The 138,187-nt window shown below is 55.7% G+C and overlaps 4 protein-coding genes across 5 annotated transcripts in view; 1 reads left to right on the top strand and 3 right to left on the bottom strand.

The window, feature by feature from the left end:
* The first annotated feature begins 3,303 nt into the window (after positions 1–3,303).
* LOC111152507 (inositol 1,4,5-trisphosphate receptor type 3) lies at positions 3,304–73,674 on the top strand. Its single transcript, XM_022510983.1, has 58 exons — positions 3,304–3,537; positions 18,560–18,630; positions 33,562–33,683; positions 35,618–35,704; positions 36,292–36,450; positions 36,628–36,726; positions 37,037–37,120; positions 39,247–39,393; positions 39,611–39,706; positions 40,300–40,350; positions 40,526–40,668; positions 41,664–41,763; positions 41,859–42,019; positions 42,611–42,752; positions 45,046–45,207; positions 45,757–45,929; positions 46,240–46,359; positions 46,719–46,901; positions 47,757–48,008; positions 48,099–48,243; positions 48,740–48,881; positions 49,512–49,711; positions 50,862–50,991; positions 51,502–51,559; positions 52,627–52,792; positions 53,685–53,849; positions 53,938–54,012; positions 54,465–54,590; positions 55,707–55,829; positions 55,934–56,134; positions 56,984–57,235; positions 57,474–57,599; positions 57,729–57,854; positions 59,045–59,165; positions 59,733–59,923; positions 60,506–60,654; positions 60,819–60,927; positions 61,064–61,154; positions 61,283–61,452; positions 62,997–63,171; positions 63,290–63,474; positions 63,639–63,839; positions 63,990–64,100; positions 64,545–64,640; positions 64,762–64,863; positions 64,964–65,050; positions 65,603–65,713; positions 65,813–66,005; positions 66,260–66,385; positions 66,842–67,014; positions 67,748–67,912; positions 68,081–68,273; positions 68,766–68,879; positions 68,967–69,085; positions 69,947–70,112; positions 70,749–70,909; positions 72,011–72,172; positions 72,846–73,674. The coding sequence occupies exons 1-58, from the start codon at positions 3,449–3,451 to the stop codon at positions 72,912–72,914; spliced, it is 8,016 nt and encodes a 2,671-aa protein (XP_022366691.1). The 5' UTR covers positions 3,304–3,448; the 3' UTR covers positions 72,915–73,674.
* Positions 73,675–74,673: 999 nt separating this feature from the next.
* On the bottom strand, positions 74,674–88,086 carry LOC111152243 (ubiquinol-cytochrome-c reductase complex assembly factor 2). Its single transcript, XM_022510682.1, has 4 exons — positions 87,926–88,086; positions 78,459–78,533; positions 77,550–77,619; positions 74,674–74,855 (listed from the first exon to the last, which is right to left on the bottom strand). The coding sequence occupies exons 1-4, from the start codon at positions 88,061–88,063 to the stop codon at positions 74,728–74,730; spliced, it is 411 nt and encodes a 136-aa protein (XP_022366390.1). The 5' UTR covers positions 88,064–88,086; the 3' UTR covers positions 74,674–74,727.
* Positions 88,087–96,712: 8,626 nt separating this feature from the next.
* On the bottom strand, positions 96,713–107,367 carry LOC111152242 (inositol hexakisphosphate kinase 3). Its single transcript, XM_022510681.1, has 5 exons — positions 107,169–107,367; positions 101,580–101,784; positions 100,211–100,386; positions 98,890–99,065; positions 96,713–97,144 (listed from the first exon to the last, which is right to left on the bottom strand). The coding sequence occupies exons 1-5, from the start codon at positions 107,365–107,367 to the stop codon at positions 96,713–96,715; spliced, it is 1,188 nt and encodes a 395-aa protein (XP_022366389.1).
* Positions 107,368–134,598: 27,231 nt separating this feature from the next.
* The window catches only part of LOC111152226 (LEM domain containing 2), a 17,575-nt gene continuing 13,986 nt past the window's right edge, over positions 134,599–138,187 (bottom strand). For both annotated transcript variants that reach the window (XM_022510633.1, XM_022510632.1), the window contains exon 9: positions 134,599–136,221. In XM_022510633.1, the coding sequence (XP_022366341.1) occupies positions 136,071–136,221 (151 nt within the window). In that variant the 3' untranslated portion in view covers positions 134,599–136,070. The remainder of the gene's footprint in view (positions 136,222–138,187) is intronic.

Genomic DNA, 138,187 nt, shown 5'->3' on the forward strand with positions numbered 1-138,187 from the left:
CCTGAGATTACTATCTGAGCTGAAGGCAGACCCTTAGCCGATCAAGCCACCCAGGTGGCCCTTAGGGTTCAGTTCTTAAAAAAATATATATTGGAACTAAATTTTGCAAAATATGAGCATTTGACAAAGCTGGAGGAAAGGTACCTGGCACTCACAATATTTTTAATGTATTATTTTATTTTTTTATTTCTTAAACTATTCCATAATAATACTTAGGGGACGATGTTCCAGAACATCTGGGAAGGAGACTTTCTTCTGACTGTGGGAATAGAGATGGGGGAGTGTAGAGGGAAGCCCACGAGCCCAGGCACAGGGCTGGGAGTAGGTGAGGTCCTGGGTAATGAGAATGAACACTGAATCCTTCCTAAGTGGGGACACCATGATGATGGCTTTATCCCACTTCCTTCCCGTGTTGGCACCACACCTTCCCTATTTAACAGATGGAAACAGAGGCTGGGACTTGAACCCAGGCCTGTGATTCAGAGCCTGTGTTCTTGAGCACGGTTCCTCCTCAAGGAACAAGCTTTGTGTCCGTCCAGAGTGCAGGGGTGAGGAGGGGTGGAGACAGACAGGAGCTGTGATGTGTAGACTGGATTCTGTCAATGATGAGGAGGTTCAGGAGGATTTCAAGCAGGGGAACGAGGGAGTCAACTCATTGTAGCTACAGCATCCGAACCTGTCTTTAAACAAACTCTAACTCAACTCAGAATCTAAAGGAGCTCACAGTGCCAGGCACCTGGGTGGCTCAGTCGGTTGGGCATCTGCCTTTGGCTCAGGTCATGATCTCAGGGTCCTGGGATGGAGCCCTGCACTGGGCTCCCTGCTCAGCCGGGAGTCTGCATCTCCCTCTCCCTCCACCCCCTCCCCACTTGTGCTCTCTCTCTCTCCCTCTCAAATAAATAAATAAAGTCTTAATAAAAAACATTTAAAAAATAAAAATAAATAAATAAAAGAGCTTACAGTGGAGTCGATTTGGCAGAAGCAGGTGACAGGGGCCTAAAGCCCAGAAAGGGCTCCTCTGGGAACATGGCATGGATGCCACGTTCCAGAAAAATACCTAGAAGCAATATGTGTGGCGGGAGGCTGGCAGAGGTGTCCCTCCTCAGTTGGATGAGAGTTGGGTTCTCCTCCCTCTTCCCCCCAGTCCTCCTGGTTGGTGGAGTGACAGAGGTACTGAGCACTCCCAGGCTGAATATGGAGGGAAAACCAGTGGCATGTGCTTCCGGGGGAGACAGGCCTGACCTCCACTCCTGGCTGTGAGACCTTGGCTAAATTATGGACCATCTATCTGAATCTCAGGAGGGGAAAGACATGGGTTCCTGGATGTAGCTGGGGCAAGGAAGGCACATGTCCCGAGTGTGGCCCCTGGAGAGGGTGCTTCTAGCACATTCCTCTCCATCCTTGCTGTGTGGGGTAGGGGGAAAGGCAATTGGGCCATGGCTGCAGCTCCATCAGAGCCTGGTGCTCGCAGAGGGCCCAGATGAGGATTGTTCCCTTCTATCAATGGAGGCCTGACTTTTGGGAACAAGAGAATCTGTTCCCATAGGGCTCCAGGGATGGATACAGCCAGCTCCAGTGCGGTGTGGGAGTACTGGGGAGAGTACTGGGCTGCCAGTCCGGGGCTGGGCTCCTGACTCCGGGTGAGGTGAATATACGGTGTGACCTTGAGGTTTGGTGCGCCTTCTCTAGGCTTTTGTCATTTCTTTTTGGCAGAGAAATCTGGATGAGGTTTTTCAGACTGCAGTTAAATGTTTGGCACATTTAAAAAAGCAATCAAATGGGTCACAATCAGTATTGAAAAACCAAACAAAATACAGAAACAGAACAGAAAATATCAGAGTGCATTGCCTGCAGGTCATAAGGGTAAGCATTGTTTTGTGCAACTATTGTAACATGTATTTATTCCTGTGGGTCCTGGTAAGAAACTGTAGAACACGGAGCTCAGCTCTTCCGGAGGTGGCCCCCCTCCCACCGTCTAGGGGTCTCTGTGAAAGAGCCACACACCCAGGGTCTTTTCATTCCCTTGGGTCAGCAGCTGTCTCTTGGCTCTCAGCGGCCTCCACCCGTCCCTGGGTCTCTCTTCTTCCTGCTTCAATCCAATCCCCTCCTCCCTTTCTCCCAGGGACAACCCCCCCACCCCCACCCCCTTCCCAGGAAGTCCGGGTGGGGGTTTCTGAAGACAGTGAACGTGATTCAGTCCGGGTGGCCGTGGGCACTCTGTCCCAGGAGTTAAGATAAAAGGACTAAAAAGAAACACCCAAGCACCCGGGGGACAGAACGGAAAGTAGGCGAGCTGGGGACGTGGGTTGGAGGGCAGGACTTCGTGAGCCACAGCTCGGCGGCGACACCGCAGCGGGTCACTCCCAGAGAGCCAGTACCGGCCTTGTCATTGTTGGCACTCGGTTCGCTATTAAGTAGCGAAGGTAGCTTTCTCTTTCGCCACCCCCCCCCCCCCCCCTTAAAAGAAAGATAGAAGGAGCCAAGAGTTTTGGAGCCAACTCCTGGAGAGGGAGCGGCTGAACTGATTCGGAAGTTGGATCTCTTTGTACACAGGAATGCGGAGAGAAAAAAACAAAACCCACCCCATTGCTTCATTTCCCCTCCAAGCCCCAGCGCTTTCTATTGTGCAATGAAAAGGCTTTTTCACGTTGAGAAAAATGAATCCCTATTTGCGCTGCGAAGGCATGAGCGCGCCTCTCGGTGCGAGACGGCTCTCAGCTGGGACGCTCTCGGGTCTTCCGCGCGCGGCTGGAGGTAGTGCCTGCGGGGGCTACGGACCCCGCACCCGGCGCCGGCTCTCACCGACCGGAGGACAGAGGAGTAGATAGCCCAGGGAACCCCTATGGCAGCGAGCCCCCCGCTACGGCTGGGTTTCCCGGGGATGGCGGTTCCGCGAGTCTGTTTGGGAACTCGCTGGAGCTGGAACTCCGAACCCGGGAGCCCGCAGGAGCCCCAGGGCTCCTCGGAGTCGCGCGGGTCAGGAGGCCAGTCGGTGCCCGGGAGGCCTGGCCCTGGACGCCCGAGGGGCGCAGGGCACAGGGAGGCGGGCAGGCGCACATGGGTGCTGGCGGGCCGGCTGCGGCGGGGTGCGGGGGGGCCGGGGTGTGGCTTCCCCGCCTCCCGGGCGGGATTTGCATGTGTGTGTGGCGGCCCCAGACTTCCTGCTCCTTCTACGCTGCAGGTACGCGCGGGCCGGGCCGGGCGGGCGGGCGGCGGGCGCGCCGAGACGCGGGCACCTCTTCACCCGGACGCCACCAGCGGCTCCCGGGCCGCCCCGCGCCGCCTTCCGCCCCGGTGGCCGCTAGCCCGTCCCGGCCGCGCGGAGCGTCCTGCTCGCGGGTGGGGGCGCGCCCCTCCGGCCTTCGCGGTCATCTCCGTCCTCTGCACCAAGCCTGGCCGCGCGCCCCTTGGCGCCCCCACCGTCCCGGGTCCCCGGCGGGCCGCAGTCATGAGCGAGATGTCCAGCTTTCTCCACATCGGGGACATCGTCTCCCTGTACGCCGAGGGCTCCGTCAATGGCTTCATCAGCACTTTGGGGTGAGTGAGCCGGGTTCGGGGGGGGGGCGCGGGCAGGGAGGGGGTGCCCTGGGCCCTGGTGCCACTTGCGTGCGTCCTGCCGCCGCCCCCCCGGATAGAGAACCTGGAAGTCCCCAACTTCAAGGAGCGGGGTAACGGCTCGCCTCCTTTTTTTAGAGAGAGGAAGTTAAGTGTTTGCCCAGGTAGAAGTCGGGGACCCTGCGGGAGTTGGTAGGGGACACCCCTTCGCGAAGCCCCCACCCTCGCGCGCTCGCCCCTCTTCAGAGCTGGAGGAGAGGCCGAGACTTCCTCTGCAGGTGGTCCCGGGGCGGGGCAGGTGGGTGGCTGGGGCCTGAGTTGGGGAAAGGCATCCGGGCCTGGACGTGACTGGCTCTGGGGGTGGGGCGGAGCTGTGGGGGAAGGCAGGCTCACCCCGGAGCCCGGAATCCTCAAGTTATGGTCTGGTCCCGTCACACCTTTGAAGGGTCGCACCTTTCCCTTTTAGCTCTTTGCTGCCCTGCCCCCTCTTCAGTAGGAGTGCCTTCTCTAGCCCTCCCCTAGCAGGAGTCCCAGGTCCTGGCCGGCTGCTCCTCTCCCTGCCTCTCCCTGTCAATTTCCTGCGCGGCTCATCTGGCGCCCCTGGGTCCCCGGCCCCAGGATCTAGTGAGCACTTTACAAACATTAATTAACTCTGGCCGTCACCCCCCAGGGTCTGGCTAGCAGGGAATCTATTCAAGTCCCTGGAGAGGGCTAGGCCTGAAGCAGGCCTAGGGCAGGAAAGGAATTAGGCAGAGCGAATAGGTTTATCTTCAAAGGAGCAGTTGGGTGAGTGGCTGGGGGTGGGGGTAGAGTGCTTTCTCTACCTTTCCAGACAAGCTCCAGGGCACAGCCTGCTGCCTTTGTCCCATTTTCAGTCTGGGGACTTGGGTTAAATCGTCTCATCCCCACCACACCCAGCTGTCCTTTGGGATAAACCCATCCTCTTCTGTTCCCCCTACTCATCAGGACACCAGCCAGTCACAAGGTGCGTCCTCTGGGGGGGGGGGGAGGCGGGGGCGGGGAGGCTTTGGAGGACCAAAAGTCTGACTCTGGACCTGGCTGGTCCTCACCCTGAGCCTGAGAAGTGGGAGTCACCTGGCTCTCGGTCTCTCCCAGGGTTGTTGGGAGTTTGGTTCTAGTCCTGATGGAAAGGGAGTCCAGCCGGCCTGAGGGGGTTGGAGGGCTGGCTCTGCCAGCAGGGGATTCTGACTGGGAATTCCAGCATACCTGCTCTCCTTATCTCAGCATCCTTTTTGACTCTCTCATTCGCCTCCCAATTCAGATGTGGAATCCCCAGCCACAGGTCATCCCCCGCACCCCATTAGATTTGACTGATCTGGCTCATTTCTGCAGAGGACGGGGCTGGAACCACATCTGGGCCAGCATCTGTGCAGGCCTCCCACAGAGCGCTGACCAGGGGTCCCGCTGCCAGGCACACAGTAGGCACACAGTAACCCCCCTGACGATGCTGAGGGAAGCAGGAGAGAGTGGGGGGGGGCTGTGGGGGAAATGCGGGGAGATGATGGAAGCCGCCCTCCCTCCTAGTGTCTGAACAGCGCTGGCGGCTTTTGGGAAATGATCAGCTTCTCTATTGCTTAGAGCCTGGGTCAGGGCTGAGCACAAAGTGGGTGGTTTTTAAGTACGCGTGAGATCTCTTTAGTATCCGGAGACGCATGGGAGATTCTGTCGTCTCTCAACGTAGCTTCTTCCTGCCTTGGCCCTTCCTGCCCCCGGAAGCTGCTTCCTCCGGTCCATTTTGACCCTGGGGCAGGACCTGGTGACCCCTGAGAAGGCTTCTTTCCGGGGTGCCTGCTCCCCGTGCAAACACCTCCGACAGCTCCCGACTTTCCATTGACGGATGCCCGTCTCCCAGCTTAAGAGTTCTAGCACTCTAACTTAATTTTCTATTTTTCCCCCCACTTTCCCTTTCACAGCCTCTGAAGCTCTAGGTGCGTGAGGCTACTCTGATTCCCGGAACCTACCCCACGCTCTAGGTCTCTTTACCTTTGCTCCTGTGTTGCCCCCGCCCTTCAGCCAGCCTCCACCTGGGTAAATCTGACCCACCCTGTAAGACCTAGTACTAAGTGACCTCTTTTGAGAGATCCAGCTCCTCCTCCCACAACCCAGTAGTTAACCCTTCTTCTTCTGTGCTTTGCACAGCTTTGCACAGATTTCTCTCTGGTATTGTGTTGTTTCACGGTTAGTTGCAGATTTCTCTGTAGGGCCATCCAATGCTGGGCCATTTGCCAGGATTAACTAATTTATTACACCATTCATCCACTCAGCATGTCCACAGCCAGTGTACTGGGCACTGGGGACTTGGTGGCGACTGAGGGAGTAGTGTGTCCCACCTTCTTGGAACTTAGAGTCAATGAGAGAACGATTTCTAAGCCCTGCTGAGTCTTTGCTACATTTGCAGCATTACTATTCCCTAGAAGCTTGCTGAATAGTCAGGATCTCAGACCTGTGCCCATCCCTCAGAACCTGCACGCTGATCCCTGTGGGATTTGGTGCCTTAAAGTGTGAGCTGCTTTGCTCTAAGTCAAACTCTCTGCCCCATCCTTGCCAGCATCTGTCTCCCTTCCCTTCCCTTCCCTTCCCTTCCCTTCCTTTCCCTTTCCTTCTCTTCCCCTCCCTTCCCTCTCCTCTCCCCTCCTCTCCTCTCCTTTTCTCCTTTCCTTTTCCTCCCTCCCTCCCTCCCTCCCTTCCTTCCTTGATTTTATTTATGAGAGCCAGGGAGCCTTGGCCCAAGCAGGGGGAGGGGCAGAGGGAGAGGGAGAAGCAGACTCCACACCAAGCGGGGAGCCTAATGTGGGGTTCAGTCCCAGGACTCTGGAATCATGACCCGAGCTGAAGTCAGACGCTTAACTGACTGAGCCACCCAGGTGCCCCACTCACCAGAATCTTTCTGCCTCTATCCTTAACTCTGGTCCCCATTGGCCTTCATCCTGGCTCATGTCTGTGAACCCTAGAGGCTGATTTGACAGAGTTCCCAGGCTAGTCCAATACTTGGTGTCCAAGAGGTACCCAATAAGGGCTGGATGAAATGAATGTGTTGAAGACGGGGGGTGGCCTTGGCGGGCAGAGGGGCAGGTCAGCTGGGAGATGGAAAGGGGGGTGTTGGTGGAGCAGGGAGTCTGAAGCAGTCTTCAGATTCTGGCCAGACTCTACGGGGAGAAGCAGAGGAGGCCAGCCAGTTCGACCTGCCTGAATAATTCGAGCTCCTGGTGAAGATTGTACATTAACTCTGGGTTGGAAGGGTGGGAGGGTCTGGGCAGTAGATCCTGGAGCAGGTCGAGACCTTGGCGGGGAAGGGAAAGCAGGCCCACGCCTGTTCTTGGCAGGAGAGTGTGGCTAGGGCCACTGGCTCACACCTCACCATGGGTGGAAGGCAGTAGAGGCCAGGGCTGGAGTCACTGATTGGGGCCAAGGAAAAGTGGAGGATTCTGTGTCACTCCTGGCCACATCTGTGTGCAGTATGCGGCCTGGGCCCCTCAGAGTCTGATACGCAGTTCTTTGAAGATTTCTCTTCAAGGCCTCTCTCGCTGAACGGCCAGAGGGGTGGGCCCTAGCCCACAGAGTATAAGTTGGGGAGTGTAAGTGACCTGGGTTTTGAGGCTGAGCTCCCAACATTTGTCAGAGTACCTTGGAGCACCATCTGGAGGCTCTCGGGGCTTCTGGGCCTGTATCCCCAAGGGTTGGGTGATCACAGAGCATAAGATCAGAAGGGTTCCCCCCTCCTTGGGCTTCCCTGTCCACCTTCCAGCCTGATTCACTTCCCCAGGAGGGTGGGCCCTGGAGGCCAGCACCCAAGAAGGGAAATGTGGTAAATGTGGAGGAAGCCTTGGGTCCCCAGGGTCAGGACCCTTGAGCTAGTAGCCCCAGGGGTACGGCTCTCTGCTGCTTTGTCACTAACTCGCTGGGTGATTTTGGCAAGGCCCTGCCTTCTCAGAGTGTGTTTCCCTCAGCCTGGATGTCCTCTAGAGGTGCTCTGTTTGCACTGAGAACCCCCTGGGATCTTTAAAAAAATTTCAGCTCCTGAATCCCAGGTCTGACCAACTGTATCAGTATTTCTAGGGCTCTGAGGGTTGGGTTTCTTAAAAGCTCCCGGGTGATTTTACCTGGGGTGGCACTTCCTGATCTAAGGGCCCTCGGTGGCTGACAGGCTGTGAGGAGGCCTACCTGTTGGATCCACCCGTCCCTTGGTCCAGAGAGCCCATCTCTTAGCCCTCATCAGACTTCAGTAAGTCATTCAACAAACATTAACTGAGCACCTACTTTGTGCCAAGCACCTTTGTAGTCATGGGGGAATCCGGAGTAACCAAGATAGAGTTCCAGCCCGTTCTAGTCTCTATACAGGGGAGCTGGGTGAGGAGGTCTGTAAGGGCCCTTTGAGCCTGAAGTCCCTGAGACACATATAATCTCATGGGTGTGGGGGTGTGGGGGAGGGCACTGACCCTCCATGCAGACTGCATTCCTGGGGCAAATTTCAGACTTGTCCTTGGCTTTCTTTTCATTGTAATTTCCCTGGAGAGGATGGAACTCCCACTGTCCTGTGCCCCAAGGCAAGGGTCTTGACAGCAGCTAGGCCTAGTCACACAACTCATTTTTTAAAAAATACATATTTGGGGGCACCTAGGTGGCTCAGAGGGTTAAGGCCTCTGCCTTCAGCTCAGGTCATGATCTCAGGGTCTTGGGATCGAGCCCCGCATCGGGCTCTCTGTTCAGCAGGGAGCCTGCTTCTCCCTCTCTCTGCCTGCCTCTCTGCCTACTTGTGATCTCTGTCAAATAAATAAATAAAATCTTTAAAAATACATGTTTTGGGGGGGCGCCTGGGTGGCTCTGTCGGTTGAGTGTCTGACTCTTCATCTCAGCTCAGGTCTTGATATCAGGGTGGTGAGTTCAAGCCCCAGGGCTTGAACACAAAAGCAAAAAACACAGATGTAAAAAAAAAACAACATATTTTTTTGTTCAAAAATAATGTATGTTCCATGGAGAAAACTGGTAAAATGCAAATAAAAAATTGTTTGATACTGCTGTGACTTATATGGACATTTTTTTTTAATTTTTTAAATTTTTTAATTTTTTAAAAAACATATAATGTATTTTTATCCCCAGGGGTACAGGTCTGTGAATCGCCAGGTTTACACACTTCACAGCACTCATCATATATGGACATTCTTTATGTGGATGTTCTGGGGTGGTTTTTTGTTTTTTTTGGTGTGTTTTTAGTTTTATCTACACAAACATTTACAAAACGATGTCAGATGGCAAATATGGCTTTGTATCCTGGCATTTTGGGGAGATACGTTAGGCTGTATTTTCCTACACCAGACAGGCCATTGTTACAGCCGCATAGCATCCCACGGTAAGTAGGATGTATCCTCATTTATTCAAGCGACTCTGATATTGGGCATTCAGGTTGTTTCTGAATTTCTGCATTATAAACAATCTGCCCAGAACATCCAGGTCCATACATGCCCGGACGCTTGTCCAATTACCCTCTCAGGCTAAACTTCCAGAAGCGGAACGCTGTTTCCCTCACAGGCTTGGACTTTGCTGGTTTCTCTGGTGGTAGAGGTGACCTGCTGAAGTGACCCTGCGTCCCAGGGGGCCTGACCCCACTTCATATCCTCAGTTTGAGAGTGTTGTCCTAGGGGGTGTGGGGAGAAAGACCAGCCTCCGCCCTTGAAGTTGGGCTTGGTGACTATGATGGAGAGGGGGTAACTCGGGGAGAGGAGCTGGGTGGGGGTTGCCTGAGGACACAGTCAGCCCCAGGCTTCCACTGTGGGACCCAGGGACCCAGGCTGCATCCCCTCCCCAGCCCTAAAGAATGTTGCTGTAGTCACTTGCTCCCACTCTGCCCTGCCATACATTCCTGACCCTACCTCCCCTCCCCTACTGGGCCTGATGGGGCTGTGGGGTGGGTGGGGCAGTGGCTTGGGTTGGGGGTGGGGCGCTGTGCTGGGTTTTCGGGTGGGGCCACACCCGGCCTTCTGCTGTCTGCTTAAGAGGAGGGGTCTGGGTTTCCATTGTCCCTGAGCCGGGGCCTAAAAGGCCCTGTAGTCTTCCTGGGACCTGTGGTCCATGCTTCCTCGCCCCCTATTTGGAACTGGGGGGGCTCCTCCCTGGAAGCAGGGGCTGTGAGAGAGGAAGGGAGGAGGTCTGGGAAAGGGGAGGAGGGCAGAGCCCAGATCTATGGTAAGTTCATCACAGGCCTCTGAGACTGAGCTCTGAGCCACCATGAGTGTGTCACGTTGCTCCTGCTGGCGGTGGCCCCTGGCATTGGCACCCACACTTACAGTTCCCTGCAGTGGACACCGCTGGTGTAGCGAGGCTTAAAGGACTTGCCCGGGGTCACATAGCAGGGGCTGCAGGGCCCTTCACACCAGCGATGGTGGACGCAGAGATGAGTCTAGGCCTTGACAGCACAGAGAGCCCAGGGTGTGGGTGGGGACACTTGGAGAGACAGGCAGGAGGGACTTGGCAGGGGATTAAAATGATCCTAGTGGTGGCATGTGAACGTAGGTGTTTTGGGGGCTGGCAGGTGGGCAGAGCCTGAGGAGGCAGTGAACAGAAATCTCAGCCCTGGAGGCCCACCCCCCAACCGCCACCCCGTGGTGCAGGTGCTGGGCAGCTGCAGGTGCTGGGGAGACACCTGTGTGTATTTGGTTCACAAATCCCTCCCTCCCCTCAGCCAGCCAGCCAGCACCCCTTCCTCCAGCCTGCGGGAGTGCTGTCCTCTCCAGGCTATGGGCTTAGAAATGGGTGACGGGGGATCTAGGTCATGGTAGGCAGAATTAAGTCTGTGTCTCAGAGATGCTGCGGCTGCTGCCACAATGGGTAGACGTCACTGAGCTTTTATGGTGGGTGGCTCTCGCCTTTACGTGTCACTGTGGCCCCTCGCCACATATAATCCAAGGAGAGTAGAAAGAACTATTTAGAACACCCATATGCCTACTACTTAGACTTAATGATTGCCCACATTTTGCCATACATGATGTATCTATATTTTTGCTGAAGTATTTTATGGTAAATTATATAATTGCATGTTTTTACCTCTCATTACTTCATTACACAGCTGTAAGGAATAAGGATATGTTCCTGGGTAACCACAGTACCTTCATCCCACCCTTTAATAACTTCCTAATGGCACCCGATGCCCTGTCTGCACACAGATGTGCCCCATTGTCCTCAGTCTTTCTTCCTTTTTTTTTTTTTTTAAGATTTTATTTATTTATTTGACAGCGAGAGAAAGAGAGCACAAGCAGGGACAACGGCAGGCAGAGAGAAAGGGAGAGGGAGAGGGAGAGGGCGACTCCCTGCTCCCCACTGAGCAGGGAGTCCAATGCGGGGCTCAATCCCGGGCCCCTGAAATAATGACCTGGGCTGAAGGCAGACGCTTAACCCACCGAACCACCCAGATTCCCCTCTCAGTCTGTCTTCAACCAATGGTTTCTTTAGTTCAGGGTCCCGTCGAGGTCCACATGTCACATTTGCTTCTTAGGCCCCCACCTCTTTCTTTCCTGCGATGATACTGAGTTCCTGACAAGACAGGGCTGGTTATGCTACAGACGGTCTCACTTTCTGGATTTGTCAGGGCAGCTTTTGTTGCTGTTTCCCAGAGAGCTCTGTAGCAGTCTGGAGCCGGGTAGGCTGGGCCTCAGGGCCTGCGCCTCAGGGCCTGCTCTGAGGAGTTCTGAGGCCTGAGTTACTCTGTCTTGCAGGACAGGCTGAGTCCAGTTCCGGGTTATGGAGAGCAGGACAAAGGCCTAGGCCTGGCAAGGTGAGGTGAGGGCCGGCCAGCTGGATGGCCCCTGCTTTCACATTCTCTGTCTCTTCTCTGCTTTCCCTCTTGTCTCTCCAGCTCCCCCAGTCCCTCTTCTTAGCTTAATGGGTGCACTTCCCGGTGCACCCAGCAGCTCTGTTGAGACCCCAGCACTTGCCAGAGCCCACCAATCCTGAGAGCCAAAAACCCAGGCCTGTGGACAGAGGCAGCGTCCTGAAGCCATGCACATTAGCCAGGGATCTTTATTTGTAGTGGGCCCCAAATTCATTCATTTTTGCCACCACCGTGCCTCAGTGGGAAGATTCTCGAGGTTCTCTGAGTGTGTGGCTTACTGTCCTTTTTAGACATAAGCTCTCTGAAGAGGAAGCCTACCTGCCTGCCCCTTGGTCCAGAGAGTCTCTCTCTCTTAGCCTTCATGAGACTTCGTGAAGTCATTCAACAAACATCTAGTCATCCAGGCTTGTTCTGTATACTGGTCCCTCTGGTGGCTAGTGGTGGATCTTTGGTACAGAAAGATATGTAGAGGTTAAGTAAATGGATGGTTTTCAGGGATGCAGAAATGAATTTCTTTTCTCTGATGAGAAGGGATCCCTGCCAGTGAACCAGGGTTCCTGTCCCAACATCCCTTCCCACCCCCATCTAGTGGGTGTGACTTTGGTATTTGGCAAAAGGAACCCCAAGGCCTATATGAACCACCTGCCAATCCCAGTATTCTAACATTGCCCACATTGGGAGTGGCCGTTCTTGGGCCTGGCCTAGATTTGTGAGGTGGTGGCCAGTGTCCTGGGCTGGGAGTCAGAGACCTGGGGTCTGGAACTGGCTGTTCCTTTAACTTGTGTGACCTGAGCCGGTCAGTTTCCCCTCCATGCCTCAGTTTCCAAGCTGGCTTGGGGAGGGAATGTCTAGAGTCCCTCAGGCATTTCCCAGTCCAGGGTTCCCAGTCTTGTGCCTACTCTGATGGTGGGTGCAGGCTTTGATTCAGGCTCTTCTGATAGTCACTTACCCCACTTCTAGCTCCCTTCTTCCTCTCCCTTATCTAATCTTTCCAGACGGCAGCAACCCGCCCCACTGCATTTTCTATTACTCCTACCTGGATCTCAAAGTCCAGTCAGGGCAGAATGGGGCCACGCAGGTCCCTGGACACATCTGCCTTCTTCTTTTCCCTCTGACCAAGGTCTTGGGGTGCAGACCCTATGGGCATTTCAGGGACAGCACCCTCCTCCACAACTTTGTAGAGCAGAATTGTCAACTATCTCCTCTTCAAAGGGTCCAGGGCAGCCCTCCCCACTAATCCTCATCCCACTGCCCGCTCTGCCCACGCCCTGTTGGGCCCCGAAAGTCCAGGCTCAAACTGGCTTTGTGCCTCCCAGCAGATGGAAGTCTCCTAGCAGTCTCTGGGCTGGCCCTGGGGTGGTCTAGGACATGGCTCCTGTCCTTAGGGCACTCAGCATGGTGGGTATGAGCTTCCTGACCCCACCCAAGCACATAATGGCTTCCCTGTAAGTTTTTGTTGAATGGATGGAGACCTAGCTTGTACACCTGTCATCAACTCACCAGCTCTGTGGGCTGAGATGGGGGAGGCAGAGGCGGCCTTTAATTTCACTCAGTGAACCTCACACTGAATTGTAGTAAGAATAGAATTAGGTATTGGATGTAAAAACAGCTTATAAATTAAAACACGTTCAGCACTCTGGAAAGTTGGTTTTTCTACTGTGGACGTGTATCGGCTGGTACCTGCTTTTAGATGAGAGGCGGTGTCGGTGGTGGGACCAGGCAGGGAACTCTGCAGGAGCCTAAGCGCGGCCCTGAAGATGGCAGGACTTGGCAGGACTTGGGACAGGGTTTCTGGTGTGCAAACGCCTGGAGGTGGGGACGATGAGATCAGCGGGCTGGCAGAGGGTGGGAGTCGGCCCTTCCCCGGACCTAGGGAGGAGACGGAGGAGCTCGGGAGGGGAGGGGTCCGGGTGGAGTGAAGCGACGCGGCTACTTCCCCCCGCCAGCAGAGCTCGGCTCTGGTTACAGCGCCAGGTGCTTACCCGAAGCACCTGTGACCCGTGTCTGGCTAGTTTTATAAACCCAGATGTCCCCGTGCGGGAGAGTGAGGGGTACAGCCCGGGACGTGGGTGCCACGTGGGGGGAACAGGTCGAGTCGCGGAGGGGAGGAAAGCGCGGACTCGGCGCACGTCACCCTCCCGCCCCCGCGCGCGCCTGCAGTCGAGACAGGCAGGGGCGAGGCGGCGCGGCGGGGCGACGGCTGCACGTGGGGTGCCGAGTTTCGTTGGGCGGCGGGGGCGGGGGCAGAGGTGGGGCCTGGCGGCGGGGGGCCGGGCCGGCCGGGGCCTGGTGGGTGGGAGCGCAGTGCCGACCCGGGGTAGGAGGGTTCCCAGGGGAGCCCGCGCTGGGCGACCACCGTAGCTGACCCGACTTGGGCTGCCCCCTGAGGCGCCGCCTCCATCAGAACTTAACCTGTCATCTTGGGCCTCCTTCTGGCCTCAGGTCTCCCTGCAGCCCATCTGATAAGCGTTTCCCTGCTTATCTATTAATGGTTTCTTGAGGCACCCCTCCCGCCCCTGCCGCCCAATAGCACCTTCCTGGGTTGCCTCAGTCTTCATGAGTACACGCACAGGAATGGAGGGGGGCTCTCGCGGGGGCGCTTGGGGACATTTGGGACTCTGAACACCCTGCCGATGGCTTCTTTGCTTACGGGCTAGGTGGGGAGCTGCCCTAAGCACCAGGTGGGAAATAAAACAATGAGTAGGGCAAGGTGCCACCCCTCAGACGTTTCTGGGAGGATGTACGGAATGTAGCCCAGCGTTCGTGGGGATGTTGATTCTGCTAGGCCGGGACCCACACCTGGAGGACGGAGGGTGTGAAATATTAGAGCCAGGAGAACCTCCGAAAGTCCGATCTACTGACCTTGTTCCCCTGATACCTTCGGGAAACACCCCTGCCTCTTTTCTCCTCCTACCTGGCTTGCTTCTTTGCTCTGGTCCCTCCTACAGACCGTTCCTGTCCCCTCTCAGCCTGCAGCTTTTTCTTCTCAACCTTGTCTGAAGTTCTCTTGGAGGCCGTCTTCCCCTCCTGATCAATCCTTCCCTTTCCCTGCGTTGTCTCAGCTCACACTCCCAATATGTGCCCTGCTTTGCACGCTGGGGCAATGGGGGGGAGGGAGGGACTGAGTTGGAGACATCAGGGCTTCAGAAACTGTGTTAGAGTGGGAGGGGACAGATGGACATCCGCATAATGACCCGGCAGATTTGTGCCAGGGGGATTAGGAAAAGCACGCCAGGCATCTGAATTTGTGTGTGTTTTTCCTGCACGTGTGGCCCAGACGAGGAGCTCCCAGGGGAGCTGTGGTGAGGTCAGGGTGAAAATGGGTTTTTCCTCAGAGAGTCTCTGAGGAGGTGGCCTCCCCCAAGGCCTTGAGGGCTGTTAATAGGGGCTGTTGGGGATGGCCCCAGCCTGTCCTCAGCCATACTGACTTCCATGATGCCGTGTGGCTGTCCAGCACCCCTGGCAGTGCGGGTCCCAGGCCAGGGCCTGCGCTTCCTCCCTTCCCCCATCAAAACGCATCCATCCCGTGTCTCCTCCCTTCAGGGCCTTGCTAAGAGACAAGCAGCTAATCTGATTCACTAATGTCTTACAGGAAATTCTATGAATTATTCAAGGCTCAGTACAGCTCCTGGCTCTTCTTTCACACTTCCTCTGATTGGCCAAGCTCTGACCTGTTCCTTCCCTGGATTCGGACAAAATCCACAGCTGGTACCACCAGTTGGCACTCATACATATTCTTTATATTAAACTCTTCTGAGCGTGTGACTTGTCTTCCCAATGAGATTTGAAACTCCCCGAGGCAGGGGCCTTACCTTTTGCTTTTCATCTACTTCCTTAGAAGCTGGTAAAGTGAATTAATTCACTCACTGTGTGTTCTGTATGTGTGTGCTCTATGCAAGGCATTGGTCTAAGTCTGGGGATACTGCAGGAAGCAAAACAGACCCATCCCTGTCTTCATGGCTCTTCCATACCAAGTCGGGGCTGGGGGGGTGTAACCAAAATAAAGAAGTAAAAAATACAGCAGGCCAGGTGGTGAGAAGTACTATGGGAACAGTGAGGCGGGGAGGACCCTAAGGAGTGTGAGAAGGAGCAGTTCCGAGTTTTAAAAAAGGAGGGTGTTCAGGGTGGCGGGTCATTTGAGCAGCGATCTGAAGGAAGTGAGGGAGGGAGGGAGGGAGCCAGGAGGGTGATTGTGGGCAGACAAAAGAAGCAGCACCAAGTGTCTTTGAAGGTTTGAGGAGCCTGGAGGAGGAGGGCTGTGGGCTGGAGCGGAGTGGGCAAAGGGGCAGGGGAGGGAAATGAGGTCAGAGAGGTGAGGGCTGGATCATGTGGGTTCAGGCCATTGTGAATTCTTGGCTTTTACACGGAGATGGGTAGTTCTGGAGGGTTCTGAGCAGAGGACTGCCCTCATCTGACTCACCTTTTAAAGGAAAGGTATGCGTACTGTGTGGGGAATGGGTCTTATGGAGACAAGGGGGACATCTGGAGATCGATGAGGAGGTGGTTACCCACATCCAGGGGACAGCTGGCCAGATGCTGGTGGCAAAGATGAGAAGGGGTAGAATTCCGCACATATGGTGAAGATAGAGCCCACAGGGTTGCCTCACAGATGGGGTGTGAGAAGCAGATGGAAGGGGAGCCAAAGATTGGCCCAAGGTTTTTGGCCCAAGCAACGAGAAGAATGAAATTGCTGTCAGCTGAGATGGAGAGAGCTTCAAGAGGAGCACATTTAAGTGGTAGATCAGGAACTCAGTTTTGAACCTGCTGAGTCTGAGATGCCCATGGACATCCAGGTGGAGGTGTTTAGAGCTGTGGTCTGGAGTTTGTGGGGGATGTGGATGTGGGAGGCATTGGTCAGTGTCTAAAGCAGTCCTTTGAACCTACGAGTGTGGCTGAGATGCCTAAGGGAGTGCGAGCAGATGGAATGGGGCAGAGGGCCAAGTGCTGATCTGGTACTGGGGGCCGGGGAAAGGGAAAGAGACCAAGGTGGGGGGGATCTTCAAAGAGCAAGCTGCCTTTCCCCTCCCATCATTGTGAAGTCCTGCCCAACATCCGCTCTGACGCTGCTCAGCCTGGCATCAAAACCCAATCCTTCTTGCTGACTGTGTGTCCCTGGCCAGATGGTTTACCTCTCTGGACTTGGGCTTCTCTGCCCAAATGTGGGGCAGAGAATGGAAATAGTAACAATGGAAATAATAACAATAATAACAAAATAGATTTAGGGGCGCCTGGGTGGCTCAGTCGTTAAGCATCTGCCTTCGGCTCAGGTCATGATCCCAGGGTCCTGAGATCCAGCCCCGCATCTGGCTCCCTGCTCAGCAAGAAGCCTGCTTCTCCCTCTGCCTGCTGCTCCCCTGCTTGTGTTCCTTCTCTAGCTGTGTCTCTCTCTGTCAAATAAATAAAATCTTTAAAACAACAGCAACAACAACAACAAAATAGATTTAGAAAATTAAATAACAATATATGAAAACATTAGACTCAAAATCCTGCTTGCTTTTGTTATTCTGATGGATCACATGGAGCTAAGTGCTGGTGGTGCCCAGGGAAAAAACAGCGGCCTGTCCTCAAGGAACCCAGAGTGTAGATATGGCAAATAGTGGCAGTAGGAAGAGACACGGCAGCAGGAGAGGCCAGGACCAAGTGCTGTGGGAACACGGGGGAAGGGGGCCCAGTGGGAGGGAGGGCACTGGCCAGGGGAGGTTTCATAGAGTAGAGAGAGGGGCTGAGGGCCAAAGAATAAATGAGGTCTGCTAGGCTTGGGTCTTGATGGGGAGCCAGGGTGGGCTGGGCATGAAGGGCATCACGGACTGCCACTGCAGAGGTAGTCACCTCGGTAGGGATGAGAGCTCCAGGGACCTTGGAACAATGCGGGGTTTAGCATGGTTTGTGCAGGAAGTTGTGAGGCTAGCTGGGGAGTGGGTAGAGGTCAGATCACAAAAGACCTTGTTAGCCAAACCAAGGAGGGGAGGAGGGGGTTTTGGAATTAGCTCTGTGACTTCAGGCAAATTATCTCACCTTCAAACTTAGTTTCCTCTTCTGTAAAAAATGGTGTTAATGACTAGACCCTGTGGGGAAGTTGGTGAGAATTCAGAGGGAACAGCTGTGAAGTGCTGAGATAGACTTGGCCTCTGAAAGGGTGGATGATCATCACGGTATCCTAGCGCCTGGGATGGCATTAAAGACTTAAATGCGGGAATGGATGGATGGATGGATGGATTGGTGGCTGGATGGACGGTGGGTAGATGGATGAATGGATGGATGGGTAGATGGATAGATGAGTGGGTGGATGGATGGATGGGTGGGTGAGTGGGTGGATGAATGGATGGATGGGTAGATGGATAGATGAGTGGGTGGATGGATGGATGGGTGGGTGAGTGGGTGGATGGATGGATGGATGGATAGGTGGCTGGGTGGGTGGATGGCTGAATGGGTCAGTGGGTGGTTGTCCTCCAGAGATTCAGGATTAATTCCAGTTGTGGCTTAAGAGGAGGGATTTGGGGCCCTAGGGTAGTTCAAAAAGGAGGGTGTGGAATGGGGCCTGACTGGGGTTGAGAAGGGGTTAGGTTTGTTGTCTGGTCTTTGAGACCAAAGGATGGTCCCCCTAGTTTGGTGTTTCATAAGCTTCTCCCATCTGTCCACCTGTCTCCAGTCTTTCTGTGCCTCTGTTTGTATCCTACTTATTTTTCTGTCTGTTTATCTTTCTCTTTTGCTCTCTCTGTGTCTCCCCTCCACCCTCTCTAAGTCTCTCTGACTTTGTCTCTGTTTCTCTTAGTCCTCTTCCCTTTCCTTTCTGCATTGCCCACTGCCCTTTCAGGTCTGGGCAGCAGGGTCTCAGGGCTTTCATGAGACTTATATCCGCAGTGCGTGGGAGCCCAGACTGGAGGCAGACCCCCTCACAAGACAGCTTTAGCTCCCTTAGTCCGGCAGAGGGTGGGGGTTGGGGGTGGGTTGGGTGTGTCTCTGGGCTTTTCCTAGGACTCCCCCATCTGTTTTAACAGTGGTGCCAGGAAAGGGAAAGACTTGAGGGGTTGGGAGTTGGACAGTGATGGAGAGGGGTTTTTGGGGAGGCCTCCCTGGTGCCCTGAATCCCTTGCCCCTAGGGAGGGACACCTGGGGAGATGGTCTCTTCCCTCCCCCTGACTGGGCTACCTTTTCCCCCAGGTTGGTGGATGACCGCTGTGTGGTGGAGCCTGCGGCGGGGGACCTGGACAACCCGCCTAAGAAGTTCCGAGGTAAGACCCCCACCTCCACACCAGCCTTCCTCCCAGGCTGCGGAGTCCTGGACCAGGGACAGAACCCATTTGACCCCGTCCAGTGCCCACGGGCCGGGTCAGACTGCCCTGGCAGTCCTCACATTGCTGTCGGTGGGAACCCCCCCATTGGCTTCCACTGCCATCTTGGCACAGACGGCCTCTGCCTTCATTTTCTGGGGGCTGCACCCCACTTCTCAGGGGCACACCCACTTTTGGCTGGGAGCCGTTCACCCCCACAACTCCCCACCAGCCACAAGGCCTTCTCTGTCTGCACAATGGGGCATTTTCGGAGGGAGCGGGGAGGGAGAATTTCCTCAGGCTTTGGGAGGTCCCAGGGGTGTGGGGGAGAGCTCTTCCATGTGCTTCCGTAGGGGTGGTGAGGGGATTAGAACCCGTGATCCCCGTCCCAGTGTGTCCCCAGGCCCAGGCCGTGGATGACTCCATCCCTAGGAGAGTTGGTGGAGCCCTGGCCTGGCTCTGCTGAGGGGCCTTGGGCAAGGGGGGCCCCTCAGCCCCACCCTGCAGGCCCAGGGGCGCCCAGGGAATTAAATGCTCTCCCGCTGTCACTGTGCCCAGCCAAGGCATGGTGTTATTGTTGTGATGCCCTGCGAGGCTGAGACAGACAATCAGATAGATCCCGGGTGTGGTGGGCAGGGTGGGAGCAGGCAGGAACATGCCAGGCAGCTGCCGCCTTGTCTGCCCACAGGGCTGCTCCTCTGGGGAGAGATTAGCCGGGATTGTCCTTGAGGGGGGATGCTGGGAGGGAAGCGGGGTTTAAGATAATCCTGTGGCATCCCCGGCCTTTGTCAGTCTGCTGGGGCCTTGCCCATCCATGGGAGGGTGGAGGAGATGGAGGGGGGCCCCCCCAGCCCGCAGAGGGGCCCCACACCTGTTGTTCTGCTTCTGTTACGGGCTCTGCTTGGGGGTCTTAGGTCGGGCCTTGCCCCTGGACTTCCCTCCCTTACCACTGTGGACCCCTCAGCCCTGCCATCAGGCCCCGCTGCCTCTCGCACCTCCATTCTGGTTGTTTTGTTCACTGTTTTCTGTGTGGTGTCTGCCTCAGAGTGGGGGCCTGCTACACAGCTGAGGAATAAATGTGGGCATCGGCCCCTCCTCAGGCTTCCTCCCACCCCTGCCACCTCTCTCAAGCCTGGCTGCTCTAGTTCCCGTTGATGTGACCCGTCCCAGAGTCCCTCAGTCGGACCCAGCCTCCAAGGCATTGGGCCCAGGCTTTAGGGGTTTCAGGGCACTCGTGCGGGCCCCCTGCTTGTTGGCCCAGGTCTGACTGCTCCCCGGGTCCTGAAGGCGGAGATGGCGCCTGGGCCTCTCCTGGAGCCCGAAGTAGGAGAGCTATGAGGCTGCTAAGGGAGGGGCCTTCCTGCGCCCAGCCAACTCAGAGAGCTTCCAGCCTGCTCCCTGCCCTCTTTGCCCCAGGTCCTGGCCTGTGGTGTCTGGGGGAGGCAGGAAGAGGCCCCTCTGAACTCCCTGGGGCCCTATTTGGACCTGAGAAGAGCCGACCTTCTGGGACAGGATGAGGTCTCTGTGCAGCCCAGGGGCTGGTGGGTACAGCCGGAGTATTAGAATTTGGGACAAAGAGACATGGCCTCAAACTTCTTCATTTTGAGGCAGAGGAGAAAAAGAAAAGCAGAGCTTGGCTTCCCACCTGGGAGTCCCGGTTCTCTCCTGTAAATACCCTGGCACTGGAAGGAGGTCCCGGCAAGGGCACGGTGGCCGTGGGAGGCATGTTAGAAGTGGGCTAGAAGTTGGCAGGGATGGCCGTGTCCTAAGGCCCCCCAAGTGCTGTCCTGCCATCCTTGGGTGGGCCAAGCTATTGCTCCGAACCCTGGTCTCTCCCTCTCTCCCCTGCAGCTTGGTTGTTCTCACCTGCTGCCTCTGGAGACCCCCAGGCTGAGCTGGCAAAGCCCGGGGATGCTCCCAGCCAACCTATAAGCCCCTGATTGGCTTCTCGTTTGTGATTTCAGCTCTAGCCATCTTCTAAGGCCATTCCAAGCCCTGACATGTTCTGGGAATTCTTTCCAGAGTGTGCAGGGCCTGGGGAGGCCCAGGCTACTGGTTCCCCAATGCGTGGGGTAACCCAGTCCAGCCCACCATCTCTAACCTCTGCTTCACCATAGGAATCTTGGGGTTATGGCTGCTCTGAGTTGTGAGCTGTTGGTCAGGCCCTGGGGTCTGGGCATGTTCCCTCCCATGAGCCCTTTTTCTATCTTCTCTTCCATATGGAGCCCAGGGAAACCCAGTGAAGGGCTTGGACAGCTTTCGCCTCCCAGTCTACCTTACTCCCAGCTACAACGACCCCAGGAGTGTATGCAGGGGCCAGACTAGTGTGGGGGAGGGGCAGTGCCAGGGAAGGAGGCCGATCAGGTGCCCTCCCTGTATTTATATGACTGGGTGCCCTCACCTCTCCCAAGCCTATGCTTCTGCTCTACCTGCCCCGCCTTCCAAGCCCCATTTATGTATTTATTTTTTTGTTATGATTAAGACATACTTCAACTCTACACAGAAGTAAAGAGAACTCTGTCAAAATCCTTTTTGCCATGTTCATTTCAAACCTTGTCATTTTTTAAAAAAAGATTTTTTTAATTTCCCTTAGTGAGAGATAGAGAGCCTGCAGGTGCAGGCATGGGGAGGAGCAGAGGGGGAGGGAGAGGGAGACCATCTCCAGCTGACCCTGCGCTGAGCCCAGAGCCTGATGTGGGGCTCAGTCCCACATCCCACTACCCTGAGATCACGACCTGAGCCAAAGTCAAGAGTCAGATGCTCAACTGACCGAGTCACCCAGGCGCCACCAGACCCTGTCTTTTTTAAAGCCTCTTATGCCTGTAGCTGAAGCCCTCCAGGTCTTCTCCCTGATCCTTTTCCTCTCCCTCCCTCTCCAGAGGCAAATCCTCATCAGAAATTTGTGTATATTTCAGGAGCCTTTTCTTATACTTTTGCTATTAATCCACAGGGCTACATTCACAAGTGATATAGGGTATTATTTCCTGTTTTTATAACCCCGTATATTAAAATCTTTCTGCACATTTTCCATCCTGCACCATTTGTGAGATTTCTGCACATTGACACGTGGGTCTAGTTCATCTCGTCAACTGCTATGCGATATTCCATTGGGTGAATAAGCAGCAAGCCTTCTATCTGTTCTCCCACCGATGGCCACTTAGGTCATCTCCAGCTTCTGGCCGATGCCAGCCATGCTGTGGTGAGCGGTCCCATCCACGTCCTTGGGCTCCGGGCAAGAGTTTCCTGGGTGTGTTCCCAGGGAGGGGGAATCCTGCTGCAAGGAAGCTCTTCTGAGCCTTCCCATGGGGCTGTGCGTGCTCACCCCCCACAGACTGTGGGTGCGCCCCCCCCACCGCTTCCACCTGCATTCTTTTTTTTTTTTAAGATTTTATTTATTTATCTGACAGACAGAAATCACAAGTAGGCAGAGGCAGGCAGAGAGAGAGGAGGGGAAGCAGGCTCCCTGCTGAGCAGAGAGCCCGATGTGGGGCTCGATCCCAGGACCCTGGGATCATGACCGATGGATGGATGGATAGGTGGCTGGGTGGGTGGATGGCTGAATGGGTCAGTGGGTGGTTGTCCTCCAGAGATTCAGGATTAATTCCAGTTGTGGCTTAAGAGGAGGGATTTGGGGCCCTAGGGTAGTTCAAAAAGGAGGGTGTGGAATGGGGCCTGACTGGGGTTGAGAAGGGGTTAGGTTTGTTGTCTGGTCTTTGAGACCAAAGGATGGTCCCCCTAGTTTGGTGTTTCATAAGCTTCTCCCATCTGTCCACCTGTCTCCAGTCTTTCTGTGCCTCTGTTTGTATCCTACTTATTTTTCTGTCTGTTTATCTTTCTCTTTTGCTCTCTCTGTGTCTCCCCTCCACCCTCTCTAAGTCTCTCTGACTTTGTCTCTGTTTCTCTTAGTCCTCTTCCCTTTCCTTTCTGCATTGCCCACTGCCCTTTCAGGTCTGGGCAGCAGGGTCTCAGGGCTTTCATGAGACTTATATCCGCAGTGCGTGGGAGCCCAGACTGGAGGCAGACCCCCTCACAAGACAGCTTTAGCTCCCTTAGTCCGGCAGAGGGTGGGGGTTGGGGGTGGGTTGGGTGTGTCTCTGGGCTTTTCCTAGGACTCCCCCATCTGTTTTAACAGTGGTGCCAGGAAAGGGAAAGACTTGAGGGGTTGGGAGTTGGACAGTGATGGAGAGGGGTTTTTGGGGAGGCCTCCCTGGTGCCCTGAATCCCTTGCCCCTAGGGAGGGACACCTGGGGAGATGGTCTCTTCCCTCCCCCTGACTGGGCTACCTTTTCCCCCAGGTTGGTGGATGACCGCTGTGTGGTGGAGCCTGCGGCGGGGGACCTGGACAACCCGCCTAAGAAGTTCCGAGGTAAGACCCCCACCTCCACACCAGCCTTCCTCCCAGGCTGCGGAGTCCTGGACCAGGGACAGAACCCATTTGACCCCGTCCAGTGCCCACGGGCCGGGTCAGACTGCCCTGGCAGTCCTCACATTGCTGTCGGTGGGAACCCCCCCATTGGCTTCCACTGCCATCTTGGCACAGACGGCCTCTGCCTTCATTTTCTGGGGGCTGCACCCCACTTCTCAGGGGCACACCCACTTTTGGCTGGGAGCCGTTCACCCCCACAACTCCCCACCAGCCACAAGGCCTTCTCTGTCTGCACAATGGGGCATTTTCGGAGGGAGCGGGGAGGGAGAATTTCCTCAGGCTTTGGGAGGTCCCAGGGGTGTGGGGGAGAGCTCTTCCATGTGCTTCCGTAGGGGTGGTGAGGGGATTAGAACCCGTGATCCCCGTCCCAGTGTGTCCCCAGGCCCAGGCCGTGGATGACTCCATCCCTAGGAGAGTTGGTGGAGCCCTGGCCTGGCTCTGCTGAGGGGCCTTGGGCAAGGGGGGGCCCCTCAGCCCCACCCTGCAGGCCCAGGGGCGCCCAGGGAATTAAATGCTCTCCCGCTGTCACTGTGCCCAGCCAAGGCATGGTGTTATTGTTGTGATGCCCTGCGAGGCTGAGACAGACAATCAGATAGATCCCGGGTGTGGTGGGCAGGGTGGGAGCAGGCAGGAACATGCCAGGCAGCTGCCGCCTTGTCTGCCCACAGGGCTGCTCCTCTGGGGAGAGATTAGCCGGGATTGTCCTTGAGGGGGGATGCTGGGAGGGAAGCGGGGTTTAAGATAATCCTGTGGCATCCCCGGCCTTTGTCAGTCTGCTGGGGCCTTGCCCATCCATGGGAGGGTGGAGGAGATGGAGGGGGGCCCCCCCAGCCCGCAGAGGGGCCCCACACCTGTTGTTCTGCTTCTGTTACGGGCTCTGCTTGGGGGTCTTAGGTCGGGCCTTGCCCCTGGACTTCCCTCCCTTACCACTGTGGACCCCTCAGCCCTGCCATCAGGCCCCGCTGCCTCTCGCACCTCCATTCTGGTTGTTTTGTTCACTGTTTTCTGTGTGGTGTCTGCCTCAGAGTGGGGGCCTGCTACACAGCTGAGGAATAAATGTGGGCATCGGCCCCTCCTCAGGCTTCCTCCCACCCCTGCCACCTCTCTCAAGCCTGGCTGCTCTAGTTCCCGTTGATGTGACCCGTCCCAGAGTCCCTCAGTCGGACCCAGCCTCCAAGGCATTGGGCCCAGGCTTTAGGGGTTTCAGGGCACTCGTGCGGGCCCCCTGCTTGTTGGCCCAGGTCTGACTGCTCCCCGGGTCCTGAAGGCGGAGATGGCGCCTGGGCCTCTCCTGGAGCCCGAAGTAGGAGAGCTATGAGGCTGCTAAGGGAGGGGCCTTCCTGCGCCCAGCCAACTCAGAGAGCTTCCAGCCTGCTCCCTGCCCTCTTTGCCCCAGGTCCTGGCCTGTGGTGTCTGGGGGAGGCAGGAAGAGGCCCCTCTGAACTCCCTGGGGCCCTATTTGGACCTGAGAAGAGCCGACCTTCTGGGACAGGATGAGGTCTCTGTGCAGCCCAGGGGCTGGTGGGTACAGCCGGAGTATTAGAATTTGGGACAAAGAGACATGGCCTCAAACTTCTTCATTTTGAGGCAGAGGAGAAAAAGAAAAGCAGAGCTTGGCTTCCCACCTGGGAGTCCCGGTTCTCTCCTGTAAATACCCTGGCACTGGAAGGAGGTCCCGGCAAGGGCACGGTGGCCGTGGGAGGCATGTTAGAAGTGGGCTAGAAGTTGGCAGGGATGGCCGTGTCCTAAGGCCCCCCAAGTGCTGTCCTGCCATCCTTGGGTGGGCCAAGCTATTGCTCCGAACCCTGGTCTCTCCCTCTCTCCCCTGCAGCTTGGTTGTTCTCACCTGCTGCCTCTGGAGACCCCCAGGCTGAGCTGGCAAAGCCCGGGGATGCTCCCAGCCAACCTATAAGCCCCTGATTGGCTTCTCGTTTGTGATTTCAGCTCTAGCCATCTTCTAAGGCCATTCCAAGCCCTGACATGTTCTGGGAATTCTTTCCAGAGTGTGCAGGGCCTGGGGAGGCCCAGGCTACTGGTTCCCCAATGCGTGGGGTAACCCAGTCCAGCCCACCATCTCTAACCTCTGCTTCACCATAGGAATCTTGGGGTTATGGCTGCTCTGAGTTGTGAGCTGTTGGTCAGGCCCTGGGGTCTGGGCATGTTCCCTCCCATGAGCCCTTTTTCTATCTTCTCTTCCATATGGAGCCCAGGGAAACCCAGTGAAGGGCTTGGACAGCTTTCGCCTCCCAGTCTACCTTACTCCCAGCTACAACGACCCCAGGAGTGTATGCAGGGGCCAGACTAGTGTGGGGGAGGGGCAGTGCCAGGGAAGGAGGCCGATCAGGTGCCCTCCCTGTATTTATATGACTGGGTGCCCTCACCTCTCCCAAGCCTATGCTTCTGCTCTACCTGCCCCGCCTTCCAAGCCCCATTTATGTATTTATTTTTTTGTTATGATTAAGACATACTTCAACTCTACACAGAAGTAAAGAGAACTCTGTCAAAATCCTTTTTGCCATGTTCATTTCAAACCTTGTCATTTTTTAAAAAAAGATTTTTTTAATTTCCCTTAGTGAGAGATAGAGAGCCTGCAGGTGCAGGCATGGGGAGGAGCAGAGGGGGAGGGAGAGGGAGACCATCTCCAGCTGACCCTGCGCTGAGCCCAGAGCCTGATGTGGGGCTCAGTCCCACATCCCACTACCCTGAGATCACGACCTGAGCCAAAGTCAAGAGTCAGATGCTCAACTGACCGAGTCACCCAGGCGCCACCAGACCCTGTCTTTTTTAAAGCCTCTTATGCCTGTAGCTGAAGCCCTCCAGGTCTTCTCCCTGATCCTTTTCCTCTCCCTCCCTCTCCAGAGGCAAATCCTCATCAGAAATTTGTGTATATTTCAGGAGCCTTTTCTTATACTTTTGCTATTAATCCACAGGGCTACATTCACAAGTGATATAGGGTATTATTTCCTGTTTTTATAACCCCGTATATTAAAATCTTTCTGCACATTTTCCATCCTGCACCATTTGTGAGATTTCTGCACATTGACACGTGGGTCTAGTTCATCTCGTCAACTGCTATGCGATATTCCATTGGGTGAATAAGCAGCAAGCCTTCTATCTGTTCTCCCACCGATGGCCACTTAGGTCATCTCCAGCTTCTGGCCGATGCCAGCCATGCTGTGGTGAGCGGTCCCATCCACGTCCTTGGGCTCCGGGCAAGAGTTTCCTGGGTGTGTTCCCAGGGAGGGGGAATCCTGCTGCAAGGAAGCTCTTCTGAGCCTTCCCATGGGGCTGTGCGTGCTCACCCCCCACAGACTGTGGGTGCGCCCCCCCCACCGCTTCCACCTGCATTCTTTTTTTTTTTTAAGATTTTATTTATTTATCTGACAGACAGAAATCACAAGTAGGCAGAGGCAGGCAGAGAGAGAGGAGGGGAAGCAGGCTCCCTGCTGAGCAGAGAGCCCGATGTGGGGCTCGATCCCAGGACCCTGGGATCATGACCTGAGCCGAAGGCAGAGGCTTTAACCCACTGAGCCACCCAGGCGCCCCTCCACCTGCATTCTTGCCACACTTGGGTCTATCCCACTTAAATATCTTCCAGCCTGCTGGGTGTGAAATGGCATCTCACTGTGGTTTTAATTTGCATTCCTCTGAGGACTAGTGAGATGGAGCGTCTTTTCTATGTTTATTGGCCCCTTAAAATTTTGTTCTCATCCCCTCCCCACCCCGTTTTATAAAAGTAATGCAAATACAGACTTGAGGTTCAAGGTGAAAGCCGTGGTGTCCCACCTCACTCTCTTGGACCTTCTGTCCCTTCTTCCTGGGGGCAACCATATAGAAAAACAGACTAGGTAATTTATTCATATGATTAAAATATCAAAACATTGTACAGATAGGTGGACAGGGTCTGCTCCCACCTGCCTGGTCCCCCCACTCCCCTCCTCTATGATCATCCCTTCAGGAGACCACTTTCCTGAGTTCCTTATGCATCCTCCAGGGTTTGCAAATACAAACATATATTCGGGGTCCCTCCCCCTTGTCTTACACAAAGGTAGCATTCTATATACATTCTTCTGTTTTTTGTTTTGTTTTGACTTTATAAATCTTACTACAGATCCTACTGGAGACTTTTTCATATTAGCATATAGAGATCTTGAACTCTGTTTTGTTTTTGTTTTTTTCATTTAGACACTATTTTTGTTCTGTGTCCTGGACAACTGTGTGAAAATAGTGTTTCTACAACTTAGCTGCTTTGAAACATTTAGGAAATATTTATTTATCTTTAAACTGTGGTAAAGATCTCTAACACAAAGTTTCCCATCTTTAACCATTTTTAGGTATATGGTTCAGTGGCTTTAAGCACATTGTCACCGATAGGAAGCTACCGCCACCATCCAGCCGTGGAACTTTCGTCTTCCTACAACACTGAAACTCTAAACCCGTTGAATAGTTACCACCGCTGCCCCGCTCCCCAACCACCATGCTACTTTCACCTCGATCAATGTACTATTCTAAGTACCCACACGAGTGCAGTCATTCAGTATTTGTCCTTTTGTGACTGGCTTCTCTCACTTAGCATAATGGCCTCAAAGTTTACTCACATATAGCACGTGTGGGAATTTCTGACCTCTCCCTTTTACGGCTGCAGAACATTCCATTATTTGGATCGGTTGGAATGTATTTAACCAGTCCCCTCTGATGGACACTTGAGCTCTTCCTAATCTCCATCTTTCCAGACAGTGCTGCAGCGAAGACCCTTGTCCCTTGACATTTTGAACAAACGCAGGTGTGCTCCCGGAAGGTTAGGCCAGCTTCGAGGTTGCCCGCTGGAGGGAGCCGGTGGAGATGAGATCAATGTCATAGGAGAAGGCGGTCCCTTCAAGCTCTTCATTGTTTCTACTGTTTGCTCCCAGGTGTCGCCCTGTGTTGCTTATTCCAGGAGAATTCAGCTCCCCTGGGCCACTCTTCCGCTTCCTCTGCCCTGTCCTCCCGAGGGCAGCCTGTCTCGATTCTCCGTTGTCACCTGCTATAAACCCCGGGGAGAGGGGCATGGTTCCACCTTGGTTTCCCCAGCAGGCCAGCAGCCCCTGCACTGCCCCACGCCCCTTCCCTCTGCTGCCAGACGCACATTCAGTTTTACATCAAGACCGAATAACCTTGCCTTCTCTTCTGGAACCACAATGAAGTCTTTTATGTTTTGTTCAGTAGGTAGAGTCTAAATGTTGAAAATAGTTAGAAGCAGATGTTTACATGATTTACACAGAGCTTCGACATTACCGTGGCTGTAGAATTTTATTCCTGTGCTGCGTTCTCACCTCCAGTCCTGGGCACTGGTGCTTTTCAACCTTGTTGGAGCGGCAGAACTATTTAGGGTTCAGGGTGCCTTTATATATGCATATCCCCCACCCGCCCCCCCCCACCTCGCCCGGCCTTGCTCCAGCCTGCTGGATTGATGTGGAACCTAGGAGTTTGTATATTTTTTTTTTAAAGATTGAATTAATTAATTTATTTTAAAGAGAAAGAACTCAAGGCGTTGGGGAGGGGGACAGGGAGAGGGAGAGAGCATCTCAAGCAGACCCTCCCACCCCTGCTGAGCATGGAGCCTCACCGGGGGCTCGATCTCACGACCCTGAGATCATGACCTGAGCCGACTGAGCCACCCTGGTGCCCCAGGACTTTGTGTTTTTTATAGCTCCCCAGTGGCAGTGGCTTTTTGAACTGTTAGGAACTTTAGTTTCAGGGAATGTCGCTGGACTTTGTTTACTATGTGAATATCCTCTTGTCTGCCGCCCCACAGGCTCTGGACCCCCTCAGCCATGAGTGCCTGTCCCCCAACACACACTGTCCTGACTGTTGGAAACCTCCCCAGACCCAGACTTTTCTCTTGGCCTTTGCTGCTGCTGTTCCTGTGTGAGCCCGGTCTCTTGGTCACCCTCCATCCTTCTTCCTCCCATCCTGCTCTCCTGCCCTGGGGTTTGGGGAGAAGAAACTTTCCAGCCCCTTCTGGGGTTCTGACAGTGCTGCCTTTAGGCCAACAGCCCCGTAAAAGCCTGGAGGTGTGCCACAGATATTGGAGAGGACTCAAGTCATTTATTCATTCAACAAGCATTTCCCGACATGCACTATGGACCAGGCTCTAAGGGACGATCTGTGTGAGAGAGAAAAAGAAAAGTTTGACAAGTGCTAGGGAGTCCATTTCCAAGACAAAGACAGAAGAGTCAGGAGCAGGGAGAGATCACGTCTGGCTTCCTTCCCCCTCCTGGGACACTCCGGAGCAGTGATTCATTCAGACACAGGCTCTGACCCATTTGTGGCTGTGCGAAGTCCCTTTAGGGGTCGCCACCATCCTTTAAAGACCTGGACACAATGGAATCCGAATGCATCATGATAGTAGGGGTTGTTCCTGTTTCATTCATTCTTCCTTCAGCTCCTTCCTTCTTGTTAAAGGCATTCGATGAGTTTTATTTATTTATTTTGTTTAAAAAGATTTTATTTATTTATTTGACAGAGAGAGATCACAAATAGGCAGAGAGGCAGGCAGAGAGAGAGAGGAGGAAGCAGGCTCCCTGCCGAGCAGAGAGCCCAATGAGGGACTTGATTCCAAGACCCTGAGATCATGACCTGGGCTGAAGGCAGAGGCTTAACCCCCTGAGCCACCCAGGTGCCCGTTCAATGAGTTTTAAATGCGGTTGTTGAAGCTTTCTTATTTCTAGAGATTCCATTTGGTTCTTTTTCAGTCTGTGATGTTACTCTTTACAGTTTCCTCTTCTCTGTGGGGATCCTCGGGCTTTTGTGGATTTAAGCAGAGTAGGCATATCTGTTCTACCGACGTCTGTGTCTGGAGTCTCTTCGAGTCTGTTTCTACTGTCTGTTTGGTGGGTTGGTTCTCTCTCACGACAGCTAGTTCTCGAGAGTTCCTGGCTGGCTTTGACTGTATGCTGGCCATTGCATTTGAAGAATTTGGTACAAGTGGTTGTAGACCAGGAGGGAGGTACCTTCCTCCAGAGCGGGTTTGCATATCCTATTACCAGACTCCTGGGGCTCCACTTGTCCAAGGCTGCCCGAGGCCAGGCTCAGATTTGGGGTTTCCTGAACCATCCAGGGGATTCCAACAGGGTTCTAGTTCCTGGAAGGAGCTGTTCTGTTTCGGGTTCAGCCTTCACTTGGGAGTGTAGCCCTTTGGAGTCCCAGCTTATTGAGCGGAGTGGCTCCTGTTAGACTCCTACCTTCCATGGGCCTGGGTTTGGATTTCTGCACCCCACCCCCTTCCCCTGATGAAGCCATCCACATAAAAAGCCTGTTTTCTGGAATCGGTGACTATTCTCAGCGTGAAAACTTGGGTGTCTCTATAGCTTTCTGACTTCCCTTTGATCCTCTCCTCAGGCCCAATAATTCTTTGCTAGTTTGTCAGCTCTTTCAGAAGTCTTAAAATAATACCCATTTGAAAAATCCAGTTGTGTTAGTTGTTTTCTGGTTGGGTTGGTCCAAAAGATATTATAACCACAGTTCTCAGCCCCGTCAGAGCCTGCCCCGCTTACCAGGGGTGGAAGCCCCCCATGTTGTTTCATGAAATGGTGATCCAAAAATATCTTTCCTCGGGGAGTCAGTTCAGAAAAGCTTGAGAACCTCTGCTCTAGGGCGACCTGGGGCCACCTCTCTCTTTCCTTCTGTTCTCCTTTCTGGATTGGGAGTGGTGGGGGAAGGGGGAAGAGTGGAGGTGTAGGGAGACTAGAGAGTTCATGATCGCCAAGGCCTGTGGGCTCCAGGCTCACTCAGGTTCAGGGTCCTGGCCTGGCCCCTCCTGTCCCAGCTCGCCAGACCCAAAGTGACTGGCTGCTATCACTTCACTGCTCCCTCCACGTGGCGCCCTCTTGTCCTTCCACTTGCAGTGCCTCATCCCTTTCCTCTCTTCTCGGCTATAAATTCAGGTCCCATCTCATCTGCATGAAAGAGTCCTTTCTAGATTCATGCGTTCATCTGGCAGGTATTTGCTGATCCCCCGGCTAGGCGCCGGCGACAAGGGGATGAGCTCCACGTGGCCCTGCCCACCTGCACATGAGCCTGTCAGAACCAGAGCATGCTTTGATATTCTTAAGTGGAATTCAAAAGTAATACAACCGATGCATATCTATATTTATGTCATATAAAATGGGGGGGGGCAGGGCCAAGGTCTGAGGGAGCCTGGAGCTGGTGGGGGGCAGGGAATGAGGCCAATATAATGTCCTAAGTGTGAGCAAAAAGAGACGTAAAAGGAAAGCGATTTCTAATGAAGTAATAGGCGCTTTAGAAGTCGATGTCGGGCACAACTAGAAGGCCCAAGGACGCAGTCAGAGCTTGCCTGTGAATCATGACAAGGGCAGCCACAAATGCAAGCATCTGGCATGGCCAGGAGTGATGCATTCTCTGAAAAAGCCAAAAAAAAAAAAAAAAAAAAGGGAAAAAAACTCCTGGTAAAGGTTGAACAACACAAAGGATAACACAGATTCCTTCAGCTTATATCTGAGTTGCATTCCTGAAAAATTCACTGATTGCTGAAACCAGGCAAAAAATCCTTTGTGTTTCTGTGTGCCACTCTGGGCCCAGAGCACTGCCCGCAGCAGTCCACCCACAAGTGTGTGGCAGAATGTTCTCGGCAGGAGTTGTGCTGGACGATCTTTATGGTGCCGATGTCCAGCATCCCTGCCCTGCCCACTAAATGCCAGCTGTTACCTCTCTCGGGACCACCTCCTCCTCCCACTTTGGCAGACAATCCCTGGCTTGGGTCACTGCTCTGACTTTGGCTGGGAACTGGTGGCTTCTAACAAGGCAGTGAGATCGGTGTGGTAAGCGGGGGGTCTGGGGAGCCCTGAGAGCTCCAGCCCAGCCTGAAGAAGCAGTAAGACTTCTTGGAGGAGGTGACACCTGAGTTGCTTCTTGAGGGCTAAGCAGATCCTTGTAAAGACCTACTCTGTCCAACAAACTGAGTGCTTATTTCTAGAAGCAGTGCCCACTCCTGCTGGTGGTGTCAAGGTGGGCCAGGCAGGGCAGGCCTTGGTGACTCTATCCACTTATAGAACTGCTGTTTCCCCCTCTCCCTTTAAGGAAGTTCTGTCTTCTCTGAACTGTCTCTCTTCCGGATGACACCAGGGGGCTGCATGCTCATGGGCTAGTTAGAAAATCCAGTTTTGCTGCTGCTTCTGCTTCTTCTTTTTAAAGATTTATTTGAGACAGAGAGAGAGAGAGAGAGGGCACAAGTGGGGAGGAGGGTCAGAGGGAGAGGGAGAAGCAGACTCCTCGCTGAGCAGAGAGCCCAATGTGGGGCTCGATCCCGGGACCCTGAAATCATGACCTGAGCTGAAGGCAGGCGCTTCACTGACTGAGCCACCCAGGAGCACCCAGTTTTGCTTTTTAGTTTCTGGGGGCTGGATGACCGGCCTTGACCACAGTGGGCACCTAGCCTTCCTTTGGAGGGCAGATGAAAAGGACTTGAAGGAGGGGAGCTCCAGCACAGCCACCCCAGCTCCTGGGCGCCATGCCGCTGGAGACTATGCAGTCATGGAGGCCCAGCCTGTAGCATGAGAGCATCTTAGAGGCCAGTCCCTTGTCCAGGCTGTGATTCCCTCTTGTGATGGGGAACTCACTGCCTCGGAGTGTAACCCATGCCATTGGCAACCCAGCCCAGCCACTGAGCCATCACTTGACCATGACCCATAATCCTCCATCCCCTCCTGCCGCACTTCAGAATAGGATTTTCCGCCTCCTGCTTCTTTCAGATGAGTAGAAACATCGGCTCCCTCTCTGGAGTTTGGGCTTGCGAAAATCATAGGTGTTTTGTCTGCTTTCGAAAATAAAAATCGCAAGAGTGAACGTGTTCATGGAATCTTGAGTGGCTTGGTCTTAGGTCTAGTTCCCTGGAAGCAGAGCCTATGGAGGAGGGGTCTCAGGAGGAGAGAGTGAGGGAGCCTTGCTCATTTAGGGCCAGGGAAGTCCCAGGCAAGGATGTGGTTTCAGGGCGATGCTGCAGGGAGCTGGGGAATGACCAGCCCCACACACAGGTCACCTCCAGAGGCCCGATGATTCTGTGTCAGCAGCTCAGAGTGAGCTGCTCTTGGAGGGGGCGGGGGGGGGGTGTCGGGGATGCAGTGGGATATAACTTCCCAGGCATCTGTGGGCAAGATGGCAGTGAGTCAGAGAAGGATGTAGGTATTGGCTGTCAGCCACAAAAGTGGGCACAGAATGGGCATGGGGTTGGGACTCAAGGCCTTCCAAATCTGCCACAGGGAGGAGGGCATGTGTCTGCCTCCCAAGTGAGATCCTGCCCTCGCGCCTTCTCCACGTTCTTTGGGGTTCTTCCAACCACTACCTCTCTGCCCTAGTGGGGCAGGAGGGTGGGGAGGGATGGGGAGAGCGGAGGTAGGATTTGGGGGCCGGGTGGCAGGCCAAGCCCCGCATGAATTGATCTCCCCCCACCCTTGCCCGCTCTCCCACAGACTGCCTCTTCAAGGTGTGTCCCATGAACCGCTACTCGGCTCAGAAGCAGTACTGGAAGGCCAAGCAGACCAAGCAGGACAAGGAGAAGATCGCTGACGTGGTGTTGCTCCAGAAGTTGCAGGTGGGTTTGTGCGCAGCAGAGCACCTGTGTGTTCGCTTCAGGGAGCCAGGCATACGTGGATGTCGGGGGGTGGGTGCTGTTCATCAGAGACAAAGGGGACCAGTGGCTGAGTCCAGAAGCCCAGCATGCAAGAGAGTGGTATGCGTGGGTGCGAATGCGGTGAGAGAGGGGAAGTAGTGTGCCTTCCCAGTGATCCACTTGTCTGTATGACCCTTTGTGCCAGTTTGAAGGAGGCTGGCGTGGCCCTCTCTCTAGGGCACATGGGTCAGTGAGTGAAAGGTGGACTAGATTTCAGCTCCCACCCAGCCCTTCAGCTGGACAGCGTGGTGCAGTGAACAACCTGTACAGCTGTACGGGAAGTTACCATTAGATCCTGGTGATAGTGGCTCCAGGGAACCTGACTTGACAACCAATCTTAACCGCCTCCCTCATTTTATAGATTTGGATCCTGGGGCCCTTAGAGTGGGCTGGGCTATCCATGCTCATCCAGAGACTTTGTGTTAGGCCCCGAATGGCCCACAGGTCTCTGACCCACCTTGGGCTCGTTGGACACATGGATAGTGCGTCATGGAAGGGCTTGGTGGTTGCTCATGGGTCTCTTGGGGGCAGTGGCTCAGTGGACATCCTAGGCAGTGCTGTCTGGACAGACTCTCAGGGCCCCGAGCCCAGTCCCCATGAAGAAGCAAATAGGAGGCTTTGGCTGTGGTCAGCAGCTTCACAGCCTGTTTCTGAGGTCCTTCCTCAGGCCTGGTGCACCCCTCACTGTCATGGAGACTTGCTTCCCTGTGGCCCCTTCCCTGAGGAGGTGGGTGTGAAATGGGGAAGCATGGGCGTCACCCCACAGCTGTGAACTGGGATGGAAAGAGGGCGTTGAGGGGTGGGCTGCCAGAGCTCTGTCATAAATATCCCATCTTTCTTCCTGGGTTGGGGGCTGTCACCGGCATCCTTCCTGCAGCTGAACTGGGGATCTGGCCTGGGTATAGGGCATTTCCATGTGCGTGTGCATGCACGCAGACACGCACACAAACGCACGCACACACGCAAGCACACACACAGAGTCATGTCGTCACACACTATAGGTTTGTGGGAAGTCACATGGTACACGGCCAGTTTCCCTCACAGCCACCCTTGCCCCCGCCTCAGTCATGAGGCCTGGAGAGTGGGGCTGAGGAGAAGCAAAGTACGGAGGGGCCAGTGCTTTCAGGGAATGCCAGCCTGATGGAGGAGACAGAGCCCTGTCTCCAGAAACCCCCAATCTGATGGAGGAGATAGAGTCAGTCTATCCTTAGGCAGCTTCCTGGCTAAAGTTACAGAAGTGCCTAAAAAGGGTCCTTAGTGGGAAGCCAACCAAATCCTGAGGGCCACTGGGGTTGGATCTGTCAGAGCTGGATGTGGTCCAATAGTGGGGGGTCCCTGGAGGCAGTGGCTAGGAGCACATACAGTTTTGGGAGGGAGGGTCACGGAAGAGAGGGGTGGAGGAGGAGGTGGAGGAGGAAGGAGCACTGGGTGCATCTGTCAGGGTTTGGGCTGGGGCAGGTGTCCCGTGTTGAGGGCATCGGGACTCTGCTAAAATGGGGGCAGTGAGGTACAGCTTAGGTTGTCTGAGGGCATAGGGAGCTCCCAGGCCTGTTGGCCTATCCCCTCCAGAGGAGGTGGGGGGAGGGGGCAGGGGATCGGGATTCAGTTCCCCTGGGCCTCCTGCTGTCTGACTTCAGGCTGCCCCTCCACACTCTGAGGATTCGTCCCTTCTCAACAGAGGGAGGGAATGGGCCAAATGGTCTCTGGGTGGTCACTTTGGGTACAGTGCCAGGAGCTGTGCCTGGTGTGTTTGTGTTTATGTGCGTCCGTGCACACATGCGTGTGCGGGTCGGGGATGTGGCCCCGTAAGAGCAGGCTTCTGAGCCTGCTGTCCACCTCTGCATGTGTCCATGCAGCATGCAGCCCAGATGGAGCAGAAGCAGAACGACACAGAGAACAAGAAGGTGCACGGGGACGTGGTGAAGTACGGCAGCGTGATCCAGGTGAGACCGCATTGCCCTCTGGAGACGCTGGGCCAGTGTTGGGGTGGCTGGCAGCTGACGTGCCCTGGGGCAGCAGGGGGGTGGGCTGTGTCCCCAGCAGGTGGCCCCGGCACTGTCTCTGGGACTGCATACCGTGCCTCCTACTGCATGGCCTGAGGAGCTGTGCCCATGGGTGGCTTCTCGGCTCACCGGTCACCAGTGCGGATGCTGGACTCTGAGTTCCAGTTTTGGCTCTGGGACCTCGGGGGCAAGTTCCTTAACTTCCCAGTGCCTCTGTTTCCCCATCTGTAAAATCAGGCCGGTGATAGCACTTCCCTTTTGGTCGTTGTAAGATTACATGAACACACACAAGAGAGTGTTTAGAAATGCTGGCTTCTTTTGTGATCACCCAGGTGCCTGATGGGGGGGGGGTGTGTGTTCGTGTGCGTGGCTGCATGTGTCTCAGTTTGGGTGTTTACGTCTGTGTATCTGACACGCTATGTGTGTCCAGCTGTGACCAGTGTCCACTGGGTCCCAAGAGTCCCCCCTCCCTGCGGGGCTGGCCTCCCGGGGCCCAGCACCCTCACTTGCACCCTGCCTGGCCCCAGCTCCTGCATATGAAGAGCAACAAGTACCTGACCGTGAACAAGCGGCTGCCAGCGCTGCTGGAGAAGAACGCCATGCGCGTGACGCTGGATGCAACAGGCAATGAAGGCTCCTGGCTCTTCATCCAGCCCTTCTGGAAGCTGCGGAGCAATGGGGACAACGTAAGGACCGGCCAGGGCTGGAGGGGCCGGGTGGGAGATGCAGGCCGCAGCTCCAGAGGGGTTTCTATGGGGCCTCCGATGGGGGACTGGGGGAGGTCGTGCCCATTTCTTAGAGGGGCAGACTGAGATCAGAGAGATGCCCTTCCCACCTGCCCCCTGTTCCTCCCGTGCCCATAGGTAGTGGTGGGGGACAAGGTGATCCTGAACCCTGTCAATGCCGGGCAGCCTCTGCATGCCAGCAGTTACGAGCTCAGTGACAACGTGGGCTGCAAGGAGGTGAGTGGCTGGGGGGGGCCCTGAGGGCATAGACATCCCCTCCTCACCCTGCTCTCGGCCTCCAGTCCTGCCTGGCCTGCTGCCGCTCCTCTGCCCCATTCTCCACCCGCCAGGCCGGCAGCCCCAGGGCAGCTGGGCTGGGACCTCAGGGTGGGGGGTGGACCTGGTTGAGAGATGGCACCTCCTCTTTGTGCTCTGACGGGAGCTGGGCTGGTCCGCCCCTCACCCCCTCACCCCGGGCCTTTCCGCGCCCCAGTCTCCCCCCGCCGGGGGTCCACCTGGCGTCAGCGTTCTCTCTGCCCTTCCCCAGGTCAACTCCGTGAACTGCAACACCAGCTGGAAGATCAACCTGTTCATGCAGTTCCGAGACCACCTGGAGGAGGTGTTGAAAGGGGTAAGAACTGCCGCCCCCACCTCCCCCCCCCCCGCTGCCACCTGCCAGGGGCCCCCTTCTCCCACCTCCCCCTGCCCAGCTCTGCTCCTCGTCTGACTCTCCGCCTCTATGCACCCCCTTCTCTGGCTTTGCACCCTCTTCAGCCTTTCTCCACCCCACAGCACCCCAAACCCCCGCTTCCCCCACAAGCTGGACCACCCCTTCTCTGTCTCTGGACTCAGAGCCTCCCTCTGCATCCTTTCTGGGTCCCTGCTAGCCTCTTTTTTTCTCTTGCTAAGGGTGTGCCAGAGGACTAGGGGTCCCCATCCCCTCACCATGGGGCCCAGATCCTTTGAGCACCCTGTCCCCTCCCCAACGCTGGCTCTGTGGATCCAGGCTAGGCACCCTGCCCTTTGCCCTGTGCCCTCTTAGGCAAGGGCCTGAGGTTGCTGAGTCAGGGCCTGTGCCCTGGTTCCAGACCTGCTAGCATGGGTGCTGGGGCATAGGGGTTGGCAGGTGCCGAGGGGTTCAGCTCCTCCCCCTCCCCCCTCTACCCATGCTCTGTCCAAATAACTTTCTTTTTTCTTTCTTTCTTTTTTATTTTTTTAAAAGATTATTATTTAAAGATTTTTTATTTGAGAGAGAGAGGAGCAAGAGAGGGGGAGGGTCAGAAGGAGAAGCAGACTCCCCACTGAGCAGAGAGCCCCATGCGGGACTCAATCCCAGGACTCCAGGATCATGACCTGAGCCCAAGGCAGTCGCCCAAAGGCCTTTCTCTCCCTCCCTTAAGCCTGCACATCATCCACATATCAACCAAGCCTCAGCCTGTGCGCCACCTCTTCCCGGAAGCCTTCTCTGATTACACATTCCCGCCCCCAAATCTGTGTGTGGCCTTTAGACAGTGAAGCATCACTGGGCTGAACCCCATGGTTTCGGTGAACCAGTCACGGCTTGGATGTTGGAGGTCAGGCAGCCTAGAAGTGAGATTCGAGTTCACAGAGCCCATCCCGTTTTTGGCTCTCGCCCTGTACTGTGTGCATACAGAAGTCCTGAGGTTCTGCCAAAGTAACGGGTTTAATCTGTGTATCTTCACCCGTTCGCTCGCTGGTGCGTTCACGCGCACAGCTGGGTGCCGGGTAGGGAAGCCAGAGAATGTCATTAGGGACAGGAACAGGGGTGGCAGCCATGCCCCGAGAGCCTGCCGGTTGCAGACCCGCTGCCGGAGGAAGTGTGGTGGAAAGATGAGGGTTCTGAAGCTGCACCACGGGTTCATGTCCCCTTTGCCACTAGCTGTGTGACCCTCGGCAGGACACTTACTGACCTTCTCTGCCTGAGTCTCTCCACCTGTAGAATGAGGATAATGATATAGGTACCCAGGCAGTTTGGGTGAGGATGGGGTAAGGAAGTCCCTGTAAAGAGCTCACGCGGCAGCCGGCACGTGAGAAATGGGCAGGGTTACTTCATTGTACAAAAATCATGGCCCTCGCAATTTCTGCAAGGAGGTCCTAATATCCCCATTTTGCACGAGAGGAAACCGAGGCTCAGAGATCTTAAGGGATTTATCCAAGGTCACACAGCTTGGGAAGCAGAACCAGGGTCCAGACTTGATCTCTGTGTCCAGAGCTCTGGAGATGAATAGGCCACAGTCTCTGCATTCCAGCTGTTTCAGGCCCATGGGAGCAGAAGAAATGGGCAAGAATTAACCATATTCACCTAGGGAGGTGCAGCCATGGGTCTGGGGGGACCCCAGGAGGTGATATCCCTCCAGCCTTAATAGAGAGGGTGACTCGAGATTGGCCCTTAGAAGTCAGGTGGGGTCCCTAGAGTTACAAATCAGGGAAGGAGACAATCAACGGTGGGCTTGACATAAGAAGCTGGGGAAGCTTCTAGATAAGAGCATGCCCTGCCCTAGTCATCTGGAGGGTCTCAGTTTGGGGTCTGGACAGAGTGCCTGGCTGAGGGTCCACCCCCTGGCCCTGGCCACCCTCTGGGGGGTCTCGGCCCACGTCCACCCCTTTGCTTGCTGGCTCTGCAAGGAGCACAAGGGGCCGTGCCAGCTGCGCCCACATCTGAGGTGGGGTGGGGAAGGGGGGGCTGGCCCCCAGGGAGGTCCTGGTCCATCCTGAGCCCATGGCCCATGGCTGCAGGGAGATGTGGTGCGGCTGTTCCATGCAGAGCAGGAGAAGTTCCTGACATGCGACGAGTACAAGGGCAAGCTGCAGGTGTTTCTGCGTACCACACTGCGCCAGTCTGCCACCTCGGCCACCAGCTCCAATGCCCTCTGGGAGGTGGAGGTCAGAGCTTGCCTCTTACCCAGGACCCAGCCCTCCTCGCCAGCTGTGGGCCCCGCCCCTTCTCCCCCCATCACCCTGGAGGGTAGGACGTGTAGAGCCCGGGGTGGGGGTCCGGGTGCCACTTACCCAGAGCTCTCCAGGCCTCCCTGGGGTCTGAGTACCCCTCCCTGGCCACCAGTCTCTCTTCCTTGCCTCACCCGTGTGCCCACCCCCCAAGGTGGTCCACCACGACCCCTGCCGTGGAGGAGCTGGCCACTGGAATGGCCTGTACCGCTTCAAACACCTGGCCACGGGCAACTACCTGGCTGCTGAGGTGAGCAGGGGGGGAGAGGGCGCCTGGGAGCTCGGGCTGTGTGGGCACGTGGGCGCGTGTGAGCCTGGGAGTCGGGCGCACGTCTGCATGCATGGACACACGTGTCTGTGGACCCTGGCTTAGCAGCACCCTTGCATTTAACAAATACTATCAAATAAGTGCATGACTGCAAATAAGTCCGTTGAATATTACTGCGCCTCTGCTCTGTGCCAGGAGCTCCTCTGGGCACTGGGGAGTCACCAGCAAGCCAGGTTCCCATCCCTCATATGACTTACAGTCCACATGTATGTCTGTCCATAATATGCAGGCTTGTGTATACTGGGGTGTTTGCGTGTGTGTGTGTGTGTGTGTGTGTGTGTGTGTGTGTTCTCATCTGTGGGTCCATGAAAAGGGCAAGAAGGGCGGGGCCTGGGGGCTCTCATTGGTGGCTTCCTCAGGAGTGACTTGGGCTTTAGCGCTGGGGTGGGCACCTCCAGGAGGGTGGGGGACCGTCTGCCCTGACATAGGGCCCTATGTGGACCTTGTTTTGGGTGGGGGTCATGTGAGCGTAGCTCCATATCCAGTAGCTGCGCCCATCCTTTGTGTCTGTCCAGGAGAACCCCAGCTACAAGGGTGAGGCCTGTGATCCCAAGGCAGCAGGAATGGTGAGGACCACAGTAGGGCTCCAGGGCCTGTAGTGGGGAGGGTCCGTGGGGGTTGGCCAGGAAATCCTGGGAGGTGAGCTGGAGGGAAAAGGCCTCTCGGGTGGGATCCCAAATGGTTTTGGGGAGGCCTGAGAGCAGGGAGGGACTTCTGCCTGAGCTGGGGTCCTCATCCCAGGGTGCCCAGAGTCGTGTAGGTCGCCGGAACGCTGGAGAGAAGATCAAGTACCGCCTGGTGGCTGTGCCCCATGGCAATGACATCGCCTCCCTCTTTGAGCTGGACCCCACTACGCTGCAGAAAACTGACTCCTTTGTGCCCCGGTGAGTAGGTGCCGTGTGCCTGGGGGCTGACGGGGGTGCCCAGGCTGTGCTGTCCTGTCCCTGGGCTCCCTGCATCCCACGCTCCTCTGTCCTCCTGAGCTCTGGCCTCAGGACCTGCCTGTCCCGCCCCTCTGGGGACCAAGCTCTCAGAGCGGTAGGCATCTATCCTTTACCTAACGCATGTCGTGTGCCCGGCCCTGGGTTCTGGTCACACGGGGTGCTGCCTTGTGCTGGCTGCTTCATCAAAATGCCTTCTCTCCGGTGTTCTTCATCGGCCACCTGCCCCCCTCGCTCTCTGCACACTCAAGCACAGGCTGCACGAGTTTGTCCACGGGGTGGGAGGCGGGGGGGGACCAGGATCCCCGATCTTTAAGGCCCTCCAACCCTAGATGCTAGGACGTAACGTCAAGAAACTCCCCAGGTGTCAGTCAGGCTTTGGCATTTACTAGGTGTCTGACCTCAGGCCCTTTGCCCTGACTGCCTGATCTGACAGTGGGCGTATCAAGTGTACCCATAACAGGGCTGACGGGAGACGTAATGGCGTCCCTCACTGTAGGCCCACCAGCCCTCACCTGAAGCTCTTGGGGCCAGGTGCGTTTTGAGATTCAGATTGTTTTTCATTTCAGAAAGGTAATTACATTTCGTAATCAGACAAGAATGTTTCTGCTCTGAGATGCACGCATCTTGACGTGAAGTGGGATAAATATCTAAGTAGTCTCATTTGTCCAAATGAATCTTGGTTTCAAGTTTACAAACAAGCTCCGGCTTTTGGAACGCTCTGGGTTTGGGGATGCAGGAGAGGCACGTGCGGAGGAGCAGCACAGGGCCTGGGGGCCATTTGCTGGCCACTTTTCTCTGGCTTGGGCTTCTCCTGGGAGGGGACCCGTCTCCTTTGTCCCATGGCCCCGTGGAGTCGTGCGGAGATGTGGTGCCCTTGTGGGGCAGGGCATGCTGCTGGGATTCACTCTGAGGCCCGCCCCCGGCCCCGCCTCCAGGAACTCCTATGTCCGGCTGCGGCATCTCTGCACCAACACGTGGATCCAGAGCACTAACGTGCCCATCGATATTGAGGAGGAGCGGCCCATTCGGCTCATGGTGCGAGCCGCCCGGGGTTTCGGGGCTGGGGCTGGGGGACTGGGGCAGGGGCCTTGGCTTGTCCCTCGGTGCCTGGCTGACCTCTCTCCCTTTAGCTGGGCACCTGCCCCACCAAGGAGGACAAGGAGGCCTTTGCCATCGTGTCCGTGCCCGTGTCTGAGATCCGAGACCTGGACTTTGCCAACGATGCCAGCTCCATGCTGGCCAGTGCTGTGGAGAAACTCAATGAGGGCTTCATCAGCCAAAATGACCGCAGGTGGGCCGCATGGCTGGGTCCTCGAAGGGTCTGCATTTCATGAACCAAGAAGTCACAAAGCAGAAGCTGGGCAGTCTTGGCTGGCTGGGGTTGAGGAGACAGAGGTGGGGACCGGTTCCTACAAGTTCTGGTGGCCCCTGGCCCTTGCCTCAGAGCTCATATGCTCCCAGAACTAACCCTGATGAAGGGTTCAGGCTCAGAGAGGTTAAGAGAATTGTCTGTGGTCACAAAGCTAATAAGCGGCAGGATCCGGACAGAAATGCAGAGCCCTTCACCGCAGATACCTTGTGCTCTGTTGTTCCTTTCCAGATCCGAGTACACTGAGATTCTTTGTCCCGGGGGCGCTTTGGAATCCAGGGTGGGTGGGGTGAGGGGTGTGTTTTGAGAGCCTTTTGGGGTGAAGCTGGGGAGCAAAGTTGAAAGCCGATGATGGGCTTTGTGCTCTGGATAGCAGGGCAGGCGAGTGGCTTGATGAGATCATGTTTGCGGCAGGGCTAGTTGCCCGTGAGGGGCATGTGGCCCCCTGGGTCCCAGGGGTGTTTCCCGGGGTTGGTGCCTCACACTTGTCATCCCTGGTGTCCCTTCATGAAGGTTTGTCATCCAGCTGCTGGAGGATCTGGTGTTCTTCGTCAGTGACGTCCCCAACAACGGGCAGAATGTGCTGGACATCATGGTCACCAAGCCCAACCGGGAACGGCAGAAGCTGATGAGAGAACAGAACATCCTCAAACAGGTGTGTGCATGCCTGTGTGGGGGAGGGGCGGGCCTGGGCCTTGGGGGAGGGGCCGGGTGTCCAGAACAGGAACCTTTTCCCATCCACAGTGGAGCTTCGGTCTCTCTGCAGCTTCTCTTCACCCCTCTTTGGAAATTGAGTATTTGTTGAGCCCTGGCCACATGCCCCAGGCACTGCCCTAAGCGCCCTACACCTATTGGCTTGGTTGATCCTGTCCACCTGGGGGAGATACTGTTATTATCCCAGGTTACCTGTGAGGAGACTGACACATGGAGGTTGGAACGACTTGACCGAGAGTATGCAGCTAGAAAGCAGCAGGGTCAGGATCTGAACTCAGGATGTCTGCTCTGGAACTTGTGCTTTTTTTTTTTTTGTTTTTTTTTTTTTTTTTTTTTTTTTTTTTAAGTGAGGTCTACGCCCAGTGTGGGGCCTGAACTCACAACCTGGAGATCAAGAGTTGCATGCTCTACAGACTGATCCAGCCAGGCGCCCCCAGAACTTGTGCTTTAAAAAAAAAAAGCGCCTGGGTGGCTCAGTCGTTAAGTGTCTGCCTTTGGCTCAAGTCATGATCCCGGAGTTCTGGGATCAAGCCCCACATCGGGCTCCCCGCTCTGCAGGGAGTCTGCTTTTTCCTCTCCCTCTGCCACTTCCTGCAGCTCCCGCTGTCTCTCCCTCTCTCTCTCTCTCAAATAAATAAATAATATCCTTAAAAAATACTATTTCTGGGGCACCTGGCTGGCTGAGCCAGTCCATGGTGTGTGACTCTTGATCTCGGGGTTGTGGGTTCGAGTCCCACACTGGGTGTGGGGATAACTTAAAAAAATATTTTTTTCTAAGTTTTTATTGTAAAACTTTTATTTCTCTTTTATATTAAGTTAAAGTTTTCTTTTAGATTTTTATTTATTTATTTGACAGAGAGAGAGGGAATACAAGCAGGGGGAGTGGGAGAGGGAGAAGCAGACTTCCCATGGAGCAGGGAGCCTGATGTGGGGCTCGATCCCAGAATGCTGGGATCATGACCCAAGCCAAAGGCAGACACTCAACCTACTGAGGCACCCACCCGTGTGCCCCTGATTGTGAAACTTTTCAAATATTGAGAAAGTAATGCAAGAATAGTACAGTGAACACTGTACAAACACGGCCCGAATCCACTTGTTACCATTTTGTCTGTTTGGCTTGACGTAACTGTGCGTCTGTACACCCGTCCTTGCATCTGTGGATTTCCAAACTGGGTGAGCCTCCCCCTTATGTTTTTCAGAGTTCATCTCCTGGAATAAGGGTATTGTCCTCCGTAAGCACAATACTGGCAGCACAATAAGAAAATTAGTCATGATACCAGTCCATATCAGATTCCTCTGCTTTACCCAAAGTGTTTTTTAAAGCTTGTTTTTTGACCCAGGATCCCACGAAAGTTTTCTTATTCCATTTGGTTATATTTCTTTGGTTTCTAGAAAAGTTTTTCACACTCACCCAATCTTTGCTTTTAAAATTTATTGATTACATTAACATTTTTTTTAAAGAATTAGTGTTTTTTTTTTTAAGATTTTATTTATTTGACAGAGAGACAGCCAGAGAGGGAACACAAGCAGGGGGAGTGGGAGAGGGAGAAGCAGGCTTCTTGTGGAGCAAGGAGCCGGATGTGGGGCTTGAGCCCAGTATCCTGGGATCATGACCTGAGCCGAAGGCAGACGCTTAACAATTGAGCCACCCAGGCGTCCTACATTAACATTTTTTAAAAGATTTTACTTATTTGAGGTGGGGGGAGGGCCAGAAGGGAAAGCAGACTCCCTGCTGAGCAGGGAGCCTGCCTTGGGAATTGATCCTGGGACTCTAGGATCATGACTTGAGCCCAAGGCAAATGCTTAACGACTGAGCCACCCTGGTGCCCTACATTATTATTTTTTTTTTTTTTTAATGAGGTTGGCTTGCGTCTGGTCTCTTAGGCTCTGGCCACACCGGCCTGCCTTTTCTCTTAACCTCAGATGCATGAGCTATGGTAGCCCTGAGCTCTTCCCCCAGACTCTGAGCCAGGCCCAGGATCTGAGTTGGCATTAGTCACGTGGGGATGGGTAGGCTGAGGCCAGCAGTGGCATCCCAGCCAGAAGAAGGGAGTGGGGGCTGGAAGTGGGGCTGATGGTGGGTGGGCTCGGGTCTCCGTCCAGCTTAGAATCAGCTTGGGGTACCTGTCAGTGTGGCTTTGGGGCAGGGTGACTTTGGGGCCAAGGGTTCCTGGGATAATGAGGGGTGCAGACAGGTGTAGGGGGATCGCTCCTCATATTCTCTTCTCCCCCAGATCTTTGGCATTCTGAAGGCCCCTTTCCGTGAGAAGGGGGGTGAGGGCCCCCTGGTGCGACTGGAAGAGCTGTCGGACCAGAAGAATGCCCCCTACCAGCACATGTTCCGTCTCTGCTACCGGGTGCTGCGGCATTCCCAGGAGGATTACCGCAAGAACCAGGTGTGCTGCCACACCTGGCCTGAGCCTTCCCGGCTGGGGTGGCCCCGCTCATGCTCACCCACTCGCGAGCTTGCTCCCTCCCGCTCCCCACCCCTCCACTCTGCAGGTAGTTGCTGCAGGGTGCACACCCGCTGTATACCAGGCACTGTTTTAGGCTCTGGGGATACATCAGGGACCCAGACAGTAGGGCCCGCTTTGTGCAGCCAGGCTCCGTACCCAGAAGGGCATTGAGCAGGGTTCGATGCTCTGCTGTGGCCATCTTCAAAGTCCCGATGTTCAAAGAAGGGTTCTGCTGTTTCATTTTGTCCTGGGTCCCACAGATAATGCAGCCAGTCCCACCAGGCAATTCCCCCCTCACGGAGGTTTGCTCTGGTCGGGAGATAGGCTGTGTGAGCTGAAGAAGTCTGTTAGGCAAACCCAGTCTGCTGCTCAGAGTGGGTTTCCTCCCCCGGACCTCCACCTTGCTCGTGGGAGTTCCCAGGCCCTGGGGTGGGGGGGCTCGGGGGAGCAGAGCCGGGCCCCCTGCCACTCGGCTCATCTGTTCTCCAGGAGCACATAGCCAAACAGTTCGGGATGATGCAATCTCAGATCGGCTACGACATCCTGGCGGAGGACACCATCACCGCCCTGCTGCACAACAATCGTAAACTGCTGGAGAAGCACATCACCAAGACTGAGGTGGAGACCTTCGTCAGCCTCGTGCGCAAGAACCGGGAGCCCCGGTGAGCCCACCAGCCCGCCTCCCGCGCTGCGCCCGCCCCCTTTCTCCCAGGGTATAGGGGTGGCAGGCGCTGACCGTGATCATGCAAACAGTGAAAGACCCTTGCCACCACTGGTAAAGTGCCACGTGTCTGAGGTCCTGGCCTCTACAGCCCTTCCCTGGGGACCCCTCCTGATTGTGGCCCAATCTCGAAACCAGAGGGTTGATGCCTGTATTGAACCAGTTGTGCAATATTTTGGAGGAGGGTGGGGTGCATCCCCACCAGGGACTGGTGTCTGAGCCCCCCCTCGCCCCCACGGTCCCCACCCCAGGTTCCTGGACTACCTCTCTGACCTGTGTGTGTCCAACCACATCGCCATCCCCGTCACCCAAGAGCTCATCTGCAAGTGCGTTCTGGACCCCAAGAACAGCGACATTCTCATCCAGACCGAGTGAGCCATTGCGCTGTCCCCTGCCCACAGCCCCGCCTCTTCCCTTCCCTGCTCCTCAGGCCCTTTAGAGCTCGGGCCCCGGGCGCGTGCAGACTGGAACGTCCCTCTGGCTGTCTATGCTCTGTGCCCGCACTGTGAGGGCAAGGACGCCTCGGGGACTGAGCCAGATCCTCTGTCCTTGAGAAGCTCATGGTCTGAGGAGTGTGTTTATTTGAGCTGGCACTCAGCCAAACTCCAGGAGGGGGTCTGTGTGGCCGGGCACGCATGTGGGGGCGCTCTGGCCTGGCATCCTAGCCGCCCCCTCCCCACCCCACCCCCTGCCGCCCCCACTCGCTGTGACACATGGCCCTGGTTCACAGGCTTCGGCCAGTGAAGGAGATGGCTCAGTCCCACGAGTACCTGAGCATCGAGTATTCAGAGGAGGAGGTGTGGCTCACGTGGACGGACAAGAATAACGAGCACCACGAGAAGAGCGTGAGGCAGCTGGCGCAGGAGGCACGGGCGGGCAATGCTCACGACGAGAACGTGCTTAGCTACTACAGGTGCCTTTGGGGGCCCAGCTCCTTCCCCGTCCCCAGCGCTTCCACTGCCCTTGGGCCTTCTCGGAAGGCCAGCAGCCAATCCCGGCTGAGGGATGAGCTCCCGAAGCTGCATGGCCTTCCCTGGGGAGGCTGAGTGTCGCCCAAAGAGCTCAGCCCAGGGACGGGGCCTGAATGAACTTGAACCTGTGTACACGCATATTTATTTAAAAAATAAGATTACTAGATAACCACTTAGCCAGTGCCTGCCATAATTCAAAGTCTTTCCCCTGGCCACTCACAAAAGCCTCACCGCAGCCCCATGACTACTGTCACCCTCAGAGTTGGGGAGATAGGCACAGGAGGTGAAAGGACTTGCCCAAGGTCACACTTCCTTCATAAGGGGCCATGGTTCAAACCCAGGCCATCTGGTGCCAGGACCACGGCGGATAAGGCAGGGCTCTGAGCAGAAAGCTGAGGGCAGGCCAGCACCCCATGCAGAGCAGGGCCGTCTGCAGGCCTCCTTTCAGCCGTTCTCCTGTCCTGGGCTCTGTACCCGCTGCTCTGTGGAGGCCTGTCCCCCTACTGTGCTTCCCTCTCCCAGCCTCTCCCAGCCTCTCCCAGCCTCTCGCTCAGCCAGCTCTCCTCCCATGAACACCTATCCTGGCTGAGCCAGAAGTGGTTTCTTTCTTCGCAAAGAAGGGGAGGGCTGCAAACGCTCACTCAGAATTGTGTCTTTTCTGTGATGCTGGTGGGGGCCTGGTTTGACCTAAGTCCCTCTACCATTCTCCCAAGGCCTCCGCCCGGCCGGAGCCCAAGTGCTGGTGGCCCTCGCCAGCACCTGCCTGCCGCGGGCTCACCCTCCACCCCGCCCTGCAGGTACCAGCTGAAGCTCTTTGCCCGCATGTGCCTGGACCGCCAGTACCTGGCCATCGATGAGATCTCCCAGCAGCTGGGCGTTGAGCTCATCTTCCTGTGCATGGCAGACGAGATGCTGCCCTTTGATCTGCGCGCCTCCTTCTGCCACCTGATGCTGCATGTGCACGTGGACAGGGACCCCCAGGAGCTGGTCACGCCAGTCAAGTTTGCCCGCCTCTGGACCGAGATCCCCACAGCCATCACCATCAAGGAGTGAGATGGGGAGCAGAGGGTGGGCCAGGCAAGGCTGGGCTGGGGGGATCTCAGCGACCCTTATACTTCACTGCCTCTCCCCACCCCCAGCTATGACTCCAACCTCAACGCCTCTCGAGACGACAAGAAGAACAAGTTTGCCAGCACCATGGACTTCGTGGAGGACTACCTCAACAATGTGGTCAGCGAGGCCGTGCCCTTTGCCAACGAGGAGAAGAACAAGCTCACCTTCGAGGTTGCGGGCAGGGGGGGCGGCAAGGGGTTGGCGTTGGGGGGCTCTAGGCCTCAGCTGCCCCCAGGGGTGCTTTGAGGGCTCCATGACCTAACTTGCCACCGTGTCCCAGCCAGTTTAGGGAGCCCACATAGACCGCCGGGACTCCCCAAGGGGGAAGCTTCTCCCCGGCCACCTGAGAGAGGACTTGTTGGGAGGGCCCTCCATTCACCCCTGCAGGCCCCTTCGAGGATCTCCCCGCCTTCCTGCCTCTCTGCCCTTTCCCCACAAGCCCCCAGTAGCTTTCCTTGCAGGCCTCGCTTCCTCAGTAGCCCACTGGGGGCGGCTGCCGTCCTCTCGGACCCATGCCCCCAGAGGTCCTGCCTTTTTCAAGGAACTTAGTCACACCCTCCCGTCACACCCTCCTGACACCCGCTCAGCCCTACTTTCCCATCCTGTCCCCGCCCCTTGCGAGGCCCCGCTCCCGCTCACCTCGGGGCCCCACCTCCTCCCCCCGCAGGTGGTCAGCCTGGCGCACAACCTCATCTACTTCGGCTTCTACAGCTTCAGTGAGCTGCTGCGGCTCACTCGCACGCTGCTGGGCATCATCGACTGCGTGCAGGGCCCCCCGGCCATGCTGCAGGCCTACGATGACTCAGGCGGTGAGACCTAGTGGCCAGGGCCACACATTCCCGCCCTCACCCAGCCAGGGCCTTCCTCCTAGCACCACAGTCCACTCTGATCAGCACCCTGTGCAGCCTGCCTCCTGGCTTCTGCTGGACCAGAGGGGCCCCTTTCCCGGCGCCGTGGAGACCCTGGGGCCCGGGGCAGTTGCCTTCCAACACAGCTTGGTCCAGAGGGGAGATAATGCGGGAGGAGGGGAGACACAGGCCCTGCCCAAGGAGCTCCCAGTCAGACAGGGGAGTAGGCGGGAGACATGTGACCACAGACACAGCCCGGCCCTCAGGGACACCCCCAGGGGTAGCACAAAAACGTCTTATCAAAAAGTGCATTGTCTGACACCTGGTGTGTCCTGCTCCCTGCACGGTGTCCCCTGTTCTCCCAGGCTCTGTAGCAGCTCTCAGGATGCCCCATGGGAGAATTCTCACTGCTCTCCCCACACAGTTAAGCTTTGCCCTGGCCAGCCCCTCTTTACCCAGGTTTGGCTTAAAGCTCACCTCCCCCAGAAAGCCTTTCCGGGTTAGCCCTGCCTCTGACAGAGCCAGAGCCAGAGCCAGACCCAGGGCTCCTACCAGGCACCCTGCGACCCCCTGGTGCTTCTTGCTCCGCAGGCAAGAACGTGCGCCGGTCCATCCAGGGCGTGGGCCATATGATGTCCACCATGGTGCTGAACCGCAAGCAGTCTGTCTTTGGGGCCCCCAGCCTGTCTGCCGGCACTGGTGCCACTGAGCCACTGGACAGAAGCAAGTTTGAGGACAATGAGGACATTGTGGTGATGGAGACCAAGCTGAAGATCCTGGAAATCTTGCAGGTGGCTGGGCCAGGACAGTGGTGGAGAGTGTTGGGAATAGAGCAGGAGAGTGGAGGCCTGGGACAGGGAGGTTGGGGTTGGTGGACCCCTGCTCAGATCACAGTATCCAGTACTGGGGGCTCTGCAGTGATTGGCTATGTAACCCAGTGGTTTCCAAAGCGTGGCCCTTGGACCAGCAGCAGCATGGGCCTCACCGGGGAACTCAATAATGCATGTTCTTGGGCCCCGACCCACATACTGATCAGAGGCACCCGAGGCAGGCCCACTGTCTGTGCTGTGATAGGCCTCCCAGGTGATTCTGGGGGGCACTAAAGCCTAGCTCCGTCCCTCCGCTGTACAGATGAGGAAGGGAAGGGGGGAGGGGATTAACTGCCCTCCTACGGAGCTTTCAGAGCAGAAGTAGAGCTTTGAGAGCTCATTCCCTGGTGAGGCGGACACGGTCTTTCCTGTTCTGGGTCTTGTCTGAGACCCCCTAGCAACACTGGAAGAAGGGGTTGGTAGGACCTTGGGGGTGGTCAGAATGCCTGCTTTTGCCTTGCTTCCACCAGAGGACGGGAGGGCTAATGCAGTGACCTCCATGGGGACCCAGTCTGGGCAGGGCCTGGTCAAGGAGTTGGAGGGTTCTGGTTCATTCTAGGAGCTAAAGGCTTCCAGATCTATGTCCTGGGGTGTGGCCAAAGGATAGAGGCCAGTGAGGGGTGTCTGCAAACCCTCTGTCCTCACTACCCCACCCCACCCCAAACTGGCCTCTCCTGCTCCCTGCTAGTCTTCAGTTCCACAACCCCCTGCCCTTCAGCCCCGGGCAGAGCAGGGTAGGAGGATGAGAGCTGGCCTCTGGGTCCAGGGAGCTTAATTTTCTTTCCTGTCAGCATCCTCCCTGGGAAGGAGGGACTGAGTGATCTATGCCTCATTTGGAGAATAGGTGTCATCCCTCATCACTGGGGCAGGAGAGGAGCAGAGGGTACTCCGGGCCTCCCTGGGGAGAGGAGTCTTGATTTTTTAGGTTGTGATGTCCTACAGTAGCCGGAACATCTATGCCGAGACCCCTGAGTGCTAAAGCTCATTCAGGGCACCCCTTCCCCCTTCCTGGGGTGCGACTGGCCTTCTGACTGCATCCCAGTCCTCACCCCATCCCTCCCCGCTTCTCCAGTTCATCCTCAACGTCCGCCTAGACTACCGCATCTCCTACTTGCTGTCCGTCTTCAAGAAGGAGTTTGTGGAAGTGTTTCCCATGCAGGACAGTGGGGCTGACGGCACAGCTCCGGCCTTCGACTCCACAAGTGAGCCTTGACCCCTGCCTTCCCCCACCTTCAGGCTAAGGCTGTGTGACTCACCCGGGGGTACACATTAGTGGGGTGGGGGCTGGGGGGACGCCTCAGGTCCAGCTCCCCAGCCCTGCCTCTGTTTCCCATCCAGCCCATTTAATTGCCATGGTGAGCAGCAGAGGCAGACATCATTCTCTCCATCTCCTAAATGGAGAAATTGAGGCCCAGAGAGAGGCGGGGACTTGCCCGAGGTCACGCCGTCAGGTGCTGAACCAGAGCAGGACCCAGGTCCCCTGGTGGCCAGCTCAGAACTCTGCTGGGCTCTGCAGGGTAGTGGGGCTGCTGTGGTCCCCGCGCGGGAAGGGGACCCCCCTGGGAAGGAGCATGAAGGCGCGGCTGCCACCCAGCCAGTGCAGGGAACGGGGTGGTTCGCGTGCCTCCCTGCTCCCTCACCCTTGTGCTCCCCATCTTTCCTGGGCACGGACCTGCCACCTGCCCCCATCCACTCACCCTTGCTCCCCACAGCCGCCAACATGAACCTGGACCGCATCGGGGAGCAGGCGGAGGCCATGTTCGGAGTGGGGTGAGGCCAGGGTTCAGTTGGGGGCTGGTGTGTGGGGTTGGGTGGGTGATGCTGACACAGGTGTGCAAACTCCCCTCCTTGGGGGTCTCCAAGGGCGGCCCCTCCTCCTGGGTCTGCAGGACCTTTACTGGGCTCTGGGGCGGGAGTCTTCTTGGCTCTGTGCTTTTGCCCTCTCACGCCTACCTAGCCCCAGGGACATAGGGGCCACTTGGGCCCTCGTGTCACCTCGGTCATTCCCCTGCCCTCACCCAGAGCAGTTGTGGCTCTATCTACATTGGGACTTGGCCCAGGAAGCTGGAGGGGAGCAGGGGGAGGCATGGGGGACAGCCCACTGTACACAGTGCTGGGGTGGGAGGAGGTCACCTGGGAGCTGGGGGCAGCACCGTCTCTGTGCCGTGCCCTTGGCATTTAGTGAAGCCCAGGGACCCCGACTCAGAAGGACATTTTTAAATTCATAAAATAAAGCACATCAGATACAAAGGAAACCAAGAGCTTTGAGACGCAGTTATCAAAATATTGAAGAAAACAAATTTGAAGTGACAGTTAGATCTGTGGATCTTTATTAACACATTAAGTAACCAGCTGAGCTGGGGTGGGTAATTAGTACGTGATTTCGAAGGAACGGTGCATGTGAACAGGATTCACAATTTCTGTAACCACTGTAAAGCGATGCGCGAACATCTGTGACTGTCACTGGTGACAGAATTGCTGGTACCCCTAGCTTCTCCTCACTGAAGGAAAGGCTGCATTTTACTTAGAGATCGGTACAACCAACGGGAATTTTCCCCACATCTGTTCCCGACCCCCAGCCCATCTCCACGAACCCCTTGGTGGGGGGAGTCCTGTGGGTCGGGTCCCCTGCAAAGAGTCCCCGCTTCAGCTGCGTGATCAAGGGGAGTCCTGCGGGATCTCAGGGAACACGGGGCTCTCTTGGAGGTTCGGGGTGTGGCTGGGGTCACTATCCCGAGTGCGAATTCCACGCGGTGCGGCGTCTGCTGGTGGGTGGCAGGGTGGGCGGCGGGGAGCCCGGTGCCCAGTGCCCAGCATGGCCGTCCCCGGTGCCGCAGGAAGACCAGCAGCATGCTGGAGGTGGACGACGAGGGCGGCCGCACGTTCCTGCGCGTGCTTATTCATCTCACCATGCACGACTATGCGCCGCTGGTCTCAGGGGCCCTGCAGCTGCTCTTCAAGCACTTCAGCCAGCGCCAGGAGGCCGTGCACACCTTCAAGCAGGTGCTGCTCCTGCCTGAGTCCCCGGACGGGCCTTGGGGAGCGGGGCAGAGGCCCCAGGGGGCTTCCGGGGCGTGTATGGGGGGGACTCTGAGGACCATCTGGCCCAGGCCCTGAGTGGGTTGATATCCTGGCCGGGCTTCGGCCTGTGCTGGGCACTTGGGGGTTAACTGGGGTTAACCATGGGGGGATGGGGGCAGCTTGCCACTCAGGGGAGCTCAAGAGGCTGGTTTGGGGGTTTTCGGCCTGGCCTTGCCGAGCTCCTGAAAGGTGAAGGCCAAGTGTTGGCCACCTTTAGGACCTCTCCGCCTGACTCAAGGCTTGTCACTTTTCATGAAGCGGACAGTACTCGAGGGTTTCATAAACGATACCATGTGCGCCTTTGCTAAGTGCTTCAGATCACGCCTGGCACACAGTCAGCCTGCACTGAGGTGACTGGTTCTGTGACCATGATGTCGCATGGTATTGACAGTGCCCTGTGAAACACGCCTGCTGTCTAACGAGCACGTGCCAGGCGCAGAGCCTTGGCCTTGTCTTATTGGGTGGGTGGGAGCCTTAAGGCCTGGGAAGCTTTCCTGCCTTATCCTGTCCAGAGTGAGTGCGGTGGGAGCCAAGGCTCTCCTGCCACGGGGAATCAGTGCCGCCAGGACTCTTTGTCCTGCCCTGACAGCCTTAGCAGCATCAGTCAATGAGCAACTGAAGCCCGCGGATGGAGCAGCTCATGACAGGCAGTGCGGAGAGGCCTTTGGCCATCAGGGAAGGCTTCCTGGAGGTGATGGACCATAGCCAGCATTGAGGAGGAGCAGAGGCCTGGAACAGGGCAGGCACCGGGGGTCTCCGTGAGGCAGTGGACCGGGGGTGCCCATCTCATGGCATGCCCACGGTCAACCTTCAGGTGCAGCTGCTGATCTCGGCTCAGGATGTGGAGAACTACAAGGTGATCAAGTCGGAGCTGGACCGGCTGCGGACCATGGTGGAGAAGTCGGAGCTATGGGTGGACAAGAAGGGCAGCAGCAAGGGCGAGGAGGTGGACACAGGTGCTTCCAAAGACAAGAAGGAGGTGAGTAGGGTGGCAGGGAGCTGGGAGGCCAGGGCTGCCAGCAAGGGCTGGGCCTGGCTGACCCCCGCCCCCTTCCCTGTGTCCCCAGCGGCCCACAGACGAGGAGGGCTTTCTGCACCCACCCGGGGAGAAGAGCAGTGAGAACTACCAGATCGTCAAGGGCGTGAGTGGCCTGGGGCCCTGAGGCAACTCCCCGCGCCCTGCGCCCCCCACCCCCGAGCCGGAGGATCTGGGGCCTGGCCTCTCCTGCCTCCCCACTCTGCTGGCCACTTGCCTTCAAAATACACATTTTCTGGCTTTGCCTGCACATTAAAGACAATCCTGCCCAGGTCCAGATGGAATTATTTTAAAGCTGAAGGAATTTAATGAAATTCCATTTCACAGTCATATTGTTCTATTTACTTTTATGGGCGGAATTGGGTTTTTAGTGCTTGCCTGCCTTGTTGTGGTGATCTGACTCAGTGAGCGTGGCCTCCTCCCCCTTCCTGTCCCCAGTGTGAGCTGGGGCTTGGCTGGGCTTGGCCGGGGACTCCCACCAGCCTGAGGGAGGCGGTGGGGCAGCTGGAGGAGGAGGGAAGGGGCAGGGGCTCTGGGCTCACCCCCCATGCTCCCCAGATCCTGGAACGGCTGAACAAGATGTGTGGCGTTGGCGAGCAGATGAGGAAGAAGCAGCAGAGGCTGCTCAAGAACATGGACGCCCACAAGGTCATGCTGGATCTGCTGCAGATCCCCTATGACAAGGTGACCTCTGACTTCTGACCTCTGACTTCCCCCTAACCCTGGCCCAAGCCAAACCACACACTAATCCCCAACGCTGACCTAACCCAGCCTCACCCTGACCGCAGCTTCTGTTGCCCTCTCTGGCCTCGTCCTAATTATCTTAGCTTCATTGTAAGCTCTGACTGTTGCCTCCTCATCTTTCTGTCTTTTTTTTTTTTTTTTTAAGATTTTATTTATTTGACAGAGACAGAGCTTGAGAGAGAGAGAGAGAGAGAGAGATCACAAGCAGGGGGGAGAGGTAGAGGGAGAAGCAGACTTCCTGCTGAGCAGGGAGGTCTAGGTGAGGCTCCATCCCAGGACCCTGGGATCATGACCTGAGGCAAAGGCAGACGCCTAACCAACTGAACCACCCAGGTGCCCTGTCTCCTCCTTATCTTGATCCATGTTAAACCTTAACTGACCCCTGCCTCTCTTTGATTCTTGATCTCAACTCGGACCTCATGCTGACCCCAGACTTTGATTTCACACTCTAGCCTCACTCTGACCTCTTACCTTGACCTGTCCCCAGGGCACATCCTGGTGGCGGACTCCAAATTTAGCATCATTTCAACCTTTGATCCTCCACACCTTGCCTCACCTGACCATGATCTTGATATGTCTCAAGCCTCACACTGGCTCTTGAGCGTGACACCCAGCATTCACCTGACCCTGACCCCTCACCCCTCAGCCTAGCTCCCCCAAGCTGGCCTCCCGTCAGTCTCTGCCCCTCAGCCCTTCACATATTTCCTATTTATTTATTTTGAGAGAGAGAGAGAGAGAGAGAGAGAGAGCACAGCACGGGAAGGGACAGAGGGAGAGAAGCATCCCCTCCACCCCCCACTGAGCAGGGAGCCTGATGCGGGACTCCATCTCAGGACCCCAGGATCATGACCTGAGTCGAATTCAGACACTTAACTGGCTGAGCCACCCCGGCGCCCAAGACACATTTTCTTATCTTGACCTGGAGGCCCTCTTTCACCTTGAACCTGGCCTTCCTGTGGTCCCAGTCCCAAGCCCTGCCCCCTCCTTCCGGCCATGCCCGCTGGAGCTCAGGCCCGAGGCCTGGTGTCACCTTCCTCCTCCCATCCGGATGCCCAGGGTGATGCCAAGATGATGGAGATCCTGCGCTACACCCACCAGTTCCTGCAGAAGTTCTGCGCGGGGAACCCGGGCAACCAGGCCCTGCTGCATAAGCACCTGCACCTCTTCCTCACACCGGGGGTAAGGGCGTGAGGCCGGGGGATGGGGGTGGCGGTGTGGGGCTGGCAGGAGGGGCGGGGGCGGGCCCGGATCCTTCCGCGTGACCGCTGCCCGCCCGCTCGCAGCTCCTGGAGGCCGAGACCATGCAGCATATCTTCCTGAACAACTACCAGCTGTGCTCGGAGATCAGCGAGCCGGTGCTGCAGCACTTCGTGCACCTGCTGGCCACCCACGGGCGCCACGTGCAGTACCTGGACTTCCTGCACACCGTCATCAAGGCCGAGGGCAAGTATGTCAAGAAGTGCCAGGACATGATCATGACCGAGGTGAGGACGGGGCCGGGGCCAGGGGGGCACCGGGGGCTCAGGCAGCGGGACTCAGAGTGAAGACGAGTCAGACAGAGTCGTGAGAGGTGCCTGGCCTGTGGAGAGAGGACAGAGGCTACAGAGGCGGAACTCACGGCCCCATCCCACTATTTATCCTTGTATTTTCATGCATTTCAAAACCGTGAGGCGCCTGCTGGGGGGCCAAGGAGCCCGTGTACCCCGGAGGACACGGGTGGGGTGTACTCTCAGGGCAGGGACCACATCCGGTGTGCTTCTGCATGGGCCCCAGCGTCTGGTGCACTGTAGGTGCCTGGTAAGCCTGTTAGCCGAGGCATGAAGGAGGACCGGCCAAGTCTAAATCCGGAACAGAGGTGGTCTCTGCCCTGTGGGGGGGTGGGTAGCACAGTAAACGGAGATGAGGGACCTGACAAATGGGGTGCCCTACACCGGAAGTGCCCTATAGGCCGAATTATTAATTGCTGTTATTATTATTACCGTGAATAACATAATCACTGACATGAGAGGGTGCAGCAAGTGCTCTGGGAGGCCTTAAGTTCCACCGTGGGAGCACAGGGGAGGCAGGAAGGCATGGGATTAGAGAGGGCTTCCTGGAGGAAGCACCTGTGAAATAAGACTGAGTGTGGGAATTTTTTTTTCCTTAGGGGAGAAGGGGTCACTTTTGTCGGTCCAGGGATCGGCTCTGATGGCAGGTGGCCTGAGACACCAGCCTATGGCCCCAAGGGCCAGGCAGGGGAGGGCTTTCCTGAATGTCAGGTGAGGGCTGGGGTCAGATTCCCAATCTCTCCCTGCTGACGGGGGCGTCTGATCAGGCACCCCTCCTCCCTGCAGCTGACCAATGCGGGTGATGACGTGGTGGTGTTCTACAATGACAAGGCCTCGCTGGCCCACCTGCTGGACATGATGAAGGCTGCCCGGGATGGCGTGGAGGACCACAGCCCCCTCATGTACCACATCTCCCTGGTGGACTTGCTAGCTGCCTGTGCCGAGGGCAAAAACGTCTACACGGAGATCAAGTGCACCTCCCTGCTACCCCTGGAGGACGTGGTGTCTGTGGTGACACATGAGGACTGTATCACTGAGGTCTGGGGTTTGGGAGAGCTGGTGGGAGTGAGGGGAGGGGTGTAAGGGCTGGTGGAGCCAGGCCGGGGCAGCCATCAGTCTTGCATGGTGGGGCAGGAAGGGGGAGGTAAGAAAAGTGGGGGAATGGAAGGTGTGGGCAGAGGAACAGGTGGAGGTCAGGAGAATGGTGGGGCACAGAGAAGGAGAGCCTGGGCCGGTGGTCTGGCTCATGCCCCTGACCTTGCTCCTGGCTGCGCAGGTGAAAATGGCATACGTGAACTTTGTGAATCACTGCTATGTGGACACAGAGGTGGAGATGAAGGAGATCTACACCAGCAACCACATCTGGACGCTCTTTGAGAACTTCACCCTGGACATGGCTCGGGTCTGTCTGCTGGGAGGGCGTGGGCTTATGGGTGCACCGTGCTGGGCACAAGTATGGTTGGGAGCCCAGTTAGCCTGCCAAGGACTGGGCGTGGAGGGGCCCCCAAGGCATCGCTCTCTCCCTCCCCAGGTGTGCAGTAAGCGGGAGAAGCGTCTGGCTGACCCCACGCTGGAAAAGTACGTGCTGACCGTCGTGCTGGACACCATCAACGCGTTCTTCAGCTCCCCATTCTCTGAGAACAGCACTTCCCTGCAGGTGCGCTTGTCCTGCATGTACAGTTCTTGTGCGGGGAAGGAGGGAAGGAGAACATATATTCCTGTCTGCTTGCGGTGCATAGAGACATAGCGGAAGGACATAGACAAGTGTGTTAGTTACACATATGCTGTGTAACAAATTACCCCCAAAGTTAGCAGTTTTAAACAACAAACGTTTATTCTCCTAGTACTTCTGTAGGTCAGGAATTACTGTGGGGACAGTACCCTAGAACGGGAATTCCTAAATTGACTTGGTGTGACGTCCTAAGGTGGCAGGGGATGGCTGGTAGCCCTTACTTCCTGAAGACAAGACAGTCATGCATACCACAGTGGTTAGCAGAGCCCGAGCAGTAATCCAGAGGTTCCAAGGCCCAGAGAGCTGTGGTGTCAGCTTAATCAATCAGGTGCCCCTAGGACTAAAGTCCTACTGCAGCAGAGAAGCTCTACGCTAGGGAACAGAAGTTGGCCTTAAATCACTGAAGAGTCCTGGATGCTCAGTCAATTCCGGTTCCCAGACTTCCTAGCCCAGACCCCCTTGAAGGCAAGAGAAGCAGACTTCCTGGAGGAGGGAGCCTGAGACAATACCTACACCATAATACCATAAATCACTGGATGGACACAAGAGCCCAACAAAGGGGTTACTTATAGGTAGAGGAACTGGGGGCAGAGTGGGTCCTGGTCTCAGCAAGAGTGGGTTCATTTTGACACACAGGTGTTTGGGCCCTGGGACCTCTCTGGGACTATGAGTAATTTGTATAAGCTTTTCCCACCTTTCATCAGTCCCAGGCCAGAGGTGGAAGAATGGGCTGATGGGGTCAAGGCTGGGGTGAGACTTCTCAAAGCCTACCTTTCTATAGCATACTTCAGTTTTTGAACCATGGAACTATATCACCTTTTCACAATATTAATTTATTTTTAAAAAATTTTTAAAGGAAGGAAAGGATTAGCAATACAGGATTATAAGCCCCAGGTCTGAACTTTGGGGAGTTCTCCCATGTATGGTTGGGCAGGTTGCGCACTGCCGAGAGGAAAGGCAGTGCCTTTTTCCAGTTGGCACAGAGATACATGGTAGCTCTTGGAAGCCTTGTTCCTCCACCTTGCCCATCCTCAGGGGGCCCTGGTCACTGGGCTTGCGGCTACCTAGGGTGGAGGGTGGGCCAGGCTATAGCAGTAGGCATGTTGCTTTTGCAGACACATCAGACGATCGTGGTGCAGCTGCTGCAGTCCACCACACGGCTGCTCGAGTGTCCGTGGCTGCAGCAGCAGCACAAGGGCTCCGTGGAGGCCTGCATCCGGACCCTCGCCATGGTGGGTGAGTGTGCCAGGGGCACTGGTTAGCTCCAACCACCCCTCCCTTCCCTTTGCCGCAGGGCCACCTGCCCTCAACACAAATGCCTTATTCCTAAGCTTGCCCATCATCTGCTCCCAGGTTGTTCCCAGTAAGTCCTTCTTGGTGTCTCACTGGCCTCTTAGCAATCGAGAGAAGCTGTTTTCTCCTTTGAGCTTTATGTCATTTCCCCAGAGGGTAATGCCGGGGGACATCCCCCAACCAAAGTTTCTTGCGCTTGCAAATGGTTGCAGGCAGAAGGGAGGCCTGGAGGTGGTTAGGGAGCATCGGGGAAGAGGAGAGAGCAGGTGGGAAAGAGAGGAGAGGATTCAGGGTGGAGCCAGGGTAGAATCAAAGAGGCAGAAACTCCCTCTTTTTATTCCAAAAGCGGAAGGGGGCACCCCAGTCCCAGTGGGGGCCAACACATACCCCAGAATCTTGGGGAGTTCACCCTGTCTCCCAGTTCAGCAGCCTGCAGCCTGACTGCTCTGGCTGGCCCAGCTCCCCCAACCCCCACCTGCCCTCAAGCACCCCGTTGTCTCTCCCCTCCAGCTAAAGGCCGGGCCATCTCACTGCCCATGGACCTAGATGCACATATCAGCTCGCTGCTCAGCAGTGGGACCAGCTGTATAGCCGCTGCCCAGCGCAACGCCTCCAACTACAAGGCGACCACACGGGCCTTCTCCCGTGTCACGCCCACTGCCAACCAGTGGGACTACAAGAACATCATCGAGAAGCTGCAGGTGGGTGCGGGGCTGCCCGGCATCTGCCACGACAGGGAAGCCTGCCTCCCCATGCTGCCTGGACTCCCCGGGAAAGAGGCCCCTGCTTAGGGCAGGCCCTGGGCAGGGGACCGAGAGGCCTCATTCCGGGGAAGCCAGGAGAACCCAGGCCTCCGCTAGGCAGGGTTGGTGCTCATGAAGGGGATCAGAACACCTCTCAGTCCTGAGAGCACGTTCCTGTTTATGTGACACGCTCTTGGCCACTATCACACACTTCTGAGGGGGATGCGGTGGCTCACTATACCCACGTGGCAGGAGACCGAGGCTTAGAGAGGGAGAGGAGCTTGCCCCAGGTTACACAGCTAGAGGAGGGGCTGGGAGAGAAGCCCTGGCTTGTGGCTACCCGCCAGGTGCTCTGAGCAGGCAGACGACCTGCATGGTTCAGGGTGGTTCTGTGGGTGCAGGGCCCCTCAGACAGGCTTGGAGAAATCCACAGGGCCATTTGGTGTTGGGGCGGGCCGATTGGCAGTCCAGCCCCACTCATCTCTTGGGCCCGGGTGGCCCGCACCTGGCCCTGTAGTGACTTTGCTTTGCCCACCCCAGGACATTATCACAGCCCTGGAGGAGCGGCTGAGGCCCCTGGTACAGGCCGAGCTGTCGGTGCTGGTGGACGTCCTGCACTGGCCCGAGCTGCTCTTCCTGGAGGGCAGTGAGGCCTACCAGCGCTGCGAGAGTGGGGGTTTCCTGTCCAAGTGAGCCGGACGCCAGGCCCGGGCAGGGGGCGGTGGCCAGGGCGAGGCTGTTGGGGGCAGGGCAGGACCGGACAGCCCACAGGGCAGGGAGCTGGGGCAGGGTAGGTGGCTGGAAGGAGGTGGCCGTGGCTGGCCCCAGCATTCCCTCTTCCCTCACGGGCCAGGCTGATCCAGCACACCAAGGACCTCATGGAATCAGAGGAGAAGCTGTGTGTCAAGGTGCTGCGGACCCTGCAGCAGATGCTGCTGAAGAAGACCAAGTATGGGGACCGGGTGAGTGTCCGGGGCGAGCCGGATGCAACTGCGAGACTGGCCGGTGGGGGCCAGGGGCTCGGGGCCAGCGCGGGCTGGCCCGTGGTCGGTCTGATGTGAACCGCGCCACCGTGGGGCCTCGCACCTTCCCTCGCAGGGCAACCAGCTGCGCAAGATGCTGCTACAGAACTACCTCCAGAACCGGAAGTCCAGCTCGCGGGGGGACCTTCCAGACCCCGTGGGCGCTGGTCAGTACCATTTACCTGCCGCCACTGTGCCTCTATGTGGCCCATGTGCCTAGGCCCTGGGCCTGCCCTTCTGTTCTCCTGCCTCCCCCTACCCCCATCTTCCTTCAATGTGGGTTCCCCAACTCCAGGCCTGGACCAAGACTGGTCAGCCATTGCGGCCACCCAGTGCCGGCTGGACAAGGAGGGGGCCACCAAACTGGTATGCGACCTGATCACCAGCACCAAGAATGAGAAGATCTTCCAGGAGAGCATCGGCCTGGCCATCCGCCTGCTGGACGGCGGCAACACTGAGATCCAGGTGTGTAGGGGCTGGGGGTGCTGGGGGCTCACCTCCTCTGGGGGGGTGCCTTGTGCTTGGGAGAAGGTATGGGGTGGCACATTGCTGAGGCTGCCAGGCCAGGTGCTGGTGGCCCGCACAAGTCCGGCTACATGTGGGCGTGTCTACCTTCCCCCGTGTCATGTGGCTTCTTTCTGCCCACGCAGGCTATTCTGCTCAAGCCAGGCCTGAGCCTGACTCCCCACCACGCTGCCCACACCGCGTCCATCATTCCTGCCTCTCAGTCTCTGCTCAGGCTTCCTTCCCTCCTCTCCCCCATCCTCCTCAGCCTTTGGTGCCCAGTCGAAGGACTGTCTCCTCTGAAAAGTCCCCTATGATTGCCTTATCCCCATTCTTTCATTCATGACTTGTGTTTTTGTTATTCTTTTTTTTAAGATTTATTTATTTGAGAGTGAGAGAGTCTGGGAGAGGCAGAGAGAGAAGGAGAAAGGGTCTTAAGCTGACTCTGTACTAGGTGCAGGACCCGATCCAAGGCTTGAACTCACGACCCTGAGATCATGACCTGAGCTGAAACCCCGAAACCAAGAGTTGGACACTTAGCCGACTGAGCCACCCAGGCGCCCCTCATGCCCTGTTTTTTGTTTGTTTGTTTGTTTGTTTTAAGATTTTATTTATTTATTTGACAGAGAGATCACAAGTAGGCTGATAGGCAGGCAGAGAGAGAGGGAGAAGCAGGCTCCCTGCTGAGCAGAGAGCTGGATGCGGGACTCAATCCCAGGACCCTGAGATCATGACCTGAGCTGAAGGCAGAGGCTTAACCCACTGAGCCACCCAAGTGCCCCCCTCATGCCCTGTTTTAATAAGTCTGCACTTAGTGTTTTCCATGTGCCTAGGCACTAAGATTTTAGCCATGAACGGAAAAGACAAAATCCACATATTCTCTGAATTGGACCTATAGCCTAGTGGTATAACAGCCCATGACTGTAACCCCTACGTGGTGTGGAGAGTGTTGGACAGTGCTAATGCCAGCGAGGGGCCTGGGGGTGCCAGGGCAGGGATGGCGGAAGGCCCCCGAAGAGGGGCCAGTGCAGCGAGAGCCCCGAGGTAAGCCTGTGGACAGGAGGGGCGGGCTGCACCAGACAGAGCAGGCAACTGGTGCCAAGAGAGGTGGCAGGCCGTCAGATGGCCTCATGGGTGCTGGGAGGTGGGGCTTCTCCTGTGGGTGAGATGGGGCCACTGCGGGCAGAGGAGGGATGAGATTTAGACTTCCAAGGGCACCTCTGCGGCTGTGTGGGGGGCAGATGGAGGAGCAAGAGCAGATGTAGATGGTGTGAGGACACTCGTGCAGGCCCTTAGCATCATAGTGACGGCAGTTATGGACCCTTCCCCTCTACCTCTGACAGTCCTGACCGCCCCTGTCCCAGTCATAGTCCCAGGGCACGTCCAGAGACCTGTCTGCAACCCAGCCTTGTCCCTGAACCATGGGAGAGAGCCATCCAGGGACTGACCGAGGGCTGCTTAGCACCTGACCCTGTGCTGAGGCTGTCTGCCATCCCCTCACCCAGAAATCCTTCTACAACCTGATGATGAGTGACAAGAAGTCAGAACGCTTCTTCAAAGTGTTGCACGACCGCATGAAGCGGGCCCAGCAGGAGACCAAGTCCACAGTGGCTGTCAACATGAACGACCTGGGCAGCCAGCCACGGGAGGACCGGGAGCCAGCAGACCCCACCACCAAAGGTCAGAGGTCATGGCCATAGAGGATCGGGGTGCCGGGCCTGGGTCAGAGGGTGCAGGGTGAGGGTGAGGGTCTGGTCCCTTCCGGCAGCCCCAAGCCTCAGCAGGCCTCCCCCTGCAGGCCGCGTAGCTTCCTTCTCGATGCCGGGCTCCCCGTCCCGATATTCGCTGGGCCCCAGCCTGCGCCGGGGCCACGAGGTGGGCGAGCGCGTACAGAGCAACGAGATGGGCACATCCGTGCTCATCATGCAGCCCATCCTGCGCTTCCTGCAGCTGCTGTGTGAGAATCACAACCGGGACCTGCAGGTGTGTGCCAGCCCTGCCCCCACCCCCCTGGCCAGTGTGTGGATCCCCACCCTTGCCGCCTGCCCGCAGGCCACTGCTCTGTGCCTACACAGGGCAGGGGCCCCCAGGCCTGGCCTCTAGCCCCCGTGAGAGCCTCGCCATGCCCGCCCTCCTGTGCTCTGCAGAACTTCCTGCGCTCTCAGAACAACAAGACCAACTACAACCTGGTGTGCGAGACGCTCCAGTTTCTGGACATCATGTGCGGCAGCACCACAGGTGGCCTGGGGCTGCTGGGCCTTTACATCAATGAGGACAATGTGGGCCTTGTCATCCAGACCCTGGAGACCCTCACTGAGTACTGCCAGGGCCCCTGCCACGAGAACCAGGTGAGCGGTCACAGCGGTGCCCGTGGCCGACAGGGAGTGTGGACATGTGGGTGCAGGGAGCAGAGTGGGCAGGGGAGAGCCAGGGGCATTGGGAGCCACCAGAGGTCTGAAGGGCCTGGGCCCCATGTCCCCCCCACTGTCCCCTGCCAGACTTGCATCGTGACGCACGAGTCCAATGGCATCGACATCATCACAGCCCTGATTCTCAATGACATCAGTCCCCTGTGCAAGTACCGTATGGACCTGGTGCTGCAGCTTAAGGTGGGGCCCATGGCAGCCCACGGGCATGTGCGTGCGAAGGGTGTGCATGTGCGCAGGCGATGTGGGTGTCGAGCATTCGTCCTGGGGCGTCGTGGGGGGTTTAATATGCACATGCAGATGAGTGTGTGAGCAAATGTGCTGCACGTACGCTCCAGGAGCAAGTGGATTCTGGGTTTCCCCCAGGGCTTCCTGTGTGTGTGTCTGCTCTCTGGGGGATTGTGTGTGCCCACTGTGGGGTGGGGGTGAAGGCAGTGGGGGGGGGGGTGGGGGGGGGTCTGGATTTGCAGGACGCTTCTTAGCGAGTCCTGAGGGATAGTGGGGAATGGGAAGGCCCTGGCATATCTTCTGGGCCGGGAGAGGCTGTTGTGGAGTAGAAGGGGTTTTTGGGGGGCATGGTGGGGGCCCTCAGACTGTGACCTGTCCCCCTTTCCCACCTCCCCGCAGGACAATGCGTCCAAGCTGCTCTTGGCTCTGATGGAGAGCCGGCACGACAGTGAAAACGCGGAGCGAATCCTCATCAGCCTGCGGCCCCAAGAGCTGGTGAGGCTGGGCCTGGGGTCAGGTTGGGAAGGAGTGAATGGGTGGGGTGTGGAGGGGACGGGGATTGGGGCATTCCCTACGCCCCGGGAAAACAGCGTTCAGACAGGCAGTGCCCCGCCAGGTGGACGTCATCAAGAAAGCCTACCTGCAGGAGGAGGAGCGGGAGAACTCAGAGGTGAGCCCACGGGAAGTGGGCCACAACATCTACATCCTGGCGCTGCAGGTACCAGCCCCGCCCCATGGCCCCGCCCCCGGACGCCCCGCCCCCGGACGCCCCGCCCCCGTGACCACGCCCCGTGACTCCGCACCGCCCTCTCACGCAGCTCTCCAGGCACAACAAGCAGCTGCAGCACCTGCTGAAGCCGGTGAAGCGCATCCAGGAGGAAGAGGCCGAGGGCATCTCTTCCATGGTGGGGGCCCGGGGACGAGCCTGGGTGCGGGGCGGGGCTTAGATCTAGTGGCGGGGCGGGGCGAGAGTTTCGATGGGCTGGTATTGGGGGCAAGGCTAGGGAGGGAGGGCGGGAAAGAGGGCAGAGCGGAGATCTGATGGCCCGTGGGAATCGGGATGAGCCTGGGGGCGGGGCCCGGAACTCTGGGCGGAGCGCGGCCGGGGGCGTGGCCTGAACCTGAGTAAAGAGCTGGAATTGTGGGGTGGAGGGCGGGGCTCAGGGTTGGAAGAGCCACACAGGTGGCCCGGGGTGAAACCTAGACGTACAAGTGGAAGCGAAGCTCTGGGGCTGTTCTGGAAGCCTAGAGCAGGACCGCGGAGGACGGTTTATGTCCTTATTGTCTGGACATTGCTCTCCCACTACCCCTTTCTTATTTGGAGCTGCACCCTAGTTGGGCTGGGCTGCGTCTGGTCTGGGTGGGGAACCCTCTAGCACCTAGGTAGGGCTGGGTGGCGGGCCTAGCAGTGGGAAATTGTGGAGCCTGACCTACTGCAGTGGCCATTCTACTCCCAGCTCAGCCTCAACAACAAGCAGCTGTCCCAGATGCTCAAGTCCTCAGCGCCCGCCCAGGAGGAGGAGGAGGACCCCCTGGCCTACTACGAGAACCACACGTCCCAGATAGAGGTAGGGCCAGAGGGCAGTAGGGACACTGTGGGTGAGGGCCGTGACCCTGGCTCTTGGTGGCAGTGGCCTAGGTGTGACCCTGTGCCTGTGCGTGCCCAGATCGTGAGGCAGGACCGCAGCATGGAGCAGATCGTGTTCCCCGTGCCTGGCATCTGCCAATTCCTGACGGAGGAGACCAAGCATCGGCTCTTCACCACCACCGAGCAGGATGAGCAGGGCAGCAAAGTGAGCGATTTCTTCGACCAGTCCTCCTTCCTGCACAACGAAATGGAATGGCAGCGCAAGCTCCGCAGTGAGGACCGGGCGGGGCGGGACAGGGAGGCAGGGCTGGAGCTGCTTAGTGCCCCCCTCCCCACGCGCCTCCAGCCTGCTGCTGGTTGCTGTACTCCGCCCCCACTTCAGCCCCACTGCTAGGAGGGCTCTGGTCATGGCTGCTCAAGTGGGACGTGGAGCTTGTGCTGGCGCCTAGGGGCCCCTGTGGAGTGGGAGAACAATATGAAGGTGAGAAACCCCTCACGCCAGCCTGCCGCCTCCCTCCTCCCCCAGGCATGCCACTGATCTACTGGTTCTCCCGCCGCATGACCCTGTGGGGCAGCATTTCCTTCAACCTGGCGGTGTTTATCAACATCATCATCGCCTTCTTCTACCCCTACCTGGAGGGCGCATCCACAGGTGGGGACCCAAGGCTGGCAGACTGAGGCCTCAGAGTCCACCATGCCCCCTCCCTGGGCTTGGGCAGAGCCTCGGTGCCAGCCAGGCTCTGCGGGGACCAGATGCAGAGTGGGGAACATCACCCTACACTGCCCTTTGGGCTCTGCACCTGTGGGAGACAGTCATGGTCTCGTGCGATGGACAGCTTCCTTAATTTCTGGAGACAGTGCATGTCTCTTGCTGTCTCTCTAAGCACAAACATGAGCCAGAGGTCAGACAGGGTAGCAGCAGCTGAACAGGACCTCCTGCCTTAAGCCTGGATGGGCAGGTGTGATGGGAGGGGGGGCGCCTAAAACCAGGTGACCAAGAACGTTAGAGGGAAGGCTTCCAGGAGGAGGTGGCTTCTTGGGATGTGTTGGGGCTGGGGCTATGCTGGGCTTCACTGCCCAGGGCTCACCCCTGCACCCCCGCCCCCAGGCGTGCTGGGCTCCCCACTCATCTCCCTGCTGTTCTGGATCCTCATCTGTTTCTCCATCGCGGCTCTGTTCACCAAGCGCTACAGCGTCCGCCCCCTCATTGTGGCGCTCATCCTGCGCTCCATCTACTACCTGGGCATTGGGCCCACACTCAACATCCTGGGCACCCTCAATGTGAGTGCTGGAGGGAGCCCCCACCCCACCCCGCCCCTGTGCTCACGGGGCGGTAGGACCTCATGCTGGCCGTCTGCCTCCCCACAGTCCACTGCTCTGCCCTACTCCCCACCCCGTCCCTGTGAATGGGGCCAAGTTTGTTAAAGACCCATGGGTAGGGCTGTTCTGTGCCTCCTCCGTCGCCTATGATCAACTGGGGCAACTGGCACTCTGAGCCAGTTGTGGGGAGTCACTGTGGGGAGTCACTGTGGGGCCCCAGCTCCAGGGCTGCTGTGTACATGGGGTTAGTGGGGCACTGCCCAGAGGCACTGTTCACACCGTAGACATCAAAGATTTGTAATGTGATGACAGTTCCCGGCAGCTGGAAATAAAGCATACCTGGAGCAAGGCAGGGTGGCAGGGGGTGGGGGGCAGGCAACTTTCCCTAACTTACCAAGTCACCGTCAGGGCCAAGGTTGGTCTGTCCGACTCCATCCTCTGTTACCTGTATCTCACTTTCTTCCTGGAGCCCGGGCCCCAGGGGCTTCTCCCCTCTTCTATCCCAGGAGCCCAGATACATTTCTAGAAGCATTTTCATTAATGCCGAACCCGCCAGGCTGAGCAGGACCAGCTCAGATCTGTTCCATGGAAGGGCCAGCCTCAGAGCTGGGCACTGGGCGGGCCCAGCAGCAGGGAGTGGAGATCCGGGGTGGGTGGTGGGACACTGATCCCACCGCCCTGTCCCTGCCCCCAGCTGACCAACAAGATTGTCTTTGTGGTGAGCTTCGTGGGCAACCGCGGTACCTTCATCCGGGGCTATAAGGCCATGGTCATGGACATGGAGTTCCTCTACCATGTGGGCTACATCCTGACTAGTGTCCTGGGCCTCTTTGTCCACGAGCTCTTCTACAGTATCCTGGTGAGCCTGCTGGGGGCGGGTGCTGGCAGGGGTGTGGGAGTGATCGGGGCTCCCCTCAAGCTTCTGGAAGAGCCCGTGGGAAACCAGCGGGAGCAGGGCAGCCCTGGGATGCAGCGGCACCTGCGGTCCCACAGGCCCAGGTCCCATGACCCTGTCCCTGCCCGGCAGCTCTTTGACCTCATCTACCGCGAGGAGACGCTGTTCAACGTCATCAAGAGCGTGACTCGCAATGGCCGCTCCATCCTGCTGACCGCCCTACTGGCCCTCATCCTCGTCTACCTCTTCTCCATCGTTGGCTTCCTCTTCCTCAAGGACGACTTCATCCTCGAGGTCGACCGGCTGCCGGGCAATCACTCTGGAGGTCTGACGGCTCCTCTCCTTGGCGGGGGTGGGGGCTAAGGGGGGGGTCCACGAATGACCTATGTCAGGCCCAGGCCCTGGGAGTGCTTCTCCACCAGGCTCCGTGCCTCATTTTCTTCTCTTGGGTTCCAGGGAGGTCTAGCTCACACCATTCTGCCTCCCTCTTGCCTGGCACAGACTGAGGGGGTGGGAGAGCCTTGGGCTTCGGCTCCCTTAGGAGCCTCTTGCTTACAGACCCCAGCATTCGTGTTCAACTCGGTATTTGCTGGGACTGCCTATGTGCCAGGCTCAGGGGTGCAGACCCCCCTTTTCTGCCCTTCGTGCACAGCCCAGTGGGGGCAAGGGCACGAAGACCCATCCCTTGTCACCTGGCAGAGTTGGGAGTTCACAGGATGGAAGGGTTCGCGGAGGGTATGATGCTGGGGACACAACCAGGGGAATGGTAAGGCCTGCTGTGTCCTCATCCTAGTGACCTCCTCTGTGTCCTTTCTAGCCAGCCCCCTGGGGATGCCACATGGAGCTGCCACACTCATGGGCACATGCAGTGGGGACAAGCTGAACTGTGTCTCGGGGGTCTCAGTGCCTGAGGTCATGGAAGGTGAGGGCGGTGTGTTTCAGGAGCCTGGGGAAGGGGGCGCAGAGGCAGGGGGCTCGGCCTGGGTCTGAGCACACGCTCTGTGTGTAGGGAACGGAGAGCTGGAGAGCACGGAGCGGGCTTGTGACACTTTGCTGATGTGCATCGTCACTGTCATGAATCACGGGCTGCGCAATGGTGGCGGCGTGGGCGACATTCTCCGAAAGCCCTCCAAAGACGTGAGCATCCCCTGACCTGCTCCCGGATCCATGCGGCCCAAGCCCTGGCCCAGTCAGCCGCGGTGAGGTCCTGCCATCGGGTCATGGCCTGGCAGAGCAGCTTGGTCCCTGCCCCCACCCAGTCTTCAGTGTCTCAAGCCCCCGTCAGGCGTCCACTTTCCCTGCTCTCCCACCAGTCAGCGTGCAGTCACGTGGATGTTGAGACCCCCCCCCCCACCGCTCCCACATCCCACCAGCTCACCATGGTTGCTCTCAGGAGAGACCTTGGCAATCAAGCTTTGCCCAGGCTAGGGAAGGTGTGAGTCAGATGTCGGGCGGATCCCCGGCTACACTGGCTTCATCTGTGAGGCAGAGCCCTCACCCACAGGGGGGTGGGCAGGGCGGGGAAGCTGAGTTGGCTCCATGAGGAGGCCTCAGGGTTTGACTCAGGCAACCAGGCATTACCAGTAGCCAGTCTGCCCCAGTCACGTGGGGGCGAGAAGCCGCTTCCTGGCGAAAGTTCTAGAATGTGTGAGGCCAGGCATCCCCAGGGCAGGGCAGAGGAGTTCGGAGCTGGCTCTGCCCCCATGCAAAAATCGGGGGCAGAGACAAGCCTCCACCTGCAACCTTAGCGCCCCACGCCAAGCTCTGTCCACAGGGCTCAGGCCTAGCTGGTATCCTGAGTCCGCTCTTTCCTGACCTGCAGTCCAGGCTTGCGGCTGCAGTGCCGAGGGTGTGGGCGTGAGGCTGGGTCAGCATTGCTGCCTTTAGGGCTGTAGGAGCCGGAGGCCTTCATTCCCCTGTCCTGGCCCTGACCCCTCCCAGCCTGAGTCTGGCTTGCCTGGGTGAACTGGGCCCAGCCTCCCTGCCTGCCCCCTGCAGGAGTCTCTCTTCCCAGCCCGGGTGGTCTACGACCTCCTGTTCTTCTTCATCGTCATCATCATCGTGCTGAACCTCATCTTCGGAGTGATCATCGACACCTTCGCTGATCTGCGCAGCGAGAAGCAGAAGAAGGAAGAGATTCTCAAGACCACGTGCTTCATCTGTGGTGAGGCCCTGCTCCTGCCCCTCAGGGGGCCGAGGCAGGGCTGAGGCGGCCTCAGTTGGGCCCTTCCCTGGTTCCCACGGTCCCCAGGGGGCTGACAGCTTGATGGCGGTTTGCTCCTCCTATCCTTGGGGAGAACAGGACCCTGCCTGAGCTTGGGGTAATAGAAGGGAGTGGGAAAGAGCTTCAGAAACCATTCCTTCGAACCTTCTCAGTGTACAGAGGAAACCGAAGCTCTCTGGTCTCCGTCCAGAGCTTTTCCCACTCATGGTTTGAGGTGCTAGTCCCCTCACCCCAGGCCAAGGAGCCGGTGGCACCTGTAGGACAAGATTCCTTCTCAGCTATCCATGTTTCCTCCCCCTGGGCTTGGAATGCTGGCTGCCTCAGTCCTCGGCCTATGGAGGGCTGCAGCTGTGGCGGCGGGGTTGGGGGTGGGGGCTCTCCATGGCTAAGTGGCTGGAGCCTTAAATAGAAGTGATCTACATAGGCTGGGGTGGGCTGTCACATGTGTTTACCAGACCCATCAGCCTGAGACCAGATGCCCCCCCACCGCACCCAGAGGCAGTGTCTGCTCGACCAGGGAGCCCCATGTTGGCTGTGGGAGGCTGACGGTCTCATCCTCACCCCCCGCACCCTCAGGGCTGGAGAGAGACAAGTTTGATAACAAGACGGTGTCCTTTGAGGAGCACATCAAGTTCGAACACAACATGTGGAACTACCTGTACTTCATCGTGCTAGTCCGTGTGAAAAACAAGACAGACTACACGGGGCCCGAGAGCTACGTGGCCCAGATGATCAAGGTGTGGCCCTGGGGACGAGCAACCGTGGCCACTGGGGTGGGACACCTGGGAACACTTGTGGGAAGGCCGGAGAGGCCTCTGAGCTCTCCTGCACAGGCTCAGTTGTCCGGGAAAAGCCCACAGCAAACCCGTCAGCCCCAAAGGACGTGCACAGGGTTCCCCAGGCCCATGGGTGCCCGATACTGAGCAATCCGGGGATTCCACCCGGCTGCTGCTCTGTGGACATGCTCAAGGGGCCTTTTCCAGCTCGGCAAGAGGAATGGCAGCTTCCCAAAAGCTTTGGATGGTCTAGGCTGAGAGGGAGGCTGGGATAACTTGCAACTATCAGATCTAGGAGGAATCAGAGATAATCTGTCCAATTTCTGTAGTGAGGGAGGCAGTGACGGCAGTGAAAAATAATAATAATTAAAAAAAAGGTCTCGTAGTGTTTCGGGAAAAGGAAGCCCGTCCATTCCATCAGATGTAGTGCAGCTTCTAATCACCGCACAATGGATAAATTGCAGGCTAAAAGGAAAGACCTATTTAGTCGGGGAGAAATTCTTAAGTCTATAATTTGATCTTTGAGTACAGGTTTATCTGATGGTCTGAGAACTCCCAGCTTGTGACAAGGAGCCAGACACCTGGTGGCCCCCTTCCCCTCCTCCCCCATCCCGGGAAATGTGGCCTTGCCTCTCAGACACATCAGATGCCAGCTGTCCTCGGCAGACCCTCCCCTTGCTCAATGAGCCATGTGTCTGACTCGAATCTTCCTGGGGTGTGGAGCATGCGGGGCAGGGCAGGGCGGAAGGAAGGAGCTTCAGGGTCTGGTGCAGAGGCCCCCCTCCTCCTCTCGTGGGGTGTCAGGAGAGTAAACAGACGGTGCTGATAGCAGTGAGACTTGAGGCTGTGGAACGGAAGTTAGCCTGTCCCAGGGCACTGGCCTCTCTACGCCCTGCCGAGGGTCAGAGAGAACCCCAGTCGGTTCAGATTTTCCCCTGACAAGTCCCCGGGGAGTAATTTGTCCAGGGTGTGACAGCAGGCTCCCCCTCCCTTACTGCTTTTCTAAACGAGACCTTCCTAGCCTGGGCCCAGCTTGCTCATCCCTCGGGGGACCTTTTTCAGAACAAGAACCTGGACTGGTTCCCCCGGATGAGGGCCATGTCCCTAGTGTGCAACGAGGGGGAAGGGGAGCAGAATGAGATCCGGATTCTTCAGGACAAGCTCAACTCCACCATGAAGCTCGTGTCCCACCTCACCGCCCAGCTCAACGAGCTCAAGGAGCAAGTGTGTACCCAGTCCCACCCTGGGGGTCCCCAGCTTCAGAGCCTCACTGGGAGGGGGGGGGTCACAGCCCAGCCTGCCGCGGGGGAGGGGGGGTGCTGGGGCCTTCACACCCCTTCCTTTCCTTCTTGGGTCTGGGGTGAAAGACAGGTTTCAGAGACACTCTCCCCCCCATGGAAAGCCAGACTTGAGGTTGACAGCTCCTGTCTGTGAGCCCCTGAAAGAAAGGGCCAAGTGGACACTTGGTAGAGGTGTGAGAGGTCTTTCCCCCTCACTCCCCACCTCACCCCTGGCAGCTGCTAGGGAGGCTGTCTGAGGGGCTCACCGGTGATCAGGGAGGTCAGGGCATCCTTCCACTTGTCAAGATCCCCTCTTGCCCAGAGCATCCTCCTTGCCATCTGGCAGTGGCTAAATGAGGTTAGGCAGCCCCTCTTTTAGGTGGGGTGGTTCCCCAGCTGCACATCAGGGATTCGTGATGCACTAATTGAGGACAAGGGTTTGGGGCTGACATCCTCAGTGTACCCTGGGGGGGGCCTTGGCCTGCTGCCAGTGCTGAACAGCAGTTGGGCCCACTGGGCATGGGGCGGGGTGCGGGCACTGGCCCCTCCCTGGTGCCCACGGGGGGAGGGAGTGCCAGGCTCCCTGACCGGACGCGTGGGCCTCTGTTTAATCCTAGATGACAGAGCAGCGGAAACGCAGGCAACGCCTGGGCTTCGTGGACGTCCAGAACTGCATGAGCCGCTGAGAGCCGCCGGAAGACCCGATGGGGGATGGTCATCACGGACAGCAGTGACTGGAATGCTGCCCCTTCCTGTGGGTCAGGGGGCCCGGCCAGTCTGCCAGCCTCTCCAGGCCAGGGGCCCACTCGGCCTCCAGATCCCACTCTGCCGGACACCCCCGCGCCATCCCAGGCTCTGGCCGGTGCGGTGTGGGGGGCCATGGGGCTGCCAGTCCTGCCTAGAGCCGTTAGACAACTCAGAATGTCACTGGGACTCCGCTTACCTTAATGCCTTAGAGGAAGAGAAGCCGTCTTGAAAGACAATCGCTTTGTCCCTTAAAGCAGTAACTGACATTCCTGTGTTCCTTCTTGTGGGGGTCGTTAGGAATGAGGTCCCCTGTTCTAAGCACTACATTTGGCCTCCGCCCGCGCCCTGGGGAGGTGCCGTAATGCTGTCGTTGCTAGTGATTTTAGTGCTGGTATTTAACTTATTCAAAGGGGTCCATGCCTGGGCCTCGGATCTGCTGTGGACAGCACGAAGACCTCATCGTTCAGGCCACCCCCCTGGCTCGGCCCCAGGGAGACTGACCTGAAGACGAAGAGCCTTGCTCCTGGGACCTGCCCCTTCCTAGTAGGCCTGCTGACAACAGTCTCTGGCCCGCATGACAGGGCCTGGGTGTGTTTGAGTGGCTGGTTTTGGACTGCTTGTTTTATCTCTTGGTGTAACATTTTACAAATCCTTTGGCCTAAGAACTAATATGTTAATTGCCTTAAATAAATTAATAGAACTCTAGGCTGTGAGGAAGGGATGCTGTTTCCTATGCTCCCCAGGGGCTGTGGGGGTTCCTGCGGCACAAGGGCAGGGGACAGAATATGAGCCCTTGCCCACCAGCCCAGCCTCACCTCGGGCTCTTGGTAGATACCTGAGTGCATCCCATCTTGCAGCACTGCGGAGAACTGTGTTGCAGGAGAACTGGGTGTATTTTATTGTCTACTTCAGCACATACTGAGGAGTCTAGTTACAGATGGGATTAAGAGCTCATGTTCACTTCTTCCCCATGAGGGGCGCCGTCAGCCCCTGCCCTACCCCTTCTCTCAGCTCTGTGCTTTACAGAAGAAAGCTCAAGTGGACAACATGAACATTTATGGAAGAGCTAAGGTTCTGTGGAATAATAAGGTGACCCCGTGTGGCTCAGGCCCCAGGGTTTTTTGTTCAGTGACCTTCCACACAACCTGCCCAGAGCGCTGAAGCCCACAGTGATCTGAGGCCCCGCCTGGCCAAGGCCTGTCCATAGCTCTACTCTGGCCCTTAAGCCAACCAGGAACATGGGTTTTCTGCAAGGTCAGGGGCAGAGGACTGGGTTCCATCCTTCTGAGTCAGTCAGTGGGAATGAGGGCCAAGCCGGCTCTTCTCATCTCTCCGCCACACCACCTCCTGCTGCTCTCTGCTGGCAACAGGATGCCGCCTTCGATATTTACCGCTATTTCTGGCTCTCCCCCAGGAGCTCTTACAACAAAAGCGAGCCTGAGATTTTCACCAGGAGCCAGCCAGACCCCCGCTGGCAGGTGGGGCTCCTGTGGCTGCGCAGGAAGCACCTTGCCCAGAGGTCCCGGCACCTTCCCTTCTCAGGCCCAGACAGAGACCCGCATTTCCTCTCTTCTGGAGACTTCCCTACCCTGACCGGCAGGCGGGGCGGACACTCGACGGCATCCCTTCTCAGGCAGCTTTCTTTAGAGCAGCAAGGGCTTCCTTCTTGTGAGGCTGAGGAGATTCCCAAACTGTGACGATGGGGAAATTAGGGCTGTTTTATTTATGATGACCATGTACAAGACTCCACACTTAGGTGCGCGGGCGAGATAAGGGCCGAGCCCAGGCCTTCTGCTTCTCCTCGGGATTCCTGGGGGCAAACTTCTCCTGTAGTTTCTTCCACATACCTTTATTCATTTCCTTAAACTCTTCCAAGGTGTCTGCAAGAGGGGAAGACAAAAAATGGACTGAAGTCGGCAATATGATTATGTAAATTGGCCCCACGGGCTCTTGCCATCTGAGCGCACCTTGATTTTTACACAGCGTGGTCTGTGAGAGGGAGTACCTGCGTAGCAGGCCCACGCAAAGCACCCTGTGCCTTACGGTGCCCTCTGCCCACATCTACACGGCCCCCCCACTGCCCGGTTCCACAGGACCCAGCAAAGGAATGGCACCGTCCCATCAGCGACACATCCCACAGGCCCAGAGGCCTTCTCTCAAAACTTGGCAGGCCTTACCGTCTCCACTTCTTAGATGTGGAAATTAAGGCTGAGAGAGGCCAGGTAACTTGCTCAGGTCACACAGCTCAGAAGCAGCAGAGCTGGGACATGAAGCCGGGCAGTGTGGGCCCACCATATGCTGTGGGCTTGAGCAGGCCCGGGGCGGGGGGCAGCGGGAGATGGACCCGGGATCCCCACCGATCATCTCCTCACTGGGCAACAAATGATTCAACCCTGTTAGCCTCAGAATCCTCATCTGTAAGGTGGAGGTCAAAACACCCGCCTCCAAAGTTGTGGACTAAAGAAAGTAAGAGGAGAATCTGCTTGGCGCTTGGCCTGCACTCAGGAAAAGCTGGCCATCTTCTCAGCTATGAAGGTGGCAAGGAGCTGGTCGATGAGAGCTAGTGGGGCCCTTGTTTAAGGACATACACAACACACACACATACACACACACATCCCAGAGACCCCAAAACCAGCTTTCTCAGTCTCGGTGCTACTGACATTTTGGGTCACCAAATCCTCTGTTGTGGGGCTGACCTGCTCACTCTAAGACGTTTAGCAGCAACTTGGCCTCTCCCCACTAGATGTCAGTACCAGCCCCCCACCCGGCCCTGAGCCAGGACATCTAAAAATGTCTCCAGACGTCGTCACACGGCAATGTGGCAGATTTGCACCACCCAACCCCCCAACCAACCACCCGTCTAAAGGCTCTCTAGGGCTAAAGTTCTATGCTGCCTAATTTTATCTGTACTTTAAATTTAGATTTTCACATAGTATTGTTTTAATTTCATAGCCTAGATTTTCCTTGGTTAACAAAATTTCTGGAGAAGAAAAAGAAGAAAAAAGGCAACTTACATTTATGGTCGGAGGGCTCTTGACTAAACGAGGACATACGCTCTACCTCAGCCATGAGCCCAACATCCCATCCTGAAATCTTTCCAGAAGTCTAGGTTGTCTTGTGGGCACAAAGTGGGAGGCTGAGGGGTCCCCGCCCACTTGGCGAGCCACAAGGACTCTCTCAGAGTCTACCATGACCCCAAGCCCAGGGGAACACACTTGGGCCCGAGACCTTGGCCACATTTCGGACTCGCCAGGCCCTCAAACACTGTAAGGTGTGTATTCTTGCCTTGTCAGAGGAAACAATCAGGAGCTTGTGCCACACGGTTGTAACAAAAATATATGAGGCTTACTGTGAAAACAAATCATCAGCAAATTTCCCAGAGCTGAGCTCCCAGCCAGAACGAGTTGGAACCACAGGCCAGTGGTGGAAGTCTTCCAATTCCCCCTCCTTTGCTGCAGAGTCTGTCGCTCCTTCCTCACCCCCCTGCCCCACTCACAGAGGTGTCCAGGGGCTAAGGGCAGAGGCTGGGCCTCTGGAACTTATTTCCATTCTAATTTAAGTTCAAACTTTGTTCAAACCCTCTGGGGCCCTCAGAGTGACACAGTGCATCAATGCTGGTAATTGCATGGGCCTAGGGACAGGGGAATACATTTATGTACGTATTTTTAAAAACTGTCGATAAAGTAATTCTGCCTGGCCAAAATATCTTTACCCCAGTTTTCCAGAGTACTGTAACAAAAATAGGATCAGAGCTGACATACGATAGCAGGTGATACCACTTCTGTTCAGAAGGTTAAGCGTTCTCTGGAAGGCCAAATCCCCAAAACTTAGTCGCTGAAAGGCTGCCAGAGGAATAGGAAAGAAGTTTCTAGGGTACCAGAAGGCAAATGTTTCAGGGCCGTGCCCTTGCAGAAAAGGTTAGCCTATTTTTGTATATGGTATCCTTGGCAATAAAAATAGTAATTTTCCAGACCCTGCCTACTTCAACCCAGGCTCCCCTTGCCACTACCCTCAACTCCCCCTCTGGTTACAATAGAGATGGGGAAGTAAGGAGGGGACGGCTAGGCAAGGTATTTCCTTTCCTGTTAATTGAGGTTTGTCAACAACTCCCAAATGTACCTAGTTAAACCCATATCTAACCCACAAACCACGTCCCCTGGGTCAGATAACTCTTCAACGGATATCCCCATACAAGTTTATTGAATGGCTTTTTGTTTTAATTAAAACCCTCATTGTTTATAAAGCCCCCTTAGGACCATAAAAATAAAATTATTTTCCTTCCATCCTGATTTCAACTACTTCCATTTGGCAAATATGTATTCCCCTGTTCCCTGATGCCCAGGCTTGAATTTAAAAGCTCTAAAGATGGATTTTCTTTTTTAATATAATGCCTTTGACCTTCTTCATATTCTATGGCCAAAAAGCATGAGCCCTCAAGCTTCAGATTTTCCTCTGGGCTATTCCACAAGACTTTCCATCATGCAGCGCGGTCTTATTAGACAACAACCCTTGGCAGCTCGAACTCAAAGAATCATTTGCAAACCGACCAGAAAGGGCAGCGGGGCTGTCAATACCTGTGGACAGGATCAGCTTGTACTCTTCCACGGAGAGGCCACTGAAGCTTGTGTCTCTGGGCCGAGGGTACTGGTCACACGGGGCAGAGAGGACAGAGAAAGTGGGGGAGAGATTAGTTCTGCAGCACAACGTCAGAGACCTGATGATCCTTGAGAAGCCTTGCTCTTCCTGCACAGTTCCCCAACATGGGCCTCCGCAAGCCAGGGGCCGGGCTAGAAGAGCAGCGCCACCTAGAGGTCACTTGGCCTTGCCTGAACCGACCCAAGAAGCCTTGGGGGAAAAGTAGCCTGTGTGATTTAGGAAGTCTGGGTGTGGTCCCCCCAATTCTGCATTTCTAACCAGTTGGGGGCGGGGGCAGAGAGATGCGTGCATGGCTGCTCACAGACCTCACTCTGAGTTGCGAGGATTTAGAAGAAATCCCTTTTCCCTGTAGGCTAGGCATTTGGGTGTGTGTATCTCTAGAGTTATTGAACACATTGTTCCAGCCTGGGGAAAACCACGCTGAACGGAATTTGACAGTAATCACATCAGGGCTGAGGAAAAGCCCAGCTTTGTCTGACAGGACGTTCCCGAAGCACCCATCTTTATCACGAGTGTGGGGAAATGCCAGCTCCATCAGAGAAGATGGGAAAATAACGGGTAAGGCCCAACAGGCGTCAGATACACCCTGAGCACACACTGGTCTATAAAACACATGGCTGTTATTAAAAATTATAAATAGCTTTTATTTAGGTGACCTAAAAGCCTCTACCAGGCGCCCTTGTTGGCTTGGTTGAAATTACTGGTTGCATTTAAAAGGCGCAAAACCACACTTCTTTACAAAGCACCGTATAATCAGATTTTTCACTTACTCTCATTGGTCATTTCCAGTCCGAGGGCTGGGGATATAAAAAAGACTGGCCACTCACCTTGTGTTTGTAATAGTTTGAATGGAGTCGTGCTAGGCTCTCATACATCTGATCACAGGCTTCAGGCTCTGCAATCTGAAAAACACAGAGCCCCCCCAAGGAAGTAAGCAAACAAGCCGTCTTCCACTCTGCGTCTGCACCTCCAGGAAGGACCCCGCTTCCACAACGCAAATGAAGCAGCCTGCCACTTAGCACCAGCTTCTCCCCTCCGTGGGAAGCCAACTTGGCCTCTAGCTCCAGTGATGAGAAAGCTATTAGAAATCACCTTTCTGTGATGGCTCGACCTCATCCACTCCCCAGCCTGCGGAAAAACTCCATCAACTGGCAAACAAATGTTTGTTGAGCATCTGTGACTAGTGGACCACCACACCAGCGGCAGTGGGAGGCACGGCAATGAAAATATAGTATCAGAAGGGTGAACCTCATGGTGGTGTGGGAAGAAACCGGGGTGGGGGGGCAAAGGGGTGATTCACAGGCTCAGCGTATGGCGAGAGTGAGACTGAGCTGGGTTCTGAAGGATGCACAGGAGTTGGGGAGCAGAAGCGAGAGCAGAGAGGCCTTCTAGGTGGAGGGATGGTGTGAGCAAGAGACCCGGATGCTATGTTTCAGACCAGATCAGTCTGGCTGATAGCCTGAATATGCAGTAAGAGCTTGGGTGGAAGAAAGAGCAAGAGTTTCTTGAGTTAAACCTTCAATATGAAATGTATTAAATACTCTTTTATCAAAGGCAAAAAAAAAAAAAAAATCGTTTGAGCTTTCATCCTTGGTGAGCCATTACAGTTTTACAAGGAAAGAAACATGATGAAGGCTGTAGTTAAAGATGAGATAGTTGAATTGAGAATCCAGAGGGAGAGTCCAATTAGGTCCTGCTAGAAAGGAGAGGGCACAAACACTGAGGCCTTGCAAATAGAGGGAGAAAAATCAGGACACCCTGGTGCCCTTGCTGGAAACTGCAAGAAACATGGACACGTGAGGTGGTTTGCCCCTGTTCATCCCACTTTTTAGTTTTCCCTTCCTTCTGCCCTCACTATTATTTTACCTATGGTTCCTTGCGTGATTCCACCAAGAATTCTGAAAGTTCCCCTGAAAAAAAAACTTTCTCTTTTATGTTTTTCCCTAGAATTCAAATGATGGATTTTTCCAACTTAAATCCTTTCTCAAAGAAGGGAAAGCATAAATAAATCGGTGGTTAAGTGTTTTAATAAGGTCGCTCTGTTTCTGCCTCTGTGCGCATGTCAAATGAGGTCCCCACTTCACAGCCAACAAAAAAAGACAATCCATCATGTAATTTTACTTGATCCGTCCCTGGGTTCAGGCCACTCATCACAACTAGGCCCAGGTAGCCACATCAGAAGAGGGAGGATTTGGGGCTGAGGAGGTAGCCAGGGTTCGCTGAGTAATAATCAAAGGCATTACTTGGGTGGATTGGCACTGAGGGCTGAACAGAAGGAAGGGATGGAAAAACCTAAGGCTGGGACTGGGTCCTGAGCCCTGCAGGGCAGCGTTCTTGGGGCGGGGGAAGGGGGAAGTCCAGCTGGAACTGAATTCTGCAGCACACACTTCAGAGGAAAGCATTTCAAACATTATGGTTTCAGCGGAACGTGCATAACCACGAACTAACACGGAAGGGAGAACAGTGTGTGTGAGACACAAAAGGAAACAGAGAATAACGCCAGCACCAAGTTTTAAATATTGTGTCAATTATCAAAAGAAAATCGTGCATTTCATCTTTTGCCTGCGGTCTTCATTCTTGTGTGGATGGGCTCACTTACAAATTTAAAAATAAGGCATCAAGGGGTGCCTGGGTGGCTCAGTGGGTTAAGCCTCGGCCTTCGGCTCAGGTCATGGTCTCAGGGTCCTGGGATCAAGCCCCGCATCGGGCTCTCTGCTCAGTGGGAGCCTGCTTCCCCGCCTGCTTGTGATCTGTCAAATAAATAAAATCTTAAAAAAAAAAAAAAGGAAAGAGAGAAAATCTTAAAAAAAAAAATCACACACCAAGAACCTGCAGTGTGCTCGGCCCTGTGTATGAGCAGGTCTCCGTGGCTGTGGAGAGCAGTGGAGTCATACCTCCTGCCTTGGAATCTTGGCTCCTTCACTTATCAGACCCAGGATGCTGGGCAAATCATGCAATCTCCCCGTCCCCCACACTTTAGAAAAAACCTGCCACATTTGCTTTATCACTCTCTCTATATATACGTATTTTCCTTCTGATCCATTTGAGAGTAAGTTGGAGCGTGACGCTCCTTCGTGCCATAATATTTCCGTGGGTTTCCTGAGAACAAGGGCATTTCTATTACATAACCACGGTTCAGTGATCAAATTCAGGACACCTGACATTGATGCAACACTTTTATCTAGTTCATCATCCATATTCCAGTTCTGTCCATTGTTTCCGTTATAATCTTTACATTAAAAAAAAAAAAAAAATTCCTTTTGGCCCAGGATCACCAACGGCATTTATCTGTCATGTAGCTTTCTCCTTTCAGCCGGGACGGTTTCCCGGCCTTTTGTCTTTCAAGCACTGACATTTTTGAAGCATACCCGCCAACTTAACCTTTCTTTTAAAAGGAAAGATAATAATAGTCCCTATTTCTGAGGGCGGTGCGAGGAAAAACGAGGCGATGCCTGGATTGCTCTGAAGTTGGGGCCTAGGACGCTGATCGATGTGAGTGATTCGCTTTTCTTAGTGTTTCTGGTAGTGAACAGTTCTGGCAGGCAATGCCGGTCTCCACCTCACGGACTACAAAGGGAAGAGCGGAAGTGTTCAGGACAGCCCTGGAGACAGGTAATCCTCGTGGCAGTGCAATGAGGACTGCTGTGGACACTGCCAGGGGAGACCGGCCAGCGGGAGGGTCATGGCTGAGGACGAGCAGGGGCTACCTGAAGGAAGAGGGGGCTCTGCAGGGAGGGGGTCAGCTGGAAAGCACACACCTGGGGGGATGAGGCAGTGAGGGTGTTCTCAGCAGATCAGTGTTGCCCTCGCCGATGTGACCACCGGGGTGTGGCTAGGCATGGAAGTAATGAAGGCATGGGAGATCACTCCACGTAAGTTCCCCTCCTGCTTCTCCTCCAACTTCTCTAATGGTGACCATGGGGCAACTGGGCAACCTCCTACTAAAGCCTTGAGAGAATAAGGTGTCCTCTTCCTTCCCGTCTCTGCAGGGGCACAGAGGGAGGCCGGGGTCACCCCTGTAGAGCACTGCTCCCAGGAAGGCAAAGAGCATAGGGTCTGAATGCAAAAACAATGGGATGGTCTGAGCTCCCTCAACCTCTTAAAATTCCTTCAGTATTTACGACACAGCCTCCTAGATATTTTATATAATGCCCTGTGCTCCATTAACAATCCGAGAAGGAACCAAACACCTAACAAGAACCAAACACCAAAAAATGAATTGGTCACCCAACCTCTTATCTGAGGCCAGAAGGTGTGTGTATGAGGCTGTATGAGGAACTCCAAGGAGGTGATGAGGAGGTGATTTTGAGAGGCCAGAGTGCTCATTTCTGGCCAGGTGTGACTGCCTAAGGGCAGATGCGGCTCCAGCCAATTCCAGCCCCGGGCACATCCAACCCAAGCTCCCCACGAAAAAAAAGTCTTATTTACCATTTAAAAGGATTATCCGTAGAAATATCTGTCTGATTCCAGAAGCCCTGCCACACTCCTACATCCTACACTTTATTCACAGACTCCAGCACAAATGTTTCTGAATTTGGAAATATACAGTTTGCCTGATGAAATGTTCTGTGCACTTTTAGAAATATTCTTATATACAAGCTTTAAATTACCTGATTTTGCACTCACACCTAATGAGATTACGGACATTTCAGGACTAATAGCAGCTCTGGGTTTGAAGAAGGCAGCCGTGCGACATTATGAAAAATTCAGCTCTGCTCCCTAAATGTGAATGAAATAGATGTTCAACTGACATAGTGTCCTTTATGGCTCTATTTTTGCTCCTTTTGCATTTCCCCTGCTCAGTCGTCAGTAAATTTCTCTTTACCATATTAAACTTTTATACATACAAATCTACATCAGTGCCGCAGGCACTGATTTAGATTTTCAAAATTGAATTTTGGGTGGTGACTGCAATCGGTCCACACAGCGGCCCGGATTCTAGTCACACAAAGGGACGCATAAGCACTTTTGGGAAAGGGTGTTGCAAATTGCTTTGCTAATTAAGGTAGAGCTGGATTCGGTCCAGGAGGATCTATGAAAAAGGTTTTCATGGCTTGGTAATGAACTTCTGAAATGAGTTCATTCCGTTATGGGAGCCTGCCCCCTTCAATTCTAGTGCAAAGCTATTTCTTGAGCACCTACTAGGCAGAGTGCTCTGCTGGCGGGCTGCGAGGGGACAATAAAGACCCAGCCTCGGCCTTGGAGAAATTGGAAATCAAGCCGAGCAGACAAGTCATGCATGCATTAAATATCAAACATGGCCCCAGGGGTAGCGTGTAACTGAGCACCAGGATACAGGACATCGGGGGTGGGAGCGGGTCACTGGGCCTGGCTGACAGGGCAGGGGTGGCAGGGGTCTTGAGTTTCAGCGCAGTGACAGTTCAGAGGGGGAGCCAGAGTCCCACAGTGTGCAGAGGCAAGGAACTGGGAGTGGGTGGAATGGGGATCAGAGGAGTGGCTGGAGGACGTGTGAAAAAGCAGGGGACAAGGATGTTTTAGGCAAAGCAGGGTCTTAAGCTGAGCCAAGGAGTGCTTCAAGGGCCAGGGTTGGGGGGGGGCAACAAATCTTGGCAAGCCTTGTGCATCTTGGGGGGTGGTGTCCACAGTGCACTAGATTCTGAGGTTAAGAACCACTTGCATGGTGGCCCATTTGGGAGGCAATGGGAGGCCAGGGCACAGGCTGCCGTGCGGTGAGAGGCAGAACACGGGCTGGCACCAATGATCGGAGGACAGTGAAGACCTCACGCACCTGCTTGCCACTCATCGGGGAGGCAACAGGCAGACCCGCAGGGCTCCAAGTAAAGCAGGGACCCACCCAATTAATTAATGCCTCTAGGAGGACGAGCACCTGTATCTTTAACTGAGCATAGAAAGCTGCCACCCCTTGGCCCAAACACTACCTTGGGTCGCTCTAGCTCTGCCTGGAACTGGGAGAGGAGGAAAAAGATGGAGACGTCTGCATTACCTCTCACAGATGAGTCTCCTCACAACTCCTGTTTTGCAGTGGGTTCCAGATTGTAGCTAAAAATAGCACAATCTGTCCTTAGGCCATGCCTCGGACACTGGCCTTCTGGGGCCCCACAGAGCGGGGCCTGGGCACGGCTGAGGTGCTGTCCCGGCGACCAGCACCGGCCAGGCAGTGGTGGATAGAGCTGGCCCCCGCCACACTGAGGAAAGCGAGAGTCCAGGGCTCCGCCGGGTGACCGAGACAACAGAATTACATACAACCTTTACACTCTCCCCTGAGACTTAAAACTATCACTTACATTACTGCAAACGCAAGACACAGTTCAACTTTTCTCAAACGAGGCTGATAGGATTTAAACCCGGGTATGATGCAAGAACTCAGTGGTGGGTGAGCCCCTTCCTGGGTGGCTGCGTTTCCAGGCTGTTCCCCAGAGCCATGCCCCATGCTAGATTAGCGGGTGCGGGTGTGCAGTCAGGGATCTTTCAGGAAGCTGCCTGTGCGCCTAAAGAACTCATGAGAAGGATTGGCCCCTTTCCCTGTACTTAACTCAACAATCAGAGTTGTTTTCCACCTGCCCCCACGTTGTGATTCTTTTATCGAGTGCTTGGTGCTGCAGGGGACGTGTTTCCTTGAAGAAACTGCATTCAGAGGGGGCAAAACCCATAACCATTAACTTTCAGAATACTGCACAAAAGGACCGAGGGTGTAAGAGGTGTTAAGTGTGTTCCTGCTTCCCACCATCACCTCCCTCTTGGTGGGTTCTGGGTGGACCGTGAGGCTTCCCAAAGGGCAAAGTGAAGTGGTATTAATGGAGGCAGAGGTTTTTGTACTCTGCGTTCAAGTCTGAATGACTGATTTGCTTTCTAGTGAGTCCGGCCCTTCTGCACTGATATCCCACCTGAGGGTCGTCTTCCTTCCAATCCGTACGAGGGGGGTCGTGGCTGGGGCAAAGCAAAGCAGGTAGGTAACAAGCAGGAGATATTTACTTCTTTGGCAAACCTGTCATTGGCTTGAAGAGGGCATGAGGGAAAAGGGGTGGCTTCATGTTCACGGAACGAGAGGTCTTTTCAGCAAGAAAGAACTCAGGAGAAATGGCAGCTGAAGAGAGAGGAGGCACCAAGGAGGCAACGCCGGATCAGGATTGGCACAGCTGGCTCTGTTACTTACTTGTCTCGCCACTGACTCCCCGAGGACCTGGAGTAAGTTGTTTTAGGTTTCTGATTTTGTTTCCTTGTCTGTAAAATGGGAATTAAGTGATGGCCACCTTCCTCAGCTGCACTGAGGATTAAATTAAATGAGAATATGCCTGCAAAAGCATGCCAGGCCATGTGTTCAGTGGTACTGTTAACATGCAGGAAGCCAGAGGGTCGGGAGGACTGCCTGCCTCTCTCCTCGACAGGAACAAGGAGGCTGGGGAGCAGAGCTGCATCCACCTCTAGTCCGATCTTTCTGGCAACTGGCATAACCAAGGGGGAGCTCCCCACCCATCGGCCAGCTGCGTCTAACGCTCGCTGCCGGCTGCCAGCTTCATGAAGAGTCTACCAGAACCACCTTTCTTTCTCAAGCTTGATCCAGGGTGTCAGTGGGAGTGACTCACACAGTGCTGTTCTCTGTTCTGGCAAGGGGCTGCTCCCTCTACAAATTATCACCAAGATTTACTAAGCCCAGGAGCATTCTCAGGTGCCACGAGGATGAGGTACCATGACAATGGTCCTGAGTAATGTGCTTGCTGCCCCCATGATATACTGGTTCGCTCTACTAGGGATGCATTCATCAGCGGCTCCAGAACCATCGACAAAGCCATGACCTGCATTTAAAACTATGACTCAAATCTGGGTGGGCCTTTGGCTGATTAGGACTATCTCCCCAGGTGATGACAAAAAATGACAACTCCAAAAGAGAAAGCTTTTCTGGGTCCTCTAACACTAAGTCAAGTAGGCAAACGTCACACTCTCTCACCTCCTCCGGTCTCTGTCTGCCTCCCTGCTGGCTGCTTTCACCACCTGAATGTCAGTCCAGTAAACTGCATGTCTACCTGACTGGTAAGTTTCTTGACGGTAAGGACCAGGCTCTGTCCCCCTTCTGGAGTTCCTAAGGTTCCCCCCACACAGCAAGCTCTCAAATTCTCACCACTCAGGACACAGAACTATTCCTTCTCACTCTTCGCTATTTCTCTCCACCTAGTTCTGCCACACCTGCAACTGTATTCAAATGATTTTTGTATCATGAGTCATAACCGATCATTTATTCAATCTGTTCATCCAGACATTTACTGGTTGTCCTTTATGTGCCAAGAACCATGCTAGACACTGGGGCGGGGGGAGAAAATAAATGGCACCCTCTCTATTCCCAGGAGGCTCACACTAAAAATACGTAGGGAGCAGAGCCCTAGAAAAGTCTATGGAGTTTGTAAAGTTGGAACTAGATACAATTCTTGCCTTCAAAATCTTGATTTATGTCAGAACAGTGAAGACCACTGTAAAAGGTGTATCAGCGTAGTGGCCCCTCACTCCTTCCCCCAAGCCCAGAGCCAGGCACTTCATCCATGCCCTCCCCCAAGTCTGAACTTTGGTTTCAATGATACCACTGGGCATGTTCTTGCTCCCTGAGGTGGTCTGGCTTGGCTCTTTGTTGGGCTAAGCTGCAAAAAAACATGTTCCTGCTTTGACAGGCAGTGGCCAAGTTTGGCAAAAGTCATTTCTTCAGGTTGTGTGTTCCTACCTCTGACCTCTTGCCTGAGCCCCAGGCTCAAATATATCTCACTGCCTCCTTGACATTTCCACTTGGAGGTAAGTCCACTTGGCATCTCAAATTTAACATGTCTAACACCGAACTCAAGACATTCTTCCCACACCTGCTCCTCATCTAGTCTTTCTCGTCCCAGTAAACGGCACCTCCTCCCACCCAGTTGCTCAGGCCAAAAAAATCTAGGTGCTCTCACTGGTTTCTCTTTACCCCTTTACGTCACATCCACTATATTAGCAAGTCTCACTGAAGCAACCTTCACAGTACACCACTCCGTCTCCTGTGCTGCCTCCCTCATCCAAACCACCATTATTTCTTGCCAGAGTAGCCTTTTCTCCAGCTGCCTTGTTCCTATCCTTGCCAGCTATAATCCATTCAGCACATGCAACCAGAATGATCTTTTAAAACAAATAAATTAGGTCACGTCAGTTTTCACAAACCTCCCCAATGGCTTCTCACTGCCCTTATGATAAAAGCCAACTCCTAACCAGAGCCTGTTAACACCCTACTGCACCTGGCCCTTGTCCTCCTCTGACCTCAACTCTTAGCAACTCCATCTCACTCACTCCCCTTCAGCCACTCTGGCTTCCTTTCTGTTCCTTAACACGCCAGTCTGCTTCCTGCCTAGGACCTTTGCCTGGAATGCCCTTCCCACCACGTGTACAGCCAGCTCATCTTCTTCTTTACGTCTCATCTATGTGTCACCTTCTGGGCCAGGCCTTCTGTATCAGAACCAGTATTACCCTTTTATCATGCTACTCTATTTGACATTCAACACAGGACTGACCTGGACTATCTTACCACTTTCTACTTGCTTACTGTGTAATGTAAACTTCAACTTCAGTTGAAGTTGAAGAGGACAGAAGAGGACACGACCTCTTCTGTCTAATTCACTGCTGTCTCCCCCAGCACCTAGCACAGTTCCCAGCACATGGCGAGTGATCGATGAGTATGAGCTGTATATGATTGAGCTCCACAGCCGCCCTAGCACCAACCTGGAGGAGAGCAAGAAGGTAGGGTCTATGACTCACACAGGGGCGGGGATTGAGGTCCAAACCTGCTGCATGGACTTACAGGGGCCCAGAGAGCACACAAAGGCTTAGCTGGGGCCCTGCAGAGGTCCTTGAGGTTCGGCTCAGTCACTGCACAACACTGCGAGGTAACAGCACCATGTCAGGGAAGCTCTAAGCCTGCGACTGACGCCATCTCAACTCTGGCTGCACCCAGAATCATCTGGTGAAAGTTACCAAATATTGAGGTCAAGGCCCCAACCCCAGAGGTTCTAATTCAGAAAGGCTGTACGGTTCCGGACACCTAGATTTTTTAAAAGCGTCTTCATTAATTCCAAAGTGCAGCCAGAGAAGAGCACTGAATAAAAGGCTGGGTCGTCGCTCTCTGCAGTTCCGGGAGGGGTGGGGGGGGGTACAGGAGGGTCCGCGCGCACGTGCGGCCAGGGAGGGAAGGCTCGCGCATGCGTGGACCGCACTGCTCGCCCGCTCGTCGGCCCCGCCCGTGCCTCGTCCTTTCCGCCCCTCGCCCCAACCGCCACCCCGCTGCAGGCGGACCCCACAGTCCGGTCACCTGGGTGTTCTCTCCCTCCCGAAAGGCCTGTGCTACCCGCTGCCGCAGGTAAGCGCCCAAGTCCCGGCCCCGTTTGGTCTCGTCCACTGGCCATTCCTCACAGAGCTTAAGGAAACGCCGGTAGCGGCTGGCCGCCATTTTGGGCCCCGCTTGTCCCCGCCCTTGAGGGAGGAGTCGGCGCGAAAGTTGGCGCTTGCGCACATAGGCTCGCCAGTTTCCCGGGAAAGCGGGAGGGGAGGAGTGAGCATGTGCGAGTTCGCGGGCACCCGCGCGCTCTCCGAAGAGGGGCGCTACTCTCCTGTCTCTGCGAGCCGAGCTAATTCAGTGTTCCTCCTCCTGGAACCCGCACAGCTCCCAGGGGCCCGTCAGACGCGGTGTACCCCAGGGACAGGTTTGCTTCTCTTTTTTCAATGCTTGCACAAGCTCCAGACTAACAAACTTCCTCCGAGACCTCTGCTAATTTGCATAAACGAATACACTTGCATGTAAATACAGGTTGTTATTCGATGAAGATGTGTATGAATTTAATCACATAGCACGCGCAAGTTGTTCGCCTCCTCATCGCCTGTCGCAGCCCCTGTGCTTGTCATTACCACTAGGTACTGCTTCTTAGCTCTAGCTCCTCTGTCCCCAGCCCTTTAGTATCATTTCAGAGCTCCCCTCCCCACACCGGGCACGTGTCCCTGGGAGGCACAGATTTCCCAGCTTGAGCAAAGTCAGCTGGGTTGATTCAGCCTGGGAAACTTGTTTTACCAATTCTTTTCTTATACATCTCCAGCTGCAGCATCATGTGGGATGTCATCATTTTTCTTTTCAAGATACCCCCACCAGTTTCCTTAAGCCGAGCGGGGCTCTGTCTTCACGATCCTGCATTGAGCCAGGACCATCCCATGCATACAACACTCAGCTTCCCCCAAACCTCTTCCTTCTCACCTGCCTACTTTGTAAAGGTAAATCCAGGAGACTCTTGCCTTCAAGGAGTGGACTGTTGAGTAGTGTACACAACCCGAATACAAGTTCAAAGTGACAGGGACTTTAATGGAAATGTCAGAGAATGCTGGGGAGTTTGGAGAAAGAAATACTACTTCTAGCTGTTCAGGGGAATAAGGGGAGAAAGATCAGAGATGGCTTCTGCAGGAGATGGCATTTGGGCCAGACCATAAAGGATGATTAGGATCTGGATAAGTGGGAATGAAAGGTTCCTGAGCAGCAAGAGCCAGGCCTGGGGGAGGAATGGGAGAGAGAAGAGGAGGAAGGGGTTTAATCTGAGGAAAGATAAATGGGTGGTTTTAACAAGGATCAGCTTTGAAGTGTTCTGAAGGCCGTAAGAGTAAAAGACCCATTATTGAATGAGAACCTCTGGGGATCTGGGGTGTGCAATGTCCACTTGAGGTAAATGAGTTCAGGGAGTGCCTGCCTGAGGTTAGGAGAGCTCAGGAGGAGTGGAAAATGAGGCTTTTGGGGGGCACCCCCCAACTTCGTTCCCAGTCCAGCAGTAACTCCCAGCTCTGTCCTCCTCATCAGCTGTCTGTTTAGCCACGGAGTTTTGATGGCTGCCATGAGACCTAAAGGTCAAGGATTATATCTGTTTACTGTCAAGTTCCAGATGCCTAGGGCTGTGCTGAGTGCCTAGAGGCCTTGTCATTCTGCTTGAGGCCTGACCACAGCTGTGGCTTTGAAGAGCACCTGGTTGGCTGACAGTGTCCCTAGGACGCAGGGACTGAGGTCCCTCTGTCTTCAGTGAGAGGAAGAGTATTGTGAGGTGGCAGCAAATGGTCTTTACACCACTTGAGGCGCAAGTGGAATGAGAGGTTGAGAAGAACAACTAGACACCCGGGAAACTCAAATCAGTGTCTCCTTCTAAGGCTCTCCCCTCCCAGCACAGCTTCTTCTAGGTGGGTTGTGTTTGTTCCTGGTTCAGACTGCCCTGCCCACCTCTCTTATCTCCACTGGAGGCTAGTTTGGTTTGGTGGTTCAGGAGTGAGGCTTTGGAGTCTTACAGACCTGGGTTGGAATGTGGGCTTGCCCATTCATTCATTCATTCATTCATCCATTCATTGGTTACACTATCTGTGTAATTTGTGGAGGCCCAGTGGAAGATGAAAATAGAAAGTTCCTTGTTAAAATAGTAAGAATTTCAAGACAGGGGCACCTGGATGGCTTGGTCAGTTAAACGTCTGCCTTTGACTCAGGTCATGATCTTGGTGTCCTGGGATTGAGCCCTGCATAGAGCTCCCTGGTCAGCGGGGAGTCTGCTTCTCCCTCTCCCACTTCCTTTGCGCACGCCCCCCCCAACTTGTGCTCTCTTGCGTGCTCTCTCTCTCAAATAAATAAAATCTCTTAAAAAAAAAAAAGGAATTTTGAGACAGTAACCATGGAGCATTAAGCCAAGTATGGGGCTCTTTGGAGTTCAGGGCCCTGTGTGACTGCAGAGATTACACACCCATAAAGCAGCCCCTGAGCTCCTTCCCAGTGGTGGACAGGACAGGCGAGGGCCCTGATCTCGTGGGGTTTACATGTAAGTGGGTGGAGACGGACAACAACTGAACAGACATATAATAATGATAATAACAGTGTTTTATATATATTAAGTCATTTAGTAAATGAGTAAGATAATTTCAGGTACAATAAGTGCTAGGGAGAGATTCAAAGCAGGGTGCTGGGTCCACAGCGATTGGGGCAGGGGTGAGTCTGTGTGGTCTGGAGGAGGCCTGTGTATGAGAGAGACCCTAGTTACAGAAGGGGCCAGAGTGGCTTCCCTGCAGAATAGAAGCCTTCAGAACAGCCAGCGTATGATAGGTTATTTAATCTCTCTGATCTTCAGTTCTTCATCTTAAAAAACAGGCATTCTAATGATAAAGTGACACCTGACTATTTGCTCTGTGTCAGACTCTGTTCTAAATGCCTCATACAGTAGTGACTCATTCGTGCTTGGAATGGCTCTCAGAGAGAAGGACTGCTATTATCCCCATTTTACAGAGGTGATGACTCAGGTACAGAGAGGATGCGGACTTGCCAAGGTCACTAGCTGGTAAGTGGCGGAACCTGGACTTACCAGCTAGTGACCTTCGACAAGGTCACTAGCTGGTAAGTGGTGGAACCCCAGCCAACTGACTCCAGAGCCTACCCTCTCACCCCCGCCATCAGGATGCCCTTTCAGTATTATCACAGGAGCTGCGTGCATGGCGTCTTTCGGGATGCATTATAGTTTCCTAAGGGGCTCTAGGGTCCTCTCCAGTCTTGTGTTACCTGTGCCCCCCCCCCCCCCGCCTTCTCATGTGTGTGGGTGTTTGGAGCCAGAGTCCGGGCCCACTGGCTTGTCAGTCACCCAGCGCCCTTCTGGACACATTAATAGGCACCTCCTGGAATATGACTTGGCGGGGCCAGTCCCCAGGGAGTTGATGACCATTTAACACCCACCTGCTGACTGTCACTCATTCTACACTGAATGCAAGCTCCCCCGGCTTCTTGAAAACCCCCACCAGGGCTGTACCTCCGGATCCATTTGGAACGGGGTGGGTATTTCAGCTCTGCGGAGTCCTCTGGTAGCTCTTTATAGAAACAGGCACCTCGGGGAGGGAACACGGCTTCAGTGTTTCAAGTTCTAACAATCCCAGTAATTGAGACACTGAATTGCACGTTTAAATCATTGCACATTGAAAGTAAAAATACCGTTTTGTAATGCTGGTGTTAATAATGTAAACATTCAAAACGAATTAAATACTTAGCTGTATTGTGGGGCACGACTGCCTGATTTTTCTTCTTTCAACGTATTCAACCGGAGGAAATGATCGGCTGCCCATCCCAGCTATGTTACCATAAAAAGTGGGCCTGGACTTGCAAGGGAGAAGTTAGGTTCATGCCCCCGCATAAAGTTGAACTGGAAGGAGCAGGCCGGTGGGAGATAGCTGCCTTTGTCTGAAGGGGAGCTGTTTTTCAAGACTCACAGGTGTTCACGGTATCCCAGGGTAGGCTCACAGTGGCCTAAAGCTCAGCCCAGCGTACCCAAAGCCCCAACACTTGTTGGAGACATCTGTCATCTGCCTTAGGCCCTGCCTCGCTCCTTTCGCTCTAGTGGATGTCCCTTCAGAGAGGCCTTCCCTGTCACCCATTTCAAGGAGTGGCCCTGCCACTCTGGGTCCCTGTAGAACACTAGCCACTCTCTGACAACAGGCCCTGACAGGGGCTCTCCCACTAAATGCCTCTGAAGAGAACAGGTCATATCAGAGTCTGGACCCGGGTCTCCCCACCTGCCCCCGTGAGACACTCCTCTCTAGAGGTCTGAGGGAGAAAGGTGAAGGGCCATCAGGAGCATGTAGATATCTGGATTTGGTCCCAGGATTAGCTCTCGAAGCTCCTGTCCCATTTTACGGCAGCCTAGTAACAGAAGGGAGACGTTCTGAGCGATGCATAATGAAAAGGACCCAACCTGGCTGCAAGTCAGCCCGCCTGGCTGGCACTCAACTTGGTATTGTCCCAGGGCTGTCTATGCCTCCCTCCCTCCCCTCTAGTTCTTGGCACCCAAGCCTTCATTCTAGTTCTTTCTCTCATCTTCTCTTTTATGTTTTTGGCCACAGTGGATGCAGATTTAAATCAGAAGTCAGAAGTTTAGATCATTTTGAAGAGCTGCTGATGAGTGGTCCTGCCTTGCCATTTGTTTTATGAGTCCACTTCCTGCCCTTTCCAGCATGGGCTACAAGGCTCCGTGCAGCTGGGAAGAGTGATGGGACCTGCCAGGGTGCTGCCCAGAGGCCCAGGGCTTCCTGATGACATTGCGTCATGGAATAGCTGTAATAACATTCTGCTCTTCAGCCTCCTCTTCCATCGCACCGGGAGCACCAGAGGGAGGAGGCAGGCCTGGGTGACTGTCTCCCTGGCTGTCCTTGGCCTCCCTGCTGGGGAGGGCAGGAGCGGTTGCCGCTCTTCAGCACCTGTCTTAGGGACCAAGTGAGAGTTCCTGGGGGGCAGATGGGGCAACTGAGGTGGGGAGATGGGAAGAAGTCTGTCAGCTCTCTGGACTCACACGGACCGTCGGAGGACACAGCTGAAGGGGAAGGATCTGCCTCAGAGCCCACAGCCCTGGCACTGGCAGGCCCTTGCTTCTGCCCCTCCACGTCCCCACTCACTCTTTATGTCTCTCCTTCTCCCTCCTTAAATCAGGTATCGATTTGACTTGAGGATTTAGGAGGTTATAACAGACTGGCTAGCTTCTCAACAAACCCATTTCCTTTTCCAGGCATATGGTTAAACGACATTTCAGCATGCTGGCATCTGGGCAGGGCCCATGGCTGGTTCTTGCCTCTGGAATGGGGGTGTGCCTCCTGAGTGCCATCTGACTTTCAGGCCTCGTGGTCGACTGGAGGTGCTGGAGTCACGAGATGGAAGGTCCGTGGGTGACCGTGCAGAGTTGAGGCTCTTTCTCTGCTGACCAAACCCAACTGGAATGCAAAGCTACTGTTGCTTGGGGATTGTTTGTTGTAACAGTTAGCCCATCCTGACTAACACCCTTGTGTTTCTTAGTTCAGAAGAGAGCTCCCCAGTTTGGGGGAGGGAAGGCCAGGCGGGAGGAGGCCCTTCCAGGCTTCCAGACAAGAGGGAGTGGTAGAAGCGGAAGGTTCGGAGGTCCCTGACAGTCCTCAGTGCTGGGCTTTCTCCATTTTCATCTTAATCTCTCCTGGTGCCTCTTCACATCAACCCCTGAGGCCAGTCCCGACTGTTCCCTGAGCAAAATACTTGATTCCTTTTGCTGTGCTTGTCCCTAATGCTTGCCTTCTTGATCACCTCTCAGTCTTGCCTCCCTTTCAAGGCACAGCTCAGACACCGCCTCTGTGATCTCCCCATGTGACACTGAGCCCTCACTGTTTCTCCTGGCCAGCACTCTGGATGGCTGAGCAAATGGCCCCCAGGCCTTGTAGAAGCACTTCTGATATTTTCACATGAGGGTCTTCATCTTCTCATTAAGTCATAAGGTTTTTTTCAGGGTAATGACCTGACCCTCACCCTTCCTTGTTTCTTGCCTAGGTCCCAGCACTGGGCCATATGTACCACGCGGTCGGAGAATATTCCTTGGTTGGATGAATGGAGGGAAGGAAGGACAGATTAATGTAATCACAAACACATGAGCTCCTTGGCCAGATTTTCAAGTGTCTCCACCCTCTGGGCTCACTCCGTTTCTCTCTTCTTTGCTCTACTACTCCCAGCCACCAAACCCCCGTTCTGGATGGGTTGGTCTGTCTACAGACTCCTGAGCAGGCTGGGCTTCTCCTTCTCTCCACTCAGCCAGCCCCTTCTCCATTCTTGTCACTGTTCAGGGCCTAAGTGAAGTCTCACCTCCTCCGACAGTTTCTGTGATGAGGGTTGGCTGTCAGGCGATGTGCATTTCTCTGTTGGCTGTGGGCCGACCTCTTCTGCGTGTAGGACTGATCCTCTGTACCACACAGATGAGTCCTCTGTATCCCAGGGTACTGTCTCTGTGTGGTTTGTTATCAGATCATGTGTGGAACCTTTGCCTCCTTGCCTAGAATCTTCACTCCCAAGTGCTGGATCTTCGCCAGTGCTTGGCAAAAAGATCAGCAGGGGAGAGCTGCCTAGTTCGGTGTATACTTGCCGGGTACTGGATATTTAGGGCCCCCTTACCTCTTTTGCCATTTGAACGTGAACTCTCTCTGAAGATCAAATACATCCATGCCTGCCATCTTCTCTTCTTCTCGTACCTCTCTGTTCTTCCCCCTCGGCCTGGGTTTGCAGTGCTTGGGTGGACTCATTCAGCTGAGTCAGGAAAACCTTGTGCACATTTCCAGACAGCAGCAACCCCTCTGAGCCTGGAGGTCTGGGAAGCACAGCCTGGAACTAGCTTTGCGCCTTGTAGCAAACTGCACTTTTGTTGGCGACATCCTCTGGGGCATGTGGGGGTTTGGTCTGGGCCTGGAGGGATTGGCAGAGTGGGGAGAAGGGCTCCTGTGAAGGGCATTGTTGGATAAAGGAGGGGCTGAGCGAAGATGGGTCACATGGATGGGGCCAGGAGAGTGAGTGTGGCACAGTTAGGGACATGGGCCAGCCAGCCCTAAAAGACTTCCATTCTAGCTGAAGCTCGTCCCTGCCCCCCGCTGCCCCCCACCCCCATCCTCAGGTAGGTCCCACAGCGCGCAGGGCTGAGAACGGGGCCAGGAAGCAGAAGCTTTGGACTTAGTTGAAGCAGAGTTTCAAGCAAGGAAGTGGCCTAGTAAAAGCAATATTTAGGGCTCCATTTTGTCGTTAGCAAATATTTAGTTTTCGGCTGACTTCCTTTTTGCCACCCAATGTACTTTGACTCAATTCTCCCATCATGGGTGCAGAACATGCAAATTAATCATGTCGTTACCTCAGCCAAACATAATTAGGGAAGTTAACTTGCTTCGAAATCCATATAATGTATCCTACAATTAAACAAAAAAAAAATTTTTTTTTAAATTCAGGACTCTTTCCTTCTGTAAGTGTGGCTTTTTCGAAGGTTGATTGTAATTAGCCAGGAGAATATAAAAATTATTTGACTTTGCATTGTAGAAAGTTCAGATAAAAAGACAACTTATGAGGTCTGGTACCTGCCTTGTAGATACATGGAAATATTTGATTAGCTCCCATTTTCCCCCGGGATCCCCAAAGGATTGCAGGAGATCGGTGAACTGTTTTAGTCACCCATAAAGTGGAAATGCCATACAGTGTAATGATCAGAATAAACAAACAGAAAGGGTAATAAAGGTACACCAAATAATCACTGGTGACCTCAGCAATTTTATTAACAAATTTATTTCCCTAATTGGGTAACGTATCTTCGTGCTCGACTCAAGGGCATTGTAGTAGGTTTCCACGCTGCAGAAGAAGGAATTAATTAGAACTGTTTGCTCTTTGTTCCATATTTAAACTTGTCCACCAGTCTTGTAAACATTGTGCCTGGATTGCTTGGCCCTTCAGGCTTCTCTCTCCCGACTCCCCACCCTGCCCCCAAAATAAATAAATAGAAAGCGGACAGTGTGATTTAACAGCATGGCTCATCCTTTCGGCAGCGCCCCCGCCCACCAGAACTGAGGTTTATGGTTAGAGCCGGTTTGTGGCCAGAATTGGACAGAGGCATCACTTCCAGTAGGTACCCGGAAGTCTAGAAAGAGACCCTCATCTCCTCGGGCAGAAATGGAGAACCCAGGGGCTTGATTTGCCAGGACTGTGTGTGGTTTGCCCTTGCCCATTCAGACCCTGTGTAGGAAGCTGGCGAGACGGGCAGATCAGTCCCATGTGTTCCTGCCCCACCGAAATGCCTCCTAGGAAGATAAGAGACAGTCATTGGTGAGCTCTGTCTGCTCTTGGGGTGGGCTGCCTGTGTGAGTAGAAAAAACCATACACTCGTGACCTCACTCTTCTGGTCTTCTTCAAGTAGAGTTTTTTGCCTCACGACTTGCCAAGACGTCAGTGCAACAACAAAAAAGCATTTTTCAAAGTAAATTCTCTAGAATCTTACTGTAACGCTGGCTTCTCCCTCATGCCACAGCCCTCCAGTGTACTCCATGATGGTGCCATTTCACTCAGGCTGTCCAGCCTTGGATGACCAGCATTAGCAGAAGATGCCAGAGGATGTGAAATTACCTCCAGAGCTGGTTTCTGTAGCAGCCATTAATATCCTCTGCCCTGTGTGGCTCTTGAATGTGGCTAGCATTATCACAAAAAGACATCTGACTGTGTCTGGAGTACCCTGGCTACCAGTAGGTCCCTTGTGAGAACTATACTCTAGAAAAATCCAGATAGGCCCAACAAGCCTCATTCTCCCTCTTGAATATCCTGCAGGATCTGGATGAGGTTCTCTAGGCCAAAAATATAGCCTGGATCTGGTCCGTCGTAAGAGGTGTGCTCGTCCCAGGAGCCTTTGTATGTTGTGTGGGCAAAGTCGATCATCCGGATGTCAACTTTGCTGACACCTCCAGAAGAGCTGCCATGGGCCGTCCTTTCTGGCGGCTCCTGCCCATCATAGATGATGAGGAGAGAGCTGGAGTAGAACCGGTAGGAACTCTGGCTCCTAATGACCGAGAGGAGGGCACGGAGCTGGCACTGGATGGGCTCCAGGAGCTCCGTCCGGAGGCGGGTTCCATCATGCAGGAACTGATGGAGGGCCTGTCGGAAGCCCTCGACAGAGAGTTTTCTTCCGTAGTACTTGTCTTTGCAGAGAAAGTGCTTCTTATCAACTTGATAAACCTGATAATAAAAAAAGAAAGAAAACGTGAAGAATTGCCAACTCAAGAGAAAGCTTGCCATTGCTGTGGTTGCAGGGTTACAAGCTAGCATGATATATAAACAGATTTCCGGGAGATGCAGGGCAGGAATGGCTGAAATGAATGGAAGGATGATCTTCCATCAAGCGCCAGGGGAACTTTCACATTTTAAAATGCTTTCTCTGCAAGCCCTTAATAGGAATCCAAGGTCTACATATCCTTCACCCCATGAAGGTGACCCTCCACCCGTAACGAAAAGCTCTGGATCGCCTTTGCTGTGAATTTCCAGTGTCATCCTCCAAATCGTGATTTAAACCCTGGCTCCTGGCCTTCTTCAATTCAAATATTAGCAAACCCAAGCTAGAACGCTTTAGCAGGAATCTGAGATCGCAGCCAATGGCCTTGGAAAGTCAACTAGATTCAATTTTCCCCAGTAAAGTTTGTAAAGTCCTTTCTCTACAAATTCTAAGGAAACCGTCATGGCTTTTGGGGTAGAGCAGGGTTGACTGAAGATAAAACAACAAGAAGATAGGCTGGATGAGGAAGGGATGGGGTTTTCCAGCAGCCAGTGCCACTGAGGGGAGCCTGGATGGAACGGGGAGGAGGTTCGCAGCAGCTCTGTGGGGCTGGTGGCTCCTACTTGGCACCAGCTCCTCTCCCCCCCCACTCCCCTGTCATGTCTTGGCCACCAGAAGGAAGCAGATGGAGAAGATGCTGATGGGGGGACAGTGGCAGCTGCTCCCATTCATTCAGAGGCTGTACTGAGGCCAGTGGCTGGCGTGGCCATGACTTGGCTTACTTCTGTCTGGCACACCTGGGAAGGGCAGCCCATACGTGGCCAAGACAGTTTCTCAAGTCTTTCCCGCCTTCAGATTACGTGGTATGTGTATGGAAAACCAGTGCAGGAAAAAAAAATCAGAAAGCTATGATAGACTTGCTTTGGAGGGCGGGAGATGGGCTGTTAAATTAGCCATCATAAACACATGACAGTTGTCACTGTCTAAATAAATCAGATCGTTTTCAGAAGATTGGAGGTCCGGAGAGAGATTCCGTTTACACCCCGAATCATCACACTCCATTCTCTTGAGGACTGCATTCCAAGCCTTCCGAGGGACATCTGTGCAACAAATTTATAGACTCCACTTCCAGCTTCAAGGGGTGGCAGTTTCAATTAAGGAAAGCCTCAACGTGTACCATCAAATCAGTGTCTGGTTTTGCTTTGAGGAGATAGACGGTAAGAGTGAACGAGTGGGGGAAAGTTGATTTCTTCCGGTTCTGCAGCCCCTGCCATGAGCCACGTCAGCTGCAAAAATGGGGTAGAGTCTGGGCAATAAAAAAAATTAACTGTTCCTTTGCCTCAGCTGAGCAGGCTACGACCTTCCCACTTCTTTAACCAGAACAGACAGCAAAAAAACCCCAGAAGACATGGAGTAGGAATTCAAAGAGCAGAGTGCCTTATGGCCCCTGAGAAGGAGAGTGTTCAGCTCTACCCTTCCAGAGACCAAGGAAGCCACGGAGTGCACAGAGAAGCTCTTTTTCTGTTCTCTCCCCAGCCCCCTGCTCACACACTGTCACCAGAGGTCTGCTCTCCACGTGGACAGGCCCCACGTGGCCCCTGGGAAATTCCACCTACCGCAAACCCTCCTGTGTGGCTGGCTTTGTGGGCGGCGGTGTCCACAGTGGACACGCCAGGACCCCCAGCCACACGACGGGCCCTCTGCCTCCTACCTGCATCCCACAGATGCGCACACCCAGGCAGGCCGAGGTGCTCTGTGCACACTTGTGCATGTGACGGGCCTTCTTCTCCTCGGACGCGTCATCTCCATGCTGCCGGGTCCCCATCTTCAGGTCCAGGATACAGGGGTGCTTATACTGTGACACGACATTTTCCAGCAGCAGAAACCCTGGTCAGGCTAAGTTCAGGAAGGCTCTGTGGACTGGGAGGCTGCGGCCCCCAGGGAGGCAGATTGCACGGCCCCATGACTGCCCGGGACCCCCTTTCCGGAGTGCCGTTCCTTCTCCCCCTGCTCCGCACGGACAAGCCCATCGCCCCTCTTAAGAATGCAAAGTATTAGCCTAGCAGGCTGCTTTAAGAAGTCCATTTATTTAGGGGGAGTTTATGACTCTGGGAGCTTCTTTTCCTTTCTGCTCCGAGGTTGAAATTTAAATGCAGGCGTGAAATCCCTGGCAGGCCATGCCCAATTTACATTTTACGGCAGAAAATCATAAGGCTAAAACCTCGAGTCACTGAATGGGCCAATACCTTTTGGGAGAAGTGGGTTGATGTTAGCTTTGGAGATGAATTGCAGGAATATTAATTTCAGCGGAGTAATTATCCTGCAAAATCTTCTTAGGGATTAGGGTTGCAGATGTGTCTTAGTAAATACTGTGGAACCAGTCACCCGTTTGCAGGAAGGAGCCCAGCATTGACAAAGGGGTATTTCAAGCCTAAATGTACTCACTGAGAACATGGCAGCCTGAGGTGGTAGGGGGGAGTGCCTCCCCTAAGAGTCTCCCTCTGGGGCACTGCCCTGAGGGAGCACTGCACCCCCGCACCCCATCAGCTCCACAGGGAGACATCTGCGGGGAGAATTTGGAGGGCTAGAAGGGAGGCTGGGGTGTGGGGAACCCACCCAGCCCTCTGAGCCCCCTGCCACCCCCACCCAGCATGGCTGTTATCATTCCTGTCTGCCAACAGACACCCTCAGCCCAGCCCCTCTGCCCAGGTGGGAGCAGCAACATAGCCAGCGGCCTGGCCATGGGCACTGTGTTCAGCTTAATTCCCAGTCCGACTTCCCCCATAATCTCTGATTTTCTTTTTCTTTTTTCTTTCTTTTTTTATTTTTTGGAGGGATCAGATGTCTTCTAGGTCCCAGATTTGAGGGCTTGTGCCTTGACGTGCACTGGTCTCTCCCTGCCCACCCCTGTCCTGGCACCCATGTCTGTGTCTCCCCCTCCCGCCCCTGCTCCCCTGTCTGCCTGTCTTTGTCACCTCCTTCCCCCGCCGCCCCGGCCTCTGACAGGCAGCAGGGAGTGCTGGCAAGGATACGGTGCCGCTGGTTCTCCGGGTATTCGGTGCATAGGCGGGTCAGGTGGGCCTGGTGGCACTGCAGTCCCCACGGGTTAAAGCTCCTCCTCTCAGCCTGGTTCCCTTTAGCGTCTTCCACGAGTGTGGAGACTGGGGCATTGAGATGGAACTCGGACCTCGAGAGCGACGTGGCCGGGCTGTGGGAGAGGGAAGCACACGGCAGTCAGAGCAGCCATGGCCAGCAGCCGTGGCCGGAGGGCTGGGGGTAGGTGCCCGTCCCTCGGACAGGGCTCTCCTGGACTGGGCTCTGATGGGGACAGCCCCTGGCTGCTCTCCACGCTGCCTACAGGGCCTCAGAGTGCCCCTGCTGCCCCATTCAGGCCTTGGGCACCAGATCGGGCCACACTGCAGCCCTGGCAGGGCGTCTCTCCAAACCCCAGAAGAATTCATTAGAGCCTGGCGCCTCCTCAGAGGGCTGAGGTGGTTTAAGTTCACTTGTAAGTGATCTGGATTCCTCTTGCACTCTCGAGGTGATGCAGTGTGGGGACCGCAACCCTGCCTGGAATCAGAAGGCTGGGGTTTTAGGCTGTGAGTGTGTTGTGGCACTATTTCCTTGAGACCTCAAAATGCCCTTAGGGCCGGGAATCCTGGATCTTTGGTCTGCCCTCTCTCCAGTCCTCTGCATCTCGGCTTCCCCATCTGTGAAATGGAGATAATACGTACCTGCTTCCTGATGTAGAACCAAGAGACGTAGTTAGATCTGCTGTGCTCCTTGGGGAAAGGAGGCACTTTCATTGTATTAGCTCCCTTTTGTTTCCTATAAATGTTTTATAAGTCCCCAGGGGTCCTTTTCATCTGAGGAAGGTCAGCTAACATTATCAGAGAGGTTCTGGAGACCTCTTTGGGAACTTGGGTGCCCTGAGCTGCCTGGTCTCTGAGATCCCACGGTGGGGGTGGGGGGTGCAGGGGGATTGTGTTGACCTCTCTCCTCGTCCCTTCCTGACTGCTGGGGAAAGGTGACTTCGGACTGCCATTAGCCATTTCTCCCTTGTGTCAACTTTTCTGGGTTTCTGTATTCCCCCACCCCCACCCAGAGACACTGCACGGTCTCCGTAAAATAAGTATTTAATTAAACAAGTATGTGCTGAAATGCCTGTTCCCTATAGGACCCTGCATATGTGGCAGCTTCTGAGACATTGTGGAATCCTCCCTCTGAAACCGCATAAAGGAAAACTCATGCCTTCCTTTGGTCGCCTGGATGTTTCTAGAAGGAGACTTCCTGGGAATGTGTCACGTCCTCGGCCCGGTCGGGAAGCTGTGGGCCTTGGTGCAGGTGGGAGCAGAGCTGGTCCCTGCTAGGTTAGCTGTCATCCTACCACGTGGCCCTCACCTCTCCTCGAGCGAGTGAGCCAGCTGCCACTGGACGAGGGGGTGGACGCCACCACTGCTACTGGTGGTCTGCTGGAGCGTCTGCCATATTGCCACCGCTGCCGATTCCGTGGAGACCTTGAAGGGCCCCCGGTTCTCCTTCAGCGGGGTGGCCACCAGGCTGAGATGGCCTCGGCTGTCTTTTTGGAGGTGCACTGTGATGGTGCCTGCAGAGCACACGGGGGGAGGGGAAGGGGGGAAACCAGATGGAATTTACCTGGTGGACATGTTGCAAGGGGTGACATCCTTCTGAATTGCAGTTTAAGGGCACTGATCAACACCCCCCCCCCCTTCCCTAACTGCTCTCTCAAGGAAGAGCTACGGGGACTATTCCAAAATGAGCCCAGGGCCGCGGAGCCTGCAGAAAATAGCCTTGGGCTGGTCAGGGCGTTAGCTCTCCTTCCCTGAATCTCTTTGCCCTTTTGAGCTTTGAACAAAGCCAGCCCCGTACATTTTGTTCTCACCTTCTGGTTCCTTGGTGCACACTGGCACCTTCCCAGGCACAACAGAGCTGTTCCAGTGGGGCCCAACCCAGGGTCATCGGAGCCCGTCTTTCGCAGGGAGGCCGTGAGGGAAGTTGGGGTCCATCCCATAACTTCCCTGTGCCTCCTTCATCATCCTTTCTCTCCCTTCCCGTTCTGTCTGACCAGCTTCTTCCAGGAAGCCTGCCTCAGACAGCCTTCCTGGGCTCGGACTCTCTGTCCCCATCCTTTAGACCTCTCCCCTACCCACCATCCTGGCTTCAACACGGATGCCCACCATCTCCTTCAGTTAGACCCACAGCCCATGAATTTTACTGACGGAACATGGTTCTCTGATAGAAAACAGGAGGCTGGTGGGATTTCTCCAGCTATGGTAACTCCTGCCCATCGTGTTTGTAATCAAGGCACAACAGCCTGCTCCGGTCGCTGCTTGTGAGCGTGGAGAGTGTGAGGAGACCCAGTGAACAAACATGCTAATTGGCTTCTCCGGGACAGGGGCCAGGTTGGGTAATTAGGTCTGGCACGCCTGTCAGCGGCTCCGTGGTCACCCCTGTTGGATTTCTTGCTCTGGCGGCACAGTCCGGGCCTTCCCCCATGGGGCTCAGCATCCGCCCTAAATGGGTGCCTGGCCTCACCCAAGTTCTGCTGGAGGTGGAGCTATGCTCTTGGCGGTGGCAGGGGAGATAGCCCCGCAGGTGGCTTTGGAGTCCTCGGTTCCCTGTTCTTCCTGCAGCTGATCCCTGACTGTTCCAGTGGCTCCTTCTCCCTCCAGGCCACCCTGCACCTGTCTCCACCCTGCTTTGTGCCTGCCAGGCTGACCCTGTGAAGTGCACCAGTGGCTTCTGCGCCCCTGATTTCCCAGGGGCTGGGCCAACGAAGGATGTCGGCAGGAGATGGGCTGGGGCCAGAGAAAGATCGAGGTGTTTATCCCACTGGTTTCCTCCCTGCCACAGCATGGTCCTGTCCCTCTGTGGCCTCCTTCTCACTGGGTCCGTGACCCCATTCCCTTCAGGCCTAGGAGTGGTCACAGCCTTTCAGGGGCACTGGTCCCTGCGTGCCTCATCGCCCCCATTTCCCTTAATCCCACGTGCATGTCTATGAGCCGTCCTTTTGAAAACTCTCTTCATTTAAAGCCCGTTCGGCACACCGCTCATTGCCTGCTGGGACTCTGACCTGGGTGGGCTGCATGTGATCAGGTCCCCCTCAGGTATTTATTTTCTCCCCTGCCACTTGGTCACTTTCTCAGCGCAAGTGGTGATTTTTGCTGAACCCGTGCTCAAGGCAGCTGATTTCCCTGCTTGCGTCCCTGCCCAGGCTGGTCAGTGCAGACGCTCTTTTCCAGGGCTGCTCTCTAATTCAGCAAGTCGCTCTTCAGGGCCATCTGTGCCTAGCTCAGCGGCCTCTCTGGGCTAGTCCTGTCATCTCAGATTCCCGGTGCCCTAATTTCACAGCCCGAGAGTGACATTCAGTTCTTTCCAGTTCCTTAAAAAAATTCTGCGTTGCCTCAGCTCATCTCAGGCCCCTGAATCTTGTGAATTAATAATGATATGACTAATAATACTATCCTTGATCCTGGCATTTTGTCGTTTACCTGAACCCAGGGGTTCCGCCTGGGAGAATGGGGGGCTGATGGCAGATCGGGGGAGGAACTGCAGTCGTGCTAATCAGTGTCGTGTTCGTCTGTTACCACTGAGTGACAGCAAGCCTGCGAGGCCCTTGCCCGTGGTCACGGGGACTTGGGGAGATGGAATGACTTGCCCAAGGTCCCACAGTAAGGGGCGGAGCTCTGAGAAAGGCCACAGCAGACATGGCTATGGAAGAGGGAACAAGCTGTAACACGGAGCCAGGGACTTAATGGGAAACTCCAGCGTTGTCCTGCTGTGTTTACTTGTGTGTGGATGAGGAACGCTCCTGCTGTGTCCTCATCACATTTGGTTGGGCCCTTCTGTTCCGTGGGAGTGAACAGAGAAACCTGTTTTGAGAGGGTCATTGGTTCAGAGGGGTGGGAGTGCCAAGAAGCCCAAGGACGCGGCGTTTCCCTTGCCATTCCTCTTTCCTCAGGCAGGAGGGCCGCTCTGCTTGCTCCGGGGAGGGCCAACCTGGAAGCCGGCACTGGCCCCAGAGTCCACCCCTCCACCGTGGGGAAAGGAGAGCGCGCTAGCCTCTGTGCTTGTCCTTGGGGAGCTTGGAGCCTCGTGGCTGCTGGGGAGCCCAGGATGGGGCGCCAGCCAAGGGCATGGCCCTTTTCGGTCTTTTGTAAAGTTCGGCTCACCCTCTGGCCTTTTCTGCTGTGGGACTGTGGGATTGGGACACGCTCACCAGAAACCACTGTCTTGGGGAGCCCCGGCCCCAGGAGGCCTCACTGGAAGGACAAGAAACGTGACCTTCTCCTGCTTCTCTAGGCTCCAGCTCTTGTCTAATCTCATCAGATCTGACTGTCTCAATAAATGGAGGCGAGGAGAGGTGCAAAAAAACCAAAAACCAATAAAATCCAAAAATCATTTCTATTTCTCATATTGTCAGAGCTACCCAGCCAGACTTCGTGTCCCTGCCTCTCGTCTTCCTTCACGCCTCTGGTTCTGTGTCTCCACCTATCTGTCTTCCTCCCTCTCCCACATCTCTCTCCAGCTCAGCCCAGACTTTGCTCTGAAGCCCAAGACGCATAGCAGATCTCTGCCTTGCAGATGATCTCAGGTTGTCTTCTCTAAACCGAAGCAGCCGGTCAGTGGAATCCAGACGCCTTGGGGCTTGGCTTGGTTTTTAGTCAAGATTGTGTTTGCCCCAGCCTGGCTTCCGGCTTGCTTTGTGTGTCCATGGGAGCTAGGCCTGGAGGGACATAGGCCCCCCACACTCTGCCGCCTCTGCCTGGCCGGGGGTAGCGGGGGACAGCCAGAGCTTTGCCTGCAGTCACGCCAGCCGGGCAGACAAGAGTGCTTACTGCCACAATTGCCATGCCCAGAGCATCTCAGCAATTTCGGCTTGGCCAAGCAGCTTCCCCAGCCTCTGGGAATGTTCTGTCATGTATTTATTTTTAAGCTCATGAGAGCATTTATTTGCCGGCGTGTATAAGATGAATCTGGCTCTTCTGTTAACCAGCCAGACTTAGGAGTATGTCTTTGCTCACCCAAAGCTGACAGGTACACTGGGAGGCAGAGAGATGCAGGTCCAAAATGTTGTCCTGCCCGAGGAGCCCAGCAAAAGGTCCGGGCAAGCTCCTGGCATGGGGAGGCTAGCCTTGGGAGTGACGTCCCTGCCCAGCGCTCTCTGATTTCATCACAGTGCAGGGCAGTGAGAAGGGAGAGGCTGTGCTCCATGGCACACAGTGGCCACTACAGAAACAGCTCCTCTCTGGGGGAAACCCCCTGTGGCAGCCTTGTGGGCATTCAAGTCCCCCTGACCTGAGGTCACGCATTGAGTGACTCTGGGCAAGGCACATCCCCTCCTTATTGGGCTAGATGATCCCCTGACCTAGCCTGGGAGGCAGGCTAGAGTAGGGGTCCGGACAGTAGACTAGTGCCCAAGAGTGCCCAGGAGGGGTGCTGTTCTCCCCCTCCTCCCGCAGAGGAATGGGCACTTGTAGACAGGACCCAGGGAGGGCGTCGGGATGGGGTCCTGGAGACCAAGCAGCCTCTTTCACTTTCCTGCTCTGCCTGTGGCCGCCCCGGCCATCTGTCTCAGCTCCAGAGCCATGTCCAACAGGCGTGAAATGCTGCGGGCAAGAGGCCCCCCCACGCAGGGTCCTGCCACCCCTTTGCTAGGTTGAGTTCCGTTGTGAAAGGACAGACATTCATTCCAGTGGGTGCTCTGACGACATGGGCAGTGACCCACAACGGATGGGCAACCCCGGGCTGTGGCCCCAGAGGCCCCAGGGGAGGCCTGCACAGGCCGCACACCAGCTACCCGCCCCCCTCTCTCCCAGTGTGTGGTGCTCACAGTCCTCATCTCAGAAGGTCTTGGCAAGCCGGCACTGAAGCGGTGCTTGGGGCTCAAGTCCTTGGCCCCCAGCAGTGGGTCTCAGTCTGAATGCTGGATACAGATTCTTGGGCCCTGCCCCCAGGGTTTCTGGTTCATAGGGGTAGAAGGGAGCCTGGGAATCTGCATGTGAACCCCTACACCAGCCTTGGTCAGTCCCAGAGCACCCTCTAAGAAACACCCACAGAGCTAGGCCCCATTTTTCCTGGTTATTTTGATGACTGAAATGCGAGTAAGTTTTTGACTGACTTACTTGGATATTATCATTACTTTTACTGCAGATGCATATTCGAGGGCAGAAGCTTGTAGTCACAACATTTAAAAACCTTTAAAAGAGATCTTTTCTCTGGGGACTTGTCCCATTGAGGGGTTCGCGGCCGGCAGTCTTGCCCTGAGCCCTGTGAGCCGCATTTACTGAAGGCTGGGTGTGGACAAAAGGCCTGCCTCGTGGATGCTGGCCAGCTGCCCAGAGGGCCCCACAGATGGCGGCCCTCCCCAGCCAGCCTTCACCCCCCTGAACCCACCTTGTACTCAGATCTGGAACACACACGGCTCCATGCCCCGCTTCCCCAGCTCTACCTGGAGGGCAGCCCATGGCCCTGGCTTGGCCATTAGGTAAGAATGAGGAATTCTCGTTTCCTAAACATGTCAGGTCCCTGCTTCTTCACGTCCTGACCCAGGCCTGAGGCTCCACCCATCCACCTGGGTCTCCCGATGGAGGGGCAAGAGGCCTTGGCCCGCCCTGTCTTCCCCAGCCCCAGTCACAGGACCCAGCCATGGCACCCCTGAAGCACAGAGCAGACTCCCTAGCAGAGCAGGATGGGGCCGGCCTATCATTTCACTCCACGCTCAATTCCTCGAAGCCTAGTGGCTTGAGCTCGTTTTTAGGGATGCCAAATGGTATTAGACTCCAGGCCTGGAGGCTTGAAGAGTTCAGAGAAACTAGGACATTGAGGGCCAGCCAGGCTGTGGGGAGGGAGCCTATCTTCATGGCAACCTGGGGAGGCGGTGGGGGATGCGGGGGGCGTCCAGGAGCCTGGCCTGCGACAGTGGCACGGTGGCGCACAGAGCCGCAGCTGGCCGCCAGGGACACTCACCTTTGTACTGCGGGGTGAAGCCCTTCATGGCCAGAGGCAGAGACTCGTAGAACCTCTGCTCCCGGGAGATGAGGGGCTTGCACACGGTGTGCTCATCGTACTTCATCAAGCTCAGGTGCCCCCCGACCTGGTGCAGGAAGGGCTCTAGCCGCACGCCCACTCTGGCCTCCCCAGCATCTGTGCTGTCCTGCACAACCATGTGTCCACGAGAGGAAGGCCTGGGCAGCTCCCGGACAGGGGGCGGGGCCGTCAGTGGGGCTCAGCTGTCTCCTTAGTGGCCTTGATCCCCGTCATAGCACAGCTGTCCCTCTGTCTGTTGGCCTGGGAAGGGGGCCCTGGAAAGCAGAGGAGGAAGGTAGAAATGGTGTGAGGGAGACAAGGTCCTGGGAGGAATGGAAGGACCCGCAGTTCCCAGCCACGACCCACTGGTAGTTGAACAAGACTGTACAGAGGCTTCCATCACTTCTAGAGTAATCCATTACAAGAAACTGGTACTGTGGTTGCTCTGGGGAGCCAGGATGAGAGATAGACTTCTCTGAATCCCGTCCTGTTTAACATTTTTGAAAAATCAAATAACACACACAACCGTAGGCTTCCAGAGTGCCGAGATTGTGTTTAACTCCTCATATCGTGTTTCTTGCCTGCTTTTGGGAACGTTGGTCGCAGGCCCAAGGAGAGGTGTTAGGGTGTCAGGGTGCTTCGCCTCTCGCAGGGGCCCGGGGGCCACAGCAAAGCTTGGGTTTTGTCAGCATAGCTGTGCACACCTGTCTGCGTCACGTCTTCACGACATAATTGCCATGTGACTCTGAGAAGTTACCAAACCTCTTTGGGCCTCAGTTTCCCCATCTGTAAAGTGAAATAGTAAGGATACTTTATGGACATAGGACAACATTGAGATAAAGCCCATGAAAAGGTTGGCTGAGGGCCCAGAGCTAAGTCCTCAATAAATGTGATTTGTCGTAATTATTTCTAGTCTTATTGCCTTGGTGGTCATATTTCCCCAACAGCTCTGGGTTGGAAGGAAGGCCGTGTTTCTCACCGCCACTTTGCACAAGAGGGAAGTGGGGCCTGCAGTGCCTTGACTGGGCTCTGGTGCAGGCCAGGGGCAAGGCAGGAGGAAAGTGGGGACTGCTGGTCTTGGGGCCTCATTCCTTACGACCTGCCGCTCCCTTTTCCTCCCTAAGGGCAGGCTTGCTGGAACTCTGGGTTGGGAATACATCCCCGAAAGACACCCTGACTTTGTCTCAGGAGAGTGCCCAAGGAGACACTGTGAGGGGAGGCTCTTCTGGCCACATTCGTCCTGTCCTGTCTGAGAGGACATTCCCACAGGGGTGCCCATCACCGCCAAGTTATTAATACTCTCTCCTCTGCTGGACTCCCGGCCAAAGATGCCACCAAGCTAGGCAGCCCTGGACATGATTAACGCTCTAAACGACCTTCAGTGCAGACCATGAGCATGGCCAGCCGGCTCCATGCTTGGAGTGCCTATCAGTTTGTTCAGGACCCCAGCTCAGAGAGACCCCCTGCTGCCCCCCAGGGGTCTCTCTCTCTCTCTCTATCTCTCTCTCTCTCACTGGCTACTGTTTTTCAGGCCACAGAGTGCCCCTCTAGGAAGGGGAGGTGTTTTGCCTGGTGTGTGCATTTGCTCAGCTGGGTGCAGGACGAGGCTTCTGAGAGCTGCACGTGTGGCCAGAGCAGGACTGGGGAGGTTAGGGTGGCCGGGCCAGGCAGCCAGGGCGGGGGGAGCCTGAGGCCTAATGGCGAGGGGCTGTGCTGACGCAGTAGGCTCGGCCTCACCCCGAGTCTGCTCCCAGATAGTACGGAGGGAGCCCCACTTGGAGCCTGTTCCACGAGCTGAGAAGTCAGTAGGAGGCATCTAGATGCAGAGGCAAATCTGAAATCAGTGCAGGGACAAGCTGATACAGGACAAGGTAGCCCAGTGGCTTGGCAAACCAAGTCATACTTGGCAGATGTGGTGAAGGCAAGAAGGAAGGTAGGAGAGAAAAACCCAGGTGGCCCAGCACCAACCAACCAGGCGCGGCCTTGCCAGGACTGCCTAGCCGAGCTGACGCCTCCAGGCGGTGTCCCAGGCGAGCCCTCCTGCGTACCCTTCTTCCCCATGCTCCTGTCTCCCTAATGCAGACTTAGGGTGGGTCGTAGTGATAGGATGTCTGCTGGGTAATTAGCCTGTACTTCTAAAAAAATCTAGATTTGGGGCACCTGGCTGGCTCAGTCGGTAGAACATGTGACCCTTGATCTTGCGGTCGTGAGTCTGAGTCCCATGTTGCGCAAAGAACTTCCTTAAAAAAAAAGTCTATACCCAGCTGGTCAGGAAACTGAGGCTATTTCTGTCAGGGCTCACCTTAGGGTACAGATGAGGTGATCTCTGAGGGTCGTCCTGCTCCTGAGCTCTGTGGTCTGTGGTTCTGACATGGGTCAGCGGGAAGGGGCAGGGGGAGCAGAGGCGTCAGTACCTGAGCTAGGCAGGTGGGCTCTGCTGCCGCTCACGTAGGCACTCTGTGGCTTCCCCTCGGCACTGATGCTGACCTTCTGTTCCCAAGGTTGTCTCTCTGTCACTGGGTACAGTCTTCTGCTCTATAGGAATGAGCTAGGGAAGACCTCCATTTTTCTCAGTCCTCCCCCTTAAGTTCCAAATAAATAATTCAAGCTGACAGATCTTTCTCAACCCAGACCTTCTTTTTGCCACACACAGGTACATCTGTCATCGGTGTAGGCCTTGGCCTTTGGTCAGTGCCCTATTTCCTTAGAGCACTGGGCATGGAGTCAGGAACCCAGATCTTTCCCAAGTGTTCCCACTAGCTTGCTCGAGGCCCCTGGGATGAACTTGGTAATGTTCGTCTGAGTCTTTGTTTCCCACCCACTGCCACAGCCTTGTCACGATGCTCAGATGACAGAACGCATAGCATTCCTTTGTGGAGTCCTTTTCCCAAGCATCCCCACCCCTTGAGGCTTGTCACTGCGTGGGTTATTCTCAGGACTGACTCAGCTCTGGTGCTGGGAAGGCAGGTGAGGCGCCTGCCTGAGATGGGACCTTACGCCCCCTCTGACACCCTCGCTAAGTATACTGGTCTCCCTTCAGTGCGTCAGAGGGAGACAGATGTCCTCTCTCCAGCCCACACTTCCCTCCATAGCCCCACAGCTGGACCCTCACTCAGCATCCTGCCCTGGTGTTCCATGGGAGAGAGAAGAGGGAGAGAGCGAGGGAGGGAGGGGAGAGAGTGAGATGCCCCCAGCCAGAAGAGCTCAGCCAGAAGCCCCCTTCCCCAGGAGTCATGGACAAATGGCCCAGGTCCCTGCATCCTATCCTGTCACTGGCTTGTATCCTGAATGAAATAACTCTGGGCTCACTCCAGGAGACTCAAGGGCTGAAATTTCTGATGGGCCCCATTGTCCAGCTGGTGGTTGAATGAGGCCCCATGGGGCTGTCTGTGTCTGTGCAGCCCCACAGGGCCCGGGTGACAGCCAGCCTGCCCCCGGTCTGAAAGGAAGGTCACGGACAGCAGGGCCTGCAGTTGTGTTTGGCTTCCAGAGTGGGGACAGATGATGGTATCAGTGATGCCAGACACAGGGACAGAGGCCACCAGGCCGAAGTGGATGAATGCCTCCGGCTTATCACTAGCCGCTGGCACCTTTTCTTCCCCGAGAATCTGTGTGTATGTCATCTTTTGCCCCAGGCTGAACCCGAGTTCATTAGAAATTACAGAAGATAAGCCCCTGTTCTAGCTTGCTGCTCGCATTTTAGGCAAGATGGCAGATGAGGCCACCAATCAGACTTCTACCAGCTCCAACTTAGACTAAGTTCGTCATGAACCTGGTCTTACGAAATCCTGTCAGCTCCCTGTAATCTGGAAACAAGCTGGCTGACCGTGGTCCTTGTCGGGGCTGTTCATAAACACTCGGGTTTTCCTTAGGGGATGTGGTGTGATTGCACTTCCCTTGCCCTTGGAAGGTAGGCGCGGCCCCATGACTTGCTTCCGCTGACATAATGCGGATGGGAGCGCCCTGTGCCACTGCCGGTGGGAGCCTGGAGTGCAAGCCGTTGCCACGTCCTCTCTCCCTGGCCTGCCTTCGATCGTGCTGGATATGTATGTAGCCTGACAGAGAGGTACATCTCTGCTCTCAGAGGCCGCTGCGACTCGGGGCTGGTTTGTGAGGCTGGCGGCCTCGTGCGCATAGCCGGATGCCCAGCAGGGAGCCCGGAAGTTGCAAGGGACCCCACTGGAACCAGGCACTCAAAGACTTCCTGCAGAAATGCACCCTGTATGACACGAGCTGCTCCTCTGAAGCATATCCTGGGGTCATGGGCTCTGCAGTCCCCATCTCCGTTTCTGAAGTCCCCATCTCTGGTGGAGAAACTGAGGGGCTGAGATGGCAAAGGCCCAGGCACACTTGGGAGCTAGAGAACATTCTCTCTCCTCTAAAGGCCTCAGGGCCAGGGTCCCATCCAAGGCCCTCTCCACTCTTTGTGCCGCTGTGGCCTGCCTCCCTGGAGCTCACACCCGGTGGACAGGGTCCAGAGGGCCACTCAGCAGTGTGGGTTCACAGAGCCAAGGGTGAAGGGCTCCCACCCGCAGGCCCCTCACGACCTTCCTAACGCTACACCACCAAAGCGTCATCCTCAGACCAGAGCAGTAGGACCCTCAGAGCGTGATAGCCTCTCACATGTACAGGAACACATCTGTGATTACCAAAATACAAATTCATTTCAAGGTGCTATTGAGCTTCTAGTAGTTTTAATCCTCATCCATTTTCTCAATCAGCGGATACTAAAAGTATAATGAGTATCACAGGGGCATGCGTAGGGAACAAATTATGCTGAAATGGAGTCCTAGCTAAAAAGTTTAGCAGAGGTACTGATGTCTCCTAAGGTGGGCGTAGTGTCACGGGTTCTGGATGGAGTCTTGGCCGGGGGGTAGGCCATCAGGACCTGAGGAGGGGTTGTCTCCGGTGAGGGTGGAGCAGCAGAAAATGGCCTGGGCCAGCCAGGAGACCAGAGGGAAGGCTGTGAGCAGGGGTAAGCCTGACCTGCTTCACTCGTGGGCCTAGAGGGGGCCTGGCCACATAGACCGGGGGTGCCTAGAGGGGGCCTGGCCACATAGACCCGGGGTGCCCAGCTTGTCTGGCTCCTGCTCAGGCCAGGGAGGAGGGGGTTGCCTGAGAGGGTGAGGTGTGGAAGGAAGCCTTCAGCATCACATCCCAGTAAATCTGATGGGGTGAGGGAGGTGCTGGGAAGTGTTCTGGGGAAGAGATAATTAAGAAGCAACTTGTATCAAAAGAAGACTGCCGTATAGGCAGGGTCAGCTGCAGATTCAAAGGCCGCACGGTTTATGGCCTGCCCTCTCGCCTCTGAAGTCCTATCGTGCATTTTGCAGGCCTGCTGGAGCCAAGAGGTTTGGAACAAGTACCATTCAATGTCTTTGCGATGCCCGAGGGAGCATTTTTTTAGATCTATTCGAGAGGAGAGGACCCAAAAACCATTTAAAACTGCTTAGGTCGTAATGGGCAGGAGGATTTTGGAGTTTCTCATGTGGCAGAGGTCTGTGTATCATCTGGGGCCATCCAGGCTGGGAAAGCATGAGATTATTTCCTGGGGGGGCGGGGAGCCATGTTTTAAAATCCATTCTAAAAATGACTCAAGGGCCGTGGAATGGTGGGCCCTCTGTGTGTGTGGCCACTCCCCCCCCCCCCCCCCCGGCCCAACAGGATCAATACTGAGCCCTGGCGGACATCACAGCTCACCTTCTCAGCCGTGGCTGAGATATGTGGCTTGGCAAAGTGTCTGTTCCCCAGGGAAGGCTTGATCCCCAACCCCAGAGCAATGCTTCATATTCCTCCATCACACAGACTTCTTTCGGGGCTGATTTTATCCTTTGAGAGATTTCTTTTGTCTCTCTCCTTTTCTCTTAACATTTAAAATCTCCCAATGTTCCTCCAGTTTGAGGACCAAATGCGATTTTAATACAGCGATTATTAGTTTAGAAGCCCTTCAGCCACTGACAAATGTCCTTAGTGGCGGCAGCAGCAGCAGCAGCAGCAATGTTCTGAGCTTGCTGTCAGGGCGGGAGACGCGTGGGGCAAAGATGACTCCAGAATCCCAGCGCCACTGGAAGGGCTGCTCCAGGTGAGGCAGAGGCTGGAGACTTCTCCCTCCCTGACCCTTACCTTGTCTTGACCTCATAACAGCACCCCAGGTCCTTGGGGACCTTGGGCATGGCTAATAATGGCTCCAGCAGCATTGCCCAACTCCCTCAGGACCTCACCCCCTTGAAGCTGCATCCAGGATCTTGGATACCGCTAACCATCCAGATGTGTACATTTCCCAACCTCTGACCCCTTCCCCGCACCTCCCCACCTTTCTCTAAGCACTGCGGTCAGCAGCTACCTGCCTTACGTAAGAGGTCTTTGATCCAGAGACAGAAGGTTTTGGCAGTGGTTAGCATGGCAACTTCATGGCTGCAGGAAGAAACAGCCTTTTAAGGTCAAAATGCAGTCATGGGTGGAGCAGACGTGTGAGCATGCAGATGAGTGCGTGCGTGCGTGCGTGTGAGCGTGTGGTCCTGGTCCTTCACACCACGGGCTGCAACTGGCCAACTCCGAGGAGCCCGCCTGTTCAGGGAGAAGGCGAGCGGGCCTTCCCCCAGCAGAGGGCAGCAGCAGACGGGCCAGAACTGCCCTGAGCAGGAGTCCCTGGCCCAAACCCCACAGCCGGCCAGCCCTGGTCCCGACAGGGAACACATCCGGGACCTGGCTTGGCCAGGCCTGCCCTCATAGAGCCCAGGACGGTGGCTTGGGGGACGCTGCCTTTCCGAGGGGCAGTTTTTCAAGAGCTCAGAAGTTACCATTGCGGGGTGCCTGGGTGGCTTAGTGGCTTAAAGCCTCTGCCTTTGGCTCAGGTCATGATCCCAGGGTGCTGGGATCAAGCCCCGCATCGGGCTCTCTGCTCGGCAGGGAGCCTGTTTCCTCCTCCCTCTCTCTCTCTCTCTCTCTCTCTCTGCCTGCGTCTTGCCTACTTGTGATCTCTGTCTGTCAAATAAATAAATAAATAAAAATTTAAAAAAAAAAAAAAAGTTACCGTCGAGGTTGATGTCCCTCTCTCTTCTCCTCTTACCACGCCCTACTTTTTCTGAGGAGTGTCTGGCTGGCGTCAAGGTGCCTGGCCCCATTCACAGTATGAGGGGCCCCAAAGCCAGGCACAGGTCTTGCCAAAGAGGGGACAAGGCGTATGAGCTGGAGGGCACATCCGAGCTGAGGGGAACATGGTTTTCCACAACCTGACTCAATCACTCCCTCCCTGGGGCAGCTGGACCCCACAGTCCCAGCCCTGCTGGATAGGGAAGAGTAATGGCTTTCGGTGATGCCCTGCATTCCCCATTCCTGGACTCCTCCCGGCCTCTCATCTCACTTCCCAGAACAACCCAATGCTCATAAAGGTGATTGCTGTTCCCTGTGGCTGCTGGTGAACAAGATAGCAACCATACGTAAAGAATTTATTCAGGTGCCCTGCTCAGGGCAGAAGAACGCAGGGGGAGACACGGGATGGCTCAGCCTGGCCTGCCGCCCCAGAGCACACTGGTAGGGTCCCAGGGGCCACAGGCCCTTTGCAATGGACGAGCGTCTCAGATCCCTGATAAGGAACTGGCTCTGGGGGAGCACAGCACAGGAGGGGACCAGGAGACCTGGTTCTGCCTCAGATTCCCTGTCCCTTTCTCTCTGGGCCTCAGTTTCCCTTTCTGTACTGAGCTGTCTGACTCAGCCATATTCTCACCCTCCTGTGGGACAGCTGGCCCTTTAATTCAGGAAGTCAATGTGGTGGGCGGGGGTATGGAGAGAGGTGGTTGGAAGAGACCCTTTTGGATTGAAAGGGACTTAAAAGACATACTGACCCATATACCTTGATTGGATCCTGGTCTAAACAAAGCGATAAAAAACATCCAGGGGGCCACTGGGGAAATTTGAATATGAACTCCATGTGGCCATTCTTCAGGAGCTGTTAGTTTTGTTAGTGGGATAATGGCATTGGGGTTATGTAAGAGCTTCCTGTGGTACTTTGGGGGGAAACGCTATGATGTCCCAAAATTACTTCAAATACTTTAGCATTAGAGCAGTCAATGGAGCACATGGCAAAGGTCAAACAACCGTGTAAGTCCTGGGGTAGGATATGCAAGGGTTCGTGATATCACTCCCTCTACTTTTTCCTGTGGGCTTAACATTTTTCATAGTAAAAAAGGTTCAGATATAAACTGGTAGCTTTTAAAAAACGCAGAAGCCTGGGTCCTGCCCCACTGGATCTGAATCTCTGGGGAAGGAATCTGGCATGGAGGTTTTTAGATTCCCAGAGGTCCCAAGGACCATGCCAGGCTCAGACAGGTTTGGGTCTCAGGTTTACTGAGGGCCAAGAAGAGCCCAGAGAGAGGAGGCCCCCCAAAACTCTGCCGCTGCTCAGGGCAGGGGCCCTTGGTAGTGACCGTGGTCTACCAGCCCTGCATGGGGGCGCCCCGTACCCAGGCCATGGACGGCTGGTCACAGGAGCTGACGTCACCCCAGCCTGGTGCACCCCTCCCCCTGGCGGAAGGGTGGGGCTGCTAGGACAGGACACGCCGTTCCTGGAGCCCCAGGGTTGCTGTCCACGCCTCCTGGGACAGCTGCCCCTGTGAAGGGTTAAACAGTGCAAATCACTGGCTCCAGCCCCTGTACACAGCTTCCTCGCAGTCCCAGCTCCCCAGAACCGGCCCTGCCTCCGTGCAGGAGCCAAGGTTAGAGACCCGGGGACGCCCTAGGAAGGGTTGGAATCACTCCAGGGGTAGGGGGTAGAGATGGGAGACAAGTGAACGACAGAATCTCTGTGTTCCTGAGCTAACCCAGCAGCACCCCCAGACACATAGGTGCACACAGAGGTACAGACACCCCCAGAAAGACTGGCCCCTCCGCAGGGTGTGCCCCTTGTTGAGGAGTGGGGTCATCCCATCCTGGGTGGACCCTCACTCCAGCACCATGAAGGGCTCAGCAAGGCCCTCCCTGCCCTATCCCCCCTGGGGCGGCACTCACCAGGGCCTTCTTCCTGGAAGGATGGCAGGGAGCGTGTGGAAGGGAAGGTCCAGGGGAAAGTGATCTCCTTGTTCTGTGCCTGCTGATGGCAGGCTCTTCCCAGCGTCCCAGCACCGAGAACTCACTGTCTGCTGCAGCGCCGCTGGAGAGGTCTGCCTAGACTCCGGTCTGCCCACGGGCCTGGATAGGGAGGTCACCTGACCCTGGGGAAGGGCTGGCAGGGGCTGGCACGTCCAGCTGTCAGCTGGTGTATGGCTGCCCTGAGCAGGGCCTGAGGGCCTAGGAGGGAGGGGAATGAAGAGGAGGCAGAGGAGGAGAGGTCTGAAGGGGAGAAGCGGTCAGCTCCGCTGCCTGGGTGGATGTCAGGCCCAGCGCACCCAGGGCCCAGTGCGTCAGGCCCCTGGTGAGTTTTTGATGCCTTGAGGTAAGGGTAGGCTAGGGAGTCTTGTTTTCCCTCCCCCCACCCTGTTCCCCCATAATTTTACTGTCGGTTTGCCCCAAGCTGTTGTCGCCAGAGAGAAAGTCATGCAAGAAGACAGCCAGTCAACAATCAGCTTAAAGACAGTCAAGTAGTTTTTGAGACCCTTATGTGTTCTGGACTTGCTCCTTGCTCAGCTGAGCTGACCCAGGAACCTGTCTGACCAGTGATGGTTGTCAGGGAATTACGGTGAGGGCGGAGGAAGGGGTGTTTATCAAGTCGAAGGGCAATCCCAGTGTATTTCGTGGGCAAACATGGAGCTTGGGGCAGGGGACACCTTGCCCAGCCTGGGGGGAGCAGAGAAGGCATCCTGGAGGAAGCAGCCATCAGAGACCTGAAGGACAAACAGGATCATCCAGGTTGGGGTGGGGAGAGAGGGTGGTGGGAAGAGCATGCTAGCTAAGGGAAGAGCATGTGCAAAGGCCCAGAGGCAGCGGGGAAGAGGGTAGTCCAGGAGGTGGAGCCACTCAGAGTGCCCAGAGCATTCGAGAGGTGGGGAGTGATGACAGAAGAGCCTGAGGTAGGAGATGCAGGCCTCAAAAGTCTCTTGGCTTCTCAGGAAAAACCGAAGGGCTTTATATCAGGAAGGGCCGGGCCCAGATTGGCATTTTGAGCACATCCACTCTGTTTTGGGGAGAGTAAATCAGGTCAAAGATGGGCAGGCAGGTTAGGAGGCTGCCAGGTGCTGTCCTCCAGGTGAGCCCAGCCTGGTGGCAGGGCTGAGGCAGTGGAGTGGAAGGGAATGGTGAGTTCCTGAGATGTAGAGACAGGCTCGACAAGGTCTGGGGACATGTAAATGGGGAGAGATGTGGTGTGGGCAAAAGATAGAGGCTCATCAATGCCAGGCTTCAGGTCTCAGCAACTCTGGACCAAGTATTAGGTTTGAAGTCTGCTGCCCCAGACTTCTGGTTGTAGTTCCCTTGGGCCCTGGATGCCCCACTAGCCTGAGGCCCCAGCCTGCCCCTTCCCGGGCTTCTCCAAATGTGGGCACTCGGCCCCTGAGGCTACAGTTCGGCTCTGGGGCTCAGCCTTCTCTCTGGCCACAGGCTCTTCCCCGGGCCCCTTGGTCTGGTCCAGCCTTCTTCTGACTCTGGGCCACTTCCCCCAGATCCCTGCCTCCCTCAGGGTGCCCTCACCTGTCTCCTGGTTTTAACAGGGCTCCCCCAGATTTACTGCTGCAGCACTGAGAGCCACGATGGCTTTTCCATCCCCTCACCCCACTGTTTCCATGTGTCTGTGGAGAACTCCTTCCGCACAGACAGCCTGTCCGCCCTCACTGCTCATCCACAGAGCGCATGAGCCCTGGGCTTTGATAGGAGCCGAAGTGGGAGGTGAGACAGGACTGGAACGCAGGTCTCCTGGCCCTTGTCCCAGAGGTCCCATGGTCACTGTGTGCTCTGGGTGCTCTGCGCCCACTCTGGGGTCTGGCTTATCACCAGCTGCCCGACAGATGTGTTAGTGGCAGAAAACAGTGTCACGGCAAGGCCACGGCAGCCTTGGGGGCTGTCAGCAGCTGCCCTTCCTGTGGCCAGCCTCCTTTCCGGTCCCCACCCTGAGTCCTCCCCACACCCAGACAGAGTAGAGCCCTGCAGGCATGACAGGGATTCCTGGGCGCCCTGAGGCTGTTGGTTTAATGGGCTGAGGATCCCATGCCCCTGCTTGCTCCCCAGGGCAGGGGATCGCATTTCACTGGGACAGGCGGATGCTCAGGCTGTTCCGGGAGCCTCCTGCGCCCTTGGTCTCTCATGCTGCCCAGCTATGTGCTGGGCTCTGGTTACCAGGCCATGGAAGAGAGGGTGTGACCTCATTTCCCCCCAGCCCTCCTCCACCTCCTCATTCCCACCTGCTGGACTCAAAGCCCGGTTCTGGGAAACCTTGAATCAACACAGGGCTGAGCCCAGGCCCTTGAGGGCGGAGGAGAAGGGACCTCCCATCAGAGCCATTTGGCCTGTGAGTGGCTGAACCCAGGGCCTCAGGAGGGTGGAACCACATTCCAGTACTTGCTTTCTGGTGTCCTTTTGTTGTTGTAAAGAGCAAAGTTGCATACTGACTTCTGACACATCTATTTATTGAACGTCATTTTTGAGCCCCTACTATGTGATCCTTTCGAGACGCACAGCAGTAAACAAAACACACAGGGCCCTGTGGTCACAGAGTCAGTGATCTGGTGCTTTCTATTATGCAATCACATGAGCCACTTTGTTTCCCCACTGTGGCCAAGTTCTCTTCCTGGTCATTTTTCCAAAGCTCAGCTTTCCCTGCCAGATACCTGCAGCTAAGCCTCCTTCTACAGCCATGGCTGGGACCAGCTCTGCCCCAACTCCCAACTCGCTCTCCCTCTGGGCCTGATCCTGCCTCTCCTCTAGGCAATCAGCCCTGATCCATGAGGCTTGTCTGTGGACATGCCATTCCAGGCCAGCTCCTGGATGCCACCATTTGGAGACAGAAAATGCCTGGGGCTCATAAGCACACAGCTACCTATTTGGGGGCCAGCCTGCTGGCTCAAGGCACAGGGGTGTTCCCCCTTCAGCCCTCCCCACCCAACTGAACTTTTAGGACCCCCCCACCTTCTTTGCTGCATTCCTGGGCAATTACCCATCACCACATCCTGTGAATTTCAAGTCCCAAACTGGACTCCTTTACTCCATCTCCACGGCCACCAGCCTGGCCCACCACCCTGCCATCTCCCACATGGATGGCTTCAGTGGGTCCTCATGGCATCTTCCCTTCTCATCACACCTCTGCTCCTACAGTCCAGCCTCCCCAGAGCAATGCTTTGAGACAATTCAGGTCATGTCACTTACCTGCTTAATTCTCTTCAGGGGCTCCCTGTCCTTAGAATAAAGTCCAAAGCCCTCCCTAGGGCCCAGCCCTGCCCACCTTCCCAGCCTGATCTCCAGGGGTGCCTCTTCACCTTCCGTGGTCTGCCACACCTTGTGGGGGGCCTTTGTACAGGCTGTCCCTTCTGCTTAGGACATCCTTCCCTCACCTCTCTGCATGGCTAATTCCTCTTCACACTTCAAACACTAGCTCAAGTGTCACCTCCAAGAAGCCCTCCCTGATCTCTTGGACATGGTCTGCTACCCAAGACCTTTCTTTAGAAGCACTGATCTCAGACAGAGTTGAGTTTGTACTTGTATGACTATTTGCTCCCTGCATGTTTTCCTTCCATGAGGGCAGTGACCTGGATCATTGTGCTTAACACTGGGTCCCTGGGCGTGTAGCGTAGCACCAACTGCCTGGTACCTGTTTGGTGGCTAAACGAAGGAATAAATGTATGAACTCATTCTGGGTCTACAGCTTCCCTTTCTAGCCTCTTGATGCCCCTGACTTTCATAGCTGGGGGTGTGTGGGGTCATGAGCTGGTCTCCAGGGGTTCCTTTTCTCTTCCTGGCCTCAGGTGTGGAGGCCCTGCCTGGTCACTGTGACCTGGGACACCCTTCCCCCTCTGCCTCCCCCTCTACTGCCCCCATGACCCAGTTTTCCTGCTCTGGAGACAACAACATGTTCCAGGACATGTCGTCACCCCCTTCTCGAGGCATAAACATCGTGGCTGTCGTGGTTGCTACTGACCCACCTGGGCTCCCACAGAAGTCCTGCCCTGTGCTGGGCCCCTCTTGCTGCACCCCAGCTTGGCATGCCGCCCTCCCCTCCCTTCCCCTCTTCTGCTCTCTGGCTGGGTGGGGCCCTCTAAGCCCAGTGTGTCCACCGCCCCCTTCACGGCCCTCCCGCATGTCCACTCTGTGTGAGGAGCCCCATTTTATAGGCCAGCATGTTGAGACTCAGAGAGGGAAAGCACCTCAATCTTGCAATTCCCTCCACAATCTTCTTTCTTCCTCCTTTTGCCTTTCTGTGGGTTATTTCCTGTGCTGTCCTGGCCTTTTCTGTCTCTGGTTTTCCTTTTTTCTCTCACATTGTCTTGTCACCTTTTCTGTTTCTGCTGGTACTTCCTGTTCTACTCTGCTGTGTTCAGGCCTCATGTGGGTGCATGAGGGTCTCGAGGTGGTAGAGCCCATTGGGCTGAACAAGTATGTCCTCGTTAGTGGGCTTTTGGGAATGGGAGCCCTGGGGAGGGCAGGGCTATGAGCTTCTGCCCAGAAACCTGGGCGCCGGGGGGCCTCACCCAGGCCCTGGGTGCCTTGAAGGGAATCCCAGAGCAAGGCGGCTGGCATGGAGGCCCTTAGCTTCTTTCGTGGTTGACACGTTGGTCTCACCTGCCCACCAGTCATCCAGAGCCTCCCCAGATGACGGTGAACTGGGCCCCCCACATCAGTAGCCACCCCATTCCCTGGAAAGCCCAGGATACAGCACACATAGAGCGAGGCCACTGTCCAGCCCCTTGGCATCGGTGGAGGGCTCAAGGTTGGCGTCTGGCCACTCACAGAGGATTGCGTGCGAGTTGGCCCGACCCAGCGCCCAGCAAGTGGCCCTACCTGGGAACTTCTAGCCTGGGCATTAGGATCCCGTCCCAGAGCCTGCCTGGACCTGTGCTGGACTCCCAAATGGCTGATGCTCAGAGACCCCCTCCGCGGGGGAGGGGCGCCGGCCATGGCAGCCACTTCCCCCTTACTGACCTCCTCCTGCCTCCTGGAAGCCCGGAATCTGAGGAGACAGTACACAGTTGGGCAGGCAGGACACCCTCTGTATGTCCAATGGACTCCCTTGTCTAAGAAGCAGTGGGCGTGTCATCAACCAGCTCGGGAGAAGCATCAGGAGCCCCCAAGACGCCAGCCAGGTGCTGGGGGGTCAGGGTGCTGGCTCAGCATCGTGGGGGGCTCCAAGGGAGCCACCACAGATCCCCACAGGGTTATCATTCCATGGGGGCAGCTAATATTGACGTATTTTGTGGCCCCCTGTTCTTTATACACACACACACACACACACGCACACACACACACACACACACATACACACACACACAAGATTCTCACAAGAGCCCTGTGAGGGAGGGGCCTCTATTACTCTCTCTCTACAGGGGAGAAACGGAGGCTCAGAGAGGCCTCTGGTCACACAGCTATTCAGTGGCAGAGCAGAGACTTGAACCCAGGGTCCCCATTCCTAACGACTATTTCACTACCCAGACAGCCCCCCAGACACATGCTGATGCAAGAACACAGCCCCACACCCCAGGGGAAAGTCGAGGGTGATCCCTCCACTTGCCCAGTCAAGCCCACGGGCCAGCCCTGGGCATGGGAGGTGGCAGAAGTGAGGTGTTGGCTCTTCTGGGCGCGTGTGTGGACACATCTGGGGACCCCGGCCTGGGACTGGTTTTCCCTGCGGCCTGGGCTTACTGGCCGAGTACCCCAGCTCATGTCTGGCTGAGGCGCGGAGAGGGCGCCTTCCCCAGACAACTCCCAGGAGAAGCCGCCAACGTGTGTCACAGAGAGCCTGGTTCCAGCTGTCAGTACCACAGTGCGAGGCTCCTCTGCCCCACACAGTCACGATAACAGCAGCCACCATCAAAGGCCACCAGAGGAAGGACCCTGCCCTGCTCACAAATGCCCAGAGGACTTTGCCCCCACCACTAGACTCAGGAGCTGCCGTCCTTGATAGAACAGGCTGCCACCTGCCTTCCCGGCCCACGGGCAGGGCCACTGGCAGGGCTCTGCTCCAGAACATTCCCCAGGAGACGAACCCACCATTCCAGCTTTGTGGGTCCCACTAGTCTGAGCTGTGCTTTACAGAAAGAAACAGAATTCCAGAACATCGGAGCTGGAGGGTCCCTCAGAAGCCACCTGTTACCATCTTTTCATTTCACCGCAGGGAAGAGTTAGAGGGAGGCCTGGAGCCGTGTGGAGGCCAGTGGAAGAGCCACACTTGAACCCACGTCCTGAGACTGCTAGTTCTCCCTCCCCCACCAGGGAGAGGCAGGCACAGAGCCTGGCCTGTGGGTGTGGAGTCCCCACCCTGCTGTTCCGCGGTGATGTGATGTTGGACCAGCATCTTACCCTTACCGAGCCTCCATTTCCTCCTCTTTAAAGCCGGATTAATTTTCTTAGGGTGAATATAATACTGTAATGACAAAATGCCGGTGAAAACCATTTAGCACAGTGTGTGACCCCAGGCCTCCGCGATACTGGCTATTTGTGCCATTATAAGTGGCCAGCAAGGCCTCACGCAGATGGGACTGTCAGGGAGGGACACCACAGTGGCTACCCTTCCCAAATTAAGATTCATGCCCTGACATGGTTATGGGGACGGTGGCCCAGAATATTTGATCCTGGGACTGTCTCCCAAATGCAGAACCTGTAGGAACCACAGAGGCACGTAGCATGCTGTGGGAGCCTGAGGAGGGAGACGTCAACACGCTAGCCATGGGGGGGCAGACCTCCGGCCCGCCGGGGATGTGGCGTCTGAGCTGGACCTTAAAGGGGGCCGAGAGTCCCCAGGCCGGAAAGTGAAGGAAGGGAACAGCAAGGGCGGTAGCATCCACAGAGGCCTGCAGGCTAGAAGAGCAGGGAATTTCTGGAAGCCTGGAGTGGAGGTGAGGGTGAGGCAGGTAGGGAAGACACCTTGTCTCACCCTCGACCCTGCCTCGACCCTGCCCACGTTCTGACCGCAAAGCCAAGTCCACAGCTTTTTGCAAGGGCAACACTCCCAGCTCCCACAGAATGTTCTGTCATTTCACAGATGAGGAGCCAGAGGCCTGCCGGAGAATGCGGCCCCCCAGGGGTGCACAGCTGGGCAGCCAGAGCCACGAGGGACCAGATCTCCCAGCTCTGCGGCCAGGGCTCGCTTCCAGATGCGGGTGGGGGAGCTGAGGAGGACTGACTCAGGGGACAGGGCTGCGCACAGCGATGGCCCTGTGCTCCCAGGCAAGTCCGGCCCAGGCCAGTAACTGATGCACAGGGATGACGGCCTGGGGGGGGGCAGCTGATGCGGGTTATTTACGGCTGTTTCTCTGTGAGTCCTTCAGGGCCGCGGAGGTAATTGAATAAGTGAGCGTGAGCAAACTCGAGCGATCATTTAATTGTGACAGAAAATGAAGTTGGTTGCAGCTGGGGGCCGCCAGCCCATTACCGCCGGCCCGGCTTTCTGCTGAGTCGGGCAATCAGGGCTGGAACGGCAATCTGTCCTTGGTCTGCCCCGCCCCATCCCCTGGCAGCCGTCCCCAGGTCCCTATACAGGCAGGGCCCAGGGGCGTTGGCGGTCAGGGAGTTTGTCCTCTGGGCAGGCCACTCCCTGTGCCCCCTTCTCTGCCCCAGGAGAAAACCCCAGAAGCTGGTGCAGACATTGAGGGGGCCTGGAAGGATCTGGGAGCTCCGGGGGAGGCTGGTGGTCTGGTGGGGGAGGGAAGGGGCTCAAATCATGAGGTCTGGAACAGCAACTTCAGCGGGTATGTGGGAAGCCCTTGTTAGGTTCCAGGCACTGTTGTAGACACGAATTCTCTCAACTTAGTTAAGCCTCCAGTCACGCTGAGATGGAAGCACCATTATTATCCCCATTTCAGGGATGAGGAGACTGAGGCCCTGGCTCGTGACTCAGGGCACTTCTCCTTGCGAAGTTCCTGGGAGGCACTGGGGTTCTGGGGGTACAGCGACGATCCAGGTGAGATGCAGTGAGGACCTGGCCAGATGGCTCCTGCAGGGCCCAGCAAGCATTCTCTCTCACCTCCTTTTCAGCCAGTCGGCCCCCCACTGCCTGCCCCCTCTACGGAAGACCAGGTTAGAAGCCTGGCCCCCAAGTTCTGGGGCTAAAGGAGGCCCTTGCAGCCCTGGACCAGCCTAGCCACCAGAGCTCTGGCCCTCTGGCCTTGCGTCCTCTGGCGCCTGGTCCGGCCCTTCTGAAGAAGCGGATAAAATTAGACCTGCAATGTGAGAAGCCAGTCCACCTTCCCAGGCTGGGCAGCCACAGGGGCCCTAGGGCAAGGCCGGGGAAGGCAGCCCCGGGGCCACTGGCAGCCAGAGCAGGGGTGGGCTTGGTTCTAGACCCAAACTGAATTGGACCTTAGGCAAGTCCCCGGGGTGCTGCATGTTATCCAGCAACACTCAGGGCAGCCCGGGCCTCAGTTTCCTTCCCTGTGAAGCAAGATGTGACTGCTCCCTGCCACTTTCTCTGGGTGACCCTGTCATAAGGAGCTGGAGAGATATCAGGAGGGGCTCCTTATTCATTCATTCAATTCATTCATTCATTCATTCATTCATTTATTCATTCATGGGACACATGTTATGTACTATATCTGTGAAACACTATTTGACTTAAAAAATGATTCCCCTGGGTTATTTTTGTAAAAATTGAACTTACTTCAAAGGAAGGGGAGGATGTTTCACCACAATTAAAAAAGAAAAAAGAAGGAAAAGGAGTCCAGTATATTGGCCCAGTGCACTAAAGTTGGCCCTCCCCCTGCCCCACTCCCTTCCCTCCTCCCCACTTCCCTGCTGAAGCCCACAAAGAAATAGCCGTGGGGCAGGAGTTTCAATGCAGGGGAATCTGGCTGAGCTTGGAGAGGGCAGGGAGGACTGGAGGGGCACCGAGGGAGGTCCCAGGCCCCTGTGATTGTGGAAAACTCACCCTTGGTAATGGGTTCCTCGAATGGGTTCTTCGCTGCGCCTCTCAGATGTCACAAGCATATTTCCGCAGCTTCCTGCAAACTCTCCGTAAATATTCACTGGCTGAGAGCTTTGAGCCCAAACCAGAAAGTAACTCCAGGTGGGGATACAGCTCCCTGTGACCACCCTGGAGAGGTGCTGGGCAGGGAGTGGGGGTGGGTGGGGAGTGGTCTGGGCCGAGTCTTCTTGGTTTCTGGATTCCAAGTCAGGTACAGAACCTGGAGGGTAGGAGTGGTGATGGGAGTCGGGGTCATGTTTGCCTGTGGAGTCTCTCAGAAGTGCCCAAGTACACACGTTCCCACGTACCGGGGTGGGGGCGGGGTGCATGTGGGAATGGTGTCTTTGGTTGGCATGTTGGGAGTCTGTTCTGTCCAGTCTCACTCCCTGAACACAGGAACAGCACCAGGAGACTCAGCTTCCTTCCCATGCAGGTGCCTTTAGAGCTGGCCCTTGGCCAAAGCTGTGTAGCAGGTGAAGTAAATCCTGAGAAATCCGCCCCGGCTGCTGCCATCTCCACTGACCTCCTCACAGTGTCCCCCACTGCTGCTCTCCCCGCTGGCCTCCTCACGGTGTTTCTTCATAGGGGATACTATGCATTTTCCCTTTTCTTTCCTCTGACAAACCTGCTTGTAGGTGAGGCTCTGATAGGTCTGCATTTTTAAAAAGGACAAAGTGTTAAGCTAAAGGAATGAATCTTTAATGGTGGAATTTCAGACCTCTTCCTCTTAGGAGAGGTTTTATTTGTTTTAGCTTTGGTTTGATTTTGTCAGGGAAGCTTCCCTGTGTCCCCAGAACCACCCTGCTGCCCCAGGCTCCCTCCTAGACACCTTTGGTCAAGTCACTTTCTCCATCACTTGCCAGAGCATTTGGGGGTGGGGGTGGGGATTAGTAGCTCCCTCTGGCTCTGAATGGCCCCCAGCAGGGGAAAATCCACTTTCTGCTCCTGCCTTCAGCCTGTCCCTTTCCCACGTGCCCTGGCACAGCCTCCCTGCCACTCTGGGAGTCAGGAGTGGGAAGAGGGAGAAGTGCCATCTTTTTTTTTTCTTTTAAAAGCTGTATTTATTTATTTATTTTGGGGAAGGGTTGGAGGAAGAGGGAGAATCCCAAGCAGACTCCCTGCTGAATGTAAGCCAGGGCTCCATCTCACAACCCCAAGATCGTGATATGAGCCAAAATCCAGAATTCAGACACTTAACCCACTGAGCCACCCAGGCGCCCCAAGCAGCACCATCTGTAGGGATCTCTGGCTGTACCAGTTGGGGCAGGGTCTGGGGACATGGCTGAGTCCCTGGCCCTCCCGGCCCATCTCCTCATCCTCAGTCTCCTGGCCCTGGGAGGCCCCTGGTGGAGCTAAGGGAGGGCTCAGTACGGACCCTGTCAACCCTTGCTGTGGAGATCAGAAGGGAAGAAGGCCCCAGCTCTGACCACCCGAGGGACCCTTCTGAAGGCCTGTACTTAGAGTTTCAGATCCTGGGGTGCCAGCACTGTGTTCTGACCTCCCCAATCGGCTCAGACCTCAGCTGCAGGGCCCCTCACTGGAAGTCTCAGAGCTTGCCTTTCCCATCACCCCAGCCCAGCCCTGCTGGGTGTCAGGACTCTGGCCTGACCCTGCAGGACACGCCACAGCCTGGGCCAGGTCCTGTGGATCCTGTCTGCCTGGAAGCAAGGCAGCCTGAGCCAGTTGTCACTACTATCCCCAGAGAGCTGGGGGTGTGGGGGGGTAGGGAAGTTTACTGGCCATACCTCCCTCTGTCCTGCTGTGTTGCTGACCCCTGCTGGCCATCTCCACACACCCCTCCCTGCACAGGTATCCCTCCACAGAGCCCTAGTGCTTGAATGCTCCCAGAGACAGGGGGCTCACCACCTCATGCAGGAGCCTGTTCCAGGCAGAGGTGCTTTGTTTCTTAGGAAAATTCTTTGTGTTAGCCGAAGTCTGAATACTTGGTGGCAGCCATCTGTTTACTTATAGTAACATGCTGTGGGTAAATTCTCATCATCGTGCACTATCCGCATCCAGGCTCAGTGCAACATGTCATTTAACCCATCCAACACCTGTGAGGTTGGTACCTGTGTCATCCCCATTATATAGATAGGAAACCTGAGGTCCAGAGGAAGCATGTCTCCTAAGTGGGTCACAAAGCCAAGCAGTTACAGAACCTGGGTTTCAAATCCAGAGCCCATGCCCTTGCCAGCCAGGGATCTCTCCAGCTCACCCCACCTCCCGCTTGACTCCATCTTGTTGTTGCTTTTCCACAAAGCCCTGCTCTCCCACATAAGCTCCCTCCTTCCCCCAAGAACCTGAAGTAGATTCACTCCTCCTCCGGAAGTCCTCCTGGACAGCAAAGGAGTAAGGAAGGAGACTTCTTCCCTAGGCATCTTCTCACAGTGAGAGGAGGGGAGGGGAGGGAAGGAGATAGGGAGCCCGTGTCTATGATGTGGGTGAGTCTGTGGTGACACAGTCAGGGGGTCTGTTCCTACAGCTCCTCTTCCCTCTAGGCCAGATTTAGTCAAGGACCTACTTGGTACCTGGCCGGACCTCAGGAGTACACATTTGGGAGGCCTGCCTGGTCTCATATGGACCCTTGGCAGGACGGCAGGGTTGGTGGCAATGGGGGTGGCCTCTCCCTGCCTGGTACATGAGGTTCTGTTGGGGTCAGTGCTTGAGGGCAGGGCTGGGGGTGCAGAATTCCTGGCCCCTCAAAGGACAAGGAGCTGGGAGGGGGCATGGAGAGGCTTCCTCAGTTTAGCCAGCCCTTGCAGGGTGAGAAGCTGCACAGGTGTGGGAGTGGGACACAGGACACTCTAGTTACCATGGGTCTGGATTCTCCCCCTTCCTTTGACGACCTCTGGCCATCTTCCATGGCCTCAGTGCCCTCGATCATGCTCAGGCACTCTCCTCTCTGGCTGCCACCTTAAGCTCCTTCCATTTTCCAGTCTCACTGTTGAGACCACAAGGAACAGCCCTGCTTTCAGAAGAATTCCCATGGGTGAAAAACTCATCAAACTTTAACCAAAAGCATCTCAAGGTAGGACAACACTTTCAGACTACTCTAGTTCCATCCATTCATTCCATGCTAGCATAGCTGCTGAGTGCTAAGGCAGCCTCTGCTTACATACCTCCAGTGACATGAGGCTCACTACCTTTCCAGGCAGCCCAAGGCTCAAAATAATGAGGACCTTCTTTCTCCTACAGAGCTGAGCTTTGTCTCTCTGAGGCTTCCACTTTCAAAGCCTCAGAATCCCCCTAACCCTTCCCCTGATGATGTTTGGAGTGAGTGACCATTTTATTTGCTGAAGAGTTTGAAGGAAGAGGCTGCCCTAGGGGTGTCCTGGCCATAGGAAAGGAAAGACAGGGGTGCCTGGATGGCTCAGTCGGTTGAGTGTCTGCCTTCAGCTCAGATCATGATCCCCGGGTTTTGGGATCGAGCCCCATGTCAGTTTCCCCACTTCTCCTTCTCCCTCTGCCCCTCCCATCCACTCATGCTCTCTCTCAAATAAATTAAAAATTTTTTTTTTTTATTTTAAAGAGAAGTGGATGTGGGGACCTGATCCCAGGTGGATGGCGTGGAAGGAGGCCGGGTTTGAGCTGCCTGAAAGGCCCCTGCCCAACAGGACAGCCTGACCATCCCGGACTTCAGACTCAAGCGCCCCAGTCCTCACTACTCTCCTCAACCTGGATGCTATGCCTTTATTGATGCAGCCACAGACCCACGGCCCCCATTGCTGGCTGTGGAACTGACCATCATCCCTGGACCCCCAAGCCCACACTGGAATTCGGTCCCCACCCCCTTCCCCCGGGGCCCCCAGGTCTGTGCAGTCAGCTCTGTGGCCCTGCGTGCCATAGTTACACTTCCCTCCTCCCATGAGCCACTGTCCCTCCCCCATTCCTCTGCGCGTGGAGGCAGGGCACAAATAGATAAATAAAACAAAATAAACACGTTCGTTCCTGTTAAGTTTCATCTAGTTAGATCCACCCCATCGCTCCGGCCTGTCAACTTCCCTTTAGATCCCAGCTCTGTCATCTGGTGTATTTGCTATCATCCCCCCCAGCTGTGTGGCATCTGCAGATTTGATAAAGTACATGGAGCGTGTTTGTCTCAGAGGAAGCCCCCTCCCCTGCATTGGGTGGCTGGAGCACAGGCGTGCGCAGGCGCGTGTGTACACAAACACACACACACACACACACACACACACACACACACACACAGATGCGCTTTCCCCTTTCTTTTCTGGCTGAGGCTTGTCAGCCCTGTCCAGTCACCTGGATCCCGGTGGGGATCCTGGGCACCTGTATCCCATAGAGGGACACACTCGCAGGCACTTGCTGTGCATGTGTCCCTGCGGTGGATGGGATGCTCTGGGGACGTCCACATGTCCTCGCCTCCATCAGGAGCTGTTTAAAGAGCCTTTGCCATGGCAAGACCCCACTGGCCCCTTCCTTCAAGCTTAAGGCAAGGCTGGTGAGCCAGCATGGACCTTGGCTCTCCCGGCCAGCTGTGCATCCCTCCCATTGCCGCTAGACACACCAGACGCAGCGTCCGGATGTGTAGCTCTTCCCCCTCTTGGCTGCGGCTGCTGATGGTGAAGTCAGCACGACTGCTTGGGGTGAGAGCTCCTTCTTGCCAGTGTACCTGCTGCGCGCTGTTTCTCTGATCCTTCTCTTCGGGGGACCCCAGAACTTCTCTTTGAGGAAATCGCATAGCAGGGATAGCCAGCTTGGAAAGATCCAGATCTTCCCTGCAGAACCTGGCAGAGATTGCCTAAATGGAATGAAAAAGATCACAGGGCCTAGACAGACCTTCCAGAATCTTCTAGGCCATGCCCCAGCCTCCAGGCACTGCATGTTAGACCACGGAAGACTCAGGCATATTCCTCTAGCTCCCCTCCTGCGATGGGAGCTGTTCGTTCTTCCTGCATCGAAGGTGGTAGAAGATGGTTACCTGGGTCAGGGAGCTGAGGTTGGTAATAAACCAGCCCAGGTTCTTGGTAGCGGCTTCTACCAACGTGCACTGATTTCTTGCTCACATCGCTGCATTGCAGGTCAGCTGGGGATTCGGTCCAGGCCACCATGGCTTTGGGTCCCAGGCCTTGGGAGTGGGAGCACCACACTCCGGCAAAAGGAAAGAGATCACAGATCACATGCTAGCTCGTAGGCTTTCTGCCTCCACGCGCCATTTGTCACTTCCATTCAACATATCACTGACCAAAGCAAGTCATGTGGCTGTGCCTCATTGCAAAGGGACTGAGGCAGTTCTGAGCTTTTCTAGTGCCAGGAATTCTGGCAAATGGCCTTCGTGATGTCTCTGCATACTGGCTGCTCCTATCCCACAGACCCGTCGTGAGTTCCTGTCATACCACTCGGATGCTCATTCTGAGTCTAGTGTAGAATGTTCTTCTACTTCCCACCCGAGGTACTGTGTCATACACACTCCTGGGAGGTTTTGTCCATGCCTGGATTAGTTATCCATTACTTTTCACATACCACCCCAAAACTTAGTGGTTCTGTGTGACAAAATTTCATAAACTACACACACACACACACACACACACACACACACACACACACACACACGAAGTGCCTAAATCAGGTCTGTGCATGAGTTAGTATTATGGGATCAAGGTCAACATCCTGGTTTTGACAATCGGGCACAATTATGTGGGACATTATCACTGGGGGGAGCTGGGTGAAGGGTACCCGAGAAGTCTCTGTACTCTTTTTGCATCTTCTTGTGGATCTTCAACTATTTCAAATTAAAAAGTTATAATGGTAACAATATGGACTTAGTGGCTTAACACAGCAACCATGTATGCATTCATGACTCTGCCATGTGGGCAGTGATGGGTGGGAACAGCTTATCCCTGCTCTCGTGGGACACACTCACGCGTCCAGGGTGCCAGCCGGGGACGCTGGAACAGCTGGGGGCAGGCGGGCAGCTGTCCCCCACAAGCTCTGTCCAGCAGGACAGCTGGGCCACTTTATGTGGTGGCTCTGGGCCCCAGGGATGAAAGCGGAAGTGGTCAGGCCTCGGGCTGGCCCTGGCCAGTGTCCCCCTAACCATCTCCCTTCCGTTAAAGCCGTCGCAGACCCCACCTGGATTCAAGAAGAGGTAGATGCCCCCTCTTGATGATGGGAGGGGCGGCGTGTTCAGTTCATTGCCATCACCAGCTGGGTCAGAGGCTTCTCAATCACCCCCCCCACCACTCGGGCTCCAGTCTAGCTCCCTCACCTGTGATATGGGGGCTGGAGAAGGCAATGGCGGCAGCCACGCAGAGAGTGTCACCGATGCAGGGGTGGAGCTGGACTCACACCCCAGGACTTAGCCCACCTTACCGCTTGAAGCCCGGGCTGGTGGCGGGGCCCACCTCGCCAGCCTGCCACCGCTGGGGAGTCTGTTTTGCACATGCTGGTGTTTGCAATCAGAAAGTTCAGCGGCCCTTCCAGTGTGCTTAAATTAGTCCCCATGAAAACCAAATCATTTCATTTGCAGAGAAGGGCTTAATTGCAAGGGGAAGGAGGCAAAGGGAATTCTGTTGCCTGTTTTCATTGAAGAAAATTGCTGTACTTTCCCCTGTCTCCTTCCTAAACAGAAGTGGCTCAGAAATTGGGCTGTAATCACCAGCGATACCTCTGTTCCCCTCGCTTCTCAGAGCTTGTTCAGGTCCTCTGCTCCCAAGTCCCTGCTCTGGATTGTCCCCACCTGCAGCCTGGTACCTGCAGGAGGTAGTCCCTCCACGGTAGCCAGCAGTCTCAGCACACTGCTGCTGCCGGGTTGAGGGGTTCGCCCTTGAGGTCCTGGGAGGCCTCAGCCCTGGATGCCCCAACTCTTGGCAGGAGAAAACATCCTGTCACTTCCTTTAGAAATCTTGGCCCATCTGCTCCAAGCCCCCACTCCAGGAGAGGAGGAGAGAGCTGCCTGGTGCCCTGGAGGAAGAGCAGACTGGGTGGAACAGCAAATGTGGAGGCTTGGCGGCAGCCAGCCGTGGGCCCCCAGGCAGGGCCAGGGCAGCAAGCTGTGTGGCCAGAAAGCATAATGGGGGCAGGCATGTGGGCAAGTCGGAGGAGCCTCCCAGAGCCTTTCTGAGGTCCTGGCATAGTTTTACTGTTCTGGCAAACCCAGCACAGCTCAAAAAATTGTGAGTGGCTCCCATTGCTTTCTTTGGAGAAGGGAAGAGAGCAGGGCTGAGGACACAGGCTCTGGGCTGGTGTGCCTGGATTCAAACTGCAGCTCTGCTACTTGCCCGTCCAACCCGTGCCTCAGTTTCCCCCAGCCCCTATAAAGGCGATAATAATAGCAACTACCGTGTGGGGGGTCGTGGCCCCACAGTGGGCTATGGCTCACTAGGAGCATGTCATGATGCTATCATGTATTGGCTAATTTTACCATTTCTTTCTCAATGACGTCCCTTGGTACAGGGATAAAGTGATTGATCTGCCTGAGGTCCCAGCCATTAAGGGACAGAGCCGTTCCTGAGGATGCTTAGTGCCAGCCTGCCCCCCACTGTTCAAGCCCCAGGTGGCATGCTCCCCCCCTCCCCCACTCATCCCCTCTGTCTCTTTTCCCTGGTGCACCATGAGCCCCTCTGTCCAGATTCTCTCCTTGTCTCTAGAGCTTTCTCTGGGGACAGGGTGGAGAAGCTGGCCTGACTGCCCCAGGAGGCCTGTTTGGAGCTGAGTTACTGTCTGACCACTCCCCTGCCCCTTCCCTTTGGTGGAGGCCAACAGGATAATGGATTTGAAGTCCATAGGCCTGACTCAACGCAGGGATTTGTGTGTGTGTGTGTGTGTGTGTGTGTGTGTGTGTGTGTCTGTGAGAGAGAGAGAGAGAGAGAGAGACTCAAAGTCAATGGTGTATTAATTAAGGGGAACAGCTGCTACCGCAGTTCTTATCATAAGTCAGTGACAAATGGCCGTGTTTACCTTTCTTCTGAGCGGAGGCTCCGGAAGATGGTCTGGAGCTCCTGGGTGGATGTCCACGGCCGAGATTTGTGGGGTACATCCTCTCCCTCCTTCACCACCCACAAGCTTCTTTATCCGTGCCACCAAGCCCAAGGGGGCTGTTTGTCACTGAGGAAAGACAGGTCTGTGGCCTGGGGAGGCTTGGAAGGGATTGGCAGAGCCAGGGAATCTTCTCAGCAATGGCTCCCACTAAAAAAGAGGCCCCTGGACCCCATCCTCAGGCAAATCCCTCCACCCTGCCCTGTCCCTTGTGCAGTAAGAGCTGCTTGAAAGAGATGCTTGGCCCTTCAAAGCAGAGGAGGGCTGCAGGGCCAGATCTGAGGCTGAGCGGCAGAGGACGCACCTCCGGGTCTTTGTGCCTGCGCGCAGTGCTCCAGAAAGCCAGGGGCCGGCTGGCGGGGGCCTTTTGTTATCTGGCTTATTTTGATCTCGCTGCCGCTCTCCAAACAACCTCACAGAAATAGAGCCATGCATTAACTTCCTTCTCAGTTTAAGACGAAACAGGGCAGAGGGAAAAAAAATCTTTCCCTGAAAAACAGAAACGGGAAAGGTGGGCTTGTTTCTGTCTGGGTTGTGTTTCTGGGTGCTTTGACAGTCAGTTTCTCCACCGAATTTCCCGCAGATGGTGCTCCCGCACCAGCCACCACCCAGAAGTGGGACTGTGTGGAGGGTGCAGCAGGGCCGGCAGAGAAGGATGCCAACCCCCATGCCTGCAGCTCTTCCCCACACCCCACCCTGCCCTGTGGGTAGGGACTGTCCTGGCGGAGGGCGATGGGACCCCGGAAGCTCCGTGAACCCTTGCGCTGCAGACCCCCATAGGCCCTGCGCCCTCCCTCCCAGACTGCCCCTGGGGCTTCCAGAGCAATGGGGGCCCAGACACTGGTCTGTGGCAGACATTCATCTCTGCCTCCTCAGAGGACACTGTCAGCAGACAAGGAGCCCCATCCAGCCTCACTCTGCTTTCCTTCCTCCCTCTCCCAGGGATGAAAGGGGCTGAGCACCCCCTGGGAGCGTCTGGGGCCCTGCGGGGAGGCAGAAATGGGGCCGAGGATGAAAGGTTCTACTGACCCCTGCCCCTTGCTCACACTCACTGGGACCAGGTGGGCATGTTTTGAACCCACCCCGCCGAGTATGGAGGCCACGCAGAGTGATAATGGGGAAACTGAGGCTCTGGAAGGTTTGGGGGCTTGCCGGAGAGCCTGTTGGTGGAAAGGCTGGGGCTCACAGCGGGGTGAGGTCAGCCAGCCGTGGGAGAAGGCTCAGGGCCCCTGGTCAGCCCGCCCCACCCTCCTCTTCTGCTGACCTCTCGGCAAGCTGCCATCCTTTACAACGTCACTCTAGGGGGAGAACCATGGACGAGAAACACATCCATTTTTAATAAATAGTTTATTTATCCAATAGTTTCAACCCTGATATTGAAGCAGGGTTATTTTTCTGGCTGGAGCCTGATTATGACCGTTTCTTTGTCACGGGGCTGGCACTCAGATTCCAGCCCCGCCGATCATCCAGATATCAGAGGAAATGAGAGAGTATTGCTCAAATGAGGGAGACTGGAGCTTTATTAGAGAAACAAAGAATACCAGAAAGACTGAAAGGGGGTGGTTGATGCCTTCTGGAGGCAGCTGTTTCGGCCCGCTTGCCCCTCTCCCGCCTGCTGCGGCTGAGAACATACGGGAACGCGGCTCTGCCGGAGAGCCTCCCCGCACTTAATAAGGCCCCCCGCCAGGGCGGTTCTGGAGCCGGGCTCCGCGCTGCGGGCTGGCGGGCTGTGGTGGGGGGGCCGTGACGAAGGTCTGCAGCGGCGCACGCACGATCCCCGGCGGCCAGCAGGGGGCAGCTGTGCGGCCGCCGCGCCCCGCGCCCCCGGAGTCGGTGCCGCCAAGTTCTGGCTCCGCTGCCTCCCCGTGGGGTGGCTGCGGTCGCCCTAAGACAAGGTGACCGTCGCACACCGGAGGCGCGGCACTCCCAAAGTCCCGGAATGCGCATCGTGGCCCCACAGTGCCGTGGCTGCGGGGCTGGTCTAGAACCAACACTCCGTGAGAAGCACCGCTCAAGAGTCCCGGAGGCCCGGCCCTGGGAGGCTGCCTCCGGCGGCCAGAGATGGTGGCGGCTGGCAGCCCTACCCTCCTGTCTGCTCTCAGGCCCCTGTGCCTGCTCCAGGTCCTCTCAGGAGGCCACTCTGGCAGCTCACTCCTCCTGACCTGAGGGTTCCGTGTGCCAGGACCTGGCATTTCTAGAGTTCTTCTACAGTACGTGTTCTACTTTCTAGCACCTTACCCCTTGGGGATAAAACAGGCCCCACCCAGCTAGAGGACAGGCTTTCTCCCCTCACCCTTGAGCTCCCAGGTAACACCCTCTGAAGGCACATGGACCCAACTGCTCCCCAACCCCTGCCGCCTCAGCCTGCTGTCCCGACCTGCCTCCCACAGGCACGATGCCCACCCTGCTGAGTGCTCCCCAGCGGTGGGAGAGCTGTAGCCCACCTAACTGCACACTTGCTCTGCAGGGTCTCACAGCTGCTCTTTCATCTTTTCCCTGCATCAAAAACAAACCCTTCTCCCTTTTTCTGCCAGCTATCAAGGCAGAGAGGATTGGACCAACACAGAGGACAAACTAGGCACTTGGCCTCTGGCTCTTCCCCACCGCTGCCCTTCAAGGAAGCCCATGCTTTCCTAAAAGCTGATCTCTGAAGAGTCTTATAGACAGACCTTTGGAACCGGAGTCGGGAGGAGGGTGAAAGTCAAGGCAAGTGTGAATTCAGCACTGGCAGGTCTGGTGGCCTTCTCGCGCCCCTGGAGGGGACTGGCCTGGGACAGGCCGACTGGGAACAAGCCCCCCTCCCCGCCCGGGATTTATCGCTCGGAGTCGGAGAAGGAAGAGGGCTTAGTCCATCTCCACACCAGCATATCTTCTCCAGCCACACGGTGGGACTCTGTCTGGATCCGGGATTCGTTGGACGCCAGGAACTCCACAGCCCGGTCCCAGACCCGCTTCATGCGCCTCCTGCAAAGAGAGGAGCCAGGCTCAGCAGGCCAGCAGCGCCCCGGGAGCTCCGTCTGGCACTGATCAGAGAAGTGAGTGGGCCTGTGTAAACCCTATGTACAAACCAGGGCCAAAAATCCAGGAGCCCGGGTGGAATTTATCTGTGGGAGGAAAAGGCGTCAGGTACTAACAGAATTCCTGCAGAGGAGGGAAATTTCTTGAGCCACAGAGAAATGATTCCTCAACCTTCTCTGCTCTAAAAGCATTCAATTAGAGGGAGCTGAAGGGAGCCAGAGGTGGCCAGAGTACCCCCAGGTGTCCAAGTGGGAAGGGGCTGTGCTGGCCTTGGCCAGCTCTTGCTGGGGCCTGTTCCTGCAGCAGCCCCGGCCAGGCGGCCCCCCACCAGTGCTGGCTGCATTTTAATGCCCCATGTGGGCCAATTAAAGAGTGGCCACTGGGCTGCTGAGCCCAAACTCCACAGTACTTTGGAGCATGGGAATGAGCTCAGCATCTAACTGGGGAGGCCAAGAAGCCAGAGCTACTCCTGGAACCAGAGCTACCAGGCAGGGCCCCTTCTCTGTTGGCTCCCCGGGGCCTTGCAATCCCTTGGACAGCCCCCTATAAACTCTTTCCCCTTCAGGCTAGACAGGAAGTTTCCAAGGCGGTCAGGGAGGGTTGCTTTGACATCTTCTCTTTGAGGAGTCCCTGTGTTTTGTCAGCTCTGCACACTACCTCCTTGTGCCCCCTCGCGTGGAGAGGGGCTGGGGGTACGTCCGTGTGGGAGAAGGAGAGGTTCAGCCTGGGGGCGGACAAAGGAGCCCGAGGCGGCCTGTGGGTAGGGAGTTAGAGTGAGGGTGCCAGGGCTTTCTACCTCGGGGGGTCAGTCCTGCCACCAACGACTCCTCAGACAGTTCAGCAGTCCCCACTTGGCTGGTCTCACACCAGCCCTCCTTCTCAGGCTGCCCACGAACAGGTACTGATCAACGCCCTGCTAGCCAGCTGCTCTCAGCTCCCCTGCCTTCCTCGCCAGCCAGGCTCCCCAGCCCTCCTTCGGCCCCAAAGGCAGGCGCTCCTCTGCTGCGCAGACCTGCACGGGGCCGAGGACAGTGGAGGGCTTGGCTGTGATGGCAGTGAGGGCGTGGCTACACAAATCAGGGGCCCTGGGAGATAAATCGAGGGGCTGAGAGCCAACAGTGGGTGATTCTCCTGGGCTTCACTGCCAGGCTCAGTCCCCGTGGACCACCGTTGCACCTGCGGTCTCTGCGTGGAGGCTGGGTGCTCAGGCCCAAGACGAGCAGCGGTGGTGCTCTTGCTCTTACTCCCGCTGGTGTGCAGGCCCCACCGAACGGAAGGAAGCCCGAGAGCGTCAGGGCTGCCCTCGGAGGAGCGCTCTTGCTAGGTGCTGACTTAATGGGCTGTGAGGCCCTCTCCCGACACCCCCGCTCCCCACTTCCCGAGGACCCATTGCTACCCCACAGCAGTTTCCTTATTCCCTCCCGGGAAGTAAGGCCAAGGACTTGGGCTTCTTCCTCTTCCCACCGCCTCCCGGTGACCCAGAGGTGTGTGACCCACAGCAGGAGCTCAGTAAACAGTTGTTGAGTAAATAAGGGGCTTCCATGTAGCCCTTTGCAAGGCAGTGTTGTCATCTCCGTTTCGGACGAGGAAACAGGCTCGGAGGGGCCACTACCCATGGCCACATGACGACTCTGGGCAAGCCAGAAATTTGGTAGCAGCATGAAGGCACCAAGTGACATCGCCCCAGAGGGCCATGTGGCTGCCTTGTGCTCACACCAACAGCAAGCACTGGCCACTGCCGGGATCCAGCTGCCCCCGCTCAGCTCCTGCCTGCACCTTCCCAAGGAGGAGGGGGGGGGCCTGAAAGTTCTTAAGCATCTTCACCTTTAAAAGGGGTCTTCAATGTTTTACTCTATCAATTCCTCTTGGGTTGCATAGAAACACCACCGGCAGTGGACCTTGAGCAAGTTCT

The sequence above is a fragment of the Enhydra lutris genome, unplaced genomic scaffold, assembly GCF_002288905.1.
Source record: "Enhydra lutris kenyoni isolate GAN:26980312 unplaced genomic scaffold, ASM228890v2 scaffoldscaffold28, whole genome shotgun sequence".
In the NCBI taxonomy this organism is placed as follows: Eukaryota; Metazoa; Chordata; class Mammalia; order Carnivora; family Mustelidae; genus Enhydra; species Enhydra lutris.

Excerpts from the sequence above, each read along its gene's own strand:
- LOC111152507 (XM_022510983.1), top strand. The coding sequence starts at position 3,449 with ATGAGCGAGATGTCCAGCTTTCTCCACATCGGGGACATCGTCTCCCTG. Across the intron at positions 39,707-40,299 it reads GCAACTACCTGGCTGCTGAG|GAGAACCCCAGCTACAAGGG; the intron begins GTGAGCAGGGGG and ends GTGTCTGTCCAG. Across the intron at positions 45,208-45,756 it reads AGGATTACCGCAAGAACCAG|GAGCACATAGCCAAACAGTT; the intron begins GTGTGCTGCCAC and ends TCTGTTCTCCAG.
- LOC111152242 (XM_022510681.1), bottom strand. The coding sequence starts at position 107,367 with ATGGTTGTGCAGGACAGCACAGATGCTGGGGAGGCCAGAGTGGGCGTG. Across the intron at positions 101,785-107,168 it reads CTTCACCCCGCAGTACAAAG|GCACCATCACAGTGCACCTC; the intron begins GTGAGTGTCCCT and ends TGTGCTCTGCAG. Across the intron at positions 99,066-100,210 it reads CCCGGAGAACCAGCGGCACC|GGTTTCTGCTGCTGGAAAAT; the intron begins GTATCCTTGCCA and ends TAGCCTGACCAG.
- LOC111152243 (XM_022510682.1), bottom strand. The coding sequence starts at position 88,063 with ATGGCGGCCAGCCGCTACCGGCGTTTCCTTAAGCTCTGTGAGGAATGG. Across the intron at positions 78,534-87,925 it reads GGGAGGGAGAGAACACCCAG|ATTGCAGAGCCTGAAGCCTG; the intron begins GTGACCGGACTG and ends TGTGTTTTTCAG. Across the intron at positions 77,620-78,458 it reads CAAACTATTACAAACACAAG|TACCCTCGGCCCAGAGACAC; the intron begins GTGAGTGGCCAG and ends CCGTGTGACCAG.